This window comes from Pinus tabuliformis, chromosome 8, assembly GCF_031772625.1.
Source record: "Pinus tabuliformis cultivar Carrire ecotype Pingquan chromosome 8, CPIR1, whole genome shotgun sequence".
Lineage (NCBI taxonomy): Eukaryota > Viridiplantae > Streptophyta > Pinopsida > Pinales > Pinaceae > Pinus > Pinus tabuliformis.
Window position 1 is genome coordinate 1,731,320,734 of NC_142294.1, and position 144,179 is coordinate 1,731,464,912.

The 144,179-nt window shown below is 35.9% G+C and overlaps 1 protein-coding gene across 1 annotated transcript; it reads left to right on the forward strand.

The window, feature by feature from the left end:
- The first annotated feature begins 122,211 nt into the window (after positions 1-122,211).
- On the forward strand, positions 122,212-124,378 carry LOC149243004 (uncharacterized). Its single transcript, XM_089371097.1, has 4 exons — positions 122,212-122,755; positions 123,024-123,077; positions 123,267-123,699; positions 124,243-124,378. Exons 1-4 carry the CDS (start codon positions 122,212-122,214, stop codon positions 124,376-124,378), a joined length of 1,167 nt encoding a protein of 388 aa, XP_089227223.1.
- The last annotated feature ends 19,801 nt before the right edge of the window (positions 124,379-144,179 follow it).

Genomic DNA, 144,179 nt, shown 5'->3' on the forward strand with positions numbered 1-144,179 from the left:
ATTGCACAATTCTTTATGGTTGATGGTTGTGCAATCCTAAGAGGTTGTGTTTGCGCAGTCTCTAAGGGTGATTGCGTCATTCCAGGAGATAGAGACTATGTAATTCTTGTTGACAAACAGTGAAAAATCCTAAGATTGGCAATTCCCTCACTGTCGGTTGTGATCATCATCTCTCGAGTGAGTTTTATCAACTACCACTTTTATGCACTTAGGTTTTCATTAGTCTCTCTTTCACTTTTGCGACTGTTGCTTTTTATTGCTTTAACTTATACAAGTGGCACTTTTGTGTCATGTTCGCTATAGAATATGTCACTTCCATTTTCTTTAGCTTTTGCAAGTGTTGTTGCAAGTGTCATCTTTTGGCATCAAAAGTGTCGCACATTGTGACAACGGAGTTTTGCATTAGAGAAATTTTGAGGTCTAAAATGGGCCTCAAAACAAAAATGTACAACCAAAATAAACTTTATAATAACCAATAGGATTCAAGGTGTTGATGTCAACCATGGGGAATGATTCACCATTTTTTGTGTAAAAAAATAAAAAAGATTAAAAAAAACTACTTTTTTCAACTTATCTCCCTATGGTTTTACTCAAATTTCGAGTAATAGCACTTGTTGGATGCATAATTTAATTCCTCATCAAATAAGTACCCATGTTGAACATTTTCAATGAGTCTTGATACACAGAAACTGACAAATACATGAAAATTGTGATTACAATCACACTTTTTCATGTATTTCTCTTTCGTTTTGTAGCAGTGTCCATCGAAATTATGAAATATGGGTACTCCTTGGATGAGGAATTAAATTATGCATCCAACGAGTGCTCCCACTCAAAATTTCTCTAAAAATGTAGGGATATAAGTTGAAAATATGAGTTGAAAAAATAGCTTTTTCTTTTTTCCCTCTAAAATTTGATGATGGAATCTAATCTTATTTTATTATTTCCTTTATTATTTTATAATATTCCTTAGGAGGATCATTTTAGACCTCAAAATCTCTCTAATGGGTTCCTTTCAAGAGGAAACTTTGGTGTTAGTAGGTGTTATCTATCATATATACATGCATTAGATTCATTCCCAAAGTTTCATGCACTGTCGTACTAGTGTTGCCATTATCGTCACAAAGTGTATCTTAAGTGTTGCACTTAGAAGTAAGTGTTGTTATGCTATCATTTCGATGAGGACATGTTGATTTTGGATGGTAATTGATTCCTTGTCAAGTGGCTGATCATTTATAAGTATGTGATCATGTTCAAGTCATGTTCTGGTCCCATCTCTCTACTCTTTAGTCCCACACTTAGTCATTTTCTGCAATTGATCCTTCTTCGGTCAACCTCCTTCTAAAATACCTCCCTAAACTACTCATTGTGCATTATTAGGCCATAAGAATCTTGTCTTTCCTCTTGGAACTATGTAATGCGTAGTCATTGCCTCCAAGGACTGCACATTGCATAGTCATGGTGCTCAAGATCAGCCTCCTACCCCCTAGATCTACGCAATTCAACCTTTCAATCAACCTCTTTCAGCACATTGCATAGTTTCAACCAACAGTCTCTCTCTGCTTCTATAAACTGTGCAACTGCACAATCCAGATGACCACTCTCTCTTCATAACCACACATTGTGTAGTCATAGTGGGCAAGCCTGCCTCATTGTGATCCTCAACTGTGAAATCCTGCTTCTCAAGCCTCAATAACAATACATTATGCAAATACAAACCTTATTCCCCCACACATATCCTCTAGAACTATGCATTACATAATCCTCGACCCTCCTCCTGATCTAGTACCTAGTTCCAGGTCAATCAATGGATTTCACGATGAGAATTAGACTAGGATATTTTAGGACTAATATAATCTTATCATGAGTGGATTTCACATCTAGGTACTATATCTTGACATGATAGGATGATGTTCGAAGAGGAAGAGAATGAGGCTATGTTATAAGACACTTGTGATCTGTGTTGAGTCTTGAAAATGTCATTCATTTCCATTACACTTTCACTATTATGTCCATTATATCACTTTCATTTCACCTCCATTTCACTACTATGTCACCACATTCATCCCACTTTCATTATCATTGGGCCACATTTATATTTTTCCAATCTTTATTAATTCTAAGCCTTTTAAGTGAATTTGTGGTTAAAATTAGAAAATAATGTGCATATGCTTATACCTAACAAATGGGTTGAGATTGTTGACATGTGTAGGTTGAAAGGAGGCTTCTAGAAGACCCTTATGTGGCACTCTAAGGCCAAATTCGAATTTGAGTGGAAAGAATCATGGGATCATGAGGATACGTGTCACATATCCTAATTGTATTGTAACTCTAAGAAGACATGTGTCTTATCAGTTCCTATTTTGATTAGGACTTTAGAGGTAGAGGGAGAGATTCATGGACTCTCATTAATGACATGGTTCTCATATTTTTGTATAAATAGGAGATCTCTCTCCTTCATTTGTTAGTCTAGAGCTTAGAGCTTAGAGTTTGGAGTTCTTAAGTCTTTTTAGCTTGTGAGTTTGTAGTTCTTCCGTGATGGCTTTTGAAAGCTTTGTTGTACTTTGTAATTTTGAAGAATTTGAATAAAGCTTTGATGTTCTCAACATGGAAGGAGAAGTGAAGTAGATGTCATGGAGCATATTAGAATGTAAGGTAGAGTAGATTTCATTTTGTAAATTTTGCTTTGATTTCATTATGTCATTTGATTTCTTTCAAGATGGTAGATTAGATTTTCATTCAAGCAATTTTAATTCATGCAAGTGTGTTCAACCAGTTGATTGTAGGTTAGTAATGCACATAGCTTTTTAATGACTAATGACATGACGGAATCATCTTGTCCTTCTGCTGATTTATTTTTTTTGAGTTCTAATTCCAGCATTGTTATTTCTTTCAGTTTTGTTTTACTCATTTACTTTCATGCAATTTAGATATCATATTACTCAGCTTGTTTATGATTACTCCCCATAGGCAGATTGAGTTGAAGGGTAAAGGATCAGAACAGGGGTTGAAGTAGTGTGATTAGTTAAATGTTAGTTTCCTTTTATGTAATTTAATTTCCTGCAATTTAGATATCATATTACTCATCTTTTTTATGATTACTCCCCATAGGCAGATTGAGTTGAAGGGTAAAGGATCAGAACAGGGGTTGAAGTAGTGTGATTAGTTAAATCTTAGTTTCCTTTTATGCAATTTAATTTCCTGCAATTTAGATATCATATTACTCAGCTTGTTTATGATTACTCCCCATAGGCAGATTGAGTTGAAGGGTAAAGGATCAAAACAAGGGTTGAAGTAATGTGATTTAGTTGCTTTGCTTTCAGTCTTTGAGTTGCTTTAAGTTCAGTATTTACTTTCTTTTTCATACAACAACAAGGATACTGGGTTTCATAGTCACTAGCTCATTGATTGGTTGTTGCATTCCATTTTGATTGAAGTAGCTGCATATTTACACTTTTGTTCAAGTACTAATTCCATCAATAACATGTTTTGAGATCTTTTGAAGTGCTAAAGTTTTGGAAGTTACCATTAGGGACATAGGTCTTAAGCCTTGTCTTGAAATCTCTATCCATACTTGTCCTTTAAAAGTATTCTTAAGACCTTAGAATAGGATTTCCATTTGCATTAGACACTTTAGGAAACCAACAAAAACAAAACCCCAAAACAAAATAAAATCTATAAAACAACGAAGTAAGAAAAAGGTTAACTAAGCACATATGGTGCACCACACTTCATCAGTTTACGATACCCGGATTGATAATTTATGTAGAGCAATTTAAGACGTTAAATTGACTAGACATTTTGGCGTCGTTGCCGGGAAGTGTAATTAGGAGACCTTATTTCTTACATCTAAAAAAATTTATTAATAATTCTTGAGTATGCTCTCCTCCTGCACTTTGTGTGATCTAGAGGATCAGAAAAAGGATTGTTATGTAAAAAAAAAATTAATAATTCTTGAGTATGCTCTCCTCCTGCACTTTGTGTGATCTGGAGGATCAGAAAAAGAATTGTTATAAAAAGGAAAAAATAAATAAATAAAGAGGAGACAAAATAAACTTCATCATTTCAATTGATTCAAAAAAAAAAAATGAAACTCAACTGCTTTGATAGGTTCAAATTGTCCAAAATTGACTGGTTATGGTTTGTAGTGGTCCTCAAAACACTGTATCCTGTTTTAATAAGGTTTTTCAACTTAGCTACGGAAAGTGCCCTGATTCCGCAGCCAGTTGAGAATTCCGCAGCTGTTTCAAGGTTTAACAGGTTACAAGCATCCAATAAAAAAACCGACCACATGGGCATCTCCAGAATTGTCCCGACATGGATCCTATCCTAGTCACCCAGCTCAGATCGATGAAAAACTAGCCTAGGACCTCAGTCAAAGTCCTGTTTTTAGCATGTTTTTCTTGAAGTATTTGCTGCCTGAAAATGAAAATCATGAATCCTTTTTATAAAATTTTACAATTTCAGAGAAAAAAAAAATAAAAACAATCTATTGCTATCTTGAATCCTAGCTTTCATTGTGGCTTCAACAAAAAAATCTTCTTCCCTGTTCAAGCTTTGGCCTAAAACAAACCTGCAACATAAAAAAAAAAAATGCATTGTATATGTGAGAGAATAACTCCATCAAGGGGCCTCAGCATTTCTTCTTAGAGGCTGAAATTTATTATTGTTCAGATGGATTGAGCTCCTTGTTTGTGGACCGAATCGTGCATTTTTGGAGGTTGATTCCTGTAGGAGGCATTCATCATTTAGTGGCAGATTTCTGAGTTGATTTCACCTTTGGATAGCTACATTATCAGCTAGAAACAGCAGGTTGAATTCTTGAAGGTAGCTTCTGGTGATCCATTAAATTATTGAGGGCCGAGTAGTCATTTTTCTCCAAGGACGAGAGCATGTAAGCTGATTACATTTGCTAATAGAAGACTCATTACATCCCTGTGTCTGTCCTTCATCCATGGCCAATTGTCTAGCTCGAAGTAGCTTTAATGTGCCTGAAATTACAGTCCATCACTTACAGTCAAAATACCTGATCATAACAAATGAAACAACACCAATGTCTTTGAAAATTTTTATACTGTTCATTTGTTATTTCCCTGTGTTCAAATTGCAAATCAAACAAGAAAAAAACGAATGCAGCAATTCATAAAATCAGAATAGTAAAAACATCAACTCAAAAAAAATGTAGAACAGAGAAAAACGTCAAACTTTGAGAGCACGATTTGGCACAGTGGAGGTGAATTTAAAAAAACTAAAACATGGGTTTTTTTCCAACTAGGTCAGTTAGATAACCCAGAAACCGTTTGAAGAGATTCATGGCGGTTTGGGAGACATTTGCGGTTCTTTGGAGCACATTTTTGACTACCGCGTGAAAAAAAACGGAATTTTCAATTAAATAAGCGGACAGTGATTTAATTCGGCTCTGTGTTGGCACCTACTCTACCTCTACCATGTCTTCCACCCTTTGCCACCACGTCTTCTGCCCTTATGCCACCCGTTTTCAATCCAACACCTGTTTAACAACAGTGTGAATTGAACACGGCACGCTGTAGTTGAAATACGACTCTCTGTCATTAAAAAAAACCGTTTGTTGATTTTGCCACCCGTCTAAGCACTTGCTCTGCCACCTCTCGATTAATAACAGTTCTAATTAAACAAAACACCTGTTAACAGCAATCCAATTGAAGACGGCTCTGTTTTAACTCCCTTACGTGAACCAAGCTTTGCACAAGGATCAAATGTACAATGCAGAGCGTGTCTTTTAGGGAAAGGAATCTTTGAATCTGTTGAATAATCTACAAAATGTTGTTTTGGAAGAGATATGAATTAGGATGATAAGATGGACGATACTCCTCCTCTGACTATTACCCAAGGAAAAATTGTCCCAAAACTGTACCTCTGATTATAAGGACTGCCTTTGAACATTGTGGGGGTTCGGATACTCGCGAATTTTGAAGTAGACTTGAAGCATTTGACTGTTATAACCATTTTGATAACCATGTTCATAGCCAAAGAGAAAATTGTTTTGCTTCATAAAATTTTATCTTGTACAATTTCGAGTATTCTTCATGCTGTACTATGCTTTAAACTTGTTAGTATATAACCATCCAGAAAAGCCAGCAAGTTACTGGAAAACATTGTAATGGCTACTGCCAGTTATCTTGTTAGTGACTAGAAAAGAAACGTTACAATTCCAAGGCAGCATGTTTTTACACTTGAAAGTAATTTCTGGCTATCTATGTTGTAAGAGACAGAATGAACCTTAATAATTCCAAGGCAGCATATCATTACACAGTTTTTGTAAAAAAATAAAATAAAAATAAAAAAATGATGGGGCTCAATGGGAGAACTAAATTAGTTGAACACACTTAGACTTGGACTTTCTTTAGCTAGATAAAAGGGGCAATTAGGGAATATGTCTGATGGTTGACTATTTCAGTCACTTTCCGCAGCTAATTCAACTTTTCGCAGCTGGTTCAACTTTCCGCAGCTATTTTGTTAAACTCTAGGTTGCAGGTGTCATCAAGCAAAACAAGCCACATGGGTAGCTAGGGGAATGTCAGTACATGGATGATGTCCTATTCATTTGATCAAATTCGATGAAAAAGACCCCGGTCAAAAGGAAGTCAAGTTGAGTGTTATCACTAAGTCGCCACACTAAGTCGCTGCATGTCAAGAAAAAAAAATTGAATCAATGAAATGAATAAGTTATTTGCTCACTTTTCTGAAGGTATTGATTAATTTTGGATTGATGATGAAAGATGAATGGCTAACTTTTTATTCAAGATTTTTAGCTACAGAAACTGTGCACATTCCACAGCTAAAGTCCAATTCCGCAGTTGTTCTCCAATTCCGTAGCCAAAAAAACCTCATTGTTCAAATCAGCCTAACTTTTTCATACAAAACCAGATTTTGATGATTTAAGTACCATTGAAAACATCTCAACAAGATCTACACAATGAGAAATCCATCATTTGAGTTTGAAATGGCAAATAATGAAATAAATTGTTGAAAAGAAGTAACATCAACTTGAGGCACTAATTCGAAATCAGGTATAAATTCTTTTGATTTTTCCTTTGAGAACTTGTTTCACTAATACAAATTCTTAGTTTTGTGTGTAAATATCATAACTAGAGAGATTGGCCATCTCTCTCCTTTGATAATCTTACATTCCATTGCAGAAGAAGTATTAGTTTTTTTGCAGGTTCCAGGAGGCAGGACAAATAAGTACAAGAGAATGGTGTCTATCTAAGAGACCAATTTGTTTCATAAGAGGATGATCAGCAACAAAGAGGAAATATGTTGATGCAAAATCAGATCCAAACACTTGAAAAAAAAAAAACTTTCAGATATTATTGTCTCCATCACATCCATACTTCATAATAAATCATTCACTTCATTCCACTTTATACTTTCCACTTACATTCACATACACTTTCCATCTTTTTTTGTCCATTCATAACCCAAAAATAAAAGCAAGAGGCTCATTTATATGCTTATTGCTCATTGCCATTTCTACTCTCCATTGCCATCTTCCATTTTCATCTTCTATTTCTTGTCATTTTCATTCCGCAAATAAGCCCTGCTTCAATGCAAATAATTGAGTCCATAGTCCTTTGAGTCTAAGTTCTTTGTAAAAACACCTTGAGGCTTGCATGCCTTAATGGTAGGTCTTCATGCTGACAAATAATGGGAATACATTAATGTCCCTTGTTTTCTAGGTGACTCGACATCAGCAAATTCATTCGTACCTAGCAAGATGTGTTTGGGCATTTTGATTTTCATTGTCATCAATGGTGAGAGTTCTCGTGTTGACTAGTGGCATCCATTAATGGCCACTAAGCCAACAATTTCATACTATGTTCAACATCAGAACATCTTTTCACATAGTAGGAATTGTGCCAATGAGTTTTGAAGTCGTGAAGACTATTATTTTCAGCATTTTGGAGCATATTCAGCAAGTTTTAGTAGAAGCAATAAAAAGTCATCTTATCTCTCTATCCATGACTCCTCTTGTTCAGCCACTTGAAGAAGAATATGATCATAATTTTTCAGCCACCACACATACAACTCATCCATTCCAAAGGGTATGTGAAGGTACGTCATTTTCTAACTTTTGACCATAGAATTTCATAAAAAGCTAGAATGATAATTGTTGGAAAAACATTTCTCTTCCTCGTTTCATAAAATTGCCAATACCATTAGTTGGGGGGGAAAACATTCATATTATATCTTGCCATGTCCATATCATATTTAGGAACCCACATACTTCCAACATATATTAATTATTACATTGATATTATGAGCATACAATGGCTTTTGAAAATGTGCTTAAAGGATAAATTGGATACAAACAAAATCATGGTTGTCACACAAGAACCAACCATCATGCAATCCAATAAAGATTTACTTTGCAACAATAATCAAAATATCATTATGCAAAGTTCAAAGATCAAAATAGAAGGCAACAACAAAAAAATGGTTGTAACACAAGAACCAACCATGTTGCAATTCAAGTGAAACACTTTGCAGAAATATGAAGTTATCAAATGATATCATGCAAAGTTAAGCCAAAGCTCAAGGATCAAAAGAGTTAATGTAATATATATTGCATGAGGACATGCAATAGCTTCAGTTGGGGGGTATGTTGAGTCTTGAAAATGTCATTCATTTCCATTACACTTTCACTATTATGTCCATTATATCACCTCCATTTCACCTCCATTTCACTACTACGTCACCACATTCATCCCACTTTCATTATCATTGGGCCACATTTATATTTTTCCAATATTTATTAATTCTAAGCCTTTTAAGTGAATTTGTGGTTAAAAATTAGAAAATAATGTGCATATGCTTATACCTAACAAATGGGTTGAGATTGTTGACATGTGTAGGTTGAAAGGAGGCTTCTAGAAGACCCTTATGTGGCACTCTAAGGCCAAATTCGAATTTGAGTAGAAAGAATCATGGGATCATGAGGATATGTGTCACATCTCCTAATTGTATTGTAACTCTAAGAAGGCATGTGTCTTATCAGTTCCTATTTTGATTAGGACTCTAGAGGTAGAGGTAGAGATTCATGGACTCTCATTAATGAGATGGCTCTCATCTTTTTGTATAAATAGGAGATCTCTCTCCTTCATTTGTTAGTCTAGAGCTTAGAGCTTAGAGCTTGGAGTTCTTAAGTCTTTTTAGCTTGTGAGTTTGTAGTTCTTCCTTGATGGCTTTTGAAAGCTTTGGAGAGCTTTGTTGTACTTTGTAATTTTGAAGAATTTGAATAAAGCTTTGATGTTCTCAACATGGAAGGAGATGTGAAGTAGATGTCATGGAGCATATTAGAATGTAAGGTAGAGTAGATTTCATTTTGTAAATTTTGCTTTGATTTCATTATGTCATTTGATTGCTTTCAAGTTGGTAGATTAGATTTTTCATTCATGCAATTTTAATTCATGCAAGTGTGTTCAACCGGTTGATTGTAGGTTAGTAATGTACATAGATTTTTAATGACTAATGACATGAAGGAATCATCTTGTCCTTCTGCTGATTTATTTTTTTTGAGTTCTAATTCCAGCATTGTTATTTATTTCAGTTTTGTTTTGCTCATTTACTTTCATGCAATTTAGATATCATATTACTCAGCTTGTTTATGATTACTCCCCATAGGCAGATTGAGTTGAAGGGCAAAGGATCAGAACAGGGGTTGAAGTAGTGTGATTAGTTAAATGTTAATTTCCTTTTATGTAATTTAATTTCCTGCAATTTAGATATGATATTACTCAGCTTGTTTATGATTACTCCCCATAGGCAGATTGAGTTGAAGGGTAAAGGATCAGAACAGGGGTTGAAGTAGTGTGATTAGTTAAATCTTAGTTTCCTTTTATGCAATTTAATTTCCTGCAATTTAGATATCATATTACTCAGCTTGTTTATGATTACTCCCCATAGGCAGATTGAGTTGAAGGGTAAAGGATCAGAACAGGGGTTGAAGTAGTGTGATTTAGTTGCTTTGCTTTCAGTCTTTGAGTTGCTTTAAGTTCAGTTTTTACTTTCTTTTTCATACAGCAGCAAGGATACTGGGTTTCTTAGTCACTAGCTCATTGATTGGTTGTTGCGTTCCATTTTGATTGAAGTAGCTGCATATTTACACTTTTGTTCAAGTACTAATTCCATCAATAACATGTTTTGAGATCTTTTAAAGTGCTAAAGTTTTGGAAGTTACCATTAGGGACATAGGCCTTAGGCCTTGTCTTGAAATCTCTATCCATACTTGTCCTTTAAAAGTATTCTTAAGACCTTAGAATAGGATTTCCATTTGCATTAGACACTTTAGGAAACCAACAAAAACAAAACCCCAAAACAAAATAAAATCTATAAAACAATGAAGTAAGAAAAAGGTTAACTAAGCACATATGGTGCACCACACTTCATCAGTTTACAATACCCGGATTGATAATTTATGTAGAGAAATTTAAGACGTTAAATTGACTAGACAATCTGGAACCTTGAAGAATTCATCGAGAAATAAGATGAAGGGACACTAGCTTACGAAAAGAATATCAAATATTTAGATCGCATGAAGAGTCCATATCAATCAGTTCCTTGGAGGATGAAGACAAAGCACATGCAATATCCATCATGAAGATGCAAAGAAATTAGCAAGAGGAGAAGCTTGGAAATGCCACATAATCATGAAGTTCCATGTCATGATTTCCAAGACATGGCTTGTACAAGAGTCATCTCAAGAGTCACATGTGTTATAGTGTATTTCCACATCGTTTGTGGAATGTAATTGTGTGATTTCCCATGAGAAAATGTAAAAATGTGGAATACCAAGGGTCCCACATGGAATAGGAAGAGTCACTAGAGAATTATGTAGTCATATAGAAACTCAAGAGTCATGAGGGAGCTCAAGAGTAACATGTTAGGTGGAAAGTCACCTCATTTGTTATAAATACACCCTCATAACTCAAGTTAGGGGACTTTTGGGACTCGAACTCCCCACCTTGGCTTCTCTAGTTTTGGCATAATAGAGAAGATATTTCCTTCGAGGAGCAAGTGGCGTCTTAATATTCCACTAATGGGGCTAGTGTGGAAACTTTGTACTTGTATATATTGGCACTTCCACTTAATATATGAAGCTCGATGAACCAACATATTTTCATCCATGTATTTTGAATGTTGTAAGACTATTCTTTAGATTTTTACACTATATGTTTCGTTGATATGTACTAAGGAAATTGAACTATTTCGGTGGCTTTGGTACTTATCTTGTTGAAGGTGTGTTGTATTTGGTTTTATTATCATGGTTTTCCTGTGAACTACTTTTCATGTTAACTAATGATCCTCTTATGCTCTTGTGTGTCTATTTTAGGATATTACTATTATTTTTCTTATAGAGGCTCACTCTCTCTCTTCTTTCCATGAAAGTACCTTATATAAATCATAATTATATGCCTCATAGTGTTGGCTTACTTACCTGTTTCAAATAATGTTCTTATAACCTGTTATGTTAATAATGACAACCAATCAAATCCCTAAGGACAATGGAAACTGACCATATTTTTGGTTGGGGCTCCCACTCAAAACTATGTGAGGCCTCATTGGGACTTCATATCGGGGAGACCCCCTTGGTTGACGGATTTCCACCACCGTCAATAGTTGGCGCTAGAAGGAGGGCCAAATGACAAGTTTGCCTACTGAGTCTTTTATGAATCTCTTATCTCAAATGGATCTTTCCCACATCATTAACCCAAATTTTTTGTGTAATAGATCAAATATTTCAATCCTCATGGAATTAATTGATGACTTACCTATTTTGAAGTTTGATGGCAAGGGTGAAACATTATTAGCTCAACATGTATCTTTATTTCTCCAGTTTTTTAATATTATGAAATCAATTCTGAAAATGTGGCTAGCAAATTGTTCACCCTCACTCTTGAAGGTAGTGCTAAGAAATGGTGTTAGACTTTGCTAGCAACCTACATTCATTCATTCAAAGAAATCACTATTGAGCTTCATCATGCCTTTAACAAGTATGACTATCAATATGTTTGTAAAAGGATTTATTTTCTTAGAATGAAACCTAGTGAATATATAGAGGATTTTCTTCATCAATTTCTTCACCCTCATTATGAATTCCCCGAGGGAGTGACTTATTTGGATTCCATCATGGAAATTTTTCAAAGTTTGATTCTATTAACCTTGAGATATTTTGAGTCTAAACCCTCAGATGATTCTCCCTCCCCAACTTCTTTCAACCATGACACACCTATAATTTTTTAGGAGGAACCTACTATTCCTTTTATTCATTTTCCTCCTCCTTTTTTAGTACTAATTTGGGTGCCTCCTTTGAATAATGTTAAATTTGGGAAATCTGAAAAACAAGGTGCTAATTCATCTCTTCCACCTTCATCCCCTTCCCATGCTTTAGATCCTATGGGACGTAACTTGGAATGGTTCAACAACCATAAGGAGTCTAAGGTGAAGGATAATCCTATAGTTTTTCAATGTCACAAGAACAAGCATAATTCAAATCTTGAATCTAATTTAATTGAAAGTAAAATTTATGCAAGGCATATACTTTAGCCCCCACCTTCTATGTCTCATGATTCCTTGTTTCCTGGACCACTTGATAAAACTACTTCAACTCTTAAGGATTCTCAACCTCTTCTTTCAAGTAGTGATCATATACAAGGCAATTGCATTTCACGTGAAGAGGAGAAAAGCGGTGAAAATGTGTTCCATCTTTCTTCCCTCTTTCAGGTTGATAATCTTGCATTTCTAGTTGATCATTGATCTCACAATCTTGATAACCTGTCAAATGATTACATATCCTTCATTCAAGTTGAGATTATGGACAACCATCGCCATGGAATCCATGTTTACATTAACACGTGAGGTGATGGATATCAAACTACATCTAATGATATATTTCCTCCTTATGAGGACTATATTTGTATGATATCGATTTGAAATATTCCTTTCACAGTTTGTAATCTTCATTTATATCATGGGATTCTCTTTCAATTTGGAATGGCTTTGAAATTTCTTCAAGTCATGCATCTTCAGATCTCAAATTTGAAGAAATAAATTGTTAGGAATTTGAATCTTTGGTATACCCTGTTGAGGAAAACCAAGATCAATCTAAATGTTACATTGGTATACCTATCTTCAATCATTATGAAGATCAAAATAATCTCATGGAGCATAGCATGCATGTTGATTCATGTTCTAACAAGCTCAATCTAATTTAGGTACAACTAGTGTTTCTCCTCTTGGGTATTTTCATCTTTCCTCACCTATAGCACGCTATTCATTGTACCGATATATATTGGATAAGCTTGTTATACCAACAATTTATCTAAATGTTTTAGATCCTTGTCCAGTTGGTCATGATTACAACCAGCTACAGGACGGTGTGATACTACAATTAGATGATGTAAAATTTTGAATCTATTATTCATGATATTTTTAATCGCAAATCCTTCATGAGTTAGGAGGAAGATGTTCCAACTTTATCTTATCAAGGGAGTTTTCTGATCAATGCATTTAAATGCTCTATCCATCAATAGTCTAATAGTCCTAATCATGAATCCGATCAAACCAGTGGCATTGCAAATGTTTTCACTAACACATCTAATGGTAGTGGTGCATATTTACCTATTGATTTTTCTAAGCCACCCAAATTTGATGATCCACCATCAAAAAGTTCATAGACATGTCAAGAAGTTGAGGCACTTCAGCTGAGGTTGATGGTTATCTCAGGTTCTCACAATCTTGTTGAGATATCTAAGTTAATTTGGCTCCATATTTTCATGCATAATCTTTTCCTTAGCATTCATCCACTCGAAGTGAGCTCATTCTTGAAGGAATTTCAACGTTTTCAAGATAATCCTCTAAACCCTCAAGATATAGTTTTTAATCAGATGGAATATTCTTATTTGTTTAATTCTCCATCGCGTGAATCCCTTGCATCGCACTCAAGGTTGGAGAGAATATCTTATATGAATACTCACAATTTCAAAGCCAATCATCTTGATTATCAAGAAAAATGTCATTTTTGGTTGGAATATTCCTCCCTATCAAATTCTCCTTAGATTGATCGGCTTCTTATCCTTGTTTTTTATGTCATGAGGCTAATCATCATTTGGGGACAATATCTCTTCTTGAATTGTAGAAAATGCCTAAGTCAATCGACAAATCAAAACCCTTATGTTGATATGAATACCTGGTTTGATTTGACCCTCGCTTCCAATATTTTTCCAACCTGGTACTCTAATTGGTTTCCCATATTTATAATGTTAGAAATTTTCTTTTCCCAAAGAAAAAATCACAATTTTATACATTTTGAACTAAATAACATATTGTAGATGCTAAAAACAATATGCATAAAACAACATAACTTGGTGTCCAAGATCAATAAAAACACATTAGAGAGTTATACTAGTCTACTCTTTTCTATCTTTCTTTTTATCAATTTTCCGCCAACCACTAGGGTTGGGCATGGATGATACAATAGTCATTTGAGTCTCTTTTACATCTACCGGGATTTCTTTCTCTGAATCCAAAATTTCTGATACATAAGTTCAATTGGAACCACCTACTTATTTTTCAAAAGTAATCAGCTCAATATTTTGTTGTTGATTGAAAGGCATTGGAACTAATGTAGAGTTATTATCAGCCTCATCCTTCTGCGAAGTGTCCTTCTATTTTTGTGGTTTCCGCTCCTTCTATTTTTGCTTCCAGAATTTCTGAAAACTACCAACCTTTTGGCTTTAGAGGTTGTCTCTTTTTTCTTTTGGGGTCTTTTTTTACTTGAGGACAAGCTCTTTGAATATGATCGATTTAAAGAGATGTGCAACATCGAAAACTCGTGTTATCATAGTCAAGGGGTTGTCACCACTATAAATTGTTGTGAAGTAGGAGTATGCGATAAGGAAAACCTTTACTATGGTCTACCTCTACATAGATTCTGGAAAAAAGGTGAAAAGGCCTTTTTAAACTCGTTTTGCATCCACCTTTAATAATTTCCCCAACGAATTCCCAATTCCTTATAATACTTTGTGGTGCCAAAAATGCAATGGTAGATTATGTAACCTAAACCATACTGGAATTTTTGAAACCACCATGGTATTTTCATCAAAAACCGGAAATTAAGGAATCATAAATAGGCCTGCATTGCCCAAAAACCATGGTCCCTCATTTAAAACATAATCCTTATCTTTTGTTGTATCAAACTTTACAATGAAAAATCCTCTAGAACATAGATATATATCATATTTTTTTGTCCATGTATAGAAAATCCATTGATGTAGCGCCTCTGATTTGGTCCAGAAGCCATTCAATCTACATATGACTACTCTTGCATGGAAATCAACATAAATATCATTTACCTCAAGCAAGTTAGCTGTCAACGCTGGCACATGGTTCATCTGCTCTCGTGGGAGACTGTTGTGGTTGTTTTTGTGGCTCTGCCTTCCCTTTGACTACATCTTTGAAACTAGACCTCTTGAGTTGGATCCAAGGAATATCCAAGATGTCTCAAGTTACGGATGATGGTCGAGTTAGGACCAATTCCATAACCCTGCAACTTGTAGTCCTCTTGCATTGATTTCCCTGCATAATTCAGTTTTTGAAGTCTTGTTGGGATACCTATTTGATCTTGAATATTATTTTAAGAGCTTTTACTTGCTCCTAGTTCCATACCCTTGTACAAACAGTTTTCCCTCTCAGTTTTCTAATAAAAACTTGCATTTGGGCTTCTTTATGCGGTTCCCGTGATAGATCTTCAAGACCCGTCCTTTTATTAATCTTGACTGGTATGCACTCTCCTCGTGTGTTCAATTCATGATGTAAACCAAGGGAGACACCATACCCATCTCTCATCTCCCACGGTCATACTTATACTACAACCCAAGAACAATCATAGAAAAACCTCTAACTAGAAGCCCGACGTCACTAAACGGCAGGAGATCACGAAACGGGTGCAGTGATTGGAACCAGAAGCATTTTTTTGTAGATCCCATGCAAGCAACTCATAAGTATGTTGAGTATAATCCATTCTAGGGCTTAGAGCCTATATTTTTAAAAGGGCATACGGATTTAGAGATAATCTCTTCGCCAAAGGTCCCTCTCTTCCAAACATCAAGAAATCCAAGGAAAAATGACGAGATCAACATTTTGTGCATGAGAAATGGTGCATGTCGAAGAACCTACACCATCGCCTGTATGGATCTGTTCTTGGGAGGTCAATGGATGCTGCTTAGGATGACTATAGTTTAGAAATATGTGGCAACGAAACCCGTGTTTTGGAAAACCATGATACTTTTCGTCAAATCCATCATAGCCTCCTTTACTTGCCAAGTAGATTGAGCGACTGATTCAAATTTGGGTCTTCATTTTCTTCCTATGTGGTAATGTAAATGTAGAATTTCACAACCTAGGTTCTCACAAAAACTTTAGGGCTTCTACGACCCACATACAATACAGAGAGTATCAACATTGTGGGATCCATGAAGCAGCAATGATCTATTTACCCCTCACCATGTACAAACAACTGAAGAGAATATTTCTAGGATTTTGACTTACTGCCATCTCCTTCGACGATAATACATATATCACAGCTAAAGATAAATCTATCCTTTGAAGACATAATTTGGAGAAGAAGTCAATCCTCGCAGAGAGGATAATCTAGAAATCGTTCGCCACACCATGGCACTAACAATGTGTTTGAGACGGAGATCTGATTCGCAGTGGTGGACAGAAGAGAGCCACAAATCAACGAAACCCTAGATGCCATCTCATTTAAAACTCTTGGCTCATCATAGACTTTTTATAATGTTAGTAATTGTCTTTAATATCTTAAGCTTTAACATTTATAGCATGGTGTCTAGTCAAATACAAAGGGAACAAATGGAGAATCAAAGATCTTATAGTCACCAATTTGACCATAGTCATGTTAGTATATTTCGACACATAACAAATAGTTAAGTATAACTTGGTCTAGTGTAGAGTTAGGTAAAGTGTTTTTCTTTACTATGTACATTTGTAACTTACAATCCGACGGTCACGATATGTAGGGGTCTGACGGTTCATTCTCCCCTCGGTATTATCGACACTTGATACGTGCCTTAACACCTGATTGGTCCATGATCTCTATTTAAAGAGCATGGAGGGTAATTTGTAGGGTAACCATTCATGATTGAAGCTTATGTAAATTTTCATTCTTTTATTAATAAATAGTCTGAAGTGGCCGTGTTGGCTTAGGCCATGGACTGTTTCCCTCTTTAAGGGTTTTAACCACTCAAGAATGTTGGTGTAGTGATCTGTGATCTATTTGTGAGTAGTGTCCTTTGGTGTTCTATCTGAGGAACTTACCATGTAAATTTCTACATGGTATCAAATCTATTTGAGGGCTGCATCCATTGGTGATCCAAATCTGAAGTCGGTAGAACTGCATCCGACTGTAATTTCCTCGATCTATTGTTTCTGACTGCTTTTGGGCCGAGAGAATTGCTCTATTATGTTAGGAGCATCTGTTCCAGTGAGGAACCCCTTTTGTTTCACACGAAAAGGTTTCTGGTAACCCTACCTACGCCATTTTTAAGATCTGAAGGTATACAGTCTTTATTTGCAGTTCTAGCTATTCATCTCTCTGTTTATTTTGGTTTATTTAGCTCTCTATTTTTTATTACCGGATCTATACCTTTCATTTCTGCGTATGCTCGTTGCCCCGTGACTTTGTGTGATCTGGGAAAATCAGAAACATAAAGGAAGGTCTTTTCTCATGCGTATGCTCTTTTCCGTAGCACCTTAGTGTGATCTTCGAAAATCAGAAACATTGAGGAAAATATTTAGTTTCCGACTAAAGCTAACTTCAAGCCGCAAGGTTTTTTTTTTGTATGTCCATGTTGGTTTTGTGGGTTTTTTTTGTAGGCAAAAAGGAGTTTTTTCAAGTAAGCATGCACCCAAAGCTTTAGTGACTAAAAAAAAAAAACCCCATTCCTCTTTTCCAAAAATTACTAACATTTTAAACTAGCTCACTTGATCCAAAGTTACTTTATGTAAAAGTGTTCTCACCCATTATAAAAAGTGAGTCACTTATAGTTTTAAACTCTCTTTATCTTTTATTTAAGTTACAATTTAGTGGGTAGCTCATGAAGTACCATTGTAAAAGTGACTTTCACTTATTTATAAAAGTGAGTCACACAATTTTTTTTTAAAGTGAGCTAATTAGATTTATGTTTTTTAAAGGGGGGAGATTTTTTTTAAATATAACATTATCATTCGTTTCCGCGCATTCACGTACTTCGTGGGCATCTTCAACAACTTTTCTTCAAAAATCCATAACTTCTTCATCTGCAAGCCATTTTCAAAGCCATTTTTTTAATCAGCCTAATTTTTCAAGATCATTCCATTGGAACACTTAGTTCCAGCATCTAAAGCTTCATTTTCTGTTAAAATGGAAATTACATGCCAAGTTATTATTGATGGTACCAACTACTTCCAATGGTGGTCATACATTGTGGATTTACTTAGAAGTAAAGGTCTTTACAGATTAGCCTCAGGCCAAGAAACCAAACCTCAAGATGAAGATAAGGCATCCAAATGGAAAAATAGGTAAGATCAAACACATGGGTTGATGGGGATGTCTATTTCCCTAGACCTTAGATTCCATATCGTAGAACTTGATACTCCTAATGAAGCAATGAAACAACTCACTAAAGTTTTTGGAATTAAAAATAAAATTAGAGCCCATCAACTCGAAAATGAGTTGCTTACATTGGACCCCAATAATTTTTCTTCCATTGAAGATCTTTTGTCCAAGTTCAAGACCCTTAGACTTCTCTTGGAAGGTGTTAAGGTTAAGAAAGAAGATGGTAGCCTTATCTATTCCATTCTTACTAAGTTGGGACCAGCCTACTCTGTGTTTGTTTCCACCTTCCATTCTAGAAGCCTTTATTTCTCAAGGACAAGACTACAATTCCCCCTCTTTTGATGCCTTTTGTGATTATTTAATAAGAGAACAATAAAATCTCTTATATCTTGGTCTTCTTAATCTTGGAAACTCTTCTAAGAAAGCCTTAGTTTCCCAACAGCAACCAAATTCAAAAAATCCTAAGAAGAGGTATCCTAAAAAGAATGGTCCTAAACCAAACAAGGGTCCTAAGAAATTTCAGTCTTAAAATGAAAAATCATTTCAACAAAATGATAAGGCAAATAAAAAGAAAGGGAATACGACTTATATACATTGCCACTTTTGTAATCGAGATGACCACTTAGAATTCAAATGCTTTAAGAAGATGGAAGCCTTGGAAGCAACAATGAAGAAGTAGAACATTCATTTGGAGAACTCTTCAACTTCAACTTCATCTTCAGGAATAGCACTTTATGCATGTGGTTGTCATGCATCTCGGTCTGGTTATGCACTAAATGTAACTTCTTCTTCTCATTCTCATGAGTGGCTCATTGATTCTGGAGCTTCTTATCACATGGCCAAAAACAAAGCCATGTTTTCTTCTTTAAATGATTATAACACCAAAAATATATATGTTGGTGATGATAGATCTCTTAGTGTTCTAGGGACTGGAACTGTTCATCTAGAAAATGGTCAATTTAATGATGTATTATGTGTTCCAACCTTATCCTGCAACCTTCTATCTATATATCCGATAACTCATTTAGGTGAAGGTAAAGTCGTTGAATTTTCACTTCACAGTGTTGTAATTAAGGACCTAAGAGACCCTAAACATATTTTAGCTACTGACATTGTTGATGATTCTACAAGGTTGTATAAGTTTAACAACTTTGGGTCATCAAATATTCCCTCAGCATTTGTTGCTCATAATGATGAAGTGAGGAAACTTTGGCATGAGCGATTTGGTCACTTAAAATATTTCTCCCTTCAGAATCTGTAAAGAAAATATGGTACAGGTCTTCCATTGGTATCTTGCAGAGATGGTGTTTGTTCTGGATGTGTACTCGGAAAACATCATCTGGATAGTTTTGAAAAATGTTCCTCTTGGCACGCCTCAGCCCCTTTACAGCTTGTACATAGTGATTTATGTGGTCCACTTCCAATTGTTTCATTCTCTGGCTACAACTATTTCTTAACTTTCATTGATGATTTCTCCAGGCGCACTTGGTATACTTCTTAAAACTCAAGAGTGAAGTATTTAACATGTTCTTGACCTTTAAGGCCTTTGTTGAAAAACAATCTAGACATCAAATTCTTAAGCTAAGATCTGATAATGGTGGAGAATGTGTTAACAACAAATTCATCAACTTTTTCACTGAGAATGGAATTCAAATGCAACACACTATTCCATATACTCCACAACAAAATGGTGTAGCTGAAAGGAAGAATCACACCTTAAAGGAAATGGCTAACTGTATGCTTCAATCTAAAGGACTTAGTCTTAATTTTTAGGCAGAAGCAATTAACTATGCAAATTACATAGTAAATCACACTCCTACTAAGGTTTTAAAGAATATCACTCTAGAAGAAGCATGGAGCTCAATTAAACCAAATGTAAGTCACTTTTGTGTTTTTTGAAGTGAATCATGGGCCCATATTCCATATGAGAAACACAAAGCTTTAGAACCTAAGAGTGAAAAATGTATTTTTGTTGGATATTCTGAAGATGTCAAAGGATATAGACTTATTCCACTTATGTCCAAAAATGTTATCATTAGAAGATATGTAAAGTTTACTGAAAATATATTGGCCTACGAGCCTAGTTCGGCAGATGTGCCACCTCTCTCTATCCCTTCTACTTCTAAAAATATTTCTTCTTCAGAAGATGATGGTGAGGATGACAATCCTCCCCCACCTTCTCAGGATCCTCCTTCAACTCCTCAGCTTCCAAAATGGTTCCATGCTTCTCGGGATGCAGCAGGTGCTCTTGCCAGTGATCCTACAGATCAGCAACATACATGTTCTCAGTTCGATAGAGCCTCTTCTTTACTGGCTCAAGCTTCAGTGAATTATGATCTTGGCACCTTTATAGAAGCTTAAGCCCATCTAGATTGGGATGCAGCTATCAATGAAGAATATCGTTCATTATTGGCAAATGATACATGGGATCTTGTTCCTCTACCAAAGGGACAAAAACTTGTTAGATGCAAATGGGTTTACAGAATCAAGTATGGAACAGATGGAAAAGTTGATAAACATAAAGGTCGTCTTGTTGCTAAGGGTTTTTCACAAGTTGAAGGAATCGACTATACTAAAACCTTCTCCCCTATTGCCAAAATGAACTCTATCCGCCTTGTTCTTTCCCTTGCTGCCTCTTTCAAATGGAAAGTCCATCAAATGGATGTTAAATCTGCCTTCTTGCATGGGGACTTGCATGAAGAAATCTATATGGAACAACCTACTGGATTTATACAATCAAATTCCAGCCTCGTATGTCGGCTTAATAAATCCCTTAATGGTCTCATGCAAGCCCCTCAAGCTTGGTATGCCAAAATGGATAACTTTCTTTTAGAAAGTGGCTTTTCTAGGTGTCATTCTGAAAATACTATCTACACCAAGGAAGTGGGCAAGTCCCTTATCATTCTTGTTTTTTATGTTGATGATCTTATCCTTATTGCTAGTGATACCAACCTTATAAACCATGTGAAGTCCAGCCTTAAAAAGAATTTTGAAATGACAGACGTAGGACACATGCATTGTTTTCTTGGTCTTCAAGTCTTGCAATCCAAGGAAGGTATTTACCTTTCCCAGTACAAGTATGCCTGTGATCTTCTATGCCATTTTCACATGGAAGACTATAAGCCATCCCCTTCTCCCTTTCATTCTGGAGCCAAACTTTCAGTCACTTGTACTTTCCTTGAAGTTGATGCTACCTTATACCATCAACTTGTAGGAAAACTTTTGTATATGATCCATACTCATCGTGACCTTTCATTTGCATCTGACTACACTTTGATGTGATAATCAAAGTGCCATTCAACTATGAAAATATCCAGTCCAACATTAGTGCAACAAACACATTCAACTGCACATACACTTAATCAAAAAGCTCATTCATGACCATATTCTTGAAGTGCAATATTGTTCAATCGATGATCAAGTTGCAGACATCTTTACAAAGGCTCTCATAGACGCGAAGTTTACTAAACTTTGATTTATGGTTGGATTTCAAGAAGTTGTCACTAAGGGGGGATAGGCTCTAATGCATCCTTCCTTCTCCTATTGTGTCATATTTGTACATCCTTCAATCCTATCCCAAGCTGTTCTTAAGGGGGGATGTTAGGATATTCCGACACATAGGAAATAGTTAAGTATAACTTGGTCTAGTGTAGAGTTAGGTAAAGTGTGTTTCTTTACTATGTATATTCGTAACTTACAATCCAACGGTCACAATATGTAGTGATCTGACGGTTCATTCTCTCCTCGGTATTAATGACAGTTGATCTATGGCTTAACACCTGATTGGTCCATGATCTCTATTTAAAGAGCATGGAGGGTCATTTGTAGGGTAACCTTTCATTAGAAAAGCTTATGTAAATTTTCATTCTTTTATTAATAAATTTCCTGAAGTGGTCGTGTTGGCTCAGGCCGTGGACTGTTGCCCTCTTTGAGGGTTTTAACCATGTCAAGAATACTAGTGTATTGATCTGTGATCTGTTTGTGAGCAGTGTCCTTTGGTGTTCTGTCTGAGGAACTTACCCTGTAAATTCCCACAAGTCATTTTACATTGGTTTATTTTTTTTAATCCAATGATATTCATTGTTTATCATTTCATGATTTAGATGCTTGTCAAATAGTTGAGGCACTTTAGCATGTGTTGATGGTTATGTCAAATCCCCACCATCTTTACAATGCTTTCGAATAGGATCAAATCAAATTCTCCTCAGAATATTTTCTTTTGGATTTTAATGAGTTAATTGAAAATTCATTTCTCATGAGTATTAGGGTTTTCAAATATGTTTCTTTGGATATCATGATCCAATGGTTGAATGGTTAGAAAAGTCTTACCTAGAAATATTCGATGTCGCAAATAATAAGTTTTGATCATTCTTGATGTTTGTAAAAACTGAAAAACATGAATGAATGCACTTTCACGAGTAGCCTTCAAATTTTGTATTATTTTCATTTCAGTCAACAATTTAAAGCTTGATACTTGTTAAAACTACTTATTATGGCACATATTTTTGGCATTAAGCAAGACCTACAATTCATTGTGCAAGATTTTCAAGTTTTTATTTTTACTTGTGCACAATGCTTTATATTGATTTTAATTTCGTGTATCTTTGTAATTGGAAGTTGGGAGAGGTTACTTTGGATAAATTGGAAATTTCATTACACTTAGCCCTGACCTTCTAGACAATTAGGTTAGGAATAGGTTTAGGTGCATTTAACTCTCTAGTTGCATTGCATGATCCTCCATTTTACCCTTATGTAGTCTTTGCATTTGGTTTTTTTTGCTTTGTTTGTCTCCAATCTTTCTTTTCATTTAACGTTTGTTTCTGCTTTTGTTTTATGCCTTGGCTTGTATTTATTTCTTTTATTTAAAAAGACTCTGCATGAAAATGCTCTCGCTTGGCTCAAAAAACAATGTGGAAAAACTTGAAAAGGGAAATTGTGATGACAAACAACACTTGGTTAATATGTAATCCTCTTCTCTATTAGGATTTACATATATTTAAACTTGATAATGTCTGAATAAAAAATATGATTTTATCCAAACGGAAATCCTTTGGTTGAACTACAAAGCCCATATCTTTATCAGGATCTTCATTCTTACTCAACCTTGTATTGAATAATGTTTTAAAATGTCGTCTCAACCGAGTAAAGAAGGGAAAGGAGGAAAACTTTAAAACAATCATATTAACTTAGTTATGTTTCAAACCCATTAAGCAAGGAACAACCTCTCCTACTCTCAATAAGTCAGGATCCCTCTTCCACCTGTACTATAGATATTTAGTAAATGCTTCAATAATATCCTTAAGAAAAGAAAATAAATAAAGGGTGAAGAAGAGAAAGGCTTCTTGTGCAGAGAGGTGAAGCACGCAACTTTGCCGAGGTATTGTCCAGGCCTGCTAGTAACGAAGCAATGTTTGTGTCTCCTTGAGGTGACTCTATCGGGGTACTAAACAAGCTCACCTATAGTAGAGCGGCACCAGGGAATGTGCTTAACTATGATTATAAAAATCTTGGTTATACTTATTATCCTTCTCCCCTATGGAAATGGTTGAGGTGTGACTAGTCTCATGTTAGTGTGTAAAGAGACTATATCTTTAACCAGGATAAGTGACAAAGCCGAGGCAATATACATGGTGAGTCAATACTTATTGAAATACTAAGACATTCCACTTGAAGATAAGACCTAAACAAAGAATTTAGATTTCTACCAATGTGTCACCAAGTGTTGTCGTTGAGACAAACACCCTCCAAAATTTTATTACACTTGAATTTTTTAGCCTACTTGTGATCCTATGATCTATCATTCCTCCATTACTCATAGTCACTTCATGATCAATTGATGTTTCTTATATTTCAGAGTCACTTTCTTACACGTGTCGGTCTTTCGATGCATTCACAAGAACTTTTCTTACAAACAATCATAGAAGTTTATGTGTATATTAGAGAGCCAAACCCTGCACAATCCTAGTTGATAGTGATTGTGAAAAGGCAGGAAACAATCATTGTGCAGTGATCTGTGGTTGATGAGTTGTGGTCCTAACAGGTTGTGCTAATGCAATCTCTAATAATAGTGATTGCACAATTCATGGAGATAGAGACTACACAGTCCTTGTTGACATTAAGTGCACAATCCAAATATTGGCAATTCCCTCATTTTCAGTTGTAATCGTATAAACTCTCAAGTGAGTTTTCTCAATTACCACTTTTGTGCGCTTTGATTTTCATTAGTGTCAATTTCACTTTTGCAACTATCATTTTTTCTTGCTTTCACTTACACTGTTATCGTTCAGTTATTTTGAAGATTGGCAAGACAAAAGTCACAAAAGATACATCAAACCGCTTATGAGTCTAGGACCTAGCCTTCCTATACTTAGAGAGGTCTCTCTCTATATATATATGATTTAACTTTAATTTCAATGTTTTAATGTGTTAGGATAGATATAAAAATAAAGAGATTTATTACTTGATTTCTTGGTTGTTGGTTTGTTTGGTTGGGGCAGATCAATCTTGAATATTTTCCATTGGGCTATGGAGTCAAAGGCTGGGTGGTAACATCAATTTTCTAGAGAATTTACAAGGGAACATAACTATTTTTACTAGATCTCAAAGCAGAGTAAGAAATGAAATGACATAAAAATGATATCAGTCGGGATTAAAAAGAAGTTAAGTATTTTTTAATCATACTTTAGAGGAAAAGATTTAGATTTCAAATACAAATAGTAAAAAGGTTCTCTAGCATCATATCTTAAACTAGAATTTATACTTTGCAGTAAGACTCAAAGATGCATAAATGAATAAATAGGGATACATTCAACACATAAAGAAATACATCACCAGGTCAAAACAGATCAAGTATATTGCAAAACCGTCCTTTTTATTGATGCTCCAGCTCAAAATTGCAATGCTCCAAAGAAAAAGATATTTCAAATGACTTGGGTCCAACCCCTAATACTTCCAATGCATGAAGTATTTAACAAAAAACCTACAACGATATGCCTTATACACATGGAAATCTATTATTAATTACAATGAAATTAAAAATGGCTAATGTAACCACAAAGTGGCCACGCTGAGAAAACTCGGACATGTGGTCCTCTTTTTTAGGGATGTTGTTGTTTGAGCCATTAATTTAACTGTAGTAGTTCTGCTGATGTGGCTGGTGCTGACTCAGGTCTGTGTTATCACTTTAATCATCTTTGTCTCGTTCCTCTTAATAGTCACACAGATCACTCCACACTTCCTCATCTGGAACTTTGATCTTAATTCATCTTCTATATACTTCATCAGCTTTAGTATATTTAGAAAAATTTGGTTTGACCAGAAACATGTGCTTCAGTTCATGCTCAATGTAAATTTAATTACCGATAGCTTCTAATACTACCTTTCCTGTTATTATTCCTTTGATGTTTGAAATATTTGCATCATCTGTGTCTATGCCCTCGAGTTTCTTGACATAATCCTCTCCGGCCATGAGTTTGTCATTTATGAAAAACAGAGAGGGGAGACCCTTCAGATTTAAAAGCTGAATTTTGTTGAAGAACCTATTGACTGTTAGCTCCAGATTTTTACATTTTTCTTTTAGCTGCACATTTAAGCTCCTCTTATTCAATACCTTATTGACTTGAAGTATGGTCTTTGTCTTGTCTACCACTCCCAACTCTTCTAACTCATACCTGTTTCTTGAGTTTAAAAATTTGATTATCCTATTAGCTGTTGCTGGCACATCTCCCAGCTCTTCATTGGTAGCTGAAATAGCTTGTCTAGCCTTCTCCACTAATTCTTTCTGCTCAAAAATAATTTGGATGTTAGGAAAAATTTCATTCATAACATTGATTATGTTGTTCTAAATTATCTCCTTAACTCTTTCTAGAGTGTTCCCAATGGATGATTCTTTCTTTGACTTTTGCAGCTTTTCTATCAAAATATTTTCTCTTTGCGTCTCCACCGAGTGATTGCTTTCAGCCATTTATATTTGATCTTGCAGCACACTAACTTGGGTTTTCAGTCTTTTAATCTCCTCGGTTTGTAGATTCGTGCCTTCCATTGATCTAGCCAGTTGTTTTGTGCTGCTTCCTGCTCCTGTGGTAGCACTTGTTGGAGTGGTTATGGGAAGAGTTGTTAGAGGAAGGGCCTCCATTGTTGTGTTGGCCATCTGTGCTGCCTTTTCTTTCTCTTGCACCATCTTCTCCATCTCTGCTTCCATTTGTTTGATCTAGAAAGACTGCTCCACTATTAATTTCATGATATTAGCCTTTTGGCTCTCTATTTCCTCTATCTCCTTGGTCAATGGGTCATGTGTAATAGGCATCTTGAGCTACTTCTTCAAAGATGCTATATCCATCTCTTCTTTCTTTCTTATTTCTTTAGTTTCTTTGACATTTGAGGGATCATACCCAATCTTCACTACTAAGTCTTCTAAAGACTTAATTTTATTGTCCTTTGATTGTGATCAAATTCTTTCCATCTTTAACTGGGATTAAGCATTTGATAAGGCCACCTACATTTTAAACAAGTTCATAGAAGTGTTGGTTAGAGTAGATGAAATCATTTCACCTATTTGTTTGTGCATTTCCATCTAATCAATTGGATGGAAACTTCTGGAATCAAACTCAAAAGAAGTTTGCTTGTAATCTGTTGGAGTTTTAGGCTCTGTTGTCTCTGCTTCTAAAAATTCCATATGCATTTTTCCTTTTTCTGAATCAAAGTAAGAGAGAATTTGGCCTTGTGCAGTTGCACTTTGTTTCCAAAATTAAGCATAAGTTCTCTTTTTCAATATCTTGTTCCTGATTTTAATCTCCATGAATGTGTCAAAGACTGTCTCTTCCTTTTCTCCAGTAACATTTGAAGATGATGAAACCTAAAGAGACTGTTGCCTTTATGAAATTGGAGTGGCAAGAAATGATTTCCCCCCAGCTAGGGATGAGTCCAGAATGTCTATGATATTGATGATTTTTTTCTGCCGTGATCCTTTGTCTATGTCCATGTGATTTCTGGGACTTTTCCTATATTTGACCTTGAATTCCCTGGTAGAAGTATCAGTCCTTGGTGACTAATCTTCTCTAGGCCTTTTCCCTGTTATTCCTTGTTCTTCCTCTTTTCTCTTTTCTATTCTATCTTCAGTGGCCTTCTTTTCCTGCTGTCTTGGAGTCTGTGCACTGGAATAAGAAATCACTTGTTCCTCAGCCTCCTACAATGTGTTAGGCATCCACTCAATTTGGTTCATGTATTTTTCAATTTCAGGCCTTTGAGTGTGAATCTAGGTTGTTGACTTGTTTTCCACCCTCTTCATGGAAATGGTACACCATGGGTCATAGGACCATGTGAAACTGTGGGTGAAATTCATTTCTTTCAATATTTTATATGCCTCCTCCCCTACTGCTCTGTTGTTACAAATGAAGGGACCAATCTAAGATTTTATCCTGAACAGGGACTTTTTCTTAGCTACTAAAAAATGCACTTCATCTACATTAATCATTTGATTGATGTATTCAAGTGCAAAGATCCTCATGGGGAGTAACATTGGTAACTTGTTAGGGGCCAAATCATAGCCATACACTCTTAATTCAGTGTAACTTTGGTACAAGTACCAATCACCTATTATGGCATGGTCTGTCAACTGCATAATTCTTATTATTTCTTCACTGATCTTGGGTTCTGCAGTCCCACTGAGGATGTTCATTATTGGGTGACGAAACATTTCTACAACTGTCTTGTAGTTGAAGTCCCTTTGGTCTTTCATCACTAATGTTGTCCAAGAAATCACAGATTTGGGTTCACCTTCTTCATTCATCTTGCTTACTATAAACTAGAACCTGTCTGCCTGAAAATAAATAAACATATATACCAAAACTGAGGAGTAATGAAACACTTCCTCTGTGAAGAAATTAACAAACTTCTCATGAATGACATCTTCTAAAAATTGGCTGAAATGGAAGAGGACAGAGATCTTGGATTCTATTGAAAAAAATAGACAAGGAAGCTATGATAGCTTCATCAAGTCATTAGTATGAATAATAGCCAAGTAAATAATAGAGAATAGTGACAATGTGTTTTGGTTGTCTTAGAAAAATCAAGTTTCTGATACATTTCAATGCGAATCTCATGGGAAAAGGGCGTAGTTCCTTCAATAACAAGGTCCTGCATCATCTGCATAATGGACTTGTCATCAATGGTAAACAAAATATGTCATGTTGGGGCCATCACTTCCCTTTGTTGTGGATTGTAGCATGAATGGAATTTCCTGACTAGTTTTGGGCAACTGCGTGTTTTTGGGAAGATGTAAAAAGGTAGATTAGTGTCCCAGAGGCCTATTTCATCCATCTCCTCCACAAATTTATCCTCCAACCAACAATATATGTCCAATAAATCGAACTCTGGGAGTGTTTCATGTATCTTAAAATCCTTATTTGCAAGTGGTATGTGATCCAAATCTAACGGTGGGTGCACCAATGGATTAAATACTTCTTGTTCCTTTTTCTTTGGTGCCATCGTTGTCCTCCGAAAAAACATTTGAAAATTGTACTACATTGAAACTCTAACAGAAGGGGATATGAAGAAATGAGAATTCAGTGAGGGAGAAATAAAAGGGATTAACTAGAAGTGGGTTTCGAGAAAAGGAATATGTGATCACTGCAGGAAAATAAATTCTCCTACAACTGCACTACTATTGGAGTGAGCTTACTGCCCTATCTGTGTATGACTAAAGGGAATTGAAATGCACTCGATAGTAGAGATAATAGTTAAAATTTTAAAATGGCATGAAATGGTTATTTTATGACTTTGGAGTAATGTCGTTGGATTGGCCTCACTTGGCGCAGGACCATTAGCTAACGGTCCAGCCAATTGAATGCACAACAACGGGAATAGAGATAATAGGTAGATGGGACAGGTTGGCATCGTGAGGTGGCAAGAGCGAGAAACAATTAGAATGGTGGAGTGGTTTAATTGACTGGATAAACCAATTTTGGGGGGGCCTGGGGAGTGGTAAGCGATATGAGAGGGGGGGTGCAAAATCATGGGGGCGTGACACGTCAGTGGTTTGAAACCATTGATTTCGAACCAACCCCCTGGATTAACTATCGGAGGGTGAGGGGGCACCAAAAAAGAGTATGAGTCATCGAATCATGAAGGTGAGCGGGGATTTGGTGAGAGATGGAGGGTAGGTAATATGAGATGTGACCGGTGAGTGTGTTGTGGGGTAGGGAAATACAGAGGGGGCAGACTATAGGAAAATTGGGGTATAGAGTGAGGTTAGGGGAAATAATATTGAAAGATAATATATGACCCCTTCCACTTTTAGTTTATTCTCCCGACCTTAGGAAAAAAAATAGGATATGTCTTTCCAAACTTGAAAGAACATTGATGTCTTTCTATCTTTGGATTTTCCTCAATCTACCTACCCTTATTTTCTAGTCTAGCATTTTTTCTTTTTCATTTGCAGGGTGCACTTGGACTTGCAGACCCTTTCTCTTTTACCTCTTTTTTTCTTTTAAATTCTAACCCACCCTATCACTTATTTCTCCTCTTGGTCCAGATTAAACAGTTGAACCAATTTTATTTCTACCTAGCTACTGATTTGCCAAGATTAAACTGTTTGGCAGATATTTATTTTCTAACCTATCAACAGAAATTGAAATTTTTTCAATCATGCTTAGACTGTATGATTTGAACAACATTTGGGGTTTTATTTTTCTTCTTATTTTTTCACTTTTGTTCTTTTTCTTCTTTTTATATACCCTCTTTTCATTTCTTTTCTTTTCTCTTGTTTTTTTTGTGAAATCAATTGAGTATTGAAATCTTTGAACAATTTTAAACCTGAAAATTGTGAAATACTCAATCACCTTGAGATCCTATAAATTATAGGACCCTAACATACACAAGTGGCGCTTTTTTGTCCTCTTCGCTATAGCATGTGTTGCTTCCACTTTCTTTAGATTTTGCAGGTGTCATCGCAAGTGTCGTATTTTGGCATGGGAAGTGTTGCATGTTGTGAGAATGAATTTTTGGGTTCCTTTCAAGCGGAAATTTTGATGCCGATAGGTTCTATTTATCATATATACATGTATTAGACTCATTCCCAAAGCTTCATGCATTATCATACTATTGTCATCATTGTCATCGCAACGAGTATCCTAAGTGTCACACTTGGAGGTAAGTTTTGTTCTGCTATCTTTTCGATGAGGACATGTTTATGGTGGATGGTAAGTTATTAATTTCCAAGTGCTTGATATTCTATAAGAATGTGATCATTTTTAAGTCATGTTATGGTCCCATCTCTCTACTCTCTAGTCCGACACTTAGTAATTTTGTGCAAATGATCCTTTTTTAGTCAACCTCCTTTTAAATTTCCTCCCTAAACTGTGCATTGCACAGTCTCAGACCACAATAGGTTGTCTTTCCTCTTGTAACTATGCAATTCAGCCTTCCTGTCAACCTCTCAGTCTCTCTCTCTTCTTCCCTAAACTGTGCAACTGCATAATCCAGATGCCCACTCTCCCTCAAGCATTGCACATTACGCAATCACAGTACAAAATCTTACCTCACTATGACCCTCAACTACACAATCCTACTTCTCAAGCATCCATAAATGTGAATTGTGCAGTTGCAAGCCTCAATCCCCCACTCTTTTCCTCTAGAAATTTGCGATCCCTGATCCTTCCTCCCGATCCAATACTATGTTCTAGGTCGATTAATGGATTTCATGTAGATAATTATACTAGGATATTTCTAGATTGATGTCATATTTTCTTGAGTGGATTTCACTTGCAGGTAATATATCTTGACATGACAGGATGATGCTCAAAGAGTAAGAGAAGGAGGCTATGCTAGAAGAAAATTGTGAGTTGGAACCATGGAGAAGTCATTAAGCAAGAAGATGAAGGGACACTATATTATGACAAGAAGATCAAAGATTAGGATCATGTGAGGACTCCATATAAATAAACACCTTGGAGGATGAAGACAAAACACATGCAAGATCCATCATGAATTTGCAAACAAAGAAACAAGAAGAACAACTTGGAAATTTCACATCATCATGAAGTTACATGCCATCATTTCCAGGACATGGCTTATAAAAAGGTCATCTCAAGGGTCACATGTGTCATAGTGTCTTGCCATATCGTTTGTGTAATGTAATCATGTAATTTCCCAAAATGAGAAAATGTAAAAATGTGGAAGACCAAGCATCCCACATTGAATATGAAGAGTCAGCAGAGAATTCTAAAGTCATATAGAAGCTCACGAGTCATGAGGGAGCTCAAGAGTCATGTGGGAGGTGGAGAGTCACCTCATTTGTTATAAATAAATCCTCATAACTCAAGAAAGGGTACTTTTGGGACTCAAAATTCCCACCTTGGCTTCTCTAGCATTGGCATAGGAGAGAAGATATTTCTTTGGAGGAGGAAGTGGTGACCTAATGTTCCACTGTTGGGGCTAGTGTGGCAACATTGTACTTGTATATCTTGGCACCTCCATTTAATATATGAATCTTGATGAGAGAAAACATTTCCATGCATGTATCGTGAATGTTGTAAGACTATTATTTAGATGTTTATGGTATATGTTTCATTCATATTCACTAAGGAAATTGAAATATTTTGGTGGCTTTCATACTAATCTTGTTGAAGGTGTGTTGTATTTACTTTTATGATCATGGTTGTCTTATGAACTACTTTGCAGATTAACTAACAATCCTCTTATGCTCTTTTGTATCTCTTATAGGACAATACTATTAATTTTCTTCTAGAGCTCACTCTCTTTCTCCTTGCCATGAAAGTACCTTAAATACATCACAATTGTATGCATAAGAGTGTCAAATTACTTGCATGTTTCAAAGAATCTTTGTATAACCTCATATGATAATAATGACATCTAAGGCAAATCCCTAAGGAAAATGGCGACCAGTCGTATTTCCTATTGGGGCTCCCACTCCAAACGGCGTGAGGTCTAATTGGGACTTCATATTGGGGAGACCCCTTGGGTTAAAGAATTTCTAGCACCCTCAACACAAGTGCATGGAATAGCCCTATCAAATGAATCTATGTTCACTCATACACGTGGTTTTCTCTATTGGTAAAGGTTGAAAAATGAAGTTGAGACAGTGTAAATAGAAATATATCAAGAGTTACTATAGTGGAAGTATGAGGGATAAAAGGAAATAATAGTATAGCATTATCCATAAGGACATTATATGTAACACCCCTAGTCTTTAATCCTTGGACCCCCATAGATATTGTAATTGTAATTAATTATGATAATGATGACCCTATGGACAAGCAAATTTAATTCGGTCAAAAGACCCAGAAACATTGTAATATGCATTTTATGTATATATTGTTGAAGACTAAAGAAGAGAGCATCCAACATAGATATAAATTCCCAAGAGGGAAGCTATAAGGGGAATTTGAGAAGTTTACTATCTTACTTGAATTAAATGTACTAAATTTTTATTTGATAGTTGAACCAGCCAAATACCAATAGTTGTAGGAAGGAATGGCACTGGTACTAAGTTGTTACAAAATTGTGGGACACATACCCATTCTAGAGACTTCTAATTCGCCATGTGGCTTGAGGAGGGACACTAAAAATTCTCATGTTAGAAGTGTACATGAGATGGGAGAACAAGATAAAAGTCTACAATGTAGGGAATGTGTGTGAGAGAGATAGAGAAGTGCATTCGAGTGAACTAGTGGAATTTGTGTGTAGAAACCAGAACCACATGCAGGGTTTAAAGTGTAACTTTGATCAGGGTGACATAGAACCCTCTAAATCTCAACAGACCTCTATGGAGTTTTTGAACTAGCTTAAGACAAGAAAATAGTGTGAAAGCCATTAAGCTACACTAGAGACTTGAATATTTTTCTGGACAGTTGGTATTAATTTATCACATGTAAGGAATTGGGAAAAGGGAAAGATTCGAGAACTACAAACACAATGAAGGTGTCCCTTCGCGTTGTTTAGGCCCATAGCAGCCATACTATACATGTTAATTGCCCCATGCTCATCATTTGAAAAATTAAGCATTTATTTCATATATTTGAAGGAGAGTGGACTTCAAGTCCTCTACCCATACTTTAATATGTAGAACCCTGAGATAAACCTCCCTATAAGGCATCATATTAGGGTTTGGGGTGGCCAACTACAAGAAATCTACAATGTATCTACACCTATGGTTGGGTGGAGAGTGGATCTCCTGTTTTTAGTTTCCAACAAGCTACTATGAATCAAGTAAGTGATATAGGTGGCTCCAGAGACCCACACAGGATAAAGAGGGCTTATGGAAGCTCAAAAATCAAAGTAATCAGAATGCCTTCAAACCAGGACCAGAGTGTAGATCTCGTTGTACTAATCACGGTAGTGTGAACGATTCATAAAAACCAAGTCTGTATGAAAAAGTTAGAAGCAGTGAAAGTTGCGTTGACTTTCGCTAACTGGGCAGGCTTAAGAAGGCTGCAATTTTGACTTTTCCAGCGAACGAAATCTGGCCAACTTTAGCCAGATTCCAAGCGAAATTGTCGCCTCATTAAATTTACTCCTTTGGTCCAAAAACCGAATTTTCAAAAATGCATATTGTTTTTTTATAACGAAAAAATAAAAATAAAAGAAGTGGGGAGGGGGTGTGGGGGCCACCAACCCCACCACCCCTTCAGCTCATAACCAACGCATATGATATAATGTTTGCTAGAGGGGCAGGTCACGACTCCTGGCCCCTCCCATGAAACCACCGAACTAAAACAAATAAAAGCGGCACCAATACATGGAGGAGGGCCGGCCCTTGGGGCATAGACCCTCCACCTCGTCGAACCCTTAAACAATACGCAGCTAATGGAGAAAGGTATGGGGGTAGGCCACCCAAGGCGGGCCTAGCCAACCCATGAATTTTTTTTAACAAAAATTTTGTATAAAAGAGGAGGAGGCAGGGTTTGACTGCCCGACCTCCTCCCTATTAAACATGATCTCAACCAAAGCACCCAACGGAGTTATTAAGAAATCTGCCTGCATTTTTTTTTGTTTAAAACCCATTTTCACATGGTTCGAAGCATGGAGGAACCAGGAGCGAGCATGGATTTTGAGACAGGAGGACATTGTGCATGCAGTTCGAGGCAACATTTTGCAGGAGGACCGAATTTTCACTTTGTTAGATTTTGAAAAATTTTATATGGTTTCAACACATATCGATGCCATGAACGCAATGGCGCTATCTGTTTCTCCATGAGATTTCTTCATTTTTCTTCCATTTTTCAGTATGCAGGTGGAACCATGACTGTTGTAGAAATAGAGAGCAGAACCACAGTCCTTGAAATTTTCCTGAAGAGGTAATTTTTCTCCATGTCAGAATATAGTCAAGTTTATAGTCATTTTTCATGGTTTTCCGCAGGGATTGCAATGGCAAGATTAGATTCACCTTTTGAGTTGCAGATTTCCAATCCACCCATGGAGTAGAATCTTTGAGGAATCTAGGGGGAATCTAAAAGATTCCTTAAGACCCAGATTTTCAATTTCTCAGAATTCAAAAATTGGACAGTCGATTTTGCACTATTCGATGTCACAAATCTGATGGTGTGTTCAGATTTTTCATTTGCTTATTCTATTTTTGAGCCACTTTTCTAAGTGGAATGTAGGTGTCAGCATTCAGGTGCGAGCAGCCATTTCCATTCGATTGATGCCATGAGATTGATGACACGAACAACTTCAGCAGTTTGACATCTTCTTCTTCAAATGGCCCTTGGTTGTGAGGTATATGCAGTGTGTTCATGTACTTCTTTTGCTATGCATTGTGCTGCACAGATCCCTGATAGATGTTGATAAGGGATCTTGTTTATTACTTGTTTTCATGATTCTTGCTTGATGTGACATGGAATTGCCTATGTGATGTACTTGTTGTCATGATTTGTCATGTTATGTTTTGAGATCCCTTTGTTGTATGTTGATGGGATACTCATGTGTCACCATACATGTTTGCATTGACATCCCTTTTATGCCATGTTGGCGGGATGCTCATCATGCATGAGTCTATGTCATACTAATGGGAGTCCTTTGGACTGAGAATTCCTGTAGCGAAACATCTCTTGGAGGCACTCTTGCATGAGGGCATTTTCCTTGTATGATAGCGACATCAACTCTTATGTACATCATCACTATTGACAACACTTAATGCAACAGCCTACACCATCTTGACATTGGGGCCTGGAGACGTAGTCCCTCCTAGACGAACTCTGTTATCAACGACTTATTTTTTCATGTGCAGATGATTGTCATGTTCCTCTTCTTTACAACATGCAGATGTATTCATTTATGTTCTTTTAAAAATGCAATTTAACACATCAAAAAAGTAAAAGGTCTTGGAAGGGTCCTTTGTCACACCTGGACCTGCATCAGAAAGTGTATAAAATTTTTTCTATTGATGAAATGATATTGTTATTTAATATTTTATGAGTAGTGCTAAGATGAAATTTGTTCTTAGATGTCAATGGTTGAATGTTTCCACTACAAGGGGATTGAATATAAATATATAATGAAAATTATTTTAACATGGGTAATGCTTGGAATATTTATATTTTATAGTGAAGACTCTATTGGAATTCTTCACAGAACATCTAAATTAACTAATTAAATAAACCACTAATAAATTATTGAAGTCTATGAATCTATTGTAAAAATAAATTGGGCTTTTAGATGTTTTTAAAGTAATGTGTGGTGAGTATTTGTTGGTACAACCATGGAGTATAATCCATATTAATTGGGAATCTCAAAGAGACTTTGAGCTATCATAAATCTTAAGGATCCTTTGAGTTGTCAAAAACTTTAGGAGCCATTTAGGCCATCATGAATATGAAATTATCATTTTGTGACATATAAGGATGTAAAACATTCATTAAATATCTCTGGAAATTTTGGATGTTTTATCACATATTCTCTTTTACCCAAGTAGAATCCTAAATTTACTATGCTAAAATGTTTTAAGGACTCTGAAATATTGGGCGAAATAATTTCTTATTGTGGTTTGTGTCAAGGATTAATAATTCCCATGGCCATATGATTTCTTTAGTTTCATTTTTCCTTTTTGGCTACATGGTCAGTAATGGAGAAATAAACTTACAGATTTGTGAATGCAAGTCAAATTTAAAGCCTAAAGTGGATAACTAGGATTAAATCCATATCAACTGTATAATTGAAGATTTTATCAAATTTTATGGTTGTAATCTAAATCATCTACATTTTGTCCATTTTTTGATATATTTTCCAGTCAATTTTGCTTGAAATCTTGTAGAGATTTGTTGGAATCGCAAGTTTGAGTTGTGAAATTTGTATTATCCGAGTGCTTTAGGGGTTTTTTAGGGCATTGAATCCATTTATGGATTCAAACATAACAGAGACTTGTGATTTCTCCAAAAATTGTATTGTAAGATGTTGAAATATTGGTTGTTCGGAAGGTATTTCCTATTGGAAAATCCCAGTTGGTGATTTTTTTTGTTTGCTATGGTTTTGCATCTAAGGAAAATAATTTAATATTCTTTATATTGAACTAAGATGAGTCGTCTTAACAAGATGGAATGTTAGCTCAGGCATATGTAATATGTGCACCGAAGAGTTACAATAATTCAAGAGTCACAACACTTCGTATGGCCTTGCAACAACTATAAATAAACCAACATGTGGATGCTTTTGGAGGAAAATTTGTGAGCAATATTTGGTGTTTTGATTCTAAGGAGGCAGCAAGAAGGAAGAGGAGGTTGAGTCGTAGTTTGAGGGTTGGTTGGTTTAGACAAAGTTAATAAAGGTGAACTAGGGCATCGTAGTAAGAAGCATGAAGGATTATTCTTCTTGATATGTCAAGGAAAGTTTAAAAAAGGAGAGCCACAAATTCAAGAAAAAGAGGAAAAGGAGGGTCAGATATTGTGATTTATAGTTTTTTGTGTTAAGAAAACTGGTCGAGGTTGAGTTTAAGGTATATGAATAGATTGATATCTTTTCTAAGCCTTTTGAAACTAGTTGCAATGAAGAAGGAAGGGTTGAGCCCTATGTTTGATGCATTTGCGGATAAGAGGTGAAAGCTAAAGGTCCTGTGAGCATTTTGTGGAGGAATAGAGAATTTTGGGTACAGGTGAGGGCCAAACCTATAGTTTTAACATTGGTTGTAGACCTGTAGTTGACACTTACTACCTATAGGAGTTTCTATAGGGAAGGACATGGACAAAAGAATAATGCCATGGGATTAAGGAATCCATATGAAATAGTAAAAGCCCTTATAGAGAATTGATTGGGAAATTTAAGGAGGGTAAGGAGTGCCCTGTGTGCTATAATAGGTAGTTGTAAGCCTTGGTGGAAAAGGAAAGCCATTGGACATTGTAATTTGGTAGAAAAGGACTTAAGGGAATTGGCTTCTACCCCAGGAAATTTGACAAAGGGTTTTTCTTGCAACTAGGAACTGTATAGAGATTGTAAAGGGACATTATCCCTATTATGGGAGCCCTTTGATTTTTAATTAAAGTTATTATGATAAATTGATTTTGGAAATTATATTTTGTGTACTTTTCATGATATAATTTCTCATGTGTTCTTCACTGTGATTTTTTTTTTAAAGTTAGGCATTTCAGTGTGCTCATGTTTTCTGTTTTGTGAAACTATCAAAACATAAACCAAATCCGGGGTGAAAGGAATTATAACATAGTATCAAAGTTAGTTTGAAGAGAAGTTGGATCCAGGATATGAAAAAATATTAGCTCTAGGAGGGAGCTATGAGATTGTTTCAAGAAACAATAGTGTTTCCAAGAGAGTTGGCTAGGTGTTCCATTGTGAGACATGGAGCAAAATGTCCAGGCAAGGAATTATGTATTATTGCGACTTGGAGTGGTAGGATGGTAATTTTGGTGGATTAGTGGAGAAATCGGTGCAAATCGGTATGTTGAGTGGCAGGTTTCCAATACCGTTGATGGACTTCCATTGACTTGTCAAAGTTACAACAACTCAAGTGCCTTGGTAGGGAGTTCTTTAGTATGGATGAGGTAGCTTCATATGGGTTGCAGTTTGATGATTTTCGTGAGATAGTATATTCATTGAGTTGAAAATTTTCACATATGGAAATGGAGATATGTGCATATGAGGTGTTTGACTTAAGAGGGGGAGGAAACTTGTAGAGTTGAGTTGTAGTGATCTAGAGTGGACTAGGCCAAGTGTTCAAACATAGCTCAAGATAAAAATTGAAAGGAAACAAGTTAAGTTACAACATGTGCATATGTTTTCATGGCATTAGCTTTTGGGATGGAAAGCGGAGCTGTTGAAAGGGATATTGGGTTAGCTTAGGGGGAGTCTGACTTCAGAGGGAAACTGCGGGCTCATAGGGAAAGTTGACCACCCTAGGGAAGTCTAACCTTAAGGTTCAAGCGAGAGAGTGGATTCTTCCATACCATTAGAGTAAATCCATGGATCATGCAAGGAAGTTATGGTTTTTGCAAGGAAAAGCATGGACCATGCAAGGAAATCATGGTACGTGCAAATAAAGGCATGGTGCATGCAAGAAAATTCATGGTATATGCAAGGAAATTCATGATGAGAGATAAGAATGCAAGGAAGTTCATGGTAAATGAAAGGAATTCATGACCATGCAAGGAAAATTCACGAAGTTGGAGATTTCTAGGAACAAGAAAAGTCATGGTGCTCTGAAGTGGGAGGCTTCTAGAAGCAAAGGATGTGGTTGTAGATAATATTTTGAGACAGGTTGAAATACCTTCCTCTCTAAGAGGGAGTGTTGAAATATTGGTAGTTCAAAAGGTATTTCCGATTGAAAAATTCCTTGGAGATTTCTAGTGTGTTTGTATGAGTTTTTCACCCAAGGGCAAAAAAAATTAATATTCCTATATTGAGTTGAGATGAGTGAGCTTAAGAAGATGGAATGTCAACACAGGCATACGAAGGGTCAACTAGGAGCCAAAGAGCCATGATGGTTAAGGAGTTTCATCCTTCGCATGACCTTGCAACGATTAAATAAACCAACATGTGGATGATTGGAAAACAATTTTTTGAGAAAAAATCAAAGTTCTAATTCTAAACAGGTTGCAGGAAGAAAGAGGAGGTTGAGCCCTAGTTTGAGGACCAACCGGTCTAGTTGAAAATAATAAATATGAAATAGGGTAGCATAGTAAGGATCATAAAGGATTATTCTTCTTAAGAGGTCAATTAAATGCTAGAAAAAGGATAGCACTAGTTGCAGGAATAGGAGGTTGTGGGAGGGAATCTTATGAATTATATTGTTGTGTGATTAAGAAGGATGGTTGAAGGTGAGTTTAAGGTCTATGGACAAATTAGGCATTATTTTAGGCCTTGTAAATCTAGCCATAGCCAAGAAGGAAGGGCCAAGCCTTGTGTTTTATGCATCTGTGGAAAAGAGGTGAAGGCCATAAGGCCTGTGAGCATTTACAGAGGAACAAAGGAGGTTCAAGCCTAGGAGAGGGATGAATCTATAGTTTTGACATAAGACATAGGCTTGAATTTGTCATTTTCTTCTTACAGGGTTGCTATATGGAAGGTTGTTACAAAAAGGATAAGGTTGGGGGCTTAAGGAAGCCAACCGCAATAGTAATGGCTTTGCAGAGAGTTCAATGGGAAGTTTAAGGAGGGAAAGGAGTTCCTTGTGTGTTAGGATAGGCAGTTGTAAGTCTTGGTGGTAAAGAATAGCCACTAGACATTGTAGTTGGCGAGACAAATACCTGAGTTAATTGGCCTCTATCCTAGGAAATTTGATAAAGGGTTTGTCTTGCAACTAGGAATTATACAGGGATTGTAAAGGAGCATTATCGCTAGTAGATGAGCCCTTGGATTTCTTGTTAAAAGACATAAAAAAAATTATTTTGGAAATTAAATTATGTGTACTATGCATTGTCTAATTTATGGTGTTTTCCATTGCATAAAAGTATTTAAATTTATGCATTTCAGCGTGTTTATGTTTTTTGTTTTCTGAAACTTTCAAAACATAAACTAGGCCTAGGGTGCATGGAATTCTAACATAAGATTCAAACTAAAAAATCCAAAAATGGAAGAGTTCTAGATTTTATTTATCATGAAAATATTTTAAGTGTTAATTATGCCAATTTATGCATAAAGGTATGTTAAAATACTCTTCCTGCATTGGTAAAATCTTGCTCCTTTTTCCTTTAATTTTGGTGGGAAAGAGTTATTCATTGGGTGAAAGGAGAGATCATGTCTAGATGTAATTTTCATGTTTTTAATTAATAAAATTGGTGTGGAATTTATGCTTATGATATAAACTTTTCTTTTCTCTTTTCCTGGGAATAAGGTTTAATTACTTTTTTAATTGAATCATATGATATTAAATTTCTATATAGTTTGGAAGTGGGGATGGAAAGAAATATTAAAATAGTAATTGTTTGGGGAAAGTGGTCCAAATATTTTGACTTTGACATAATTAGTAAATAATAAAGTTTATGGTGAATGAAGCTAAGAAGTGGATAATAAATTATTACTTATATTCTCTAGAATTTGGCCCAATTATTTAAATTGGACACGAAGCAATAAAAAAAAAAAAAAAACTTTTGGGAATGATCCAATAAAGAATTCCTCCAATAAATGTAAATATTTTTTTCAATAGAAAAACGACGTGTAATTTTATTCATCATAAAAGAAAAAATTACATTTTGCATGTGTTTATACATTCCATAATAATTAGACTGAGAGATATAGAATTCTCCATCAAAAGACACCTCCAAAATTTAGCATGAATACCATGGAAAAAATCCAAAACTACAAACTAATTCAACCCTAGGGGCTCTACATGCAAAACCCCAAATTGGAAACCAACATTACATGGTAGGGTTTAAAAACCCCATCAAAAGTTAACCAACGAAAATGGATATATAAATTTCCTATAAAAAAGCTATAATAGGGAACAGGTTGTGCTAACAGCCATAACATCAAGCCCAAAAACTCGCAGCAAGATGTACTGCCACAAACCCATGAAAAACTTGGCGGAGACCTTTGAACCAACACATGCAAAACAAGAAGAGTGACAACAAGTAACAACTTCAGACAATAAGAAGTGGACCACAAAGCCTAGTAGGAAGAATTTTGAAATGACCCTAATATACTGGTGAATGTAGCAACAAATAAGGGCACATACGATGGTGACGAAAAGGCTGGATGACAACAACCATATCCCCAGCCAAAGGGTCGAAAAAGACAAACTCGATAGAAGCAACCAAAACACAAAATGAACACTCTACAAAGAGAGCACTTATCAGTGGTAGTGACACCTACCAAAATAAAGGAAGAAGACCCCCAACCTCAAGTACAAGAAGGCACAAAATAGCGGTTCGAGGCAGCTAGGGTTCTAGTCACCTTGCCCCCCACTCCCTTAACATCGCACCCCAACTTCTATGAATAAATATAAATGTTATTTACAAGGTTTTTATAAAAATCCCTTGACCTAGTTAATACAATAATAATGTTACAAGGGAAAAGGTAAAAATCCTTCCAAAAAATAAATAAATATGAAGTAATTCATGAGGAAGGCAAGGGATGACATGGCAGGGCTAGGTGATTTTAGGCATTGACAAGTCAACACAGTTGAGGTGACATGTCAGACTAGTTTCCACATCACTTTCCTTGTGTCAATGTTGATCCAGATTTAAACGGGAATGCAACAAATTACAGAGATAACCATAAACACAGAGATGTAGAGGAAATAATGCTTCATTTCATTAATGTAAAATACTAAAATATTCTTACACACAACAATGGAAATAAACCAGCTAGGGCAATGGTAGCTTATCTCTGAGAAGAGATGTGGCAACTACATGCCTCTGAACTGTGTGACAATGAGGCTCGAAGGCCTATTTATTGTTGAGAAATAATGGAAAACCCTAAACATCGAAGAACCTAACCCTAGAAGATGAAACGCCAAATTGTGGGCCCCATTTGGGTAAATTGGTACATCAAATTCCCGAGGTCGTAACTTTGGCATATGATATTCGTTTGACGTGCACAATATCTCGTTAGAAATATCTATCCAAGAACTACAACTTTGGGAAGAGAAAGATAGGTCCATGGACCCATGTTGCTCCTAATTTTCCCAAAAAATGTCATTTAGGTCCTCAAAACAACTCTAGAAATTCAGGACCCAAAAAACTGCTAAAAATAGTAAATTGTGCTACAATTAAGGAAACTGAAAAGCTAAAATAAACAATGGTGGGGGTCCAAGTGGACTTGGGAGGTGGCCACCAATATCCACCTGGATCATTCCTCCCCCCTTAGGAAGTATTGGTCCCCATTGCTTTGAGTTCCTCCATGAGATGAGGAAACTTTTGCTGAACTTGGTCCCTCGTGAGCCACTTTCCCTAGTGAAGAATTTGGTCTGCTTTAACAACTCAATACAGTTGGATATTCTGTTGGCGAGTGTGCTTGATCTGTGTGTCCACGATCTGATCAATTGCATCTTGTTCCATGCAATCTGGATTTAACTCTACAGGTGTGATTTGTTCTGCAATATTGGATGTGTCTAGTAATGGTGGAAAGTATGGCCAAAGGCGGTCCACATTGAACACTGGGTGCAGGACAAGGAATGGGGGAATGCTGAGCTCAAATACATTTTCTCCCACAGCCGTGGTAATGGTGTAAGACCATATCAGAGTGATCTGAGTTTTGATAGGCTCTGGTAAGGCGTTCCTTTTGCAAATGCAACCAGACTTTGTCGCCCACCTGAAACTTTTGTGGCATCTGATGTTGATCATGTCGCTGCTTGTACTTGGAATTTGATTTCTCCAGAATCTCATGGACCTGCTGGTGAATATATTGGATGTGCTCAATAAATCTGGTTGCCTTATCTGTTTCGGACTAGACATGAGCCGACTCTGTGTGAGTAGCTACAAATGGCATGGCCACATAAATGGGACATACTGGCTAGAATCCCAAGCCCACCTAAAAAGGGTTGTGGCTAGTCGAGCTGTGGAGAGCCTGGTTGTAGTTGTGCTGAACATAGGGGAGGCTCTTGCCCCATGTGTATGGATTCTTTGAGTTGTACATGTGCAGAATGTGTATGATCATCCTATTGACAACCTCTGTCTGGCCATCAGTTTGAGGATGGAAGGTTGTGGACTTAGTGAGTTTGGTGTCCAGCATTGACCAAAGACTGGACCAAAATGTACTGAGGAACTTGCTGTCCCGATCTGAGATGATAGACTGTGGGATCCCAAAGTGTACCCATACTTGTTCACAGAAGAGTTTAGCAGTGGTTTCTGATATGATATTCTTCTTGCAGGCCGCCTTAATGGTCATCTTCGAGAACCTGTCGACGACCACAAAAGCGCAGTCGTTTCCATACTTAGTGGAAGGAAGGTCTAACATGTAATCCATGGAGATGGATTCCCAAGGTCGACTACAGGTAGGCAGCGGGGTATAGAGGCCTTTCTTCTTGATGGTCGGTTTGGAAATGGCACAGGCATCGCATGATCTGATGTACTTCCCAACATCCTGTCAAATATTCGGCCAATAGAAATACTTCTCCAGTACTGCCACCATTTTCTCAACCCCGAAATGCCTAGCAGCCCGACTATAGTGTGCTTCCCAAATCATCTTGGCATGCTCGCTTGAAGGAACACAAAGGTGACCCAGGTGGCATAACAGGGCATCCTGGAGGTGAAAATCTGGAACATGCTGACCCTCCAAGACTGTCTAGTATGTGTGGTTGAATTCTGGGTCGCTTTTGTAGAGAAGTGGCAAATCAAAAGTCTCGTGCCCACCAGAGTTGAGAACGGTGGTTAATGCCATGATCGGTGGTCGACTGAGGCAATCTGCAACATTATTGGTGTTTCCCTTCTTATACTTGATATTCCAATGGAACTGTTGCAGGTATGTCGACCACTTCTGATGGTGATCATTCTGCGATTTCCCTTGGCTCTGTATGAACTACAGGGGTCAGTGGTCTGTGTGGATGATCGTTTCCTTCCCCAAAATGTAATGCTTCCATTGTTGGAAGGCCTACACAATGGAATACATCTCTTTGTCATAAGTGGGATACTTCTGGACTGTGTCTAAAAGTGTCTCACTGTGATATGCCACTGGATGCCCGTGTTGAGTAAGGACTGCCCCAATAGCATAGTCAGAGGCATCTGTCTCGACATGGTTGTTGCAAGTCTGGTAATGTGAGCACTGGTGCCATGTAGAGACGATCTTTCAACTCTATGAATGCCTTCTGTTGAGATTCATACCAAAAGAATTTTGCTTTCACTCCTCCCTTGGTGACTTGACTCAAGGGCCAAGTGATATGAGAAAATCCCAACATGAATCTGCATTAGAAGTTGGCAAGGCCTAGAAAGTTGCGAATCTCTGTGAGAGTGGTTGGAGATGGCCAATCCCGAATGACTTGGATCTTGGATGGATCCACATTCACCCCCTTGTTCATGAATAATGTATCCCAGATACTGAACCTGGGTCATGCCAAAAGTGCATTTCTCCAAATTGGCACATAATATGTGTTGTCGCAGTGTTTGGAGAACCCGTCGGATGTGGTGGAGGTGCTCTTCCCAACTCTGGTTGAAGATCAAGATGTCATCCAAGTATACCACTACAAATGAGTTGGTGAATGGCTGCAAGATGTTATCCATTAGCCTCATGAAGGTTGCAAGAGCATTCGTCAATCTGAAAGGCATAACCAACCATTCAAAAAGGCCCTCTTTGGCTTTGAAGGCAGTCTTCCACACATCGGAGGCTTCGATTGGTACCTGGTGATATCCTGACTTCAAATAAATCTTACTGAAATACTTGTCTCCCTTTAGTTGGTCTAGGATGTCATCAATCTGTGGGATCAAGTACCTATTATGGACAGTGATCTTGTTCAGCGCCTAATATTCAATACAAAGTCTCTGAGTCCCATCCTTCTTCTATACCAACATGATCAGGCTCCCACAGGGTGATGAACTCGGACAGATGTGACCTTTCTACAGTAGCTCCTAAGTCTGCCTCTTGATTTCATCATTCTGTAGAACAGAGCACTGATAAATTAGTCCATTGGGTAGCAGTGCACCTAGCATCAGATCGATGGAGTGCTTGACCTGACAGTGTAGAGGAACTCCTGCAAGGGAGGTGAAGATGTCCTCGTACTCCTCCATGACCTTATCCATCTGTAGTTGTCATGCGGAGGGTCCCTGTTTGGAGGTCGTGGCCATCGTCTTCTTCTTTTCTTGAGGGTTTATCATCAGGAAAACAAATTTTCAGGTTTTGGAAATGAGCTTATTGCATTGTTTTGCAATAACCAAAGAGATGGTGGTAGGCGGTGCTACCTCTGGTATCCTGTACAACTTATTTCCAAAAGTAACAATAATAGCACAAGGCCTTGATTCATACACAGCATGTCACTTCCACAAGTATGGTTGTCCTAATAATACATCACAAACTTCAAGGGGAGCAATGTCACACAATACCTCATCTGTGAAGGGCTTGATGTTGTATGGAAGGCGACACTATTGGCTCACGCGAAGATCCCGTCCTTGGTGAAGCCACCCGATGGTGAACGGTTGTGGACGTGTTCTGGTTGGTAAGCCCAGCCGCTTCACGACCTCTGCTGAAATGAGGTTCTTTTGGCTCCCACTATCGACAATGAACTGTAGAGGGGAGCCTTTTACCCACATCTGGGAGTGGAAGAGATGCTCCTCCTCCTCTAGATATTCGGGTCCCTCCTTTTGTTTCTTCGTGGTGGAAATGGTGGCGTTGGGCTCTACATCGATAATCTGCATCCCTTTGTCATTCCCCTTATCGGGTTCTAATTCTGAGTCAGGACATGCATTTGATTCTAAAACCTTTAGCTCAGCCACCAGTGACTGCTTGGCCCGACACTCACTTGTGTTGTGATTGGAGCTCTTATGGAACTCACACCACTTTCTCGTGTCCTTTTTCGGCTTCATGGCCCTGTTCTTTGCTTGCAGCTTTGGCAGGTTGTCTTAGGCCACCCCGCCTTTGGCTTTGTCCTTTGTTCTACTATTTGGGGGCACCTTTCCCTTGCTTCAGATTCGCAGATCCAAAGTCTCGCTTCTTCTGTTTAAACTTTTGCTCGACCTTGATCGCATATTGGTATGTCGCACCAAGTGAGGGGATGTTCAGTAATTCTATTTCTTCCGGGATGTACTTGTGTAGGCAACCATGGTATTTGAGTAACAAATGCTGCTCCGAATCCTTGATACCCAACTTCGTGCAAAGGGTATGGAAAATATTGGTAAAATCTAGCACGTCTTGGTCTCTCCCCTGCCGCAGCGTGATCCACTTTATGTATTGATCCTCATAGCTTCTGACAGGGTAGTACTACTCCTTGATGGCATCCCGGAATGAATCCCAAGTGGGTGCAACTGTAAATAGTGAACTTTTACTTTCATCCTTTTGCTCGCAGTAGGTTTCCCACCAGTCCTTGACGTGGGGGGTTGTTTTGAGAAGAACGAAAATAATATTTTCCCGACTAGCAAAATCATGAACAAAAAAATAACCCTCTAGCAGATTTAACCATTTATCGACTACATCTGCGTATATCTGACCCTCGAATATGGGGATTTCAAAACTAACTTGTACCTTAAACAATGTGGCATTTCCAGAGTAGCTGTTGGAAGCCAATGCGTTGCCCCTGGGTAGCCAATGAAGGATCTGGGCAAAGTTGTCCATCATCGCGTTCCTTTGTCACTCGAGGGCTTCTTCAAGCATGATTTTGATAATATTTCCTGCCCCCTCATCTTTCTTTTCATCCACCATGGGAGGTCGTCGGGATTTGCGAGGCTGGTCTTGCAAAGGTTCGACCAGTTCAAGCCCTAACTCCTTATATCTTGACCACGTTGGGGATATGCAAAGAAAGACAAAGAAAAAGTAGACCGCTCTGATACCACTAATCTAGATTTAAACATGAACACAACAAATTACAGAGATAACCATAAACATCGAGATGCAGTGGAAATAATACTTCATTTCATTAATGTAAAATACTAAAATATGCTTACAAACAGCAATGGAAATAAACCAGCTAGTGTGATGGTAGCTTATCTCTGAGAAGAGATGTGGTGGCTATATGCCTTTGAACTGTGTTACAATGAGGCCCGAAGGCTTATTTATTGTTGAGAAACAATGGAAAACCCTAAACATCCAAAAACCTAACCCTAGAAGATGAAATGCCAAACTGTGGGCCTTGTTTGGGTAAATTGGTACATCAACTTCCCGGGGTCATAACTTTGGCATATGATATCTATTTGACATGCAAAATATCTCGTTAGAAATATCTATCCGAGAAATACAACTTTGGGAAGAGCAACAAAATGTTGTTTAGGGCCTCAAAATGGCCCTAGAAGTTCAGGACCTGAAAAACTGCTAAAAATAGTAAACTTTGCTACAATTAAGGAAACTGAAACGCTGAAAGAAACAATGGTGGGGGTCCAAGTGGACTTGGAAGGTGGCCACCAATATCCACCTAGATCACATGTTGGCTTGGTGTTGGTATAAAATTATTTTAAGGGTCATATCTTTGTGTCGTGTAATCTTAATGAGGAAAAAAATACCTCATCGGAAAACTCTAAATGAGCAGAAGATGACAGAGGATTTAAAAGTAAGCTTGAAGTGAGTAAATCAAAGTGAAAATTTACAACCCCGCCTCCTTCAGGTACTTAGGCGGTTGGTTATTTTACATTAAAATAATAAGCACGTACACCATTAAGTAACATAAGATATAATTGGAACCTCTTAAGGACATATCTAGAAGAAAAGATTAAAAGAGAATGATGAGGCTTAACTTTAGTCATGGTGGGGCTAAATGTGGGATCCCAAGCCTATATATAATCATAGCATGACATCTAAATGGAAAGTGTGGATGCTAACTAGGGTGCTCATGAAGGGTGGGAACTACCACATAATTATGGTGTGCAAACACGAAGTGGTAATGTCGCAACCTAATGTGATTGAACCTAACACACAATGATGGTAACACGATGATTAATAATGCAACATGGTGTTGCAAGGAGTGTGTAGGGAAAACCCTATCCCTATATGCCACTAAATAACATGTAACTCATAGTTCAGTGGAAGTTTCCATAGAAATAGGTTAAATAAAATATCACTAGATCCTAAAGGAAACATCTAGAAACACTAGATCGTAGGTTAAATTACATAGTAAAATATCATAAAAGTGATAATGAAGCCTAAATTAGAAGTAATGAAAGGGTTTTACCTATTGAAACTTCTGATGTAGATTGTGAGGGGTTCCATTGATGCAATTCCATTTCATTTAGACCAAGAAAGAATGACAGTGTGTTTTTTGTTTGTCCAAATTTTAGAATTTATTTACATTTTTAGTACATGATGTATTGGTTATATATTTTATATGCAAATGGTTTGGATCTTACTTATGACTTCAAATGATGTGATTGGAAAACCTTGTGTTTATGTACATGCATGCTTGTGTTGATGCTTAATTATGTAACCTCCTAGTCTCACCATGGATGTTCCTATGATGAGGGTCAAGGTGATCCTACTAGCATATGCAAATCAAGGACTAAACATGATAAAAATCAAAATTAATCAACCCACATTCAAAAATAAAAAGCACTCACATCACACACCTATGTATAAAGCACAATATATCTTGACAATTTATGCAGAGTAGAGCCATTGTTTGTCTTAGGCCAAGTATTCCAATTAATATTGATGAATTCCAGCATTGTTATTGTCATCGCATGTCACACAAATGAAGTCCTCAATTCTATTTTAAGTGAATTCATCTTTTGGACAATAGGGTCTTCTTTTCTATCTATTTGAAACCAAATACAAATGGGGGATAGAGCACAACATTATTTCCCTCCAAATCTAAGTTATTCTTTCAATCGATGCTATGGGGAAAGGAGAATATGCCTTTATTAGTTATGATAGATTCTCTTGCATGATCCTAACTATTGCAACTCCAGGAATCCAGTCCTAACTCTATCACTTTGTCAAAGTTATTTGTCATTAAATAATATGAGGAACAACTCGATCTAATTTACTTTTATTAAGTAAAAGTATATCTACCAATGTGCCAAATAAAAAACTCAATATCAGACACGTCGAAAGGGAAATTCCATAGATCTATATTAATTAACAAAGAACATACAACAACAAAAAGATACTTTGAGACTTGTTGCAATATCTTTCGATGCCAAGTTCCTCAAGACCTTCCCTTTCTTTCCCTTTATTTCACTAGTATAATGGCTCTATTTATCATCTTATACGAATTTAGAAGATCTTAGAGATAGGCTTGATGGCATGTGAGTTATCTAGGACAAGCCATAATAGGCTTAATGACACGTGAACTAAGCAATTACAATTCATATACATGCATGATGACGTTTGAGATATGAAATTACAAGTCACTCACAAGTTCCATACCCAATTATGAGCTTTTCCCAACCTATGATGATATGTTTCTCTATTATGAAGATTTTGCTCAGGTTCATACTAAATTATGAACTTTTTCCAAGTCATTATGATCTTTCTTCTCAATTATGAAATTGTGACAAAATAATTAATTTTTTTAATGAAACAATTATGAAATTTTTACTCAATTATGTAGTTTTAGCCTCATAACATCTAATAGCATCCTTGCAAGCCTTATTGTGGTAAATACAAGTATACATTAATTGCAAAAATTATAACTACGTGTGGCGCTATCATTAATAGGTACCAACCACCTAGTGAGCCTTATTTAATAAATATGGTCCTTTTTACTTTAAATAACTACCTCCTAACTATATAAAGTTCCTTATTCAAGGAAGTTAGCCTCATATAGTAATTGACTAACTACTAAGTACTCATACTAGGGCTAGACCCTAATAATCGCCCTAATGATTCAACTACATGAATGAACCAATTACCACTTCAATAAATAGTTATTACACAAATGTTATTATTAAGTATCATTATCACTAACATTAATAAAAAAATAAAAATATCACTTTATACAATAAATATTTTTAAAATAGTCATAAAATATTCCAATCTATAATATTATAACTTATTATTTCAAATATATGTAAAATAATATATTATTTAATTATATGTAAAATGTAATTGTTATAATAATTTTAAATTTTAAATATAGTTGAAGCATCAATCACAACTAAATTAAGATTAATATCGAGAGATTCAATCTTCATTGGATAATTGTCATCCCAATCTTTCAACATGATAAGCCAATCTCTTCACTCAATATCATATATCCACATCAACCATGAAAGTTGGGGGCGTTCTACTTGGAGCTCTGGAGCGCGTCGGGACGAGGGAAGCCATGTTCTCAGTGACACAGCCAACCAGCAAATGACCACGCCATCAGGCACGAAGATCCAACCAACCAGCTTGAGTCTTTCTCTGTTATTTGGAGGATCCTCCAACCAGCACAGGTCTCTGGTCTACTCTTTACGAATCTGCATGGCCACCTTCTTTTCTGGCTGGACACGTTTCATGGGAATAGGTCTACAGACGCCCATCCATGCAGGGAGACACCTGGTGTCTTTATCTTAGCCATCCTACTATCGCTAAACTCTTCTTATACCGCGTCCCGTGGGCCGTTTTTCGTTTTCCTCTCTGGCCGGACGGCCAGAGGAAAGGTAACAGAAGCGGGTTCATAATCGTAATACTCAGTTCTCGTTTCCCTTTCTTTGCTGGTTTTTGTCAAGCATGGTTTTTTTCTCGATATGGTTCCTCCGCTTCCTGATGCGCTTCCGGACTTCTCACACGGGAGGGCTTTAAGTGGTGGAGTGATCAACGTCCAGCATGGCGATCGTTATTCATCATTACGTGCTGGTTTATGTGGAAATGGAGGAATGCTCGCATCTTTCAGGAGTCCAAGGCGCCAATTGCCACTGTTCTGGTCTATATATCTGCTTTGCTTGAACCTGCTGGTTAACCTCTAGTCATGGTTCTCTCTATATTTCTCTCATCGTTTCCATTGTGGTTTATGTGGATCCTTTTTCACATGTGGATCTTCTCTCTTTTTTGGATGGTTTTTATTCAATGACTTATCATGATATATCTGTTCAGATATCTGGATAATCATTTTTGTAAGAGCTCTGAACTTACTAGCATCAGACCTTTCTGTATCTGTTTTTATCTACAGGATGAGACGGCCATGATGAGATGGCCTTTATATGTATCAGCCCTTTATATTCTCTTAATATAAATTTATGATGCTTTTCTCTCTGAAAAAATATCCACATCAACCATAGATAACATGCATTGAATTTCGTTAACATATGCAAATAAAGATAATGAGATATGGTCATTGGAAAAATACAAATTGTGATAATCCACTTACATGAGATTCATTTTTAAATGAAGAAATCAACCATAGATAACATGCATTGAATTTCGTTAACATATGCAAATAAAGATAATGAGATATGGTCATTGGAAAAATATCATAGGCAAATAAAGATAATGAGATACGGTCATTGGAAAAATATAAATTGCACATTTGTAAATGAAGAAATAAGTACGAGACAAGTCTCAGATCTAGAAGAATTGAAAGATAAAATGAAAAGGAGCAAATAGAAATAAGCTCGGAGCTTTAAAATAAAGTATTTAAAGGATATAGTTTTTTAGAATTGTAAGTTTATTGTTGAAAAACTAAATAATAATAATAATAATAATAATTTAAGTTAAGTAGGATTTTGTGATCTCGATATTTTTGGGAAAATTTATTTTTTCAAAAATGGTTTTTACTCTCATCTCAAATTTAATAAGAATTAAACACAACACAAACCAATTAATCTACACCTTATAAATACTTCGCTTTTTATAAAAACAATCAATAAAATTACAAAACAAATAAATTATTCTACATCTCATAAATACTTTGCTTCATAAAAACAATTAATGAATTTATATTATTATTTTATTTTTTTTACTAAATTGAAGAAAACCACCCTCCCTTCTGGTCTCCAGCTAGAACCATTCCAACATGGGCACTATAGCTGCAACCACTTGTGATATGCCTATCTTGAACACTAAAAACTTTGGATAATAGTGGTCAAAAGAGAGTTCACCATCTAATAGCTTCACCTAGAAGTCAAGGTGCCTTTTCAATTCTTCAGCTAAAAGCCAAAGCGCCCATGTTCATAGGAAATGAAAATTTAGAAGTCAAAGGTGCCTTTTCAATTCTGCAGCTAAAAGCCAAAGCGCCCATGTTCATAGGAAATGAAAATTTAAAAATGGTGATTGGACAACCAAGCGGAAACTTATTATATGAGTGATATCAGTCGCTACAGCAACACGAACATGCTTTGATCAGCATTGTTGTTTTCTTAGAGACAATATCTTAAAATCCTCCACTACAGCCATCGCCTCAACGCAATCTCTTAATATCCATCCACTGTGGCTGTCACCCATAAGCCAACAGGCTTTTCCTGACCCTATCGCCATTATAGGGACGTTCTTGTCGGTTGGCTATCTGTGTCTGACAGGCGACAGGCGATGCAAGCGACTCAGAGCGCCCATGGCGCTAACTTTTCCTTAATTCTATGGAATGCGGCTTTCCTCACCCCGCCTTTGTAATCCCACCACAGGACCGACGCAGAGGAGGAGGTGACGTTTTTGCTAAGAAAACAAAAGAAAATTTGATGAAAATTTGAATTACAATGGCTAAACCTATTTTTATCAATTTTTACTATGAAAAAATGATTCAAAAGAGATGACTTTTCAAAATTGTCACCTCCATAAACAACACCTTCTTCATGTTCGGATGAACTGGGTGGAAATGGAGAAGGAAGATTGAAGTCGAGGGGCCACGAACAGCTCTATTGGCGAACCCTTACAGTCAAATCTGCAGCCGGATATAGTGTGGGGCATTGGATTCTCCATACATGTTTAGGATTCTGTACGGTGCGGTATGGATTCTTTATGCATGTATAATTACGGGGTAGTTTAAAAAGCCTATAAAATAATATAAAATAACTTAGAAAGTCAGGTACAATTTTTTTTAAATCTTAGGTTATAACTATATGTTCCCGGAGGTTATTGATTATGCTGGATCCATTTCCATCTAAAACAATCAATTCAAACACTACAACTACATGATTTTTTGAAATTCTTTTTACCAGATTCCACAAAAAACTGTTATTCAAGTCCATTAATTATAGTATAAAAAAATGTGATTTAACTATTTTATTAGTGAATTTAGGTCCTTGTGATACATATCAATTTTTTGAGAAATACTTTTGTCGACGCGTTTCGAACCTGGCTTATCGTCAGGACCGATGAACCACACTGGTTGGTTTCATCGTCACGACCGATGAACCACACTGGTTGGTTCAAAAGGTGTTCATCGTCAGGGCCGATGAACCACATTGGTTGGTTTGAAATGCGTCGACAAAAGTATCTCTATGTGATTTTCGCCGAAGAATCTTCTCAAAAAAACTATTTTATGTTTTAACTTTTATTACAGGATATCTAACATAATTTCTTGTTAAATTGTAAAATTTTGATATGGATTTTATGAGTTTTTTAATTTTTTTAATTATTTAAGTATAATTTAATTATTCTGATGTAAGATTTAATAATATAAATTTTGGTATTAAGGTTTTGTGATACATAATGAATTAAGCAAAGTCTTTTGGTAAAAATCATATAAGAGAAATTTTTGGCCAACGTCTTTCAAACCAGCAAGTGTGGTTCATCATCAAGTTGATGAACCACACTTGGTTCGAAACACATAGGCCAAAAATTTCTCTCAAGTGATTTCTACAAAAAGACTTTACTTAATATAAATTTTATCAAATAAATTTTTGTTACTTAAAATATTTTTATAAATTTATATATAAATTCAACATCTTGAAAAAAACACTACACATTTATGTAAATAATCAGTTTCCACTAAATTCCAAACAAAATTAACCTCGAAATAACTAAAATATAAAAAAATTAAAGCACAACATTAAATCATGGATATTCAAATCCATGAGCTTTTTTTTTGGTTGAAATCATGCTCTCCTTTTTTTTACAAGAAAACTCGGGTCAAAAGATATAAAAACATTGTTAAAAATATCAATTTTAAAAATGAAGAAGATTAAGTGATTTTGCAGTTGTTAAAGAAACAATCCACACACATTTTGAAGCTTTGTACACTAAAAATGATGAAGCTAGTCCTAATCACGTTCAAGAAAAGAAATAAAAGTACTAAAAAAAAATTAATTCAAATAATCATTATTAGATTATATTACTCCATTCCTCATCATTGAAGAGGATGCATATATGTCAAAAAAAATTAGAAGTACCTAAAATAAATCAAATAATCTGTGAAGAGGATGCATATATGTTTCACGAAATAGAACCTAAAATAATTAAATCTTCTCTTCTCCTTTCCTAAATTAAGTTGGTTGGATTATTCTTTGGTATATTAAAATTTTTTATTCAATAGGTATATTAGAATATTTGATTTATGAGTCACATGAAAATGATTTTTGGTTGTTATATTTTTAAAATATTATATATCAAATTTACATAAAATAAATAAAATAAATTATACATCTTTATTAACAGAGAGGATACAGAGAAGAACAGCCTTTCGCCGGAAGATCGATCTTCAGGGTTTCGTAGATGGCCACCGCAGCGCTTTCCTCCTGCCATGGGAATCGACTCAACGCCAATACGACAGTTGGAGGCGGCGAGGCAGGGGCGGCCAAAGCCATAGTGCTTTTCAGGAGCGGCCTCAAGAACGTAAAGCTGGACCATTCGGAACCCCAAGTTGCCGGTAAGGTATTGATCTTATGGCCAAACGCCAGAAAAATACTCGACGGCCTCGGCGTAGCGTTTTTGCTCGAAGGACTAAACATATCAAAGGAAGATCTGAAGTCGAAGTCTGAGAAGCGTCACGAGAGCAGAGATCTGCAGACATTTTTCGTTTCTGGGTTCAGATCCCATCTCGGGGGCAGAAAACCGTTAGGTTATGGCTTGTTTTTTGCAGGATCCGTCAGTCTGTCGACTATCTAGTCTTTCTCCCTGCGGCTGCCCTTTGCATGCAAAGATATGGGTCTGCATGTAGCAGATCTGCTCCATCACACAACTGCATGGCCCAATCTTTGCAGCCACAGGCCGGATCTACCCTATCTGAGCAAGTCTCAAGCTTACCCAGAACCTAGGCAGCGGACCGGTGGGGAAACGCATAGTTTGAGGAGAGGGTTTGTAGATCGAACCAAAAGGAGGCCAGATCTCAATGGTAGCTCAGATCTGGAAGAATGCCGACAACCAGATCACAAGGCAACCAGCAACGTCACCGTCGCAGGCAAAGTAGGAACTCAGCATAATTGCAGACATCAGGTAACCAACAACCGTTTCCAGATTTTCATTAAAACCCCTGAAAAGAATTCCATCTTAATCTGGGTAAGTAGAGATAGCTATGTTTCGATGTTAAAGCAGCAGATCTGTGCATTGACTGGCTATCCTAGCCAGATCCAACATTTAGTCAGTGGCAGGTGGTCTCTCCAGGACAATAGAACCTTGGGGAGCTACGAGATCAGCTCAGGAGAAACCATTGGCTTGAATCTCAGGCTGAGAGGAGGTGCACCATCTCAGGGACAGCCAAGCAATATAGGAGGGGAAAAGGGGAAAACAGCACCCCAGCAAAATTCTAAAGGAGCTCCATCCTATAAAAATAACCTCCAAGGTAACAGAGAAACGGGATCCCCCCCAGATCAAGGCGGATACACACCCCGGCCATACATAGTAGACCAGCTAGGGCAAACCCCAGCCCTTAATGTCGATTCCACAGGGTTGGATAACTATGTTGAGACATATGAATCGCAGGCCCTAATATGCTGATTCAACAGCTTTTGGCCAACACCAACGAAGCTATTTCATTGGATTTTTGTCAATTGGACCATGGAATGCGAGATACACTTATGCTCCAAAGGGTTCTTCATAGTCAGATTTGCATCCAGGGAAGCCAGAGATACAATCATCAATGCTGGGCCTTGGTTTTGGGGAATGGCGGGGCTGTTCATGACCCCATGGTTTACAGATTTCGATCCAAATAAAATGACAGTCTCCAAAATGCCGGTCTGGGTCCGTTTACACAACCTTCCCCTACATTTCTGGAGCGAACGAGTATTAGAAGGAATCGGGAACAGCATAGGGAAATACATCAAAACAAATACGGAAAGGATTGATGAAAGGATTTACACTTATGCACGAATTTGTGTGGAAGTGGATCTAAGTCAGGGGCTACCGGACAACATAAGGCTGATCTACAAACAACAAAACTGGCTGCAAACATTAGACTACGAAAACACTGCTTTTAGGTGCAGACTCTGTAGACAAACAGGGCACCTGCAAAGCACATGTCCAGAAGCTAAAAAAGTAAACAGCAAAAGGAAGCAAAAAGGGAAACAGAAGAAAGGATGGCTCTTCTCCCCTCCGGTCTCAGAAGATGAAGAATCAGAAGCCGAAGAGGAAGATCCCACCACAGAAAAAGGGGAGGTCTCCCAAGAAATGGGGAATCAGAAGGGAACCACATCAGACACCAAGGCATCACAGCTTTATCCAAATCAGGCAGAGAAGACTACTGATGACCAGATCATGGGAGGCATAAAGAGGCACCATCAATCAGACACATCAGATTCAGACAAGGAATTAGGCACACAGAAAGCAGAAACACAGCTAGTCATAGCCTCGATCGAACCCACTCAAGGAGAGTGGCGCAAGGTCGAAAAGAAAAAAGGAAGGAAAACCTGAAGTGATTCTCAGTTTTTCTCTTTCTTTCTCTCCTCTCCTCTCTCTCTCTTCTTTCCTCATCATTTTTTGCTCGTTAGCTCTGTAACGATGCGAAGGGTGCCATGGCACTTGAGCCCTTTGGGCAGCTTATGGAAATGCATCATGCATCTGCAATTGTAACTTTTCATTTTTTTAATAAAAGGTTACAGCTTTTTTCTTCGGAAAAAAATTAACAGAGAATGTAAATATATAAGAAATATTTTAATTTTAATTATTTTATTTTTTTCTAATTAAAGTTGATATAAAATTATATTTATGAGAGTTTTTCGGCATAAATCACATGATATTTCATTTGTCGATGCGTTTCGAACCAACCAGTGTAGTTCATCGTCAGGACAAGTTGAAGAAACAGATTAAGCTATGCATGTTAAATAGACATAGCAAACCTCCAACGGCTATAATTCATGACCAAGCAACGGCTATATTGACTAACGGCTAAATTTGACTGGGAATAGTTAGATGGACTAGGACAAGGGGCATAAAAGTAAGTTAATTTAATTTATTAAATTGGAATTTTATCTAATTAACCTAGAGGTTTGAACCATTTATTAAATTATCCAGATTTAATTAATTGTTTATATGAATTTACCTAAAGATTTTAACTATACAAAAACTTTATTTATAAACATATATAAAAAAATAAATTAATTTTATTCACATAATAGTTTTTTTACTGAAGCAAGAGTAGGACCTTCTTTACCATTAATAATATACAAAATTTACAAAAAGCCACTCTGAAAAGTGGCGAAGGAGATCAGCCTCCCAAAGGAACCGAGAATGGGCCTAGGCAGAAGACTCGGCACAAAAAACTTACTTTTCAACACATCAAAGCTAAACAGGAAAAGCCAAAAATAAACCTAAGTAGTGGACGGACCAGAGCTAAAGAAAAAAGGGCCCCACCGACCCTCCAAGACCTGGAGAGAACCAAGCCCCACCGAAACCATACAACAAAGAGGGGTCCATGCTAAACCCGCCAAAAACAAATCTTTCATCAGCATCTGCAGTGAAGAACCGTCGGGCCTCATCCAACGGCTCCAAACAAAATCGCAAAGGAGAGAAGCACGCCGCTTAACTAGCATCGCCTCCAACCTACTCAACCAATCGTCGCCGTTGATTTGTAAAATTGGATCCGACAGTCCAGGGTCATATCGCTCCCACCAAGAATGTCGGACATTAGCGTGTGATGGGGCCCCACCAAACTGCTCGTTCAATCCCGAGCGTTGATCTCCCTCGCTCCATCAGACGGCTAAGTGGAAAATCGCGCACGCGAAGTTTTCGCCCTTTAGGGAGATGGGAGAGTGGTTTTTGGATCGGGCCCGCCACCACGTGTCCTGCTCTCTATGGCATCGCTGCCAAAAAATAAAAACCACTTTTGACATAAAAGCGGTGCGATTGCTACGAAACCGCTCCCTGGGCGGAATTGACATCAGCCAATGAACAAATAGGGTGATCCGGAAGTTTAGATGTTGCTTTCTTCGGTCAGGGAAACTCTGTCGCCAGTTGTGGAGAATATTCCTGATCGTGGTCAACAATGCCGCCAACTTTGTCTTACCTCCCATCGTGTACCTTTCAGTCCAACCTTGTGAAGCCCTCTGACCACTGTCCAAAACTAGTTGGATTCCATCTTTTTGCTTCTATACTCTTCTTTGTCCTCCTCCGCCTGGTTATGACAGAGTTTTTTCAGATCGCTCTGCGCCATTGTGCTCCACCTCCTTAAAATTGTGTTGTCCTTGCAGCTGACACCTTGATTGGCTAGAATGTCCGCCAATTTGTTGGCCTTTCTCCTCACATGATTAAATCTGAGTGTACGAAGTTCCTGTAGATGTACTTGAATCCTATGTAGAACCTGAGTTAACCTTCAGTGATTTGTGACCTTTTCTTGCCCTGTTCCATTACTGATTCTCTTGGCTGCATTTATGACTAACTCTGAATCCGCTTCTATTATGACATTTTGATAATTGTTCTGTATCAAAAATTCTAAGCATTGTTCCAAGGCCATTAGTTTTTCCATGTTGTTAGTGGCTTTTCCTAAGTGTCCATGGAAGAGGGAGATTATGCTACCTGTATCATCCCTTAGAACTCCCCCAAAGCCAGCCACCCCCGGGTTGCCTTTGGAAGCTCCATCAATGTTGTACTTTAAAAAACCCTCAGGGGGAGGATGCCAAAATTCCTCCACCTTATCTCTCATGCTTGCTTTCCTGTCTAGACCTTGAGGAATAAGCCCCTGCATGTCTAACAGCTGGAGGATTCTTAACTCTTCTCCTGAGGGAGGATTTTTGGGGAGATTCCTAACCGTGGTGCCAACTGTCTCCTTAAGTTGTTTTATGATCAGCTTCACTACGCTAAGTGAGTTAGTCTTTACCTCTTTGAATATTCTTTTGTTCCTTTCTTTCCACACATTCCAAATAATGAAGCTCGACAAGAGATCCCAGGCTGAATTGAGAACTTCATTATCAGAAAAAGTATTCCTCCAATTGTTAAGAGTGTTAGCAATACTTTCTTTGTCTCTATCAGACTGTTTGAAGATGTTGGTAAAAAAATCCCATATCCTATCGGTGAAGATACAGTTGTTTAGAAGATGCTCGATAGTCTCCTCATGGGTCTCACAGAGATGACATCTGGAGGGTCCCAACATGCCCCTTTTTTTAAGGTTGTCCCAGGTTAAAATTTTCTTGTGGTGAACTAACCACATGAAGAGTTTGATTTTCATCCAACCTTTGTGTCTCCAAAGCTTCTGCCAAGTTTTATTTGGAGCTTGGGGTTCCTGCTCAAGGAGAAAACCTTTGGCTTCCTTAATATTAAAATTTCCCTCTTTTTTGTTACCCCATCTCAATTGGTCTTGTCCTTCCGTTACTAAAATTATTCTCTGATCCAGCATTCTCTTAAGGGACTCTGCTTTCCTGTTAAGGGTCGTATCCTCTTTGTCCTCTATTTTTTTCCAAATTCTCCATTTTCCAACATTATGTGGATTCTCCCAAAAGTATTTCACCTTTACTAAACCTTGATTGTCAGTCTCATGCTTGAGGCCTAAAAATTCTTCCTTCAGTAGATTAGGTTCTTGTTGCCATTTGTCCTCCCAGAAAAGTGCCAGATCTCCCTCTCTGATTTCCCAGAAACTATTTTTTTGAACCACTTCTCTATTCTCCCAGGCCTTGTTCCATATGGGGGAGCCTTTCACTGTTCCAGTCATACGTATGATTTCAGAAGCCGGCCAGGCATTGGCATATTTTTCCTTCCAGATGCTTGCCCATTGAGCTTTAGGATCCTTAACCCACCTCCACCAAAGTTTGGCTCCAAGAGCCTTGTTGAGAATCTCAGGATTGTCCAAACCCAGGCCTCCTTGGTTCTTGGGTTTGCAGATCTTTTCCCATGAGACTAAAGCCCATTTTTCCTTGTTTCCTCTTTGCCCCAAAGAAAATCTCGTTGAATATTCCGAAATTGTTGTAAGACTCCTATTGGATCTGGGAGGGCTGATAGCATAAAGATTGGGATCGCTTGGAGAACTGCTTTAGTAAGAACCAATCTACCAGCTAGATTTAAAGATCTATTTGTCCATTTCCTGACTTTGTCTTACATTTTAGTTACTAGAGGATCCCATATACTCTTGTGTCGAGGTTTAGCTATAAGAGGAACCCCAAAATACTTCGAGGGAAGGGAATCTTTGAAAGCCTAAAATTCTGGAGACATTTCTCTGGATGGCAATATGAGTGTTAAAGAAAAAGACTTTTGATTTGAAAAGGTTTACTTCCATACCTGTGGCCTTCGCGAAGTCATTCAGAATTTGTTTGTAAGCAAGTGCTTCTTTGACTGTGGGAATTCCCTATAACATGGTATCATCTACAAACTGTTGCTGAGTCAGAACTTGCCCATTCTCCGAAAGTTGGAGTCCTTGAATTTTTCCCATTTCTCTTGCATGCTTGATGGACCACCCCAGCCCTTCCATCATGAGGATGAAGAGAAAAGGAGAAAGCAAATCTCCTTGTCTAAGACCCCTGGAAGGGAGAAAAATTTTAGAAGGAGAGCCATTCACTAAAATTGAAAAGCTGGAAGAAGTCACAAGGGCCATGACCCATCTGACCCAATTATGAACGAAACCAAATGCTGTGAGCACTTTTTTGATGTACATCCAATTTACTTTGTCATATGTCTTGGCTATGTCCAGTTGCATGATCATGCCCGCTCTCTTATTGCAAGTTAATGAGTGAACCTCCTCGTGAGCTTGAATTATGTTGTCCAGAATTTGTCTTCCTTCTACGTACCTTGTTTGTTCCCTGGAGATGAGAGTGGGCAGCAGGGGTTTACCTTGGAAATTATCTTATAGACAACATTGCATAAGGTGATGGGTCTGTATCTCTCTGGTGTTTGAGCATTATCCTGTTTTGGAATAAGGGCAATAAAGGAGGTATTGAGAGCTTTCAAAATGGTCTTGTTCCGCCTAGAGTCTTCGACAATCTCGACAATATCCCTTTTAACAATATTCCAACAAGCTTTGAAGAAATCCACATTAAATCCATCTGGACCTGGTGCCTTGCCATTTTGCATTTCCTTGAGGACCTCACTAATCTCCTGTTCAGTCACAGATCTGTTGAGATTACAATTGTCCTCTCTGGATACCAGTTTAGGTATATGTTTAATTAAGTTCTTCATGAAAGGTTCTCTTCCTAAAAAATTTTCCTTGGAAATGTCCCAAAAATGCTTTACTAACACTGCATCTATCTCCTCATGGGATTGAAGAATTTGGCCATTCTCGTCCTTGATCGAAGAGATTTTGTTGTGAGTTTTGTTCGCAATGGTAGATCTGTGGAAAAATTTAGTATTTCGTTCTCCTTCTTTTAGCCATAGAACCTTGGATTTTTGTTTCCAAAAAATTTCTTGTTTACACGACATTTCCCATTCTTGGTGATATGTCTCTTCTTGATCATTTTTGTCTTTATCAAAGCCATTCTGGATCAGAGCTTGGTTGAGCTCTAGGATTGTGTTTTCCAAATTTTTTTACTTGTGAAAATATTGCCAAATTCCTTCTGGTTCCATTCCTTTAGCTTCTACTTGATGTGTTTTAATCTCTTATGTAATAGGAACATCGATGATCCCTGAATCTGTAGGTCTTCAGCCCACCATTTTCCAATGTTGCTGATGAAATCCGGGTGTGAAAGCCAAATATTTTCAAACCTAAACGGTTTGTTTCTTGGGGTGCCAATGCCCTTGATCTCCATTTGAATTGGCCAATGATCTGAGCCTCCAAAAGGAAGAATATCTGCTATTATTTCCTTATCTAGAAGCATGAGCTCTTCAGAGATCATGAATCTGTCTAGCTTGGAAGCTACCTGGGAATCCCCTCCTCTTTTATTGTTCCAAGTGAAAAGACCATTATTTGTCTCAATGTCTACCAGCTTCATGTTTTCTGAAAAACATTGGAAAGCTGAGGAATCTTTGTTTAGTGCTCTTGTGCCCCCTTTTTTCTCCGAGAGAGATCTAATCATGTTGAAATCTCCTCCTATAACCCACAGTAGCCCTGCAAATCTGTTTCGAAGGTCCACTAAGGACTCAATAAACTTGATTTTGTCATCTAACCTTTGAGGGCCATAAACATTTGTTACAATATAAGTGTCACTGTCTCCTACTGGCTATATAACAACTGATAAATAATTCCTTGATGCCTCCACATCAATAATACCTAGTTTTTGGGGATTCCAAAGGATGAGGATACCCCCTGCTGTATTTTCTGCTTTGACTTCTATAAACTCATATTTGCTGAACCACTTACTATGGAATTGTCTTAGCTTTTGAACAGAGCATTTCGTTTCTTGGACAAAAATTATATCCGGAGCTACCTGTTTCATTCTATTATTCAACATTCTTTGTTTTCTTTTGCTTCCTAGACCTCTGATGTTCCAAGTTCTAAACTTCATAATTACTGATTGGTAAAGGAGTAACTGGTTAGGTCTTTCACCTTACCTGAATCTATCATGAGCTTTCCACATTCCATTAATAGCTCGTTCTGCTTTTTTCTGCCCCTTTTTTTCCGGGGTTTCTTGGAGCCAATTCTGGAGTTGATTTTACAGCTTTCATTCCCTGCTTGCCCTGTCTTTCAATGTTGTTATCTTCTCCCAAGCCCTTTGTCTAAGTTTTCCATAAGAATAACTGCTTTATTCGATTGCATTCCTCTTGTGGTAGAGATTCTACTCCACCTGTTGTTCCCTTACTCAAGAACCCTTCTAGATCTAGGTTTTCTCTGTCGAGAATCTCTTGTAACTCATTGTCTTCCATTTCCATCTCACTCTGGGTCATTTCCTGATCCATATCCATCTCTGATTCACTCATCATGATCCCTTTCTGTTTTTCCTTTACCTGTTCCTGATCTTGTTCTTCTTCCTTTTCCTACTTATCATCTCCATCCTTCATAACTTGATTTTCAACTGTTGCATCTTCCTCCTCTTCAATAACATGGAACTAATTTGGCCTCCCTTTTTGGTCTCCACTTTGGTGATGTTTTGGCCCTTTTTTGCCATTTTTACCTTTGTGAGCTACTTTGTGAAAGCCATCTGTTTCTTTCATTGTGTTAGGTTTGCTTTTGTTCTCTGCCTTACTGAGAGGACAGTCTCTAAGAAGGTGTCCGTGTTCATGACATTTTCGACATCTAAATGGAATATGCTCGTAGTCAATCGTTTGCACCCATTCCTCATCATAAACCTCCAATATGACCTCGTCTGGAAGTGCTCCAGATAGGTCCATCTCTACACAAATCCTGGCAAAGGAGGTATATTTTCCCATTCTTGTGGCATCAGAAGTTTTGACATACCTTCCTAATTTATTTCCTATGGTTGTTAGTGATTCTATTTGCCAATAATCCAGAGGTAGCAAATAGAGTCTTACCCAAACCGGGACTGAGGTAAAGGTTTCCCGCTCCGGCACAAAGTTCATCATCCACGGTCGCATGTAGAGCCCTGTTGCTGCATAGAAGTAGGGCCCACCTTCAAACACTCTGTCTTTGTCCTCAATGTTCGCAAACACCATAGTGAAAAAACCCTTGGATCCTAGATGAAGATCAATGCTTCCTTTAGGCTTCCAGTGGTATCTGATCCATGTTTGTAAAGCCTTTTCGGTGGGCCATAGTCCCATGAATTTGCATATGATTGCATAAGTCTACATGTGCTCCCTGTGGGCCTGCAGCTCAGGGTTATTTAAGATTACTCTGGGAGTGACTTCAGCTTTGGGCTTGCATGGTCCCTGTTGTTTCCTGTCTTTTGTTCCCTGTTTTTTGTCATTTTCCTCTTTGTCCTTTGTGCCATCCTTCTCCTTCTCCTTGTTACTTTCTATTTCCTTTTCCCCATTTTTCCCCCTTCCATCGTGTTACCTCTGCCTGAATCTGGAGATGCCTTGCTCTTGTTAACCACTACCTCATGGTAGGAGGGAGTGGAGCTCCCTCCTCTGCACCCGTCCATGGAGAAAATCCCGTGTAGAAACCCTCAACCCTGGTTTTCCGCTCTTCTGCTCTCTTCCTGCTCCTCTCCACCAAATTCCCAACCTTTATTCACATAATAGTTAGTTATAAAAGGTATTAAAAATAATATTTTAAATATCCAAAAATAATTAATCATATATCTAATTGTTAAATTAACTTATTATTATATAACGGTACAAATGGCATAATAAGAACAAACCAAAAAACGAGGGGGGGGGAGAAGAAAGAGACTAGGAAGAGAGTGCTAGGACCCAGCAACTACTAATCTTCCAACCATCCTCTCTATTGAGATTGCTCGGCCTTTTTTCAATCTCAAGGGCTTCCCTAAATTTCTGATGATGGAACTGCGAAACCCTAGCAATAACACTAGCTTCCTCAATACAAACATGATGTTTGGTTTTTTCTGCATGTTCTGCTAAAGCGGAAGACTTGGTTCTTCTATGTTTAAGGTCAGTTGCATGCTCACTAATCCTTTGATTAATGGAGTGACCAGTCTCACCAATGTAGGGGGTCCCACAAGAACAAGGAAAAATGAAATATCATGTGATTTATGCCGCAAAATCTCTCATAAACTTGATATGGATCACAGAAGCCTCAATTCAACAATAAAATTATATTATTTGGTATGGATATTGAAATATTTTTTTTATAATTAACACTTACTTTTTATAATGAAAATATTTTTATTGTAAATATTACATGTCAATTGAACATATAATGAATTATACATCATTTAATATCAATATATTATTTTTAAGTGTTATTTCTCAACTCTATGCTAAGTAGTGAAGGAATTACATATCTCTCACATACTCAAAAGTAAATTATTTTTTTACTTTCAATTATTTTATTATAGTTTCATTTCTCAAACTCTCTCTCAACTTTATGATAAGTAGTAAAGGAATTATATATCTCTCTCATACTGAAAAGTAAATTATTTTTTTACTTTCAATTATTTTATTATAGTTTCATTTCTTAGATTCCCTCACCTTTATAAAGCCTTATATGCACTATCTTAAAAAACAAACAAAACAAAACAAAAAAACAAAAATTAATATCCTTTAAATAATATAAAATAGTTATTTCAATTTATTAAATAAACAATATTATTATTATCTTTAAATAATAAAAAGATTACACTTATCAATAAAGGAGAAGAGTAAAATTATTTGAATGAATTTCATTATCCTGATTAATAAATTATTAGGTTGTTCATAATTGTTTCATTCACATGCCATTATAGCTACCAAACTTTTCATAATGACAACCAAATTTTGGTTTTCTATTAGTGTATTATAATTGTTGGATATAAGTTTGGAGTTATACTGTCATTTCCTAAGTTTAAGTACTAGGCTCCCCACCCTTATAGAGTCCTAACTCGTACTAAGTCATAAATACTTGGCATATCGCACCATCTATACATTTTTAAAACTAATATTTATTAAATAATTATTTCAATTTATTAAAAAACAATATTATTAATTACCATATGAGAAAAGTAAAATTAAAATAATGAATTTCATTATCCTGATTAATAAGTTATTAAGGGGTGGTCAGTGGGGGTAGACAGCGGGGTGGCAGAGGGGGGAGGGGGATATAAGAAGTAAAGTATGCATGGAGGCTTGCTCAAAAAATGAACAATATTGTAGAAATGTATGGGCTTCATCATGGTCTTCAATTGGCCAAAGGTCATGATGTTTCTTCGATAGTAATCACGGGGGATTCCCTCATCACTATTCAACACCTTCATATGGGTTATCTCTCAAAGAACAACCATCTATCCCTTATCCTCCTTAGAATCAATAGAATCCTCAATTCTTTCTCACAAAAGGCTTATTTCCACATATTATGAAGCCAAAACAAAGAAATAGACTCTCAGGCTAACAAGGCCTATTGGCTTAAAGCAAGTCAGTGTGAAGTCAATGGTTCACTGGGGTGGAAGGTTACCCCATGAAAACTTCTAATATTGTTATAAGCCCTTCCCTTCTTATTTGGATTGTTGGAATAAATCACTATGAATATTATGTTATGAAGAATGTAAATACCCCCCTTCATCACCCTTGATGCCACCCTCCTCCATAAGCAAATTTGGTTCTCACATATTGCATTGGGATCTTGTCATAATCTCTAAAAGGGTGGCTTGTGGGGATGAAGGCCATGCACATATTTACTTAATGCATGTGGCGTCAGCTGAATCCTGACTAACCTGCAGTTCCTCCTCTGCCTCCATACCAATATTGATGGGGAGAATTTATGAATCCCACAACTGATTCGCTCCCTAAAGAGTGGGAATATAAAGGACTTTGAGATGTATTCATGGAGGGAAAATCATGTCAATAAGGCAAGAGTTAATTCAAGAAGGTTCCATTGAGTGTGAAGGTAGCTTATATATTGGTTGGTGGGTTTATCACTCTTATATTTCCTCAGTGGCTCAGAGCTCTTTCAAGCCAAGGAATCTCTTGCTTGGTAGTGCGAAGGTTGTTTAGATCATCTTTGTTTATATGCATAGGTAGGGATTCTTTGTGTCCTCTTCTGGCTTTATTTCCTCCTTCAATTCCCGAAGTTGTTGGATTAATTTCCCTCTAGGCATGTTAGGGGCTACATGTATTTCACTAGATGTCAAATCGAATGTTTTTATTGAAGGTATTGTTGTTTCCACTTTCAATATTAGGGCCTATTTTCCACCCTGCGTGTTTAATGTAATCTTTCCAGTGGTCAAGATGGTCATTTGCAAGGGAATTCTTAGTTGGTACAGTCCCTCACTCCCCGAAACTTTCAAGCTCTCCTGAGGTATTTCTTCATTGGTGCCTTCATCTATGTTATGAATTGTCTTCTAAAATGGGCTTCCCCCTCTATCATTGCCTATGGGTTTCGTTTCTAGAGTCATGAGATCTCAGGCCCTCTAGTGTGGGGTGCCTCCCTTACCCATTCCTCTCCTCCCCTTCTAAATGCTTTGGCTCTCTTTGGGTGGCATTTTGCAACTCTAGGTTCCTGCCCATTATGGAGAACAAAGACATTCTCTCCTCTACCTTTGATCATTCAATCCACTATAATAGTTACCCACCCCCTGTCGATAATCAAGATGAGAATAGTGAGCTATGGAAATAGGTTTGCCAATAGTCCATGAATATCCTCTTCTTCATCAAGAAGAATTGCAAAATCTCCAGACCAAGGTGAACCAACTTGAATATGAGTTGGATGCACGCTACAACAAAATAGGCAATTTGCACCATATTTTAGTGTGTTTTTTTTTTCCAATTGGGATGAGAAACCTGGTTCTAAATCTGGCTCTATTATACATTTTTTAAAGCGTCTTTTTTTGTGTCAGATTTTGCATCCTTTTTTACACAAGATTTTGCATCATATTTTCCACCCAATTTTGTACCATGTTTTGCGTCTAATTCTGTAACACTTTTTGCATCTAGTTTTGCACCATGTTTTACGATAGGTTTTCCTTCAAATTTTGCACCATGTTTTGCATCTAATTTTGCACCACTTTTTGCATCTAGTTTTGCACCATGTTTTACAACAAGTTTTCCTACCAATTTTGCACTAGTATTTGCATCTGGTTTGATTGCAAGTTTTGCTTCTAGTTTTGCACCATTTTGTGCATTGGATTTAGCGCCATACTTTAGTGCCATTTTTTCAATTGGGATGAGTACCCTGGCGCAAAATCTAGCTCTATTGTACATCTTTTAAGGCATCTTTTTTTTGCATATGATTTTTCATCTTTTTTCACGCTAGATTTTATGTCCATTTTTACACCCGATTATGCATCCTTTTTTACACCAAATTATGCATCATTTTTTGCGTAAAATTTTGCACTAAGATTTGCATCTAGTTTTATGACATGTTTTGCTTCTAGTTTTGTGCCATTTTTTGCATCTATTTTTCATCGCTTTTTGCTTCCTATGTTGTGCCATTCTTTGCTTCCATTTTTGCACCATCATTTGAATCAAGTTTACACCATCTTTTGCTTCCAATTTAGCGCCTTCATTTTCATCCATTTTGTGTCAGTTTTTGCATCTAGTCTTACGCCAAGTTTTGCATCTAGTCTTACACTAGTTTTTGCTTCTAATTTTGCACTTATTTTAGATAGTCTAGATCAAGATAATCAGTGACATTTTATAAAATGGAGAATCAACTACTTTAGAAAAAGGAAAATGAGCATGAAATCTATCAACATTGGCTGGAATTGTTTAACAGATTTGTTTGATAGCATTTTGCAGAAATAAAAGTAGAGCAAACATAATATATGATAATTTAGCAATAAAGAAGAAGGAATTATGCTTATTTTTCTAAAAGAATTCATTTGAGGAGAGCTTAGTGTCCGCCGCTTTATACTTGCAATGCTAATAACATTATAATTCAAATATTAATAACATTAAAGTAAAATTAGACTCTCGATATTGATTTTAAGCATGATCTTTTTAAGTAGCAAAAAAATGAATTTTTGGAATTTTTGTAAATATTGGATATTGATTAAAATGGATCTAAACTAATATAAAAACATCTTTCTGATTATTTTGGTAACATAAATCCATTTTCATATCATATTTTTTCAACAAATAGGTACTTCATATCTATTAAATAAATAAAGGTTTGTTTTTGGTTTTTTTTTTCCCTCCTTTATCTATTACATACAATAAATACAAAATAAACAAGCTTTGTTTTTGCTCTTTTTTTCCCTCTTTCTTTCAAATTAGACTCCGAACATTAACTAATTTTCTATTAAACACCTACATACATACAGGGAAATCTCTCATGACATTTTCAACTAAATGAAACTTCTTTACCAAAGTTGAAACAAATGCTTTACTCATAGAAAAACTAATGCCTTTGTGTTGATCACTAAATAGTAAATATGCAAACCCTAAAAGAACATATTATAGAATAATGGTGGAACATGATCTCTGAATCAATTATAAGAGTAATAAAAGACAATAAAATTGGTAATATGAATGCCACTCACATATTAGGTGCTCTTATGGATGAATCTTTACAATGGAGAATAATGGCCATAGATTTTCCATTTTGGAAGTTGTTTTGCAAAAAATATTCCATATCCTCTAGATCACTGATATTTATTACTCCCTAAAAATAATAATAATAATAATAACTAAAGGAGAAAATTGAAATAACTTATTGGTAAATAGATAACTAAAAAATGAATAATGCCCTTAAACTTTCATGTATATGACCACCTCTATAGTCATAATTATAATGACAATCAATAATAGTATAACCCTCAACATTGTATTCTAACTCACCCTTGATAATTTTACTCAGTTGCAGCCACAATACAATTAAACAAAAAACAGGAATAAATTCTTATAGTAAAATACGTTGTTGGGAACATTAAATTGAAAGACATACATCTCAAATGAAACAAATTTCTCTCAATTAGGGATACAATTTATAGTTTCTAGTGTTATGCTGCAACATTCAGAATATTCAATAATAAGGAAAATGGGTTTCGGCTCGTCGAGGAGATTGAAGCTTTCCATGGTGATAAAATAAAACTTTATGTAATTTTTGGTCCTCTAAAGCTCTGAAACATTGGTGGTCCAAATTTACCATTCAAACAACAATTACCTAAAATCTCAGATGTTTTCTCCACTTCCAAATCATTCGTGATTAACAAAAAAAAAAAAAAAAAACTAAAATGACCAGGAAACTCAATTTTTTCACCTTTAGGGGTAGGGCAGAATGCACCACATGATTTAGAACACAGAGAAATCAAATACATAATGATATATTTCTCTGAAATCCCATGCCTCTGTGTTCTATAAATCATTCTAGCATTGCATTTTTTGGGACATGAGAAACAAGTTCAGTTATTAGTCATATTGCTAAAAAAAATTCCATAGGACTTGATCATTATCATTAACATAATTCCCTTTTTTATATTAGGATTGGAGAACTTAGTATTAAACAAGGGGAGTTGTGAAGAAACAAGTCCCTGCTAATGTCAATAAAGTCTAGGTAATCATTCTAGGGTAAGATCAAAAGTTGCAACAAGATGATGACAAAAAAATAATGTCAGTTCATGCACTTGGGCATCATACAAGTAACAATATTTCAAATCATAATTTGATGTTTAGATATGCACAAATAAATCATATTATTTTTGGGCCACATTCATGGTAACTTACTCATGATTAGGAAGTAAATCAACAACAAGTATTAACAAATCTTACTAGACAGATGTCCCCATAGTTATTGCTAATCCATACACTCAAAATTGCAAGCATCACATGCAACTTGATCATAATATCATTTTTCCAAGTGAAAATCAAAAGGAAGGCCCCTCCCCGTGTTCATTCATGTATGCGTGTTTGAACATATCTTGGGCAAGTGTCTAGGAATGAACATGCATGTAAGCCTTTGCAACATGCTCAAAATATGTTTCAATACCCTGCAAAGGAAGACTAGAAAGTCAAGAGTTACTCTCATGACCTATACAAGATGACATGGAATTCATAATGAGATACCTAGAGAGAAAAACTTGCCCTGCAATAATAATAGGCATCATCAATTAAATGTGTTTCATGCTCATTACCCTACTGATGCATATATCATATTCCCCAAAACTCTATGCAACTTCATATCCAAGTTTAAATACTCTCGAGTAGAATAGAATAGCTTTGGCTCTTTTCCCTTTCAAGTAACACTCTAAATCCCATCGCAACAAAGGAATGCCATTGGCAGAAAGGAATTGGGAAATAGGTTCATTTTCATCCACATAAGGTTGCATATTGTACATTTGAGCAAATGATGTGGTGTGAGAGATGGTCTTGTTATAATTTGAACAACAAAAAATCATAATTCCACATTTTAATTTTCAACATGGTTTTGTTTCATTACACTAGGCCCAATCCCATGATATTAACTACCCCCCACAAGCCTAGATTGTGGGTATATACTTCGACATGTTCCCATTCAACGTCGATTTTTTTATCATATGTGATTTGATTCACTTGAAAATCTGTTTTTGGTTTGATATTCTTATTTATTTAATTTAATAGCTTTTCATTCATATAAATTGTATGTTTTTAGTCTATTCATGGCACTTAATCATATTCGCAACAACAGTCCTATGATGAGGATCAATTGTTGCATCTATTTCATGAGTCAGACTACACACTAGTAACATACACTTGTTAAATAAGTTCCTCAACCTTCCTATGATCAACTTGTTACATTGCCCAGACATAGAAACTCAGTCCACTGTTGAAAAATACAATGTTCCAAATGTGAAAACACTTCCTAAATATTGGGTCAACATGTCCCTGTTGCACGTAAAGAATTCTACAAGGCTACAATTCTTTTTAAAGTTACACAAGAAATGTAATGAAGTCACGTATAATTCAGTCGAATCCAATCCTTGTTTAAGGTAATGCATTAATTTTGTTTATTTTCCATGGTTATTTTTGCTGCATTTGAAGGATTATGCAAAATTTGATTTGTTCTACTTCAAAACTTTGGGTGACATGGTGAAATACCATTTGAAACTAATTTCTTACATCCCTGAACTTTTCCATCAGTGGAATAAGTATTAAAATTTCTAGGTTACTTTTAGTTTTTGGGAGAATATATTTTTGGTTTAGCGCGGTAGAACACTATTATAAGGATAAGGTGCCTCCCAAAACATTTAGTCAAAGGTTGTGAAATGGTGGATGGAAATACGTGATTTGAACCACAATAAATCTTTAGGAAGAGAAACAAAAAAGAGTGTGAAGTAAAGGAGCATGAACTTCCTTCTAGTTTGGTTATCATTACTATGAAATTTCTTTTGGCTAAACAAGTCGTTATCAAGTCTTTGCAATAAATAAAGAGCACAACCAATTCTAACAAGGATCACTTTAATGTGATGTGGTCAAGAAGGTCAAGTGCAAGTGAAATCCATCCTGAAGGAGAACATGTATATGTGCAAGTCAAACTAATGATCCATATCATGGAGCATGGGCCAATGTGGAAACCTTTGGTGACTTATTTTTTGATTTAAAAATAAATTATGTGGGAGTTATGATCATTGGAAAGTCCTACCTTGCAATGCTCAATTTCACCATCCAACATGTTCTTGCACAAACATTACTAAATATGAAATCACAACTAAAGGTGAAGAGCCCCAACCCAAGGAAAGCTAGAAAGTCATCCTATAATGTCAATGATAATGAAGAAGATAAATAAGAATGAATTCGTTAGGTTAACCTCATTGAATTACTTAATTCATAAATTCATTCAAAGATGAAACTTCAATATAAATTCATTGTTTCGTGTGTGTTTAATTGAAATGAGGCCCATTATACTAAAATACAACACATATGAGTTCCAAAAGAAGAAATTTCACAACCATCAAAGAGAAACTGAGAGATGTGTACCTCCCCATCTTCAATTTTAATGATGTGTGGAGTAAATCCTTGACCCAAATTCCTTGTGAGAGACACAATTATAAGTAATAGAGAAACAAAAATCCATTGTCAAGGAATGGCCTCGAGAATAATTCATAGACTAATAGCCTATTTTAAAATCACCTGCCATTTAAGACACATCTATGTAATTTGACATCTCATTTGAAAAACTAAAATAAGTAAAATTAGAATGTTGGAAGAACAAATATCAAATTCACTATAGGAATAAGTGTTTAATATGCCATTAATACATAACCTACTTAACATAAATTTCCATTGTTGGCAGAGGGAAAAAAAAAAGGTAGAAGGTTGTTGGAAAAGGGGCACATTTTAATGTATTTGTGATCATGGGTAATGTGTAAAGGGGAATGAGATATATGTAGGGTTTTTTTTGTTATTTTTTTGTCAGAGGCCAATCGTTCATGATCTCATTATTTGTCTTCATCTGGGTATCTAATGGTAAAAATGGAAAAATTATTAGAGAAAATGAAATGGGGGTTTTATATAGTTGAGTATAGATGAATTAAGGTCAAGGGATCAATGGGATTGAATTAAATTTGGGAATTTAATGTGTACTGACTGGTATGAAAGGGAGTGTCAAAATATGTCAGAAGGAAGATGAGTGGGAACTTGGAACTAATTTGTCAATGGCATTAAAGAAAAAATAGTTACTATATTTTCATAAAATAATATAATATTTTGTTATTTATCAGACATAAGGAAATTTCCTCCAACATTGTGCATATATTGTCTTCACTGCTCTAGCCTTTCACTCCTCATCTTAGTTTTTGTTATCCCTCTTTCCATGTTTCTTCATTTTGTGAAGAAGAAGAGCCCATAGTCCATAGCCATTGTGTTATGACATCCTTGCTCAAGTGCTTCTACTGATGGGCATTGTGGCTCTGTGATCTCTAAGCAGTGATAACAAATAATGTTGTATGTTTTTGGTGTACGTCACTAGAGAATTAAGCAATGCTCTCACTTGGTTCTGCAGAATTCTCTACATCTTTATAATGCATAAGATATGTATTTATTTTCTCTAGTTGTAGGCCTAGTTTTGGGTGTTGTGCCTCTTTTGTTGAACCTGCATTGTCCATTATTGTGGGTGTTTGTTGTTGTCGGTCTCTAAGATCTATTTTAATGAGGGTCATTTTGATGAATTCAATTATGATGTGTTCGGGCATATAGATATATATGTTGAACTTTTTTAATCTTAATCCTAATAGCTAGTGATGGAGCTTAGATTTTTCAGCTTGACCACATTCAGATTTGGTCATTTAGGGTATTTTTTGTTACATTGAACTGCATTAGTCCTCCAAGATATTAGTTTTGAGTACGAGTTCTCATATTCTTGATTTGAGATGAGACATTTTGGCTTCATAGATCTGTATTTGTTTCACATTGAGATTGATTCCCAACTTTCACTTAGCTTGTAGCATTATTCTTTTTGTGACTATCTCCTCCTCTTCCATTGCATGTTATCCTATCGGTAATAACTAACTTTAGGTTTCTCATAAAGGGGCCTTATATAAAGTGGGTCCATCTAGTTTATTTCAATTGAGTTTCTCCATGGCTTCATATTTGTATGTTTTGAGTTTAGCACTCTACATTGGAACTTGAGCGGTTGGTCATGACTATTTCAAAAAATAAATGAATATTTATGACATAATTTTAATTACTTTTTCGAATGACATTTTAAATTCAATTAATATTTATAACATAATTTTAATTACTTTTTCGAATGACATTTTAAACTAAGATTTAAGAAACTACTTAAATATAAAGCCTCATAGCCTGGTATATACTCAATGTCAAAGTCCAATGTCAAAGCCCTATAACCTAGTATACACTCAAGGCCAATGTAATTTATTAATGATGAGAAGCAATTCTTTACTATATGGGTCACAACATTTATCTCCCCAAAAACGAAATAGACTAGCATATTTTCGAAGTGGGGAAAGAGAATATCAATTATTTTTATGATTACGATGCTCAAAGAGAATATGTGTTTTTTTTTACGATTGATTAATAATTAATTGAGAATCCATTTAACTTTTTTATGTGTTTCTTATTGATTCATAGGTAGATGGTAATCATGTCTAGCACTCAAAAAGGTTGTGAAGAATTAATCATAAATGGATTTGTGAAGAATTAATCATAAATGGATAATTAATCGAGAATCCATTTAACAAATTTATTTGTTTCTTATTAATTCATAAGTAGATGGTAATCATGTCTAGCACCTAGAAAGCACGGTGAAGAATTAATCATAAATGGATATGTGAAGAATTAATTATAAATGGATATATGATGGGAGGGAAGATGGAATTGAATGATGATGTTGTGAAGAATTAATTATAAATGGATATATGATGGGAGGGAAGATGGAATTGAATGATGATGTTATGTATTGGGATATTTATGTGATAATTAGAATAATTTGATCAAAGAGTGAAAAAATGAGGTGAGATGGAATCACTAAATTAAAGTGAACAAAAGTCAAAAAAGATATTGCTTTGTCACATATGTGTTATAATTGAAAATCATTTGAGATGTCTTTCTGGAATGAAAAAATGACTTCTCCATAAGTTTTTAACACATTCATGTTACCTATAAGTATTTAATGAGAATGCTCTAATACCTTGAGTTTAAATTGACATTAAAATTCTCCTCAATTTAAAATTCATTTAATACGCATGTGATTGTTTGATGATTCTCATATTATTTTTGTTTCGTGAATTGCAAATTTTGGGATTATGTTCAATATTACCCACGTTTAACATATGATTTTTAATATAATAAATATTAAAATACCATGTCCAAGAAAAAAAAATAAAAACATGGGAAATTCTTGAAGGGTTTTGGTTCATTATTGATATGAGCACGAGAGTACAATATACATTTAATGTTGTAAATAGAAATTTTCAAGAAACTCAATTATTCAAGTGTCATCTAATTAGTTGCTCAAAATTAGAATGTGAATAAAGACGGGTAACCTACTCAAACAAAAAGACATTGTACGTTGCACAATATCCTTTTTAATCTAATGGCATTGGGACCCATAGTCAGTAATGTCAATAATTTATTTATAAGAATAGAAAAATTGCCAAGTATACAAACAACTATAACAATTCAATCAATATTCTTATTATACATATATTTTAATGGGTAATGTTGTGGGTAGTGGTGCATGAAAGCAATGTTTGATTAATGGTCAAGTCTTGAACCTTGTTATGCTTAACATTACATATTATATTAATGTTTTATAATCTCTCAAGAGTGGAGTTTCATCTACATTGCAATAAGTCATAGGATGAAGTCAAGGAAGTCTTTGCATGTAGAGGAACTCATGGGTAGAGATGGGAGGATGGATAGATAAGTACAAGTAGCAAGGGATTTCTAAATATTGACAATAAATGTTGAGTTTGTCTTTAATAACACAAAATGAGGGTGACTTTTCCCTTAAAAGAAAAATTCAATATACTAATTAAACACCAAATACAAAAATTGGCACTAAATATTAAAGTATATAATCCTAAGAGTTGTAGCAAATATTTGGTCCACAATTCATTACTCTAGACTAGAATTCTCCATTTATAAACAACAGAAACTAAAATAGTAGACTTACCTTAAGGCATTGGTTCATGAATCTTGAGTTCAAGTATGAATTAATTTTTTCCTTTAGTATCACTTTTGAAAGATATAGTGATGAATAGGACGCAAAAACATTAATTCTTGAATCTTGACTTTGAAATTACGAATTACCATTTCTCATTATTATTCCTAGTTTAACATATAGCAAGGAGAATGACCCAAATACTTATGGGATTAAATGATAATGTTTATGAATTGATTAGGAAAGAAAACTCATACAAGCTAGGATGACTAATTCACTAGTTGTGGAGGGCTAAGACAACCAAATTAACAATAGCTAGAGATTTACCTTTTGCTTATTAATGGTTGTGACATGGGAAGGTAGCATTTAATCCAAACGTTTGTAGGTCTTATCAAAATGTGTTATAATTTTATCAATTGAAACAAGCTAATGCAAATTAATCATTTTAGATGACATGCTCTGATCTAGAAATATGTGAAGTGTTTCAACCACCCTATACATGTCAAACCATTCAATTCATTGGATAAAGCACAACATCACATCATACAAAAAAAAAGAAAAAAAGAATCTGGAAAATCACAACAAATAATTTGGCATGAAAAGGTGACACTTAAATTAAGAATTTTGAACCAAATAGTATCAATATTGTTTACAATTTATTTTGGATTCATTGCATCCATTTTTGAATTAACAATTTCGAACCATATGAATATAGTCCATCCGCAAGATAAATCTAGTATCAATATTTCAAATTTCATCTTATTTCTAAAAACATTTTAATACCTGACATAGCTCAATTTATAAATTTATTTATCAATTTTAATTATGAACAACTATTATGAGAAAATATAATGTCATATATATATATATATATATATATATATATATATATAAAACCCATTACTATTTGTAACTCTGTTTTTGTAAATTTTCTTGAGGAAAAGATGGACAATCCAAGTCAACATAAAAGTGGAGCTTTGTGGGGTGAACTAGTATTCTATATTGAATGGTAAATGTTTCTCAAATCCATTACTATTAAAGAGTGTGGGACACATGTAAGAAGAAGGTATTGGAGCAATTTTTATCACAAAATTGAATTCAAAGGATCTAGCATTCTTGTTTTCACCATGGCATGGATAAGGTATTTAGCATCTGGACTCAGCTTTAATCGAATGTTAATTATGAGGAATGTCGACGTGATTTTATTTTGTTTCAATGAAAGCTAGTTTCGACAACAAAATATCCAAATGAGGATCCTCTAGTGTTGCTATTGGTTGAGTCAAGAAAGTCAATATGCCAATGATTTGAAACTGACGAAGAGGAGTAAGCTTCTAAGAGCAATGACATAATTGTTGTTAACATAGGAACTTTGAATAAAGAATATGAGGGTTACATGGCTCTATTTCATGGTAAAATATTTGGTTGTTCACGCTAGGATTTCTAATGAGTACAATGTTTTTAGATCCTCATATTTCCAAGGGGGATTTGCAGCGAAGTAAAAATTCTAGGGGCAATAGAATTTGATGATTAAATTCATTCACAAAAATTAAAGATAAGTGATGAACAAATCATGAGTTTTTATATGGTGGACTAAAAACGAGAAATTGAGAGATGTCATGCTCTTAAAACAAAGAAAATAAGGAAACACCATGGAGAGATCAATAAAATGAACCTATCTCTTCCCTCAAAAGTGTGAGAAATGTGAACACTCCAAATCATTGTTACCATCTTCAATGCCTACTTTTCTCTATCCTTAGCCAAAATAGCCGACAACACTTATTAAGGTATCAAATGGTTAGCAAGAGAAATATTACTTTACTATGGCTTACTTTTTCATGCTTTGACACATGTATATATGATGTCTGAACAATTTACAAATACAAACAAGGAGTGGAATACCTCGAAATCTAGTGAAAGAAATAATTTGACTGTGAAGTTGTACATGTAACACTAGCATGAGCATGTCTCTCAATGTCATTCTACTGATAAAAGAATTAATTAAACAATAAAAACAAATATCAACTTACCACACGTGTTTATCACATTTTTTCTCTAATTTTAGGTGTGTAAGTTTTTTTTCCAATTTTACAAATTTCCACCTTGACCAATAGACAGAAAGAAGCAAACCTTAAGGAATTACTAACGGTGTTGGAAATTTTAAATGTAAATGAAGCATCAAATAGAACTGATATCTTCAACGGATAGTTGTCATCTTAATCTTTCAATATGATAAGTCACTTTTTTCTCTAAATATCATAGATCCTCATCAATCATATATAACATGCATTGAATTTGTTTATTTTTTATTTTAATGCAATAAATGTAACAAAATATACAACCATCTTAATCTTTCAATATGTAAATCACTTTTTCACTAAATATCATATATCCTCATCAATCATATAAACATACATTGAATTTTTTTTATTTTTGTTTTAATGCAATAAATGTAACACGATATAATTATTGCAAAAAGATAGATTGTGATAATTCACTTACATAAAATTCATATGAAAGAATGACTAAAAGATAAAGCTAAGTCTCAAATCAAAAGGGATAGAGGGATAAAATGGAAATGGGAGTACAGATTCAAAACCAATTCACTCAAAGATATTATATTTTCCCTTTTTAATTGTGTTTTTTTAAAGTTTATAAAAAATGCTTATACTAGTTTTCTAGTTCTCGTCTTATTTCTACTATATTCTAAAAAGATTCTCAATCTATACCAAATTTTGTGTGTTCTCATCTTATTTCTACTATATTCTAAAAAATTCTCAATCTATACAAAATTTTGTGTCTTAAATGGTCCCGCAGAAAATTAATTATATGATCTAAATGGCCCCAGAAAGAATTAATTATGTAACCTAGATGGCCTTAAAGAGAATTTAAAAGAATTAATTATGTAACCTAGATGGCCCTAAAGAGAATTTATTTTCAACACAAGCAATTTTTATTCTGACTAGTCTTTCTCATAAAATTTATTTAAACTCAATATCTAATGAGATTAAACTTAACCTAACTAACTAATTTACAATTCACAACTATTTTAATTTTTTTAATTTATTAAATTTTAATTTATTTATTTTTAATTTAACGCTAATTGAACTACCTCCGATGAGCAAAATTTATAATTATAAACCTTATTATTGTAAGAAAAACTCCTCCCATGACCGTACGATCTTAAGAAAGATTTACCAGGAACCTATGTTTTCCACCTGGAATTTCCTTCTACATCTCCAATTACAGGAAAACCACCCCTTTGGTCGGGCATTCAGTGCGCTGTTTCCAGCTACAACCATTCCAATACGGCCACTGCCTGAGGAACACAACCACCTGGGGTCTGCATAGCTTGAACACTACAGATTTTGGACAAAAGTTGTCCAAAGAGAGTTCACCATCTAAAAGGGCAACCGCTAACCAGTCTGCCATAGGGTATTAAATGCTCGGGGAGATGCCGGCTGGATAGCCCGATAACATGCGAATTTCCATTTCTTATTTAATGCCCAGTTTCCCCTCTCTCGTGTTATCGGATTATCCAATCTGCATCTCCCCAAGCATTTAATGCCCTATGACAGGCTGGTTAGCCGCTGCCATCTAACAACTTCACCAAAAAGTCAAGGTGACTTTTCAACTCTTCACCTAAAAGCCAAAGTGCTTACCCACGTTCACAGCAAAGTTAAAAAGTTTGAAAATGGTGAATGAATTATTGGATAACAACAATCACGACAGCGACACGAACTTGCTTTCTTGGAGACAATCTCTTAAGATCCTCCAGTACAGGTATCGCCCCAACGCAATCTCTTAATATCCATCAATTGTGGCCGTCCCTCACTCAGAGGCCAACAGGCTTTTCCTGACCCAATCGCCATTATAGGGACGTCGTTGTCAGTTAGGTATCCGCGGCTGACACTGGGTGTCCAAAAAGCGTTAAAACGCCTCGTGCAGGCTGGATGATGTTTCACTCTGCCATATACATCAGACAGGCCGGATGATGTCAATTCCTCCGCTTTGTTAGACTAAGGGCAATTTTTCACCGCATTTAAAAGTAGAAGGAAAAAATTTTGCATCTTTAATTTTTTTGGTAAATAAAGAGTTTTCAAAAAAAATCTTATTTTTAATTTTTCTTTTTGCAGAAAAAGAGTTTTAGAAATGGTATCTCTTTTTACCATATTAAAAAGTGAGAAGAAAAAATTTGTATTTTTTTATAAAAAAGAGTTATCAAAATATAATGAGATTTTATTGTGACATATACGGTTTAAAAAAACATTTGTGAAGAATTTAAAAATGGACAACTTAAAAAACAAGACTTCACAAAACTATCAACTTCTTAATCAAAATTCATATCAAGAAAACGATAATAGAGAGAAACTTGAAAATGTGATATTTACTTGCCACCCTAGATACCTTAAACCACTTCTCTCCTGGTTAAAATTCCTTCAATTCAATTCCTTCACCTACATGTCGCCTTTATAACCCCACCATGGCACCAACCTAAGCGGAGGGTCCACACGATTCACAAAACAAATATTCATCTTCTGCTAAACTGGGTGGTGTAACAACTTCCAAGGTAAATGTGCATATAAAATAAACATAATAGGAACAAAAATACAATAAACATATCAGGCATCAAAATCCATATATACATCAGTATATTTGCACATGAAAATCAAGGGAATGAATTTTTTTCATTAATAAATGCAACAAACTAACAGGAGATGAGACTACCACATTCCACCCGACCATAGATTTGTTGAGCCAAGTCTCTCTTCAGCCAATCACCCCCGTGCCATATTCCAAACATGAATGTGGGACTCATAGAACACATCAAAAACACTAAAGAATGTGGATGCCACCGAAGTTCTCTGCCTACACCGTGAGGATACATGAGTGCCTCCTAGTCTCTCAGGTTTTACCATGCATCCACAGTCTGATCTAGGGATCATTAGGCCCTACACCGAGACATACTCTCCAACCTTTACCATGCATTCCATCCCAGAATCACTAGGCCCAACAGAGAGAAAATCCATCTCTTGGCTTTACCGTATATCCCACCGTTCACAGGCAAGGATTCCTAGACCCACCGAGGCACACAATCTGGCTTTACCACAACCCACAGTCTGGATCAGGGGTTACTAGGCCAGTGGCTTCATGCATCCTCAGTGCGGTTCAAGGACCACTACCACCATGTGTTTGTCAATTCGGAGATCCACCCCATTCAGCTTCGAATCCAATCCGGCCATCCCCCAAAAAATGCATGAGAGAACCCATCTCATCATAGCTATTAGGAAATGGCAAGGCTTGGCTGAAAATATTGTCACACCTGGCAAAACCCATGCCATGGTAGAAAAGAAACGCATGCAATCTCATGCATAACAAATCTAGCAAGGAAAATACACATGCAATCCCATGCATGCCAAATCTAGCAAGGAAAATACACATGCAAGTTGATACCTACAATGAAGCCTGTTGTAGTTGCTTGATCCTTGCTTCCTCTTGCCTTCTTTGTCTTTCTTTCTCCAATGCCAAAGTGCTCCAAGAAAACTCTAAGTGTCCAAGAGTATGAGAGAGAGAGAGAGAATAATGAGAGAAATCCAAAGCTAAACTAACCAAGTCTTGCCCACTGATCCTTATAAGCCTTTTTATTAATGAGGCCTCTAATTTCTTCATTTTTCATTATTTTCCTTCAATTTCGTCCTCACATGCAAAATGTGACCTTTCACCTTCCTTTTCTCCTAATTTCCATTATTCATAAATAAAATTTCAATTAATGCCTCATGCCTTTTCAAAGCCTTAGCCATTGTCTTTGCCAATTTCCTTAGCTATAAACAACCAAATGAACACCTCCTAGGATGTATTTCCTAACATTCAGCTTGGAATACGTGTCCCATCATCCGTGGTATTTATATATTTTTACATGGAATTTTCACAAGGGTTGTTACAGAACTCTCCCCCTTGGGGGAACACCATCCTCGGTGTTCAAGGACACCTATAACCACATGAATGCTGAAAACAAAACATACTGCCCATGGAGCTTTATAATGCAACTCGTTACAGTATTTACAATGAAAAATCTGCTCAAGACATAACATCATAACGACATGACAACATACCGCATAGTGGAGCTTTATAACACAGCTCATTATGGTATTTACAATGATCATTCTCCTTAAAAACTCATATGACATCATAATATCATGATAACATAACCACATGATAGCATAATAACATAACACCCATACCGCATAGTGGAGCCATATAACACAGTTCGTTACAGTATTTACATCCATACACCGGTGTACATATAAAAAGATCATCAAAATATATATACCAAAATATATGCCAAATAATATACCAAACATATATCAATCATACACTAATCATCATATAGCATCTATCAAAACGTCATAAAGCATATGTCAAAACATCATAAAGCATATATCAACCATCATAAAGGATATATCAATCACCATAAAGCATATAATAAACCAACATAAATCAAATACTAAACCATCATAAAGCAACTACCAAACCACCATAAGCAACCACTAAACTACCATATCAAGCTGCTAATTCTTGTAGTTGATTTCAACTACCCAATCGAGCATTTCATGAATTCCTGTACCAAACACATAACTTCCATTAGATTTGAAATAATTTGAAATTAAATTCACATCATCCCTCATTGGTAGCTCATCAATAAGATACATTTTCAATCATGTTCGCTTCTTGTCACAACAAGTTAAACTAGCATATTTGACCAAATCAGCGTATATAAAGATATCACATCAAGTTAGCTCAAACACAACCATCGTAGATCAAAATCATAAATCACATGTAATGATCATAACCCAAAATCATAGATCACATATAATCATCATATACCATAGTCATAAATCACATGCATAATAAAACCGAAATAAAATGTTGATACTTATCATTTCATCAATCCTTACTTCTGCCTTTGTTCTTTCTGTACACACACCAAATCAGTTGCCACACTCAACAAACACCTAGTGCCTTCTCCTCAATCATGTGCATAGAGACATAGTGTGCATCACACACATACAACCACATGGAATACCACACCATGAAATGCATGCATCTACACCTAACATATAACACATACACCTACACCCAGTGTACAACACAGTGCATCATCTATACCTGATGTGCAACACCACCCAATACATGTAACTACATAGAGCACAACACAATGAATACACACACCACAATAACATGACTACATGATGCACATACATAATATCGCATGATCATAACACAACATCGATGACATGCACACAATACCACATGTACACCAGTACCATACGTACAACATGCACATAGTACCACAGGTACACTGCACCACCTGCACAATGTGTGCACAACATCACATGTACATGGCACCACCTGCAAAACGTGTACACAACGCCACATGTACACTACACCACTATACAATGCATACACAATACCACATGTACACAGTACCACACACACGACATGTATGCGACACCAAATGTACACAACGCCATATGCATGACATATACATAACACCACATGCACACATCACCACTTGTACAATGTGTACACAGCACCACATGCACACGGCACCACTTGTAAAATCATGCACACCACACCATATGCACATAGTACCAATGTACCACATGCACGCAACACCACTTGTACATAGCACTGCATATCCAACATGCACATAGCATCATTTACACACGGCACTACATATCCAACATGCACATAGCACCATATGCACACAATACTGCATATTCATCATGCACACAGTACAATATGTAAACAACATTGCATATCTAACATTTACATAGCACCATATGCACACACGTCGCATATATGTAATGAAGACATTACAATATGTATACAACGCCCCATATGCAATATTCACACAACCCTATTTATACCATCATGTACATAACATTTCATAAATAACATATACACATGTTATGTATACATAACACAACAAGTTCACACATCATAGATGTAACATGTACAACATATACAACATATGCATAACAATAGTACCTCACATCCAAAACCATATTGTCCTTACCAAGAAACCTTGCTTCCGGTATCTCATCCATGTTTGTCCTAGCATGTCGCAGACCACACTGCTTTCACTTTGTTGATGTATCATTCAACATTACCTATTATAACATAGACATAGGCATAAGACAAGTATACAATATCAAATCATGTCCACATGATACTGACCTCATATATTTGTCGTGACTATTCTTCCCAATTGATTCCTTGTAAGACGAGGAACCTCTTCATGTTTTTCTCCTACATAAACAATCATTCCTCCACAAGAATGATCCCTGACAACCATGTTAGATAGTAACATATAAACATGGATACATACAGGCATATATAAACGTTAGCATAAAACAATCATGATCTTGTCAGACAACGACATACATAGATAGATGTATACATATATATAAACTTCAACATAATCATGATCATAAAATAATTACCAAATAACATAAGGTCTAGGTTAAGAGAACTTCCTTTATTCATGCAACACATATGCAACATTGAACAACAGTTCCCAACATAGCCAAGGCATATGATGCCTCAAATCCATTTACTTTACCTTTTCTTGTTACCTTTCTCATTACTATACTGTTATCGTCCATTTACCACAATGGAACCAGCCAATCCAACTGACAGTCATAACCTTACCTTCCGCTGCACTTACTCATGCACCGAGCTTCATCTAAATCTTACATTACCTTTCGGGTACCACACAACTCTCCCGATTTCCATCAACTTTCCTCCCAAGACTCAAAATATAAAAGGAAAGAACGTAAACAACAACAAGAAGAAAACCATGAAAACCAATAACAATACGACTCTGCAAACAAAGTGGTATGGCCATACACTAGACATAAACAAAGCTGCAAATCAAGCTCAACAATTCATAAAAGATAAAAAAGCACAAGACTAACAAAACACACCATGACTCAATCCCCATGGTTCCCAAGGAAAGCTCAACCCGAGCCTTCTTCAACATTTCATGGAAACCTCTCTTGCCATGCAACTCCCTACATCATGCTCACACATGTCAACCACATGTTCCAAATATCAATACAATCATATCTATCCATTTGAAATCAACTCTTACAAACAACCATGTCATAATCCATAGTCTTTAGACATAATGCTATAACTATCAACAACATTCAAGTAGATATCAACTATCTCAACACATACATGTTAGTACAATCATATTAAAACAAAATCATTTGAACACCTAATCATATTAAGCAATTCATTAATCATTCAACCACATGTAAACATGCCATGTTAAATAAATCAACTAGGAACCAAACACTGAAACACCAAGTAGACGTCATAATCAAACAACCAAGTACCAAATATACGATATAAGAAAACTCATACCTTAATGTATATCAGGGGAGGCTATCTCATCTACACAATAAATCTAGGTTAGCATGATACAACTTCACAACATATCAACTCAAACATAAATCATGATACCCCTAACAGTGACTAACTTACATGTTCACGTCATAAGCTCATAAGCATTTTTCATTCATGCATAACAAGCACATATGTATGATCAATTTATATTAGTATGACACCATATCACAAATATGTCGGTTCATACCTGAATATTGCACCCATAACCATCTGCATAGGTTAAACCAGGTTAACACAATACATATAACATCAAGATATTCAATGCAATGAACATAACCATCACACATATGACCAATCCAAATTATAACATCAATGTCTCAATGAAATATCCCTAATAATCAAGTTAATAGAATATAACAACAATAAGCTATATATCATACTCATCAACAACATACAACATAATCATGAGGTTATCTAATATACAACATCAATATCAATGCATATAACTACAAGTTACTATCATTCTCGACTATCTTACTCATGTGCATATAACTACACTGATCAACTAACATCTATCATGAATGTAACCCTAACATCAAAAGACATGTACATAAACCTAATGTATATAAACCTAATGCATATAAAAATCCTTAACTTACATACATGCATGCCCACATGCAATACCCGTATGATGATCTTCCCTTTCCTCGAGGTCCAATGCTACAAATTCACTTTGATTATCTGCACCTCTTGCTTTATCTCAGCCAACTCATTAGCATCATAACAACCAATAGCACCATGATAGCCTAAATTGCATACAATGACTTCACAAGGTATATTTGACCTACTATACATGCATAATTATAACCATGACCATACACACATAACAACAAAATATACACACATAAAAATGAGTACCAAACCATATACACATCAATCTAGCTAGAGTCTAGTCATCAAAGCATGACCATATCAAGTACAAAAACCATGACCTCATGCATGACAACAACCATTACTCTATTGTACACATTGCCACATGCAACCAATAGTGTGCATAAGCAATGCCAAATCAGCTACACCTACGCATAAACACATGCAATCGAACATAAGCGATCAATTCTTGTAATCAACCTACAAGACTGATACATGTAATAAAAATATTAAAAAATGTAACCTAACATACAAGGATGTAAGTAGGTATCATGAAATCAACATGTAAGCGTCATATAATTCATACACAGTCAGTCACATGTTCCAAAAATCAAGACATCATGTCTATTAATTTGAAATCAACGTTCACCAATACTAACAACCTATAAGCATACCCCCTTACTATCAATGGTTCACACTAAGGTAAAAGGAGGAAGTTGCTATAATGGCCCGATCTCCAATGTCCAATTATGGAAATGGCATCTCCAAAGCTCTACTAAATTTACCCACACTTGAAAATAAATTGGTTTTTATTTTTCATACATTTTGTATGAGATTAAGTCAAAACATTGCACTTATTCCATTTGTAACATAATAACTAAAAACATGCCACTTTTCCATTTCCTTACATGCAACTTTTCAAATTCCTTGCATGCAACCTTTCAAATTCCCTACATGCAACTCTTCAAATTATTTGCATGCAAATAGGCATAGATTAGCTACATCCATATTATCATACTACAATACTATCCCATCAAAGAAAAAATAACATTTTCTTCAAACAATTACCATACTTTTACATTTTCCACAAAAAACTACTATACTATTACATTTGCATGTAAGCATTTATTCAAACACTTTACATGGAAACTAATATAGAAAACTATTTGCATACAAGTAAGAATATATCAACTACAGAAATACTATTACACATTAATATTATCCCCAACCACAAACAACATACTCATTGGGGCATTTTATCAAACAGTTTGTATGCAATTAATCATTGAACCATTTAAGCATTTCATCAAACACTTTGCATGCAAACTAATATAGTGAATGATTCAATGCATATATCATAAACTGTAGTAGTAAAAGTTATGGAAACTGAACCATATGATCAGTGGTATTTTTCCTCACTATGGTTCAAGTTTCAAATTCTGAGATTTCATAGATGAAAAGTTATAACAAAAAACCAACACAATCATATTTGGTGCACAATTCTCGGAGTATCCAGAAACCTCGACTTCTAATAATCCACAGAAGGAAACTTATAACAGATAGGACTGAAAGGTCTAAAATTTAACCTTTGTTCTCCATTTTACCTATGATAGAGCCCATCCAATCCAAGTGTTTGAACCATGCTGTGATACCACTCTGTAACAACCTTCGGGGTAAATGTGCATATCAAAAAAAACATAATAGGAACAGAAATACAATAAACATATCAACCATCAAAATCCATATATACATCAGTTCATTTGCACATGAAAATCAAGGGAATGAATTTTTTTTTCATTAATAAATGAAATGAACCAACCGGAGATGGGACTACCACATTCCACTTAACCATAGATTAGCTGAGCCAAGTCTCTCATTAGCCAATCACCCCCGTGCCATATTCCAAGCATGAATGTGGGACTCATAGCACACATCAAAAACACCAATCAATGTGGATGCCACCGAAGTTCTCTGCCTACACCGCGAGGAATTTGAGTGCCTCCTAGTCTCTCAGGATTTACCGTGCATCCACAATTAGATCCAGGATCACTAGGCCCTACACCGAGACATACTCTCCAGGCTTTACCATGCATTCCATCCTGGAATCACTAGGCCCAATGAAGAGAAAATCCACCTCTTGGATTTACCATATATCCCGTCATTCACTGGCAAGGATTCCTAGGCCCACCGAGGCACACAATCTGGCTTTACCGCAACCCATAGTCTAGTTCATGGGTTACTAGGCCAGTGGCTTCGTACATCCTCAGTTTGGTTCAGGGACCACTACCACCATGTGTTTATCAATTTGGAGATCCACCCCACTCAACTTCGAATCCAATCCGACCATACCCTAAAAAACGCATGAGAGAACCCATCTCATCAAAGCTATTAGGAAATGGCAAGGCTAGGTTGAAAATACTGTCACACCTGGAAAAACCCATTCCATGGTAGAAAAGAAACACATGCAATCCCATGCATAACAAATCTAGCAAGGAAAATACACATGCAATCCCATGCATGTCAAATCTATTAAGGAAAATACACATGCAAGTTTATACCTACAATGAAGCCTGTTGTAGCTGCTTGATCCTTGCTTCCTCTTTCCTTCTTTGCCTTTCTTTCTCCAATGCCAAAGTGCTCCAAGAAAACTTTAAGTGTCCAAGAGTATGAGAGAGAGAGAATAATGAGAGAGCTCCAAAGCTAATCTGACCAAGTCTTGCCCACTGATCCTCATAATCCTTTTTATTAATGAGGCCTCTATTTTCTTCATTTTCCATTATTTTCCCTCAATTTCCTCCTCACAAGCAAAATGTGACCTTTCACCTTCCTTTTCTTCTAATTTCCATTATTTTCATAAATAAAATGCCAATTAATGCCTCATGCCTTTTCAAAGCCTTAGCCATTGCCTTTGTCAATTTCCTTAGCTATAAACAATCAAATGAACACCTCCTAGGATGTATTTCCCAACATTCAGCTTAGAATACGTGTCCCACCATCTGTGGTATTTATATAATTTACATGGAATTTTCACAAGGGTTGTTATAGGTGGAAATGGAGAAGTGAGATTAGACTCGATGAGGGATGGGTGAGGGGTGCTAGTATTGGGGCCAGAATTGATGGCATAGTCAACTTCGCCATGAACAACTTAAATGGCGAACCCTTTACAGTCAAATATGAAGCCAGTTAGAGTGGGGCATTGGATTCTCCACACATTTTTCGGATTTTGTACAGTATGGATTCTTCATAAATGTATAATTACAGTGTCAAAAATACATGTATAATTCTGTCAAAATTATCTCCAAGACCATTGCAAACTGTATGTGGCTCACCCTCTCCTGTTCATCTCTCCACAACAATTCAGTTTTCTTAAAAATCGACAGATACACGATGCAGTTTCAATCGCACAAGAATGTCTGCATTCTATTCACTCTAAGAATTTATGTGCTGCAATCATGAAGGTGGACCTTAAAAAAGCCTTCGACTGTCTAGATTGGGGTTACTTGCGATTGGTCCTCCACAAGGTGGGAATACAACCCTGTGCTGCTGAGTGGATCATGGCATGTGTTTCAAGTGTTCAATTCGTGGTGATTATAAATGGATACCCGACGACATATTTCAAGGTCGGGCGGGGTCTTCGATAGGGTTGTTCTCTTTCACCCCTCCTTTTTATTCTGGCGTTGGATGGACTAAGCCTACACATTACAAATGTTGCTGCTGAAGGCCATTTCCTACCACTCCACATTGGCAGAAATATTCGGATCTCCCATAGCTTCTTCATCGATGACGTGCTCATCATGGGGCTCCTCAACAGGTTTGCTTGGCTACACCTTTTCCATATTTTCACTAAATTTGGAAATGCAACTGGTCTTATAATGAACCAAAGTAAATCTTTTATTGTACATGATCATGGTGATAAGGATATTACTGACTACATTTCTAGTTTGTTTGGGGTTGCTTCCGAGCCCATGTTTGGTGGTATGAAATATCTTGGCTTCCATATAAAGCCATGTAAATACAGGATCTTAGATTGGCAGTGGCTTGTTGACCGATTCTATTGGAATCACTCTAACTCAGGTTGTGATAACTCAGATGGGTGTGTACTGGGCACACTTATTCCATCTGCCCATCTCCATCATCAAAAAATTAAATGGGGATCATTTCTCATTTCATCTGGTCCGGAATGCAACAAAAGCATAAGTATCATCTTACCAAACTTGATCATATCTCCATGCCGAAGCGACTGGGAGGCTGGGGCATATTGCATTTGAAGAGATTTGGCTATGCTCTTCTGCTCAAATCATTATGGAGAGGGATCTTTGGAGCAGGCACTTGGAGTTCAATCATAAAACATAAATACCTGAAAGACATTGACTTTATGGTCTGGATGCGTAGGGGATGTATTGGCTGCAATACAGGCTCTGCTATCTGGCACAGCTTTAAAAGATCAGTCATTATTTTCTATCACTGCTCACATGGAAACTGGGTACTGGACACCACATTGCTATTGGACGGGATTGTATCTGGGGCCTTGATGATATTGACGAAATCTCAGATCCCCTCCTACATGGTCTTAACAACAAGGGCATATACTTCTGGCAACAAGTCATTTCAACTTGGCATAATAGTTGCCCAATTTGGAAGTGCTCAGCGGAGCTGGGACTGTATGGACAGACTGCAGAGGAATGGAGCAAGATCCGCACACAACTACAACTGACCGGGATTCGCAGAGATTCAAAAAGAGATAAGATTGTCTGGAGGGGAAAAATGAAGGGCGACAACATCATGGTGGCGGAAACATATCAACAACTCTATTGTTGGGATGCCACTCATCCTGAGGTATGCTGGTTCTCAAAATTTTGGAATGCTCACATCCCTAAAAAAACACTCTTTTTCTCTGGTTAGTTTCGAGAAATAAAAATTTGACATGGGCAAACCTACAAAAAAGAAATTGGTCTGGTCTCGGGATTTGCGTTCTATGCAGGAGTGCGGAAGAAGATAACTGGCATCTTTTCTTTATGTGTCTTGTTGTTTCTAAAATCTGGCAAAATCTAGTTGTCATATATGGACTCCAACTCCCACAGTTCACTTGCATCACTGACTACCTTGAATGGTGGAGTCAACAACACACTACCTGGCGCTATATTCCACCTATTTTCCTATGGGAGATCTGGAGATGGAGAAACAACATTATTTTCAACAACTACAGAGAAAATTGTGCATTGGTAACGGAAAGAATCAGAAGCACACTCACATCTGAACTACAATTGGGCATGAACACTAAAAAGTCTAAAAAAACAAAAACAGGCCCAGAGATCATATACCAACGGGGTTTTTTGACGATGCATCACAATGCAGCACATGCGGATGCGGTTTCATAATCCTATTTTCACCTGAGCAGGCATATCATGTTCACTGGGGTGCAGGTAAAGGCACTAATACAAAGGCAGAGGCAATGGCATTATGGGGCCTACTCTAGTTTGCCCATTTTCTGGGTATACCTACTATTCACATATTCAGGGACTCCAAAATCATCATTGATTTTGTTTGTAGCCATGCTACCATATACAAGCCCACTCTACAAGGTTGGTTACAACAAATCACAGCAATCTGGAGTACACTCCAACACTCCTCGATTCACCATATTAGTAGGGAGTTTAATATAGGTGCAGATAGTCTCTCCAAAAAAGGCATTCTGGAAAAGATGGATGGCTTACACATTGAGATCAATATGGGAGACACTTGTATGGAGGCTGGGACGATGCCACTACCAGGATGAAATTTCTCACCCAAACATACTTATTCTTTTTTTGATTAACTGATGGAATTTCTTCGACATTCTCTGTGTATCTCATTAGTATGACTGTATTATTGCTGGTAAGCAACTGTCCTATCTCTGATATGACACTGTTTTCGGAAGCTTCGCTAAGAAGATAATGTAACCATTTTGTGACTAAATATAACGCTTTTTTCTTCTTCTTTTTTAACTAAAACGAGTATTTTTATTTATGGATGGCCGAAGCCAGAGCAAGAATTACAGTTCATTGTTTCTCTCATTGCCTTCCTCAACTTTTTCTAGTCCTCCTAGCCCTTTTAGGGAATGATTTCCATTTTCAGTGCCCCTGCATTTATGCTGATCATACTTTTTTCAAGGGTGCATCCTGCATTTGCTAACCTGTCTGCTTCAGTGTTTAAATCTCTGAGGATATGGAAGAGTTGTGCTGATGGAAATTCCTTCATGATTCTATTTACTCTTGTTAGTTGCTTGTTTAGGACTGGGTCTTTGAGGCCTTTCTTGTTTGTTAGAGATCTTATCAGCAGTTCTGAATCTCCAAAAACTATAATTTCATTTGCGTCTCCTTTTCTTGCCAGTTGACAAGCTTTTAATAGATTGAGTGCTTCTGCTTGATTGTTGGTTTTTAGCCCAAGTCCCCAACTGAATTCCTCTTTCCTCCCATTCTGAAAATAGATGACTCCCCCTGCTCCTGACCTGCCTGGATTTCCTTTCGAGGCTCCATCGAAGAATATTGTGCATTTACCTTGTGACTTCCACCACTTCTGAAAGTTGTCCAAGTTGTCTCTGAACTGCCAGTTTTCCTTGTGGATTGGGCGACTGATGGCTGGTGGAATTGGCATAGGTGAAAAGCCTTCCAGCCAAACCTTTTCTTCATTTCTGAGGGTGCTTTCTTTGACGTTGGTTTGTCTCAGAGTTTCTAAAAGAAGATCCTTGGCCTGCTTTGCTACAGCTTCTGCAGTGATTTCTTTTTTATTGAAGACAGATTCATTCCTAGATAGCCACAACTTCCAACATACATATTTCGGAGCAGCATTCCACAGCTTGTGCCAAAGAGATTTTTCGTTGATGTTGTGGGGGTACCGAGTTTTCCAAGACAGAAACATTTCTGTGATCGAGCAGTGTGATGGGGGTCTCACATTCAACCCTGTCAAGAAGCTGTTCCAAACTTTCTGTGCATACTCACAGTCAATAAACAAATGGACTGAGGTTTCTGGAGCGTTCTTGCAGAGGGCACAACGATGCGGACCTGCAATGTTTCTTTTACACAGATTGTCTCCGGTCAAGATTTTATTGTGGAATAAAGTCCAGCTGAAGAAATTGATCTTGGGGATGCTGAAGTTTTCCCAAATCTGTTTCCAAACTGATTCCGGATGTTGTGACTCCTTTTTACCTTGCATTTGAAGATAGCCTTGTTTGACCGTGTACTCTCCTGTTTTTCCCCATCCCCATAAATCTTCCTCTTCCTTATGCACTGGTGTAAAATCTGTTATTGCCTCTATGAGAATTTTTTACTGTTCTTTTAAGTGGGTTGGGATGTTTGGCAATGTCCAGCGCTGCCAGTTGCCTTTGTAGTCCCACTCTGCTATATCCTCAATTTTCCTTATTCCTTTAGAAATTAGCCAGGCTCTTAACTCTGCGATTTCGTTGATGTCTGAGAGAGGGGGATGATCCATAATTCGATCTTTCCATAGCAGCGTATTTTTACCGTTTCCTGGGATTTTGTATAAATGATTTCTGAAGAATTCGACCCCTCTACAACAAAGCCTCCAGGCCTGCGTTCCTCTGGGGGAATGCGCAGGATTGAATGTTGAAATTGGTTGCTTTTGCAAATATTTAAGATTTAGTAGCTGACTGGTTGGGTGCGTTGGCTCTTGGATTATTTGCCACAGGAGTTTACAGCCCAAAGCCAAATTTGCATGCTGGGGGTCGCGGATTTGAAGACCGCCTTCTGCTATGGGCCGCTTCACTGTTTCCCATTTGATGAGATGGAAACGATCTCTGTTTCCTTTCCCTCCGTTCCAAAGAAAGTTTCGAATAATGCTGGATATTTGATCGGTGATTTGTTTTGGTGCCAACAACAATGAAGCTTGGTATGTTGGCAGGGCGGAGAGCACGGAGCGGATGAGGGTGAGTTTGCCACCTGTAGTGAGCCAAACTCCGCCCCACGCTGTTATCTTTTTTTTATATTTGGATATCACCTCTTCCCACAATTGATTTCGATTGGAGCCCCTCGTCAGAATATAACGCTTTTTTCATCTGAAGAAAAAAAAATATTTGTAGTGTCAAAAACTATGTGTTCTGACAATTCTATATTTTAACTTTTTTTTTAAGGAGATCCAATAATATAATTTCTGGTCAAATTATAAATTTTCAATATGGACTTTTTTATACATTTTTCTTTGTCGGGATAATTACAGTTTTTGTCAAACTATAGTTTTTTAGTTTCTATATATTTTTCACTGTGGGTAAAATTACAGTGTTAAAAATTGTTCAATGTAACGCTTATATATATATATATATATATATATATTTTATTTTTTTTTAATTTTATTTTTTAATTTAAGATTTAATACTATAGTCTTTGGTTAAATTGTAATTTTTTTAGTCATTTAAAATATATTTTTTAAATGGATTTAGAATTTTGAAAAATTTTAAGACACTTAAATTATGTAGATTTCACAATTTTTAATTTCAAATAATTTCTATTAAATTTGGAGGAAAATTAATATAAAGAAATAAAGACCACAAAGAATCATTATAATGATTTTTTTTATTAAATTAGGCCAATGTCCAAATGCTCATGCAAAATACATGATAGTGCCCCATTATATAGCATAATAACTAGTATTGAACTACACTTGTTTTCAACAACAAGTTATGCACAATCTAGAACATTCATTTCTCTATTAACTCCAAGTCTCCCCTTAATGGAGAAATGAATTATTTATCACACCTAACTTGTCTCTACATAAAATTAACTTATATTTTCCAAGAGGCTTAGTAATGATGTTTGCCACATTATCATTCGTATTATATTAGATCAAATTAATTTCCTTTAACTGCATTTTTTCTCATACAAAATGATGTTGTGCTTCAATGTGTTTTGATCATGCATGATAGATTGGGTTGTTGGACAGTTTGATAGAGCTTTGGTTGTCACACTTGATAATTGACGGTCCTTCTTGTTGCTCTCCCTTGTCTTCAAGAATTCTTCTTGGCCAAATTGCTTCACAGGTTGCATTGCATAAGGCCTTGTACTCAGCTTCAGTGGAAGACAAAGAAACAATTGGTTGTTTCTCATTTCTCCATGACACAATACTAGATCCAATATTGAATTCATAACCAGAGGTGGACTCCCTATCAATTAGATCTCCTGCCCAGTCAGAATCTGAATAACCTATCAACTCAATATTCAAATCATTAAGATAATACCAAAATTTTCAATATCGTTTAAATATCGAATGACTCTCTTAGTTGATTTCTACTAGCTTTCATGTGGCTTAGCCATGAATTGACTAAGTATATTGACTGAATATGCAATATTTAGACTGGTTGTTGTTAAGTAATTTAGACTTGCCACCAATTTTGTATATAATGTGCCATCCACTTCTTTTGTTTCATCATCAATGTTGAGTATAACATTTTGTTCAAGTGGTGTAGATATCGTTTTACATCCATTCATATTGAATCTCCTAATTAATTCTTGTGTGTATTTACTTTTTGCGACAAAGATCTACAATTATTTCTCCAAACATCAAGTCCTAAAAAGTAAATATGAAACTCTCCAAAATCCTTCATTTCAAATTCCTGTGACAAACTATTTTTGATGTTTTCAATTATCCTAGTAGCACTTATGATAGGATCATCAACATATATAGAAATAAAAACAATATGTCATTTTTCATCCCTTATGTCAATATAGATATTTCAATCTCCTTTACTTTTACTAAAACCCTGTTGAGAGAAGAATTTTTCAATCTTCACATACCAAGACTTGAGTGCATATTTGAGTCCATATAGTGTTTTCTTTAACCTACAAACAAGATTTTCTTCTCCTTGCTTAACAAAACCTTTTGGTTGAACAAGATAGATGTCTTCCTTTAATTCTCCATTTAGAAATGTTGACTTGACATCTAACTAATTGAGCTTCCAATTATGCTTAGTTTCCAATGCAATCATCATTATAATGGTGTTCATTTTAGTTACAGGTGCACGAGTTTCTTCATAGTCTATACATTCTTTCAGTGAATAGCCTTTTGCTACTAGTCTAGCTTCATATTTATCAATAGTTCCATCAATATTAAATTTAGTTTTGAACAACCATTTTGAGCCTATGGGAACTTTATCCTTAAGAAATTCTATCAATTCCCATGTACCATTTTTTATAACAGAATCATATTCTTCCTTCATTGCATTTCTTTGTTTTTCATGTTCATTAGCTTATTCAAAGTTCAAAGGTTCTATGACTCATTTCATCCTCTAGATGTTATTTCACTTCTTGAGATGTGCATATCAACATCTTCCTCTCTTTTTTGCTATTGTTTGTCATCAACTTCATCTTTGACATCATCACAAACATGAGGAATATGCCATGTGTCATAATTGTCTTCCATATGACCTTCATCTACATGTTCATGAAACAAAACATCTCTAGTTGCAAAAACTTTATGTATAGAAGGATAAAACATCTTATATGCTTTATGATCATAATAGTAACTGATGAAAATACACTTGATCACTTTGGCATCCAATTTTCTCCTATATTCATTTAGAACATGAGAAAAGGATTTGCTTTCAAATATTCTTAAATGGCTTATTGTTTGTTTATAACCATAAAGAGATTCAAATGGAGTCTTATGATTTAAAATTTTTGTTAGACTTCTATTTTTTAGAGAAACTGCAGTACTAATAGCTTTAGCCCAAAAAGCATTGGTAATATTTTGACCTTTCATCATGCTCCTCACACATTCCACTAAGGTTATGTTCTTCCTTTCAGCTACTCTATTTTTCTATGGAGTATGTGGCAACGTGTACTATTGTACAATTCCATGGGATTTATGATATTTCACAAATTTTCACTTAATGTATATTTTCCCCCTTGATCAGATCAGAGGATCTTGATGTATTTGTGTGTTTTCTTCTTAACCAAGTTTTTAAAATCTTTGAAATATTCAAATACATCACTCTTCTTTATCATGAAATAAACCCAAGTATATTTTGTGCAATCATCAACAAATATCAAGAAATAATATGCTCCTCCTAATGATCTAGTCTGCAGAGGCCCACAAACATCTATATGCACAAGTTCAAGAATATCCCTTTTTCTTCTATTTGTATGAGTATGGAAATATTCTCTATGCATCTTCCCTAATGTGCACCCTTCACATGTTGAATATTCATTCCTTAACAATGGAAGTCCCTCTACCATTCTTTGTTTTTGTAGTAGCAACAAATCATGATAATTAAGGTGGTCATACCTTTGATTCCAAAGAGATTTTGTTTTCATGGTTGTGGATGTCAATGCCTAATGACTTTTTTTTGTCACATCAAGCTTGTATAAGCCTCCAATTCTCACTCATTTTTCTATTATGTTGTAGTTCTAATGTATATCCTTGGAAACACAATGTGACTTAAGAAATTCAACTTTGAGATTCTAATTTGCAATGGTGGACAAAAATCGTAGATTCTTCTTGATTCCAAGGATATACATCACATTTTTGTATGTGTCTTACATGGCCATTTGATAAAGCTACACATACATCACCATAACCTTTGATTTCATGAGATTGGTTATCTCCTAGATATATGTGAGTACCATTATTATTTTCATGATAGGTATCAAACCATTCCTTTTTGCATGTCATATGAATTGAAGCACCAGAGTCACTAAACCATACATTATCATCATCAATTTCGGCTGATAAGGCAACATCTCAAATGAAAAATTTGAGATTATTGAGATTGTCACTAAATGAGGTTTCTTGATCAACAAAATTCCATGACTCCTTTCTATGCTTGGACTCATCAAAATTATTTTTATTGCAATATTTAGCAAAATTTCTAGGCTTGCCATAGTAGAAGCATACATCATTCCCCTTCATATAGGTATTTTTCCTTGGGGGTATTATGCCTTGATGTGGTTTTGGCTATGACTTGCCTCCTTTTTTCTCGTCCCACAACTTTCCTTTATATCATTGCCTTCCTTTGGTCACCAACTCCAAATTTGAGTTGATCTTTGCCATTGAGATTCTTCCTTATTTCTTCTTCTTGCAGGAGAATGCCTATTAATTCATCAAAGATAGGAGTTTTTTCCCTAGCTAAAATTCCAATGATAAACATATGATAATCATATAGCATCCCATTCAATGTAATTGTTACAAGATCAATGTTGGAAATGTTTTCACTAATAACACCAAGCTTATCATAAATTTCTTTAGTTCTAGAAAGAAATTCCCTAATATTTTCATTTACCTCCATCTTAATTGAGAAAAGTATTTTATTTAAAAATAACACTATTAGTATTAGGAGTTTTATACAACTTTTTAAGTGTTTTTCAATTTTCCTAAGGTGTAGCACAATCCCTTATATGTGGAATGATATTGTCCTTTACGTACATTCACAAGAGTACCTTGGCCTTAGTCTCTCTGCTTCCAAATCTTGAATCGAAGCTCTTGGTGCTACCAGTTTCATTTCAACTCCTGATACTATTAACCAAACATTGCATCCCCCTATTAACGTCTGCAACTTAAATATCAAATTTGTGTAATTTTCTCCATCTAGCTTTTTAGACTCATTTAAAGATGAATCAAATGGATTTTCTATTTTTAAACTAAAAGATACCAAATATCCCTTGTAAATGAGTGTGACAGAGGTTTACATAGTAAGATCAGCTCATTTACACAAGGATAACCTCTTGAAACCACCAAAACAATCTTATGTACATTTTGCGACACTTAACATGCCAAAGGACGACAAGTGCTAAACTTCGAATGACACTTGCGATATATGCGAACGAAAGTGAAAGAAACACATGCTAAAGCAAAGATAACATAAAAACGACTCTGGTTAGATTGAAAGCAAGCAAAAACGACAACCGAAAACATGAAAACGACACTCACGAAGACAAAGGTGTGTGAAAGCGACAATTTGCAAAACTCACGAAACAGAAGTACAAATGCAGTGAAAAGTGAGAAACAATCAATGTCAGTGTGCACTGAATGTTGACATGGATTGGACATCACATAGGCATAGTCTTGATGGAGCATGCTATGCTTGTTCAATCTTGCATAAAAGAATGTGTTCATGAACTTGTTGGGGACTGAGCATGTGTGAGCAAGTACCCTCGACACTTCCAATCCAAGAAGGGATCTCAAAATCATCAACTAACCAAGAAGTGACTAAGGAATGACTGATCATAAGATCCACAGTAGGCTCCAAAATCCAAGTGTGGGCAATATTTTGGGGGGTGTTTGTCGCAACAACAATAGGTGGACAACTTACGTATAAATTTTTTCCTCATAAATATCTATGGATAGTGGGAAGAAGAATCCAAATATAACTCATTATATTTAATCATTGCATGTTATGCTCATAAAGTCTAATTAATCATTGAATTGGTAAATAATCATCATAAAAGTGTGGATCGCAATAATAGGGAAACTCATGATAGTTTTTGCAAATTCTTCATTTTTCAACCATCCTTAACTAAAAAATGCTTACACATTAAATATTCCAAATTCTATTTAGTTTGCACTAAATCATATACTAGCTTACGTAAGTAATAACTACAATGCAATGAAAAATAAGATGTATTTCCTTAAAACATTTAGCACAATAGCTAAGGTTTTACCCAATTTGCAATGTCATTGCAAATGGACACATCAGCATCACTTTAGCGACCAAAGACCCGTCAACATGCTCTAGACTCTCCTTTTCTCACCCTCCTTAGATTGTGGATTTGAATCCATTAATGGTTGTCAAAGAGAATTCAATGGAATTAGAGGCAACTTCAACTTCTATAAATACTCTTTGTTCCTCCCAATTTTCCACTCCACTAATTGATAAAAGAAAAACTATATGCTCTTCCTCCACCTAAAATAAAAGGACTCCTCTCATTTTGAAAGTAAATCAATTGAACCTTTTAAGACCTATCATCTAAGCCTCCTTATGTGCAATGATCCCAAGGTATACTCCAACAATCTCTCCTAAACCAAGATGAGATGAACATGATAAAATAAGAAGTCAAACTACATGAACTCATAACTCCATTCCAAGATCAATCCAAAGAATGAACGCCAACGCCTAAGAAAAAAAGAAAGAAAAAAGAAAAAGAAAACAATCCAAATAGACAGTAACTTACATGATATTAAATTAACATCAAAATTTATTGTAAATAAATATTTCTTTTACATTCGATCATATTCCCAATTTATAAATATCAACTTGCCTAAACCAAGGTTCAAAAGAAACTATAAAAAGAGAAAATATATATTTGAAAATTCCGCAACCTAGACAATGCTAAGATATTCATCCAGATAAATATTTTCTCTATACCTTCACTACTTTGCGCATTTTCTCTCCAAATGGATAAAGCCATTGGGTTTTGACTCAAATCCAACTTGCAAATCAAGGCTACCCACCTAAAAGCCAAAGTGCCCGTGTTCATGGGAGGCGCCTTTCAATTCTCACCCGAAATCCAAAATTCAGAAGAGGGAAAAACATAAAAATGGTAAATCAAAATTTATTTTGAAGTACAAAAAGGGGAATAATGATAATGATAATGATAATGATGATGATGGTGAATCAATTATTAGGCAATTAAGATAAAATTTATATTAATAAAATGATATGAGAGATATTAATGGCAAAAAGATGGCAACAAGAATTTGTTTTAAGCATTGTTGCTTTGTTTGATTAGTATTGTCGTTTTGTTTGAGACAATCTCTTGATATTAGTGTATTAGTGTAGTTTAAAAAACTCATAAATTAGCTCGGAAAATAATAGAAATTTTGGTCAGATTATGACAAAATCATGCAAATTTTTTTGAAAATTTGAATTAAAACTGTCAAATTTCAGGATTTTGGGTGCCCATAAAAGTTCTTGGTGATATTGAATCCATTTCCACCATAAAAAACGATTCACACTGACATTTTGAATTTTTGAAAAAAATAATTACCAAATTCTAACCAATAAAAGCTATATAACATCTTACCAAATTCTAATAAAAGAAACTACCATCCATACAAATTTGTAACTTCATAACTTCAGTAAACAACGCTTTACCCCCAACGCAAACTCTTAATATTCATCCATTGTGGCCTTCCATCCATTATGGGCGCGTTGTTGTCAGTTGGCCATCCGTGTCTGACACTGAGTATACCAAAAACTTTAAAACGACTTCTGCCGCAGGGTTGATATGTTTCACTCTGCCATATACATCTCTCCACCAGACACGATGTAAGTCACTCAGAGCACCAATGCCTCTGACTTTTATTTATTTCAATTCTATGGAAGAAACAACGGTGGCCTGCAGGGGACTTGGTCGGCGAAAAAGGCAAACAGTCAGCGGCGGATATGGGCGTCTAAGAAAGCAAACAAACGCACCGCCAGAGTTTCAATGCGGCTTTCTTCACCCCGCCTTTATAACATCTGCACGATTCACAAAACAAACATTCATCTTCTGTTGAACTGGGTAGAAATGGGTAATGGAGATTGAACTCGATGAGGGAGGGGTGAGGGGCGCCAGTATTGGGGCCGGAACTGATGGCATAGTCAGCTTCGCCATGAACAGCTGTAATGATCAACCCTTTACAGTCAAATCTGCAGCTGGTTACAGTTGGGCATTGGATAATGGGGTACATGATTTTGGAGTGTATGGCCAAGCTCTAGGGGCATTTTTTAAGTGGGAAACAATTTTTTTTGGTTGAAAAAAGTTGTATAGATTTTTAATGTATTGATATTGGGTAAAATTGTGATTTTTTTTTTATATTTAAAATAAATTTAATGTTTAAAAAAAACTAATATTAAAATTATATAGTTCAAATTTATCATTAGTTAAGAAATTAACACAAAAATAGAATTTTTATTAGTTATTAAATTATACTAATAATAATATCATTTAATTAATAAATACTAAAATATAAAAAATGTAAAAACATTATCAAACTTATCAATTTGAACATAGACCAATATTGATCATTTTTGCTTCCAGAGAAATAGAAGAATCTAAAATAATTTAAGCAATTTGGAAGTTATAACTGGATAAAATTGTACCACCAAATTGATTCTCCACCATTTCTTGTGAGCTTTATGGGATATCATAAAGCATGATCCAAGGTGAATGTTGACCCATTCACAAAAGGAAAAGGTGGGAAGGTATTCACTCTTCTTTTTTAGTCTAAATTTTGCTTCTTTGCTAAATGCTAGTTAATTTTATTATGAAATTTGATATTTATAGCCAGTAAATTTATGAAAAAATTGCCAAAAATTATTTTTAAAGATGAAGAAAAATTTATACATCAATTATAATTTATGAACAATATAATTTTAGTTTAAGAAGCAATTCTCAATAGCATGACAAATAAAAAAAAGAATTAGTTATAAAAATGGACATGGCAAGACTAACAACTTTTTTGTAAGTTAAAATCCTCCATGGCAGTGATAGAATATTTCATCATCTATCTTTTATTAACTTTTTCCACCTTTCTTACTTCTATGTAGAAAAATGTTAATAAAAGTTTCCTATATCTTTAGGAATCATTGGACTTTTCACTCTGTAAGATCACACAGAGAGCATATATTTTTAATCATTAAACTCATTTAAATTATATCCAAAAAAATTGTTATAAAATCTTACAAAAATAGATTAAAAATAGTTTAATTCAACTTTAATGCTGTTTTTTTGTATGATTAGATTAAAATGATACCTTTAACATGAATATCCATTCTTTTACTTTTTACTTATTAAAATACAGAAAAAATATATATTTTTAATCATTAAACTCATTCAGATTATATGAAAAAAAATATTATAAAATCTTATAAAAATAAGTTAAAAATAATTTAATTCATCTCTAATACTGGTTTTTGATATTATTAGATTAAAATAATATCGTTAAGATGAATATCTATTCTTTCCATAAAAAGATTTTTTTTTTTTTATTATTAGATTAAAATAATATCGTTAAGATGAATATCTATTCTTTCCATAAAAGGATTTTTTTTTTCCTTGAAGTGAAAATTGGTCCAACCATTTTTCTTTGCTCAAACATCGAAAAATAATTAATAAAAAAGTGTTCGAAAAATAATTAATAAAAAAGTGTTCGAGAAGACCTTTTCAATTTATTAAAGAAATTACAATTAAAAAAAAAAAATCTTGAAAATAAGTGAAGACCTTTTTAAAAAATTAAGGTAATTATATTTTTTCCCTTTTGACAAACATCGAAAAATAATTAATAAAAGTGTTCCAGAAAATAAGTGACGGCCTTTTTTAAAAATTAAGGAAATTATATTTTTTCCCTCACACAGGTAAAGGAAATTATAATTTTTTCACGAGGGAAGAATGAAATAAATTCATTTTAATTTAATATATTAAGTATTGAAAAATATAATAGGTGTGTTTTTAAATAATTTGTTAATTAAAATATTTAATATTAATATTAATATTAATTTTTTAATTTTAATATTTTTAAAGTAGATTCCCATCATTATTATAATTCTTAAATAAATCAGGTCATCCCCACCACGTAATCATTCATATACTAAAAAAATTTACACCTGAAATATTATGATATATAACACTTCATTTCCCCACTATCCCTAATTAAACTACCCCTAATTTTTATTAATATTTAATATTATTAAATTTGATTTTTTAAATATATATATAATTTCTCCATTTTATTTTCTTTTATATTATATTTAAAAAAAACAAAACAAATTTTTTTATGTGATTTAAAAAAACAAAAACCTTAAAAACCTTTGCCTAAATTTTTTTAATTTATTTAAAAAAACTAGCTCCTCCAAAATATAATATAATTTTAACATTATCCTTCATAAATGATACGTACTATTATTAATGGGAAGAGAAGGCTTTATGAAAAATTTAACAATATCTAACTATATTTTAATACATTAACTATAGCTTCTCCGAATATAATATAAAATGATACGTCCTATTATGAATGTGAGAGGAAAGAGCTTATATGTAGTATACTCAATGCTAGCAGATAGTTCTTAAATGTAAAGTCTCCTAACCTTAGTTTATGTGTGATGCGTCACTGAAGTGGGTAATTTATGGTATTCTTTTATTAATATGTGGAGGCTTATATATTAATTGATATTGATTTTAAAATATGATAATAATAATAAAAGAAGAAAGTAAAGAATTAGTTTTATAAATAAAACAAATCTATTTTTTTTTTTTTTTTGTATTATATGATATTGTTTAAAAAATACGATTTAATCTTATGATCATATTACTGGGGTCTAAACATTACCTAACCTACCCTCGTGAGATTTGAAGTTATTTATTTTTGATAAAATAATATCTTATTTATTCTTATTTTGATAACTTGTTTAATAGATTTATCTAAAGTCGTGAGTTGGGATCTAAATCAATATTGTTAGCCTACATGTTGAATATAGATAATATTATCTCTTTGGTTTTTTAAATTAGATTTCAAAATATGTGTATTTGAATAAATTATTTTAATATAATAATATATATTTTTAATATGATAATTATTAAAATAATTGTCAATTTTCTTAAACGTTTTCTCTCTCATTTCGTTTAAAACTATTTTTGTGGAGTGAAGCCAAATTCTACTCATGAAACCATTCACTCCTTAAAATTCTCCTAGAAGCCTAGCATGTTGCTCAAACTTGATCTCTTCAAAGTTTTTGATGAGCTCAATTGGAACTACGTTTTCAGTATTCTTCACGCCTTTGGCTTTGACACAAAATGGATATGTTGGATCAAACACCTTATCTCATCAACATTCTTCTCTATCTTGCTTAATGGTTCACCCATTGCTCCCTTATCCACCTCTTAAGGAATCCAACAAGGAAATCCAATTCCATTATTTCTCTTCATCATAGCGGCGAAGGGAACAATTATGAAGAATAAAGTCAAAGGTTTGTGTCTCTTTGGTGATGATCTTCCTCTGTCGCACCTAATTTATGGATGACACCGTGGGTATGGGCATCCCAACCATTTAGGAAGCCAAAGGATTCTCTCAAATTTTGTATGATTTCTCACTTGACTAAGGTATGGAAATTAATGAAGCTAAATCTCAAATTTTGTTCTTTAATATGCCTTTGGTTGTGCAAAAACACATTGCAAGGATGCTTGGTTTCCAAATCAGTAAATTGCCCTTAAAATACTTGGGAGCTTTATTGATCGATAATAAACTCAATCTCAGGTTATGGGAGATCTCATAAACAATTTTAATAAGAAGTTAGCCAATTGGACCTTTCACTCATTGAACATGGTGGGAAGGTTAGTTCTCCTTGAATATGTGTTACTGGCTCTCCCCATCTCTCCATGTTATGTCTTGATGACTTCTTTTTCCATCCTCAGTTGTATCCATAGCTTGCAACATTCATTCTTATAGGGAGGTGCAAAATTGGAAAACAAATTGTTTGTAGTGCCATGGGATAAGCTTTCCAAACCCAAACTAAAGGGGGGGTCTCAGATTAAGAGATTCATCCACACTTGCCACAGTGTTAAGAGCTAAGATCTAGTGGCATTTGATTCAAATAGATCAAGATATATGGAAACAAATATGGCTTAGGAAATATGCAAGGGACATTCCTCTTTTGCAGCTCATTACAATTTCCTTCTCTCAAGAAGGTTCCTCCATTTGGAATCTAGAAAAAAAGGAATACATCTAATACAACAATATTTCTTCTAGGAAATTTGAAATGGAAAAGCAACCATTTTCTAGGATGATTCATGGCAACAAATCCAAAAAATTCAAGATAAAAAGACTTAAGTAATCCGCGACTTCATATATCTTCCTAACGTCTAGACAAAGTCAAATACTATTGGACAACCTCTACCTATAACCAAATATCATGGAAATGGTTATAGCCGAGGGAATGGATCCCCAAGCTTAGGGAAAACACATGGTCAAACTTTTGGTATAAGCTTCAACAAATACTCATCTTGATATCCAACCTAGTATATGAATTGTGTTAGGAATAAGACCAAGAGGCTCATTCTCCATCTGTGAAGTTTACAACCTAGAAGCAAGATTCAAATAAATACCAAAGGCTTCCATTTGGAGACACATCTAACATAGAAACCTATGGTTGAAAGTCTCAACCTTCTTATGGATATTAATTCAACTAAAAACCTTAGCTTTAGACAACATTGGTAGCATAATCACATGGGCCCCTCTTGTTATTCTTTGTGCCTCTAGGATGTTGATAAGGTGGAACATCTCTTCAATACCTTCCCTTATTCCAGTCATCTCTGGAATGCTCTAGAGATTAACATAAAGTGAACATATCATTACTTATCTAGCATTCTTAACCCTATTGAAAATTGGAAGGTCCATGCTTTTAAAAATTATATTATGCATTGAATATGGATTTTCCTTCCATGTCTTCTAATATGGGTTTTTTGGAAAGAAAGAAATCATTACATCTTCAAGAATTGCTTCCTTCTTCGTGATTCTCTCTAGATCATAGTTCAAATGAATGTATAGGGATCATTCATTGTGCAGTCCTGGTCAGATCAACGTTAGTAGGTACTGGAGAGGAAGCCTTGTTTCCTCAGTAGGGAAAATTTTAAGGATGGAAAGTTATTTTAAACCTTGGCAAATATTTGTAGTCCCTAATATCTAAATTGTAAAATGTTTGGCAATATTTTTGTAAAAATATATAAATTTATCATGATTTTATATAATATTTATAAAATTATGGCGATTTCTAAAAAATATTATACTATAACATTTGGGCAAATCAATTTTAGAAAAAATGGAAATTGGTGAATCTCTTTTTTGGAAAAAGCATGAAAAATTATCCCACCTGTGAATATTAACCGCTAAAATTTTCCCTTTGCTTCATATCTAGCTTCGACCCTTAGGGGTCTCATCTCTCTCCTCTCTCCACCCTGATCCAAATTCCATACCTTCCTCTTGGATTCTTCCTCCCTTAAATTTCTTGAAGCTCAATTTTGATGGAGCTTCTAAGGGAAACCCAGGCATGGCAGGCTATGGAGGTATTTCCAGTGATGACTTGGGATCTCTTATTTACATACATTCAAGTTTCATGGGATTCAGTAGAACCATTGTAGAAAAATTACAAGCCTTGGAATAAGGTTCGTTGATTACTCAAAATCAAGGTTTCTCTAAACTTCTAATGGAAGGAGACTCACAACTTGTCATAAACATGATCTGAAATATCCTACATGGCACCCAGGTCATGAAAATCTCTTATAGTTGGAGACTTGAAGGTTTCCTCATTCATGTTTCTTCACTCCTTCCTTCCATTCCTATGATAATTCCTACATACATCATAAAGAGTACAGACAAAATCTCACAATCTAGCCAGTTAGGGATGTGTTACATCGACCTCTTTGATCTTTTCCTCCTGGAAATCCTTCAAAGATACTTCCTTTAAGAAAGAATGTTGGACTATGGCTCAACATTATTTGAATTTCGTGAATGGGATGATTGGATCAAATGAGGCATCACATTGAGAGATATATGGGCATCCCTTCTAAATTAGGCTACTCCCAAGATAACAATATGGAGCATACACCAATTAAAGTTATAGTGTAAGATAAATTATCTTGATTGCCTCTTTTGTCATGTACTTATTCTTGTCCTTATTTCTATGTTTTTAGTCTAGAAAGGGCCGAGATGGTTTAAATTTTAATTTATATTTTTTGGTTTTTGAAACTATAAGTAGAAGCTTGTCTTTTGTGCTTTTGAAAAGACTGAAATTTTAGGTCTAGTCTAGTCTTCCCAATAACCAACTCAATGACAAATATGTATTCCTAATCTTTAAGAAATGCAAAAATTTTACATATATACTTTTTATACATAAGATGTTTATTAAAGTGAAACATAATTTTAATATATTTATATCTAGCTTATAAATTGTCAAATATACATTTATATCTAATTTAAAATTTATTAAATATACTTTTAAGTTATAATCAGAATCAATTAATTCCTATGATCATTCCTACTCACATCATTAGAACTAGAAACAAAATCTCACATAAGCTAGCCAATTAGGGATATGTTACATTCACCACTTTAATATGTTCCTCCTGGTAATCCTTCATATATTCTTCCCTCAAGCAAGAATGTTGGACTGTGGCTCACATGATTTGAATTCCCTAATTGGGATGCTTGGATAAAAGGTTGGATCACATTGAGAAATATATGGGAATCCGTTCTTAATCAGGTTTCTCTCTAGACAATAATAAGGGGCCCACATCATTTGAAGCTACAGATTTAGATAAATCAACTTGATTTCCTCTTTGTTCATGTCTTTATTTTTATGTTTTAGTCTACAAAGGGCCCAAGTGATCATGCTTTTAAATTATGATTTTTGTTTTTGTAACTACAAGTAGAAGCTTGTCTTTTGTTTTTTATAAGATTGAATTTTTAGGTTTGCTCTAGTCTTCCCTATAACCAATTCAATTACTAAATATGTATTCCTGATATATATATATATATATATATATATATAAGTTTGATAAATAATGTTTATTAAAGTGAAACATACTTTTAATATATTTATATCTAGCTTATAGTTTGTTAAATGTACTTTTATATCTAATTTACAAACTTGAATGGATTGGAGAAAATAGAAATGAAAAGGAATGTAGAGAGAATAAACGGTTCGGTAATAAATCTTGATACGAGAAGGATGGAGAGCACTAGGGTTCATGTGAAACACTGTGAGGGATACTGCGCTACAGTCAGGTTTTGGACCTCTTCTTATGCATTTCATCACCCAGGGTGAGGGAAGTCTATGCTTCTATGCACACATGGAGTCTGTTGTGGCCTCATATCCAACATTCTCCTGCCACAAAACTGCTTTGCACAGATATACGCAGTTGGTTCTCATAAGGTCCCATCGAGACTAATCACACTTTGGACACAGCCATTAGTTGCGACATGGATCCTCTTCAAAGTTCTGCTCCCAAACTGGGTCTTCGATGTTGGCTCTACTACATCAGGGTCTGCAAGAGTGAATACAAATATTTCGTACTCCACCTACGTACACCCAAACTCCCAGATCCATTTATGGGAGGAGAGATGGGCTGCAGACAATGGTTTTTCTTCCATTGGGACAATATATGAATTAGCACCATGGACAAGCAGTGGTCAGGTGTTGCATGCAAAGAAAAAGGCCATCTCCAACAACAAAGGGCACAATTTGATGGAACAAGCAAAGGCCGAGACGAGCATGGTCCCATACAACCTGGAGTTTTGGACCCAACTATCAAACACAAAGAAAACCAACACTAGTTTAAATAGGGGAAAAAATTCCAAAGGCAGCTACAGAGGGGCAGACCCAGATCCGAAGGATTTGTATTAGGTTTTTATCAAAACTATTTTTGGAAATCAATAATGTTATGGGTCTGCAATACGGATCAAGTGACATATCTGAAGAAAAATACCCAAAATGTCACAGATATTTCTGCTTCATTACAAATTTTGATTTTTTTCGAGAAAGTGTTGCAGGAAGAGATCTATTTGAAAGACTATGGTATTCAAAGGAACTCTACCATTATCCAAAATCTAAGACTACAAGGAGGTGCCCTAGGAGAAAACACATCAGTCAGATCATCATTGACAGACAAGGGTTATGCTTCTTTCAAAGATGTATTAAGACGGAAATGTGGCACTCAGGACAAACAAATCCCAAATTTGACAATCCTAGGTCTATAAATAGTAGAAAATATGGAAAAGCTCCATAATTGTCCATAGAATTACCAAAAGTAAGTAGTCTCTTCAACACTTTACAAGAAAAAGCTATCATTTGTCGATTTAATGGTTTCTGGCCCAAATCTGAATATCTAAGTGAGTGTATCTACCTTAGCTGGACCAGAGACTGTGATATTTATTTGTGTGCAAAAGTTTATTTTTTGGTTCACTTTGATACCCAAAAAGATTACTATCATGTCATAAATGACGGACCATGGTTCTAGGTAACGGTGGGTCTCTTCATAACCCAATGGTTCCTTGGTTTTGATGCAAACTCAATGATGGTTACAAAAATGTTGGTTTGGGTAAGGCTACATAATCTCCCACTACCTTTTTGGCACCATCTGGTCTTAGAAGGCATCGGAAACTCTTTGGGAAGGTTCCTAAAGCTAGATCGAGAAAGAATGAACAAAGGGATCTTCACTTTTTCCTGTATCTGTGTGGATATGGACTTAAGCAAAGGCCTTCCAGATTGTATTCATTTGACACACAAAGATTTTAAGTGGACACAGTGGTTATATTTTGAAAACACTTCCTTTAGATGCAGGGTTTACCATCAAACAGGGCACTTACAAAACACATGTAAACAAGCAAAGAAAAAATAAAGAAGAGACCACAAAAAAAAGGATGGTAATTCCTAGAACCCCCATCGTCAGAAGATGAGGATGAAGAAATGGATGAAACCCAATAACAGTTGGAGACAGGAAAAAAACAAGGCTCTTAAGAGCAGGGAGAATAAAAGGAGGAGGAATAGAACAAACAAGCAAAGAATCCAAATAACTCAACAGTTTTTCCAACCCTTGAAAACCAATTATAGGAAAAAACAACAATCAAGGCACATGTGGAGTTAAGCGATCTCACGTATCTGAAGTCTCTGACTCAGAAAAAGAAGTTCCAAAAATCTCCAGAAATAATGAACTAGCAATTGTCCCTTCTACTCCATCACTTAGGGTCTGGAAAAAAGTTCAAAAGTAAAAAAGGTAGAAGAGAAAATTCCAGTTTATCTGGCAATCTATAATTTTATTTCTATTTATATTTTTTGGTGGATTTTCTACTATGTGTGTGTCTAGTATATACACAGGTCCCTCGGGAAAATTCATGAATACTTTATGCATCTACTCAATGTAACTTTTCATTTTTATTAATAGAAAGTTATTGTTTTTTCTTTGGAAAAACAAATCTAATTTAAAAACTGTTAAATATACTTTTAATTTATAATAAAAATAAATTAATTCCTATGATCATTCCTCTTCACACTTAGGGTTTTCCTCACAAGCTCTTCGTCATCGAGCTTCTCTCCAATGGCTTCTAGCTCATCTCTAACTATTCTAATGCAGGTGAGATAACTAACTCTCTCCCTTGTTTTGTCTAGTGCTTCTGAGCTTTTCTCTTAGGATCATTTTCCAATTCATATTTTTATGATAGAAAATTTTGTTGATGGCATCCCAAATATCTTTGGCTGTATTTTCTTACCCCAAACATAGAACAATGTGGTCCTTCACCCCATCTAGAATAATACACCTAGCCTTGTTATCATCTTTCTGCTACTCTTGCAACATGATAACATCTATGGATACAACAACATGTGTCGTAGCAAACTCCTTCATCCCATGCTCTTCCAAAATAAGAAGGCACAAAATTTTCCAGACACCAAAGTTAGATGTGCCATCCAACCTATCTTGGTCCCTCAATCCTGCTAAAGCCATTACTGAAGCCCTCAAAAGAAAAAAAAAAAAAAAAATATCGCTTCTACCAACTAATAAAACTACTTGGAAAACCTCACAGTTTCCCTCTACAATTGATCTAAACTTCTCTAAGAATTTTCTGCTCACATGGAAAACAATGCAACCCTCATATGTGGCCTTTGACTAACAAACTAGCCTCATGGCTTAGCCTCTAGAAGTCTCGATACTGAAAAAATACTTGGGCTCACCTTCTTGGCTCTCCTGGAGTATTTCAACCGTCAACATGGACTCAATACCCCACAAGTGTGGCTAGACCTGGGCAACACGACCCTCCATAAACTTTCACGACCAGGCTAAAAATCTCGGCCTCTCCTTCAGAAAATAACACTGGTGATATTCAATAGGCACACACATTTATTGCGCTGAGAAGTGCATTCTATAGCCTAGTATCAGGACGATGTGTAAGTATGTCCATGCTCAACGTAGAGTTGACTCGTGTCCAATAAATAAAAATAATAAAAAGTATTTTCTCCAAACAAATTAATGTTGACCTAAAAAAATATAAATAACCATATAAATAATGTCGGCTTAAATTAAAATATAAACAATCATATAAATAAAACATTGAAATTCAATTTACATACAGTTACATTTGCTCATTGAGTTCGTTCTGCTCATATTTTATCTTCTTTGCAGTCATCGGGTTCGTGTTTGTTCCATAAACATATAAATAAAAAACTAAAAGTCGATTTAAAAAAGAATTTCAATTTCCCACTGAGTTTGTTCCTTTGATCTTCTTTGCATTCAATGGTTGTGTGTTGGATCCATTTCCAGGTAAGTTTTCAATATAGACTATCCTTAAAAATTTGATAAGCATAGGTATAAGCATGTAATTATATGCATGTACATCATTGAATATGCGTATAAACTAAAATGGGAAAGGTTCGAGCCAGTCCAACATCCATATAAAATCTCTATTATTCAAAATATTGAGGATTGAATTCTTCTCTTCTTTACGTTAATATTTTTTTTAAACAACTTTTTGTCAGTGCATTTAGGAATTGAAACTTTTAGATATATTTTGAAAGACATATTGGAAAAATCCAAATTGAAAAGTAATGGATGAATATGGTGTAACAATCCAAATCCATAAAAATACATTTGTAGATAAACCAACCTTACTTTTAGTGTTGTAGCAAAGAAAATCAAACCATACAATAAAACAATATTATATAAAGACAATTACAACAGAAATATCGTGAACTTTTCACTTTCTATCCCAAAGTAAATATAGTGAATATACACTACAAAGATTGAATGAAAGAGGTAGTTAAATAATTAAAGTAATTTCTCACTCGTAATTTTAATTTTTCCCCTAATCGGGGTGCGAACCAACTTGATTAGATATATGAGGCCATGAAGGTAATTCAGGTCCCCGCAACCTTCTGCATGCAGTTAACACTTGGAAAGGTGGTGGCAAGTATGCATGAGTTAATGCATGTGAATGGGGAGGAATTAGGGAAAGGTGGGGAGGGAAGAGGGTCATTTCGACAGTGGAGGAGCTGAGAACGAGAGAGAAGGGTCTTGAGAAGGTGGAGCGTTGTTTGGGTGCTATAAATTATGGGGCTTCCTCGCTACTAGGGGACAGTGTCCGGTGCAAAGGGGAGCACTCTCTAGTATGTTTTCCTTATGTTTCCTGTAAATCATATTACTATGGAGGTGAATAGTCTAGCTCCTATCAAGATTATTGTGTTAGGTCGGGGGGTAAGGAGTTGGAGGAATGCCAGAGGCTTGGCCTCGCATGGTACCTGCGTGGACCAGCTGTAATTGTTATGCTTGTTCTAGTGTCTGTGAAGTTTGGAATCTGCTTATTGAAGATGGGGGTCTGTCGGGTAGAAGAAGAGGAAGGGAGGGTGATTTAAAGGGGGACCCCAATGGGTTTTCCTGAGTGGGCCGAGGGAGAGAAATGTAGAATGGAACTAAGCCTATGGCATCATATTCCCCGAGTTGGGCTTCCGGGTGTGAAGGAAATCCAACTCAGAGACAGGGAGAGGTTGTGCATCCTTGGGGGGGAATTCCAATTGACCTAGCCCAAGCATGAGCCAATTTCCTGTGCTAAAGGCCGTGGTAAAGAGGCACTTTGTAGCATGTTCAAAGGGATTCGAGCTCAGATCTGAGGGATACTTGTAACCTTGTCCAACCATAACAATTTGGCTTGGCCAATTCACTTGAATTTTGTTGAAAACCGGAATTCTATAATGGAAGATATGAGGTATGCAAGAAAAGGCCGGTACTGCTCAGTCCAACTCTACATGAAGCAGGGAAAGGCTGGTCATCATGAATTCATAAGCATATCATGGTGGATTTCAATCAATGACAGACAGTGGAAGGATGCTCTTACTTGGTTGACATCTTGTGACTGTGTAGCAGGTCTACTATAGGAACGAGACCACTGGTTGCATCAAGTTCCTATCCTGCAGCCAAAGATAACAATAGAGTGAAAGACCAAGGAGGATAGAAGAAGCTGAAGGTCTGAGAAATCATGGCATGAGCGAAGGGGGCACAAAACAGTGTAACTGGGAACAGAGGCCATGGGAGACAGAGAAAGAGCACTTAGGCTGAGGGCAGTAGGCCCAATTCATCCAGTGGGGTGACAGGGAGGGGTCGTGGGCGTAAGGCAGTACTGAGCATCATTGAGGAGGTCCCTTAGGCATACCATGCTAGTAGCTTGAACACGATAAAAAATCTAATGGCAGAGTGGGAGGAGGAAATTCCCCAGGCTCGACAATAATTCGAGATGGACCTAGATGAGTGGCAAGAGGTTGCACCAGACCCCGGGTATATGAGGGGGATAATAACTCAATATCAACAATAAATTCATCTGTCTTCGATGATGAAAAGTATATTGGCGAAGGTCATTGATCGTCTCCTCCTGAGTAGCGTGAACAAGCCCATTCAAAGTAGTGTGAAGGCATTCGAGGCAACTTGAGAAGTTAGAGCCCATGAGGGTATTGGAAAAAAATCAGTTTCAGCTACAGTAGCAGAGTAGAAGACTGACCCGGATTGAACAACACATCCCTTGCATCCCTCACTCGGAGCTTCCTCACTCCAATTTGAAGGATCTTGCCCCAATTGACTCAGATGATGATGATCAATGACAACATACTCCAGTTATCTTTTTTGAATGCTTTTATATAGATATAGGCATATGTACAATTATGTTTACAGTTATCTAGTGCATAGGAAGTACAAAGACTCTCAGGTGTATATGGAATGGCTAGACAAACTTAAAATTTTGTGTTTATGGATGGCTTATTTTGTAGATAGGTAGCCAACAGACCTGGTTTCCCACTAGGTAGGTTGAGACCACCTAAATCATGGTTATATCGATATTATCTTCCTTATTTACGAAAATTAATAGAAAGGAACCACCAAGACAACAACAAAAAAAAATCAATTTTGAATATCGTACAATTTAACAAATATAGTGAATATACACTACAAAGATTGAATGAAAGACATAGTTAAATAATTAAAGTAATTGCTCACTCATAATTTCAATTTCAAATATTGTACAATTTTATTGTGCCGATCTTTGACATATATTTGCAAATTTTATGACCTACGTAACAGTCTAGAAAATAGATCAATCTTTTGCAGATATAATATAATAAAATTCACAAGATGAAATTATATCATAATGAAGAAATTTTGATTAGAAAATTAATTTGATCATATATGCAAATTAAAATTAAAGTGTACCTAAAATACATCATTTCAATTTATATTTTAATTTTCATTGAAACTTTAACATGATTTTTTTTTATAATTTGTTCTTAGCCTTGACCCAAAATTTAATCAATATAAAACATTGAAACACATTGCATACAACAACATATTCAAAATATTTATTAGAGGAAAATATATATTTATAAACATTCAAAACAAATAGTCTATCAAAAAATTTCATCAAAATGTTATTCAAGATCTATTTTTAAGATATATAGAAAATAGAGATGTGATGAAATAAAAATAAAGATTAATTTATTTTACAAAAATAATTCCATAAAAAATCCTAACATGAAAATATTTGCATAATAAATCCCTACACTAATTATCTACAACAACACTATCAATAAACAAGTGAGGTTTTATTTCTCAAAACTTGTATGTAATAGTTCCCAACTCTTTAAATCTATTATATTTGTTTGGAGAAGCACATAATATAGAGAATTTGTAAACGTAGTGACTCATTCAAAAAAAAATCAAAAATGCATTATTTCTTGCAATTGCAAAAGAGAATCATCAAAATATTCTTGAAGGAAATAAATTATTTCAAACATTTGCAAAGAAACAAATTATTTAAGTAGTAATCTTGAGGCAGTAAATTATTAAAAATAATATTCAATATATATTTAGTAATACGTAGAGTGACACTACACTGACAAAGGTTGTGATACCTGGAATTAAATAAAATAAATGTGTAGACTCAATCCTTTTGCAAACTACAAATTGATTATTGACAACAATGTCTCCCTTCTTTATCACAACTAATTAGTAACATATAATCACATTTATTCAAAATATTTATTAGAGGAAAATATATATTTATAAACATTCAAAACAATCACATATATTCAAAATTACTTACGGAAAATTGCACACAACAACATATACAAAATATTTATTAGAGGAAAATCTATTGTCTTTCAAATTTTTTTCTATTAAAATCCTATTCAAGATCTATTTTTAATATATATAGAAAATGGAGATGTGATAGTTGTTTGGAAAAGTAAATAATTTAGAGAATTTGTAGACCTTGCCACTCATTAAAATAAAAAACCAAAAATACATTATTTCTTGACTTTGCAAAACACACTATAGATAATAAAAAAATCATCAAAATATTCTTGAAGGAAATCAATTATTTCAAACATTTGCAAAGAAACACATTATTTCAGGAGTAATCTTGAGGCTCTAAATTATAAAGTATTCTTCAAGATATATTTAGTAGTACCTCAAGGGATACTATTAAAAATTAATTAGTTGTAAAAAGTATACCTAGAATTAAATGAAATAGATGTGAAAAATTAATCCTCCTGCAAGCCGTGAATTAATTATTGACAAGATTGTCTCCCTTCTTCATGAACAATTAATTATTAATAGACAATTACATACATTCATAATTATTAACAATTGCATACAACAATATATTCAAAATATTAGAGGAAAATATATATTTATAAAGATTCAAAACAAACACGCTCTCAACAACTTTCATGAAAATACTATTGAAGATCTATTTTTAAGATATATATAGAAGATGAAGATGTAATAATTGTGTAGTGATGTCTTCTGGAGTCATCACATTCATGATTTTTATCGTATCGATGTTTCGAACCAACCTCTGTGGTTCATCATCAGGATCAGATGTGTGAAAAAGTCAGATAATAAGGGGGCAACAAATAGAGGAGAGGGTTGGGATGTTGATGAATGGAGCTGACAAGTTTGATAAGGTTCTGAAATAAATTTAGTTTAATTAATTAAATATTGTTTTTAAGTTTTTATTTTTGTTTCTGTAAAATGTTTATGTTTTTATTGATGATTATTAGTTTATTTAATATTTGTATGTTTATGTTTTTTTTATGATGATTATTAGTTTATTAATTAATACTAGGTATGAGGATGGAATCTGGTAGCGCAAGAGATTGGGGTTAGGGCTTCGAGCCCGGTGGATCACCTGGTTCTGTAGTGAAGCTTCTCGGTGGGTGCCCTCTTGAACTGTTTATGGTTTCCTTAGCATCAACCACATGTCTATCCCATAGCAGTTTGTGGTTATTGTCGGTTAGTGTTTGGTCTTCCCTAGACGGTTTGTGTTTACCTCCTTGACAGTCCAACAAGCAGCTGTCAACTTGAGTAATTGACATACATGGAGGACAAAACCGCTTCTTCTGTGATTCCATTGGAAAACCAGCCAATTTGGGCACCGTGGATGATTTTTTAGTTTTCGACCATGAACTAACAACGAAGGTCGATGCGCTCCCTACACTCTCTAGGCACATTCCTTCCATCTCAGTTCTGGTTGGAGTGGATGCTATTCGAGAATACACTGGTCTGTCACTTCTCTCAGACTCTCAAGTGGAGGCCGCTCTTTGGAGTGCCTCGGTGACTCAAACCCTAGGGCTAGACCAGGGTTCCATTCCTGCAGAGATAGTTGCGGAAAAACCCTTGGAGGAGGGCCCTTTGGCTCAGGTGGGTAGGCTGCAGGTACATTCACCGCCACAGAACTTGGGGAACCCTTCTATGGGCAACTTCACCGGTATCGGGATCATTTCGGGGCATTTCAACAACCTTGGTGCTAAAGGTCCTCTGACAAATAAGGTCCAGGCTTCACACGAGGTGGTACAGGAGGATAATTTGGCTGGAGGCACGAGCGGCAAGCAGAAAGGACCTTCCAAGAGGAAAAAATGCCTCCCTCTGTGTAGTAACGAAATCTTTCTCAAGCTTGCCGAGGACATGACGTTCTGTGAAGCCATGGATTCGGCGGAGAAGGTACTGGTGGGGCGTGTGAGGGGCCAACACTACAGTGTGGAGCGGCTCCAAAAATGGACTATGGAGGTTTGGGGACATCACCTGTCGGAACCTCCTAGGGTACAGACTTTTGTTCGTGGGTGGTTCGCGCTGAGGTTCAAATGTCTTACCCACACTAACTGGGTTCTCTCCACAATCTGGCACATAGACCAGGCTCCTGTCCTCCTCCGAAGATGGACGCCTATGTTTGACCCAGAACTTGAAAGGGCGGGGGCAGGACTGATTTGGGTTCGTCTCCCTAGTCTTCCGGTACACTTCTGGACTGAGCAAATTTTCAAACAGATTGGGGATGCCATGGGCAAGTTTCTTACCTATGATGACTCATTTATCTCCACCGGGAAAATGGCATTCGCCAGGATTTTAGTTTATTTGGACCTCACATATGGATTTCCGGAATTTATCAATATTCAGCGGAGGGACGTTGCGAGGAGGCAGTTGCTGGACTATGAGGGAGTCCCGTTCAGGTTTTGCCGCTGCCACAAGGTGGGGCACTTGTTCAAAGACTATCCTCTGAACAAGTAGAACAACAGACACTTTGAGAGACAATTCCCTCTGAATGCACCTGAGCAGGCGGCTCAGTCTCATGAAGACCCTGTCGAAGAGGAACTGCCTCATGCATCTGTGGATATTCAGAGGTTGGCTTCCCCACGTTCTGGAGGTACTCCCCCTCTCTTGGGACCTGTTTTGAGATCTTCGGTACCTGCTATCAGCGCATCGAGGAAGCGTGGTCGGCCTCCCCATCAATCCATGCCTTCTGCTCTTGGTTCAGCCACTGCTGCCTCAATGGACTCCATCACTTAGGGTATGCAATCCACCCATTTTCCACCCTCACATTGCTTTTCTAATGTTCATAATTCTAATGCTAAACAGAATTTGGGTTCGGGGATTGTATTCTCATTTGAAGCCCCTGTTCATAGTGCATGCGAATTTAGCCCCCCCTCCCCTCGCTCCCCCCCACCTCCCCTACTATCTTATGCACCCCTTCCCCTCTACCCTCGGCATCCTTGTCGTTGGCTATGGTTCCTAGATACATCACCCGGTCTCGCTTAAGGAACATGGCCCCTGATCAGGTGGGTCTTGATATCCACCACCCCCCACCCTCTTTCAAGGCTTCCCAAGGCCGCCCCTCTGAATTCAAAATCGGCCAAGCCCAAGCGGATGTTGACATTGCAATGGGAAAGCAAACAACCATTCCTGGGGTTCTTAGAGCAAGAACTACCCCCTCCGAATCCCCTCCATGAAGATTCTATCCTTTAATTGCAGGGGGCTTGCTAGGCCCGATAAAAAACTAGCACTTCGCTGATTACTTGCTGCGGAAGCTCTGGACATCATATTCCTACAAGAGACCCTGGGTCCTACAATTGACATTATTCGAACTCCTGAACTTTTTCTGCCTGGGTGGAGATTTTCTGGGTTAGATGCCCATGGCCATTCTGGAGGCCTTGCTGTGGGCATTAATACCCGGACCATAGAGGAAATCAAAGGCTGGGGTGGTCAGGGATTCATAGGAGCCGATGTCCACTCTGCAGAGCTGGGGATCTCCTTCAGGATTGTTAACATATATGGGCCTTGCCAGAACCGTCCTGAATTCTGGGACCGCCTACTGAATCTGGAATTTTTTTCGGCTGAGAACCTTATTGTCGGAGGGGACCTCAATTTTTCTATTGGCCATGCAGAATCCTGGGGCCACCGAGCACAAAGGGATCCCCTTTCAGACTACTTTTCCTCCATATTTGATCAACACTATCTCGTAGACATCCTGGCTGCAAAGCTGCTAGCTACTTGGAGGAACAATTGAGTGGGGGAGAATGGTCTAGCTAGAAGGCTGGACAGATTTCTTGTCAAGGAACAGGTCATGGAATTGGGGCTTAATATCTAGCAATGGGTTGGCTCGGGTGGTCTCTAGTACCACCTTCCTATTTTTCTGGAGTTGGATAATGGTAGAGACAGGCCGAAAGGGCCTTTTAAATTCAGTTCTACCTGGCTTAAGGAAGCATCTTACACCAGCATGGTCACCGATTTTTGGAAAAGGAACCCTCCAGGGGAAAGGGGCTCTGTTACGGCTGGCTTTATCCACAACCTAGCTGAGCTGAAAAAGATGTCCAGAAAATGGGCTCATCAAAAAAGATTATAGGAGGACCTTGAACTGAGACAGATTGAGGTCGAGCTACGACTTTTTGAGCGGGAGCAAGGTGGTCTATTTAACTCAGAAGAACACAAACACAACATCTCCACCCTCTACTTGGCTAGGGAAATATACTCAAGGATAGAGAAGAAAAATGGAGATTGAGGAGCAGAGCCATCTGGGTCCATGTAGGGGATGCAAATACAAAATTTCATCATAAGTTTGCTAATGGTCTGAAAGCTATTAATACCATTTTGCAAATGCAGGATGGTCATGGAGGTACTGCTAACACTTTCCCCCAGCTTGCCTCACTAGAAAACTCACATTTTAAATCAGCCTAGCGGGACCCCAGAGACACCAATTTAGCATAAATTATCAGAGTTGCTAAGCTTTTCCCCAGATATGTGGAGCTTGGAGATGAGTGGTACGAGATGTCACCTTGTAAGAACTGGAGGCCACATTGAAATGGTTCAGTAAAGACAAAATCCCTAGACTGGATGGCTGGTCCATTGAATTTTATTTAACTTTCTTTGAAGTGATTGGGTCGGATCTTCTCAGTGTCGTGGAGGAGTCTCGGACCTCGGGGCGCTTGGAAGCTGCCATCACCTCCACTTTTATAGCCCTCATTTCGAAGACAGATAATCCTTCCTCATTTGATGATTTTCGTCCCATTTCGCTTTGTAATTGTTTGTACAAGATTATAGCTAAAATTATTGCTAATCGTGTGAAGCCTATCTTATCAAAGCATATCCTCCCTGAACAATTTGCATTCCTGAAGGACAGGCAAATTCATGAGGTGATAGGGACGGCACAGGAAGTTTTACACACCCTACATTGCAAAAAAGGTAAAGGTATGATTATGAAGGTGGATTTATCTAAAGCTTTTGATAGGGTTAACTGGTTATACCTGAGGATGCTTCTTACCCATCTTGGTTTTCCTTTCTCATTCATTAAATGGATCATGGGATGCATCACTAACATACCTTTCAGTGTTTTGGTTAATGGTAGTGCTACCCCCTTCTTCACCTCAACTCAGGGTCTGAGGCAAGGGTGTCCTCTTTCACCATTACTTTTCCTTCTGGTTATGGAAGGTTTCAATAGGTTTATATTGGAGGAACATAGGTGTGGCAGACTCAGGGGTATAAAGATCACGAAGAACTGCACTCTTACACACCTTCTGTTTGTGGATGATGTGCTAGTTTTTCTCAATGGTAGCGTTGGGGATCTTACATCGATCAGAGACATATTCTCCTTATTCCAGAAGGCCACTAGTATGATCATTAATGAAGGAAAATCCACTTTGGCGGTCACGGCATGCTCTCAGCATGAAATTCTTTATGCACTTAACAGATTCCACTTCACGCAATTGGAACTGGGCGAGGGATTGAAATATCTGTGTTACAAGCTGAAACCAATTGGGTACAAGATTGTGGATTGGACTTGGCTCATTGCTAAGTTGGAGAAAAGGCTTAGCATATGGTACCTCAGGTTTCTCTCTCGTGTTGGCTGTTTGACCCTCATCAAAAGCGTTCTGGAAGCGACTCCTGTTTACTGGATGTCCCTGGCCTGGATCCCTAGAGGCATTCTATCCAGGATCCAAAATATTTGCTGCAGATTCTTATGGAAAGGTAAACAGCTAAGGATAATATTTTCTTGGGCTAATTGGGATGCGCTCACTCTCCCTAAAAAATGGTGGGGGGTTGGGGACTCAAAAAGTTGGATGAATTTTCATCTGCACTGGTTGCGAAGCTTGGGTGGCAATTGGTGGCTTCAAATAGCTTATGGACGAGGGTTTCTTACTCGAAATACATTGCCCCGACTAGAGTAGTGGATTGGATCTGGAGTCCGACTAGACCCTACACAGGCATATTGATTATTTGGAAGGCTGTTCTGAAGGCATTGGAGCCCATCTGCTCAGGCATTACCTGGAGGATTCATTCAGGGAACAATGTACGCATCGGGATTGATCAGTGGATTTGTTGTGGGGACATGCATAGATTGCCTCCAGTTGTTTTAGCACACTTAAAGGAACAGAATATCACTCACCTTGCTGATATAGCAGACCAACACAACTCCTCCTTCCTTCAACAGGCTTGGAAAATTGCTAGCCAACTCAATATCCCACCTCATTGGAGGCAGCACTGGAGGGACTTTACACAGGCCCTTTTGGAGGCACATATCCGTATCTCGGGGGGGAGGACGAGATAATCTGGGCCCGGGCGAAATCTGGGAGATATACACCCAAGGAGGGTTATTTGGTCCTGGCTAATCTGCGTAAGCCCCCAATCATATTACAGTGGTGGAAACTCCTCTGGAAGCTTAAGGCGCCTCCTAGATCCAGAGTTCTTATGTGGTGCATTTTGAAAAACAAGATCCCCACGGGGGATAACCTGCTGAAACGTGCCTTTTATGGCCCTCACTGGTGTTACTTTTGCAACAATGCAGGAGAGTCTGCTTCCCACATTTTTCTACATTGCCACGTTGTGCGTAGTTCTTGGCATCTGGTGTCTGCTGCTGTCCCCTCTAATTGTAATTGGTCTTCAGGCTCTCTGGTTGAGGCCTGGGATATGTGGTACCATTCTATCTTGCCTCATAAATTGAGGAACCTTCCTCTGTTGTTCTGTTGGGCTATCTGGATAGCTCGGAATCAATTGATATTCCATAACATCCCCCCTAGATGGTCTAGTTTGGTGGCCATGATCAAAGCAGACTATGATCTTATCCCTGATGACCCTTCTCCCCCTATTCCCTGCTCTATCACCCGGGAACAGATTGACCACAGTAGACCCTGGGCATACTTTGATGGGGCAGCACAAGTTGATGGCTGTGGTGGGGGGGCCATTCTTCACTTATCTGGGAGGCACTCTTACAACCTATCTATGGGTTTAAGAAGGGGCACAAATAACTTTTCAGAGCTTTCAACAGCTTATCATATCATTCGTTTTGCATTGGAGAAGGGTTGGACTACATTACAGCTATTTGGTGACTCTAAATTTGTCTGTGACTAGTTGAATAGAGTATCTTCTTGTAGGACTTTCACATTGAGACACATTCTTCATGAGGCTTTAAGATTGATTTCCATATTTGACCATTTTTCATGTAATCATATATACAGGGAGCGGAACACAGAGGTTGATCGTCTTTCCAAAGAAGGTGCGATCTGGGAGCAGGACAACTGGCTGATCATCGAACAGATTGATGGAGAACACCACCAGTTCTATCACAGGCCATTTATGGACATTTTGAATTAAAGATTGGAACTGAAACATATTTTGTACATATTTCCTATGTTGTTTTTTGTTTTGATATGCGGCCATATTTTTGGTACTGTTCATGTTTTTGATATTATCTCCCTGCGAGGATCAAGATAATATACACTCGGTTGTTATTTTGTATCATTTTGACTCTCTTTCAGACACTGTCTGGGCTACTTCCCTGCGTGGAGAGGGTAGCTGTTGTTTACTGCCTCTACCGACGCAGTGTTCATTGATAGAAATATCGGAATATGCATATGCATCTACAGAATGTAATTTCTTTAACTAATGAAATTACGAATTTTCCATGGGAAATAATAATAATAATAATAATAATAATTAATACTAGACTGACGTTTACATAAAATATTTGAATATAATCTTAATAAAAAAAAGGATTCTTTATTAATGTTTATTTATTCAAATATTATAATGTAATATTATAATATTATGATGTTATTTCTTCAAATATTACTATAATGTTATATGTTTATTAACTAAGAGTTTTAGTATTAATTATTTTGTTGAATTATTAATGTTTTTTTTTTATCTATTAGACTAACCTAAGTACCCACGGTGGATTTGAACCGGTGACCTATCGCAAGGAGTGCCTTAACAACGCACCCATTCACCGGCAATCCAAAGCCCCGTGGGCTGTTGAATTATTAATGTTAAATTTACTAACATTAATGTTTTAAATGTTGCAAGAAATTAAAACATTTAATTTTATGATATAACTAATTAGGTTTTCTATATATTACTAATTTGAATGTTTATTATATTTCTCTTTATTAGTTAATAATTTTTTAGATAAATGGCTAAGGAAGTTCCTAAATAATGATCTTAGAATAATATTATATATTGATCTATAAAGGTTTCCAGTTTTTTTTTATTGGTACTTGATTAGGTCAACTAAGGTTTAAACGAACTTATTAAAATATTAATTTACTAATTTTAGGGGAACCAACAAGAGTAAAGAGGCCGAGAGTACCTAGGAGACAGTAGAATCCCCAATTAGTGTAGGGATCCAATTATCACTTATTTTCCAACAATCATCATGGTTGAGGTTATTGGGGTGTTTTCCTACTTCGATGGCTTCTCTAAATTTTCTATGGTGATAATGATCGATTTTGGCCAAAACACTAGATTTTTCGATTCAAATGTCATGATTGGTTTTACTAGAGTGCTAAGCCAATGCTGAGGTTTTGGAGTGGTTATGTTTGATGTCAGCGGCATGTTCTTGAATCCTAGTTAATATAGAACGCCCAGTCTCACCAATGTAGGATTTTCCACATGAACACGAAACCAAATAAACCCCTTTGTGGTGTTTAGGATCACATTTATAGATCAATATATAATATTATTCTAACATCATTATTTAGGAACTTCCTTAGCAATTTATCTCAAAAAATATTAACTAATAAAGAGAAATATAATAAACATTCAAATTAGTAATATATAGAAAACCTAATTAGTTATATCATAAAATTAGATGTTTTAATTTCTTGCAACATTTAAAACATTAATGTTAGTAAATTTAACATTAATAATTCAACAAACTAATTAATATTAAAACTTTTAGTTAATAAACATATAACATTATAGTAATATTTGAAGAAATAACATCATAATATTATAATATTACATTATAATATTTGAATAAATAAACATTAATAAAGAACCCTACATTTTATTTATTTATTAAGATTATATTCAAATATTTTATGTAAACCTTAGTCTAGTATTAATTAATAAACTGATAACCATCATAAAAAAAACCAGAAACCTTTATAAATCGATATATATATTATTTTAACATCATTATTTAGGAACGAACTTAGCAATTTATCTAAAAAATTATTAACTAATAAAGAGAAATATAATAAACATTCAAATTAGTAATATATAGAAAACCTAATTAGTTATATCATAAAATTAGATGTTTTAATTTCTTGCAGCATTTAAAACATTAATGTTAGTAAATTTAACATTAATAATTCAACAAACTAATTAATACTACAACTTTTAGTTAATAAATATATAACATCATGTAATATTTAAGAAATAACATCATAATATTATAATATTACATTATAATATTTGAATAAATAAACATTAATAAAGAACCCTAAATATTTTTTTTATTAAGATTATATTCAAATATTTTATGTAAACCTTAGTCTAGTATTAATTAATAAACTAATAATCATCATAAAAAAACATAAGCGTACAAATATTAAATAAACTAATAATCATCAATAAAAACATAAACATAACATTTTATAGAAACAAAAATAAAAACGTAAAAATAATATTTAATTAATTAAACTAAATTTATTTTAGAACCTTATCAAACCCGTCGGCTCCATTCATCATCATCCCAACTCTCTCCTCTATTTATTGCCCCCTTATTATCTAGCTTTTTTCACACATCTGACCCTGATGATGAACCATATAGGTTGGTTCGAAACGTCGACAATAAAAATCATGAATGCGATGACTCCGGAAGACATCACTACACAAAATGAAGATCACAAAAGCCTCAAATGTAATAATTGTTTGGAGAAGCTGGTAATTTAGATAATTTGTAAACGTGGTCACTCTTTTTTTTTTTTACCTTTGTTTAAGTCCGGCAACAGTGATGCTACATCATGGTCATTGTTGAAGTCCGAAATTGTTCTCTTTTTTACTACCCTTTTCCCCTCTCCTTTACCTTTTTGTGACCATCTTGTTGCAGTTTCAACCTAATCAAGGTCATCACAAACTTACTCAAGCATATAAAAGGTATTAATCATCCATGTTTTAAAATCTATTGTTTCTTTGTGAAATATAATTAAAACATCTCTACAACTATAGAATCTTTCTCATTCCGCAGGTAATATCAAATTTTGTAGCCATCTCCATTGTTAGATAGGTTTTAATGCACCAATAAAGGAATGAAAGGTACCTGTAGATGAAAATTGTTTTGTAGATGGATGTCTACCTACCATCATGATCTCGCAAGATACAAAGATCAAAAGATCTAAAAGTCAAATCAAAAGGCAAACTCTGGCTATGACGTTTCAGTAGCCAAGCAAAGTTCGACATGAGATCATAGCGAGATTAGGAGAGCATGGAGATGATTTGTTCAATTGAGAAGACATGTTCAAGAAGAAACCCTCATGATTTTCTCTTCCAACAACAAATCATGAGGAGATATACTTTTAATTTAATTTTACTTCTTAGATGGCAGACTAAGTCAATTGCCTATCGACATACGATTCTTAGATCAGTTTGATAAAGAATTGTATAAAAGTCATGAGGCAAGACCAAAAACACAGTTAGTCATTGTTTATTTCAGTATTTTCAAGCTCTATTTAAGAAACTTGTGTGGATTAATATAATACTATGTTCCTCTTTTCTAGTGCGTGGTTGAGCAATCATTTGATCAATGATGAACTTACACTCATGGGAGGCCCCCTTGGAGAGTTGTAAGGATAGTTAATTTATATTTACATTGAAATTTCTCGTAGATAGTTTGCATCTAATTAGCAATTTCATATAATTTTTTTTTCTCTTTGTCAATATGAATAGTTACATTTCAGTTATTTTATAATCATCTATTTTTTTATTTCCAGAGCGCTCATAAAATGAAAATACGAAAAGTTCTATTTCTAGAATGTATTTTATTCAAGCAATTTAGTTTTACAACTCAATTAAATTTCTTGGATGATGATTAGATGATTTTTCAGAGCTATTACTGCACATTAGTAATCACTTGAAGCTACAGTTCATTCAAATTACTTTCCTTCTACAAGCAATTAACATTAGCGTTTCTTTCTGTAATTTAGAGTTAGAATTTCCTTTTCTGCAAATAGTGTTAAGGTTTCCTTTTGGAAAGTAGTATTAAGTTTTAAATTCTACAAATTAGTATTAGGATATATCTTTTACAATTAGCATTAGTATTTCCTTTATGCAATTATAAATAGACTTCCAATTCTGCAATTAGAATAAACTGTGATTTCAAGTTATAGATTAATTTTTAATACAGTTTGGCACTTGGTTTTGATGTAGCTTTAATGGAAAGAACATGTGCGTGACAACTCTTTAATCTCGTCTAATATTTATCCCTACTTAGAAAAATTTCATCCAAAGATAGAATTCCTAGCATATATGGTTGATCCAAGAGGATTCGTTGATTCAATTGCATAGGTGTTGTTCAGTGTCGTCGTCGCCTTAGTTTATGGGTGTTGTTCAGTTTCGACAACGTTGGTTATGATCATTTTGTTCAGGTAATGTTCATAGATTTTCATGGCACTCAGTTGATGTGGTGTTGTACCTATCTGTCGACTTATGTTCATCGACAGTTCCGCCAGGATTGGTCAACGTCATGTGTTTTGTCGTTCGACTTTGCAGGATTGGTGTTGACATGGTTGTGTCATCCATCGCAGAGGTTTGATGTGTCGACATGGGTGTCGTCATGGTAGAGGATCGATATCGTCGTTTGTCGACGATAGGCATGGGTTTATTGTCATCATGTGACGAATGTCGCAAACATCGCATTATGACAATATTTTACATATGGGTTTTTTAAAAAGTACATAAAAACTCTAATCTATGTATTAAATCCTAGACCTATGCCTAAATCCTAACCAAAGCTATGTGCTAAACACCAAACCCTAAACCATACATTCATGTATTAAATCTATGCTAAGACCCTCACCCTAATACATTAACCTATGTATTAAAAAAATACATTAAAAACCTAACTCTAACCCTCAGCCTTCAAATATATGTTAAATAATACACAAAACCATTGCAAATACATAAAACAGTCCCTAACCGCCAACATGAGACCGCAGCGGGACCGCATGGTCATGTGACCAAAGATGTGACAAACCATCAGTTAAACATTAACATTGGAGTTAACCGCAAGTTGAAACCGCAGCGGAGGTTTGGCATGTGAACGGAGACAGGGCTAACCATAATTGTAGACCTTAACTATGTCAGAACCGTCAGCAAATATTGTTAGCATGTGAGCAGTCAGGTTTGGAGTTGACCGTCAGGGAGCTACGAAGTTCTCACCGCAACAGAGACTGTGGAGCAAACCGTGGCATGTGACTGCCACTGCCATCGTCACCATAACCATCAGTGGGCAGCAAAACCATCGGAGAGATAACCGCAGGTTATAAAATAGTGTTCACATGCGTTGTTACCATTTTTCCGCTCAGTTAACAAAACTGTTGGCAGTTTGCACCTATACCAAAGTCTAAAGTGGGTTTTTGTTATGATTTTGGTGCTATTCTAATTCCTCCACCATGTAACCTCTTCATTAGGTGTCAAAACATGACCTGACCAAAGCCAATGAACCCTTAAAGTCAGCTCATTCACCTCAAATGTAGTCAGGGAGGTTTCCATGCATCTGCAAGCCTATAAAAGCAAGTTTTGCTCAATTAAGAGGATATTGGTGGTTTTGGGTTTTTGTATGCAGGTTCTGGAGGTTAGAGGCAATTTTGTTTTCAGTGTTTCGGGAGCATCGGGAGTCGAATTTGGAAACCGTAAGTGGCGCTAGAAAGCTGGTTCAGAGAGATATCTATTGACAGAGGTCATAATTTCCTGTGTACAATTTCATTATGTCTAACTCACTGTGTAATCAACACCTTCTTCTCATTCCTAATAAAAATGGTCGCGCATCTTGAAAGCAGACCCGGAGACGTAGTCCATCAGGGACGAACTCTGTAATCAATCTTGTTGTCTGGTATATCTATGTTTTTGCTATTTTCACTTCTATTTTGCATCTTACTTATGGTTTATCAGTTGTCATAAAGTGTTCTGCTCCAACAGTTTTCCTCGATTTTCATGCTTTCAATTAACATTCAACTCATTAATGGCTAATCAATTCTACATCAATATTTACTTTATGATCATTTCAAATCATATAATTTGGTATCAAAGTAGGTTGCATTTGTAAAATGTGCAATTGAATGTTAACTAGGTCTAAGCCGCAACGAGGAGAAGGAATCCTTGAGCAGATTGATCCAGAGATTGGAAAGCGACGAGTTGTTCAGAAATCGACCATGTCAGGACCTGATGTAGGTGAAAACATTGAAACTAAGATGAGTGAGGAATAGTTTCAACAGGCGTTCTTAACCATGAAAGAGATGTTGGGAGAATTGTATGAAGAGAAGAAGGCGATAGATGCAGCTTATTCTTCAAAGCCATCGAAGGAGGACAAAGGTAAAGGCAAGGCTGATAAACCTCCTTCCCCTCCATCATCTCCATCATCCTCTTCTTCTTCTTCTTCTTCTAGTGCAGAATTTGAAATGGAAAAGAAACCTAAGAAAACAACTCTTTTGAAACTCGATGTTAAGTTTGAGTTACCTATTTATGATGGTGAAATGAATCCTGAAAAGCTAGATAACTGGATAAAGCAGTTAGAAGTGTATTGTCGTATTCAGAAAATTTCTAGAGATAAAACTAAAATTCAGCTAGCTACACTTAGAATGGGAGGAACAACTTTAATTTGGTGGGAAAGTAAAACTCAGATAGATGAAAAGAATAAAGGAAAAGTCATCTCTTCATGGTCTAAATTTTTGAAAGCTCTTAGGAAACAGTTCTATCCTTTAGGATATATTTAGCAAGTTGTTATTGATTGGTAGCATCTGAGGCAAGGTAAAGGGAAGAGTGTTCAGGAGTTTACTCAGGAATTCAGAAAGAAAGCATTGACGCTTGGTATTTCATTGGATACACGTGAAACTTTGTTAAAATACATCGGTAGTTTACATTCATATTTGCAACATACTTTATTGATGTTTAATCCTGATGATTTTGACGAGGTGTGTGTTCAGGCTATGCATATTGAATCAAGTGGCAGACCATTCAATTTTTCATCTCAGTCATCCAAAGAGTTGGAAACCAGAGATTCCATTGGCAATAAGGGGAAGAACATTTTGAAGAGAAATAAATCAACGATCGTTCAGAAGGAAAGACCTACTTGTTCTCATTGTCAGAGAATTGGTCATGATGAATCAAAGTGCTGGAAACTTCATCCAAAACTTAAGCCCAAAAAGTTCCTTAAGGTGAAGGATGAAAAGAAGGCCATTGCAACAGTCCAGCAAGATCTGGGTTTAGATTCAGGTGATGAAAGGAGGATAACCGCCATGGTTACGATAGGTAAAACTTCTGATACTAGTTCAAGTTCGAAAACTAATGTATCTTCTTCAAACATAAATCCTCCACATGAGGATAAAAGAGTTGAACTCTTCCACAAAAGGATAACTTCTAAGCATACAAGATTGACACAATGTTTGACAGTGGATCACAAGAAAATTTAATATATGAACATATAGTTAATCAATTGGGATTGGAAACACATAATCATCCAAGACCATACCCATTAGGTTGGATTAATAAATCAACTCAAATACATGTCACAAAGCAGTTTCGGTTAAAATTTGCAATTACATTTAAGTACATTGATGAAGTGGAGTTAGATGTGGTCCTAGTAGACATATGTGGAGTTGTCTTAGGAAGTCCTTATCTTTATGATAGAGATGCAGTGTTTTACAAAAGAGAACATAAATATCACCTAAAGAAAGAAGGGGTTGAATTTATTGTTAGGGAACATAAAGTCAAATCAAAACTTGGATTAAATTGTTACAAATAAAGTTAAGTAGCTAATAAGTCAAGTAAATATGTACTCGTGTTTATTAAGGAACAACATAAGGATGGTTGTTCGAGATGTGAGATTCAGTTTATAGATCAATTGGTCAAGGTGGTTAATTTCTTCCCAAGAAATCTTATTCATAAACAGGACAAGCAACATGAGATACATTTAATGTCCTATGAACATCTTCTTAAAGACAAAATGAATCTCAATTCACTACAAGAAAAAAGGACATTGGTGAGGGGCGAAAAATGTCACCATAAGCTCATTGGTGACGGTCAAAAGAGCATTTGTCACCAAAAACTGAATGTCACCAAAGGTGGCGTCGCCAAAAGTATAGGTGTTGTAGTGACATACAAAGTCCATCACCAATAATGATTTATAATGACAGATAACGACTGTCACCATTTCATATGAGCAATGGTGATGGACCATAGCCTCCGTCACCAAAAACTGAATGTCACCAAAGGTGGCGTCACCAAAAGTATAGGTGTTGTAGTGACATTCAAAGTTCATCACCAATAATGATTTATAATGATGGATAACGACCGTCACTATTGCATATGAGCAATGGTGACGGACCATAGCCTCGGTCACCAAAAACTGAACGTCACCAAAGGTGGCATCACCAAAAGTATAGGTGTTATGGTGACATTCAAGGTCCATCACAAATATTGATTATAATGACGGATAGTGACCATCACCATTTCATATGAACAATAATGATTTATTGTGATGGATCTTTAATGGTCATCACTATTGGTGCATATATATGGTGACGTTCATTGACTGTCACCAAAAGACACATTACTAGAAGGATAGGTGTTGTGGTGACATTCAATTTCCATCACGAATAATGACTATAATGACAGACAATGGTCATCACCATTTCATATCAATAACAACGATTTATGGTTACAGACCTTTGAGGGTCATCACTATTGATGCGTATATATGATGGCGTTCGTTGACCGTCACCATTTCATATTTTTGGTGAGGGTCGAAAAATGTCACCAAAGCTCATTGGTGATGGTCAAAAGAGCCTCCGTCACCAAAAATTAATCGTCACTATTCCCTATGGATGTCAGGGCATGATGGAATCAAACCACCAACCTCTTGCTTGTAAAGCAGGTGCTCTTCCATTGAGCTAGCACCCTTTAAAGAATTATATTTTTTAAAATTAGACCTTGAAACTTCATAAATTGTAAATTATACAACTTACAATAAATTAAAGTCTCAGCAATATTTTACTAAACAAGCAAAGAAACATCGAAGATGTAGGTCCCTACCTAATTGTTATTGAAGTTATGAAAATTGGGTGGAGGGAAAAATAGTTATGTATAAGAGAATCAATATGTTTAGTTGAATACTCAATTAGAAGTGAAATTCTGAAGACATTTATAACCTATAAATGACATATAACTATCAAATGCACCAAATATTTCAAAGGAAATGTCATAAGTGGATATCATATGGAAGAAGAGGAGGCAGGGACTTGGAACCCTTGTACATCTTGGCATGCCTTATAACTTGGCACATCTTAGCTTTTTTGACATGTCTTCGTACTATCTGGCACATCTTAGCATGCCCTAGCATTCCCTAACATAGCCTAGAAGTCATGAACTCACAACTAGCATTGCATTTTTCCATGACTTGGGAACCTTACATTCACTAGAACGCCTTGGCACTCCCTAGTTGTCATGCCCTCTATCATCCTCCATAATGTCCTAGGCTGATGAAGAGATCGATGGAGGTAAACCACAAACCAAGCTTTTAGTTGGTAGCTAGCCCTACCAAACCAGAGAGGGCTCTCTCTATGAAATCACAGCCAAGATATTATTGGAATGTAAAGGATTTTAGGCTAGATAGCTAGGGTCAGGTGGGTTTTTGGAAAATTTAGGGACTTGGAACTCTATCCACTGATGTCTTGTCTGGCAGGAACTTTGTCAAGGAGGCAAGGACTTGGAAATCTGTCTAGGATAAAGCACCTAACATGCATGACAGAAGCTCCATAGAATAGAGTACCTCCTACCTAGAAGAGTGTCCCTTGCTCAAAATATAGAACCCTTCTCTACTGTGCACTTTTCTTAATGATAAATCTGTGCATAAAATAGTACTAAGAAAAACACCTAAATTAAGAAAAGTGAGCATCTAAGTCAAACTATAAAAGTATAAAAAATATGGCTCTATATAATTTTGGGAAACACTAGACAAGCATGATTTCATACAACAACAATAAGATTCCTAAAATCGACCCAATTCTTTCATCGTTGTTATACCCTCACAACAAAACTAGAATCTATAGCATATACCCCAAGGCTGTATGCATTTGTTGAAGGTGTAGATTGAAAGGATCTCCTGAGATGAAGTACTATTGAAGGAGAAACACCTTCAAAACAATAGATAAAGTCTATTGTGAATTCAACACATTTGCACACAGACCAAGGCTGTTACTGGGTACACTTCTCCGCTGAATGAAACTACAATGTATTGTAGTGCTGATGAAGGAAACTACAATGTATTGTAGTGCCGCTGAAGGAAAAGCACCTTTAGTGCAACACGGACAAAAATCTAACAAATATTTCCACTGTGGCCTCGGTTGTCGATGATCTCATCAATATAGGTAACAACTTCGATAATTGAAAAAACAAAAGGTGAGATGCATAGATCATTTGAAATGACAGATTTCGGCATAATTTATTATTTTTTAGGAGTTTTAGTATAGAAAATGCAAGGTAAATTGTTGCGTCTTTATGTCATAGGCCAAGGATGCGAAGAAATACATAAAATATTAAATAGCATGGTATAACTCGATTGCATGTTATTTTTAAACGGGAATGGAATTATCCTTGTGCGGGTTCTAATCTAGTGGGTATAACTTTAAATAAGAAACTGATAGTTATGGGGTTGAAATTGTCTCACAATTCATGAAAATTCCCAAATTTATTCACTAGAAATAAGTAGAGTGAGTTGTCAGGTTTATGGAAGGGAACACCTTATTCGCGGGAAGATAACTTGAAATTAGTTGGGCATATTATTTCTCGTATTCTTGTATGTGTGTGCTTTGAAAAGATAACCACATCCAAAGACTCAATAACAACTCTGGTAAAGTTTATAGATTTGAAGCACTTCTAAGAAAACCCATCGCTTAATGACAATTGAGCGAGGAATATGTCGAAGGATTCAATCTTACACTCAGTTATAAAAAGGAAGTTGGGGTATTTAGCATCTTTCCAATAAACTGACTCCAACCATAATGTGAAAGGCAGGTTAACTACGAAACCTCTTTCCCACTTTGTAGTATTGTTCCCTCTTGAATTCAACCAGGTATATGACTTCTTAGATCCACAAAACTCGTGCCAGGTAACTATGCATGATACAATTGTGACGTGCAAGCTTGGCATACACTCTAGTTTCCCTTTAAAAGAGGGTAAGTCAAAATATTATGAAAATGTTAACTGTAATTTGATCATACAATATTGAGGTATTTCATGGAATAAACTATATATTATCAATGCACTAATGAAGAACTCAAAATAAACGAATTTCTTATTGCTACAATAGTGCCTCTTGGGATTCTTGGATAAAGCACCTAACCTGCATGGCAAAAGCTTCCTAGAATAGAGTACCTCCTACCTAGAAGTGTGTCCCCTGCTCAAAATATAGAACCCTTCTCTACTGTGCACTTTTCTCAAAGATAAATCTGTGCATAAAATAGAACTAAGAAAAACACCTAAATTAAGAAAAGTGAGCATCTATTTCAAACTATAAAAACCTACTAAATATGGTTGAATACAATATTGAGGTATTGCATGGAATAAACAATATAATATCAATGCACTAATGAAGAACTCAAAATAAATGAATTTCTTATTGCTACAATAGTGCCTCTTGGGATTCTTGGATAAAGCACCTAACCTGCATGGCAAAAGCTTCCTAGAATAGAGTACCTCCTACCTAGAAGTGTGTCCCCTGCTCAAAATATAGAAGCCTTCTCTACTGTGCACTTTCCTTTAAGATAAATCTGTGCATAAAACAGAACTAAGAAAAACACCTAAACTAAGAAAAGTGAGCATCTAAGTAAAACTATAAAAGCATACTAAATATGCCTAAAATCGATGCACTTCCTTCATTGCCGCTACAACCTCATTGGAAAACTATAATATACAACATGTATCACAAGGCTACATGCATATACTAAAGGTGTAGACCGAAAGTATCTACTAAGATGAAGTATTGTTGAAGGAGAAACACCTTCAAAACAACAGATAGATTCTAATGTGCATTCAACCCATCTACACACAGGCCAAAGTTGCTACTGGGTACACTTCTCCCCTAAATGGAAACTACAATGTATTTCTGCTCTACTGAAGGAGAAACACCTTCAGAGAAACACGGATAAAAATATAACATATATTGTCACTATGGTATCGGTTGTAGAAGTTCTCATCAATATAGTTAATAACTTCGATAATTGAAAAACCAAAAGGTGAGATACATAGATCATTTGAAATGATAGATTTGGACATACTTTATTATTTCTTAGGAGTGTTAGTATAGAAAATGCAAGGTAGCATGTTGCATCTTTATGTCACAGACCAAGGATGCGAATAAATACAGAAAATATTAAATAGCATGGTACAAGTCGATTGCAGGTTCTTTCGAAACAAGAATGGAGTTCTCCTTGTGCAGATTCTAATCTATTGGGTATAGATTTAAATAAGAAATTTATAGTTATGGGGTTGGAATTGTCTCACAATTCATGGCAAGTCCCAAAGTTGTTCACTAGAAAGAAGTAGAGCGAGTCGTCAGGTTTATGAATGGGAACACCCTATTCATAGGTAGATAACTTCAAATTAGTTGGGGATATTATTTCTCCTCTTCTTGTACATGTGTGCTTTGAAAAGCTAACCACCTTTGAAGACTCAAGAACAACTCTAGTAAAGTTTATAGGTGTGAAGCACTTCTGAGAAAACCCATCACTTAATGAAAATTGAGCGAGGAATATGTCGAAGGATTCAATCTTGCACTTAGTCATAAAAAGGAAGTTGGGGTATCCAACATCTTTCCAACAAACCGACTCCAACCATAATGTGAAATCCAGGTTAACTGTGAAACCTCTTTCCCACTTTGTAGTATTGTTGCCTCTTGAATTCCAACAAGTATCTTGCTGCTTAGATCCACAAAACTTGTCCCAGGTAAACTTTGCATGATACAATTGTGATGTGCAAGCTTGAAACGCACTCTAGTTTCCCTCTAAAAGAGGGTAAGTCAAAATATTATGACAGGCTTAACTGTAATTTGATCATACACTGTTGAGGTATTGTATGGAATAAACAATATACTATCAATGCACTAATGAAGAACTCAAAATAAACGAATTTCTTGTTGCTACAATAGTGCCACTCTTTGGATTCTCCAAGGAGCCACTAATTTATACACATTTGGAATCTTTACTTGGTCTGCAAAAAGATTAAGCAATGGTAGTGATCACTCTTTTCCCTCCCATGGAAGGTCTATACAGAGTCAGGAATAAATTGATTTAAACGTGAGGTATATGCCTGAAAAATAGGAGTCCGACTCTTCAACTCTAATTTAGTGGCAAGGAAATATTCAACTGTAAATGCTTGATCTTCTACAATGTAAATTTCTAGATAAATGGTTAACGTAAATTTGTCCATTGTCCACATATCCAAAAAAACCATGTATGTCTGGACTCTGGTTGTGTGTAAGAGAGGGGAGATCACATAAATAATCCATTATCAAAAGAAAAAGTTAAAGCACAATATTCTATGGAGAATTTTTTTAAAATTTTATTACATACCTTAGAAATTTTGAAAGGACATATCTGAATCTTCCCTATCCTTCCACACTTCATTAAATATGCACCTTTTCCAATGCAAATGTGGCCTGCAGAATCACAATCAACAAATAGAATATGAAAAGTAAGTTTAATGAATTAAATTAGCTTTGTTCTACCTCAAGCAAATGGACTATGAGAAATTGGATTCGTTCTCTACAAAAGATGATATAGCAAGATCTAATTACATTTTTAACTTAAACAAAGGTAAGTTGGATTCATGCTCTGCAATAGACGATATAATGAGATCTAATGACATTTTCAACTCAAACAAAGGTAAGTTGAGTAAGCTTGTTTAGTCAATTTAACATCTTAAATTGCTCTACATAAATTATCAATCCGGGTATCGTAAACTGATTAAGTGTGGTGCACCATATGTGCTTAGTTAATCTTTTTCTTACTTCGTTGTTTTATAGATCTTATTTTGTTTTGGGGTTTTGTTTTTGTTGGTTTCCTAAAGTGTCTAATGCAAATGGAAATCCTATTCTAAGGTCTTAATAATACTTTTAAAGGTCAAGTATGGATGTAGATTTCAAGACAAGGTTTATGTCCCTAATGGTAACTTCCAAAACTTAGCACTTCAAAAGATCTCAAAACATGTTATTGATGGAATTAGCACTTAAACAAAAGTGTAAATGTGCAGCTACTTCAATCAAACAAAAGATGAAATACTGATCATGAAATCACTGTCTCTGCTACTTGTCTAAATACGGAAATAAACGTTAAGCTATTGCACTCAAACAAATAAAAAACTGCAAACTAATAAAAAGTAAAATCAAATCACAACATTCATATTTTGATCCCTCGCCAGTTAGTCTCTCTATGGATTTTGGAGGTAACCGTCAATGAAATGAGCAATCCAATATCTAATTGCAGAAAAGTAAACTAAAATCAAATCACAAGATTCATATTTCGATCCCTCGCCAGTTAGTCTCGCTATGGCTTTCGGAGGTAACCATCAATGAAATGAGCAATCCAATATCTAAATGCAGAAAAGTAAACTAAAATCAAATCACAACATTCATATTTCGATCCCTCGCCATTAGTCTCGCTATGGCTTTCGGAGGTAACCGAAAATGATGTGAGCAATTTAATATCTAATTTGTAGAAAGGTAAACTAATATCAAATTCCACACTCATACTTCAATCCCTCGCCATTAGTCTCGCTATGGCTTTTGGAGGTAACTGAAAATGACATGAGCAAGTTGATATCTAAACTAACTAACAAAGCAAATGAATAAGACTAAAATAAAAACATAACTGAAATTGAAAAGCTAAAAAAACAAAGTCAGTAGAGAGGCAAATCTCATGTCACTATTTGATGCAAAAAAAACATGTAAAGAAAAACTAATCTACAATCAACCAGTTGAACACACTTACATGAATTAAAATTGCATGAATGGAAAATCTAATCTATCAAACTTAAAAGCAATCAAATAACATAATGAAATCAAAGGAAAATTACAAAATGAAATCTACTCTACCTTACATTCTAATATGCTCCATGACATCTACTTCACATCTCCTTCCATGTTGAGAACATCAAAGCTTTATTCAAATTATTCAAAATTACAAAGTACAACAAAGCTCTCCAAAGCTTTCAAAAGCCATCAAGGAAGAACTACAAACTCCAAGCTAAAAATAACTAACAAATGAAGGAGAGAGGTCTCCTATTTATACAAAAAGATAAGAAGCCATCTCATTAATGAGAGTCCATGAATCTCTCCCTCTACCTCTAGAGTCCTAATCAAAATAGGAACTGATAAGACACATGTCTTCTTAGAGTTACAATATAATTAGGAGATGTGACACATATCTTCATGATCCCATGATTCTTTCCACTCAAATTCGAATTTGGTCTTAGAGTGCCACATAAGGGTCTTTTAGAAGCCTCCTTTCAACCTACACATGTCAACAATCTCAACCCATTTGTTAGATATAAGCATATGCACATTATTTTCTAATTTTTAACCACAAATTCACTTAAAAAGACTAAGAGTTAATAAAGTTTGGAAAAACATAAATGTGGCCCAATGATAATGAAAGTGGGATGAATGTGGTGACATAGAAGTGAAATGGAGGTGAAATGGAGGTGATATTATGGACATAATAGTGAAAGTGTAATGGAAATGAATGACATTTTCAAGACTCAACATACCCCCCAACTGAAGCTATTGCATGTCCTTATGCTATATATATTACATTAACTCTTTTGATCCTTGAGCTTTGGCTTAACTTTGCATGATATCATTTGATAACTTCATATTTTTGCAAAGTGTTTTACTTGAATTGCAACACGGTTGGTTCTTGTGTTACAACCAATTTTTTTGTTGTTGTTGCATTCTATTTTGATCTTTGAACTTTGCATAATAATATTTTTGTTATTTTTGCAAAGTATATCTTTATTGGATTGCATGATGGTTGGTTCTTGTGTGATAACCATGATTTTGTTTGTATCCAATTTGTCCTTTAAGGACTTTTTTGAAAAGCCATTGTATGCTCATAATAACGATGTAATAATTAATATATGTTGGAAGTATGTGGTCTCCTGAATATGATATGGATATGGAAAAATATGAATATGAATGTATTTCCCCCCCCAATTGATGGTATTGACAATTTTATGAAATGAGGAAGAGAAATGTTTTTCCAACAATTATCATTCTAGCTTTTTATGGAATTCTATGGTCAAAAGTTAGAAAATGACATACCTTAACTTACCCTTTGGAATGGATGAGTTGTATGTGTGGTGGCTGCAAAATTCTAACCATATTCTTCTTCAAGTGGCTGAACAAGAGGAGTCATGGATAGAGAGATAAGATGACTTTTTATTGCTTCTACTAAAACTTGCTGAATATGTTCCAAAATGCTGAAAATAATAGTCTTCATGTCTTCAAAACTCATTGGCACAATTCCTACTATGTGAAAAGATGTTCTGATGTCGAACATAGTATGAAATTGTTGGCTTAGTGGTCATTAATGGATGCCACTAGTCAACACGAGAACTCTCACTATTGATGACAATGAGAGTCAAGATGCCCAAAAACATCTTGCTAGGTACGAATGAATTTGCCGATGTCGAGTCACCTGGAAGATCTAACGAACAAGTGACATTAATGTATTCCCATTGTTTGTCAACATGAGGACTTGCCATTAAGGCATGCAAGCTTCAAGGTGTTTTTACAAAGAACTTAGACTCAAAGGACTATGGACTCAATAGTTTGCATTGAAGCAGGGCTTATTTGCGGAATGAAAATGATAGGAAATGGAAGATGGCAATGGAGAACAAAAATGGTAATGGGCAATAAGCATGTGAATGAGCCTCTTGCTTTTATTTGTGGGTTATGAATGGACAAAAAGAGATGGAAAGTGTATGTGAATGTAAACGGAAAATATGGAGGAAAATAAGATGAATGGTTTATTATGAGGTATGGATGTGATGGAGACACTAGTATCTGAAAGTTTTTCAAGTGTTTGGATCTGATTTTGCAACAACATATTTCCTCTTTGTTGTTGATCATCCTCTTATGAAACAAATTGGTCTCTTAGAGAGACACCATTCTCTTGTAGTCATTTGTCCTTCCTCCTGGAATCTGCAAAAAAACTAATACTTCTTCTGCAATGGAATGTAAGGTTATCAAAGGAGAGAGATGGCCAATCTCTCTAGTTATGATATTTACACACAAAATAAGAATTTGTATTAATGAAACAAGTTCTCAAAGGAAAAATCAAAAGAATTTATACCTGATTTGGAATTAGTGCCTCAAGTTGATGTTGCTTATTTTCAGCAATTTATTTCATTATTTTCCATTTCAAACTCTAATTATGGATTTCTCATTGTGTAGATATTTTTGAGATCTTTCTAATGGTACTTAAATCATCAAAATCTGATTTCGTATGAAAAAGTTACGCTGATTTGAACAATGAGGTTTTTTTTCAGTCTGCGGAGTTGGACTTCAGCTGCAGAATGTGCACAGTTTCTGAAGCTAAAAAAAATCTTGAATACACATTTAGACATTCATCTTTCATCATCAGCCCAAAATTAATCAATACCTTTAGAAAAGTGAGAAAATAACTTATTCATTTCATTGATTCGAAATTATTATTTTTTCTTGACATGCAGCGACTTAGTGTGGCGACTTAGTGATAAAACACAACTTGACTTCACTTTGACCGGGGTCTTTTTCATCGAATTGGATCAAATGAATAGGACACTATCCATGTACTAACATTCCCCCAGCTACCCATGTGGCTTGTTTTGCTTAATGACACCTGCAACCTAGAGTTTAACAAAAACAACTGCGGAAAGTTGAACCAGCTGCAGAAATTTGAATCAGCTGCGGAAAGTGGCTGAAACAGTCAACCATCAATTTTGAAATTATATTTTTCCGGCTACTCTTCAAAATTCCCTTTATTGTCTGAGAAATGGTGTGACTGCAGGGATAGAGACCAGACATTTATGGATATGGAAATGGAATGAAAATGTATATGGAAGCAGATGACTGTGACTAAAGCAATTGTATGTATAGAGTATGTGAAGACAGAGTGAATATATGCATAGGTTGTGTGAAAACAAGGTGATTGAGTATGCAAAGAGGCTGAAAAGATATGAAAAGGAAAAAAAAAAAAACTCGGTGTAATGAACAACTAATAAGGGACCCTCCACAAAGCATGGCTCCACACAAGCAATTTCATTATTTCTAAAGCCATGGTCACAGTTTTCCATAAATCCTAAGAGTAATGAATTTGCGAGAGGCTTACTGTCCCTAGACAAAGTCACATATGGAAATGTCGTTGAAAAGCTAGAATCTGTAAAAGATGCAAGAAGAAAGCCTTCTAATATCGATGCTTTTGATTTACAAACAACATCACAGTAAGTCGAATTTGCAGAACCATTCTCAAAATCATTTGAAATAAGAAACCTTTCCAATTTATGAAATCCACTAAGTGGAACCATTTCATATGGCTCTGATGTGTACAAAACAGTGTATATAATCCCATCTTGTTGTAGGTTCTTGATAATATCAGCTAGCATTTTGCCTTTAACTTGAGTCTTTCCAGAAGCTTCAAACACCGAGGACTTATCATTGCATATCAAATCATGCAAGGCGTGTGACTATGCAAATAATAAAATCCATCCAAGTAAAGCATCGAGCATTCATAGGGATAGCTATTAGATGGGTGCTTGGAGAAGTGCTGTTATACATTAAAGTCAAAATTAAATGCTAAAAAGCTTCATGCCACATCTATCAATCGGCTGTGAAGAGCCGTATCCAAACGGTTCACGTAATGGAGATCTGTCTTCAATTGAGATTGCTTGTTAACAGGTGTTAATGAATTGCAAACGGGTGGCATTAAGGGCAGAAGACGTGGTAGAGTAAGTGCCAGCACATAATCAAATTAGAATTCCCCTTTCTCAGGCACGCCGAATTAAATCACACCTTGTTCATTTAATTGAAATTCCGTTTTTTACACGCGGCAGGCAAAAATGGGTTCCAAAGAACCGAGGATTTCTCCCAGACCGCCACAAATTTCTTAAAACGGTTTCTGGGTTATCTAATTGACCCTGCTGGCGAAAAACCCATGTTTTATTTTTTTTCAGATTTGTCTCTGTTTGGCCAAATCGTGCTCTCAAAGTTTGACATTTTTCTCTGTTTACGTTTTTCTGAGTTAATGGTTTTTTTTTTTACAGTTCTACATTTTATGAATTGTTGTGGCAAATGTGTTTGCAATATCTACAATAAACCAGTGGGAGTGAGTGAAGATTTTCTACAGTAATTATCCCATGTTTTCGTATAAACAAACTAAGTCTGAGCTATGGGTAGTTTTGCAATTTTTTATATAGAGAATAGCTGCTTCATTGATGACAGAAAACAACTACTGTAGCATAAGATGGTTTGGTTTTTGACTTCACTGGTTTTCCTTCCCTTCCTCCGGTACAACATCACTTCAAATAGAGGTGTATTCTCAGAATAATTTGATCGAGGAATTATAAATCGATTATCCCAAAACTCTAAGTCGATGATTACGCTAGACTCATGAGAAGTTCTTGGTTGATGAATTTGAGCTTGTCATATAATTTGTTGATTTGAATGTGATTTCCCTTTATTTTAGAGCCAAAGTGAAGGCAATATCAGGTAGAGTTAGAATGAATCCATTTGTCTACACATTTTGTGTGGAAGCCATGGTTGTAATTCACCAACATTGTGACATCTCCTATCATGAATTCTGCTAAATAGATACCACACTCTATTCCAAGCAATGGCATAATTATTTTGAGTCGATATTTGTTA

What these genes read in the sequence shown, in the direction of transcription:
- LOC149243004 (XM_089371097.1), top strand. Translation starts at nt 122,212, where the DNA reads ATGGAAGGTTTCAATAGGTTTATATTGGAGGAACATAGGTGTGGCAGA. An exon ending in CTGCAGATTCTTATGGAAAG is followed by an intron (nt 122,756 to 123,023) that starts GTAAACAGCTAA and finishes GCTGTTCTGAAG; the next exon opens with GCATTGGAGCCCATCTGCTC. An exon ending in GGATTCATTCAGGGAACAAT is followed by an intron (nt 123,078 to 123,266) that starts GTACGCATCGGG and finishes CATTGGAGGCAG; the next exon opens with CACTGGAGGGACTTTACACA.